Below are 144,179 nucleotides of genomic sequence, written 5' to 3'. Positions count from 1 at the left end.
GAGCACTTTGAGGCGTATGCTGGAAAATGGAATATCTTCACCTGAAAACTAGACGGAAGCATTCTCAGAAAGTTCTTCTCGATGCGTGCATTCAACTCACAGAGTTGAACCTGTCTTTTGATAGAGCAGTTTGGAAACACTCTTTTTGTGAGATCAGCAAGTGGACATTTCCAGCGATTTGAGGCCTATGCAAGGAAAACGAAATATCTTCACATAAAAACTAGATAGCAGCATTCTCAGAAACTTCTTTGTGAGGAGCGCATTCAACTCACAGACTGGAACGTTCCTTTTGATAGAACAGTTTTGAACCACTCCTTTTGTACTATCTGTAAGTGTTTATTCGGAGCGCTTTGGGGCCTATGTTGGAAAAGGAATTATCTTCACTTAAAAACTAGACAGAAGCATTCTCAGAAACTTCTTTGTGATGATTGCATTCTACTCACAGAGTTGAAGCTTCCTTTTGATAGAACAGTTTTGAAACACTCTTTTTGCAGAATCTGCTAGTGGATATTTGGAGCGCTTTGAGGCCTATGTTGGAAAAGGAAGAATCTTCACATAAAAACTAGGCAGAAGATTTCTCAGAAACTTCTTCCGATGGGCACATTCAACTCACAGACTTGAAGCTTCCTTCTGATAGAGAGGATTTGAAACAATCTTTGTCCAGAATCTGCAAGTAGATATTTGGGGTGCTAAGAGGCCAAAACTGCAAAAGAAAATATCACCACATGAGAGCTGGACGGAAGCATTCTCAATAACTTCCATGCACTTTATGCATTCAAATCACATAGTGGAATCTTCCTTTTGATAGCGCAGTTTTGAAACACTCCTTTTGTAGAATTTGCTAGTGGATGTTTGGAGCGATTTGAGGCCTATGCTGGGAATGGAAATATCTTCACATAAAAACCAGACAAAAGCATTCTCAGAAACTTCTTTGTGAGGAGTGCATTCAACTCACAGACTTGAACCTTCCTTTTGAAAGAGCAGTTTTGAAACACACTTTTTGTAGAATCTGCAAGTGGATATTTGGAGAGCTTTGAGGCCTACGCTGGAAAATGAAATATCTTCACCTGAAAACCAGACAGAAGCATTCTGAGAATCTTCTTTGTGATGAGTGCATTCAACTCACAGACATGAACGTTCCTTTTGATAGAACAGTTTTGAAACACTAAGTTTGTAGAATCCGCAAGTGTTTATTCGGAGCACCTTGAGGCTTATGTTGGAAAAGGAAATAACTTCACATAAAAACTAGAGAGAAGCATTCTCGGAACCTTCTTTGTGATGAGTGCATTCAACTCCCAGACTTGAACCTTCCTTTTGAACGAGCAGTTTTGAAACACTCTTTTTGTAAAAGCTGCAAATGGATATTTGGAGCACTTTGAGACGTATGCTGGAAAATGGAATATCTTCATCTAAAAACTAGACAGAAGCATTCTCAGAAATTTCTTCTCGATGCGTGCATTCAACTCACAGAGTTGAACCTGTCTTTTGATAGAGCAGTTTGGCAGCACTGTTTTTGTGAAATCTGCAAGTGGATATTTCCAGCAAATTGAGGCCTATGCAAAGAAAAGGAAATATCTTCACATAAAAACTAGACAGCGGCATTCTCAGAAACTTCTTTGTGAGGAGCGTATTCAACTCACAGACTTGAATGTTCCTTTTGATAGAACAGTTTTGAAACACTCCTTTTGTACAATCTGCAAGTGTTTATTCGGAGCGCTTTGAGGACTATGTTGGAAAAGGAAATATCTTCACATAAAAACTAGACACAAGCATTCTCAGAAACTTCTTTGTGATGAGTGCATTCTACTCACAGAGTTGAACCTTCCTTTTGATAGAACAGTATTGAAGCATTCTTTTTGTAGAATCTGCAATTGGATATTTCGAACGTTTTGAGTCCTATGCTGGAAAAGGAAATATATTCACATAAAAACTAGACAGAAGCATTCTCAGAAACTTCTTTGTGTTGAGTGCATTCAACTCACAGACATGAAGCTTCCTTTTGAAAGAGCAGTTTTGAAACACTCTTTTTGTAAAATCTGCAAGTGGATATTCGGAGCACTTTGAGGCCTATGCTGGGAAATGGAATATCTTCACCTAAAAACTAAACAGAACCTTTCTCAGAAAGCTCTTCTCGATGCATGCTTTCAACTCACAGAGTTGAACCTGCCTTTTGATAGAGCAGTTTGCAATCCCTCTTTTAATAGAATCTGCAAGTGTATATTTGGAGCGCTTTGAGGCCTATGCTGCAAAAGGAAATATCATTGCCTAAAAGCTAGACGGAAGCATTCTCAGAAACTTCTTTGTAATGAGTGCATTCAGCTCACAGAGTTGAACCTTCCTTTTGATAGACCAGTTTTGAAACACTGTTTCTGTGGAATCCGCAAGCGGATATTTGGAGCTCTTTGACACTTATGCTGGAAAAGGAGATATCTTCATATACAAAGCAGACAGAAGCATTCTCAGAAACTTCTATGTCATGTGGGGATTGAACTCACAGAGTTGAACTTTCCTTTTTATGGAGCAGTTCTGCAACACTCTTTTTGTGGAAACTGCAAGTGGATATTTGGTGCGATTGCGGCATCTAGTGGAAAAGGAAGTATATACAGATGAAAACAAGAGAGAATCATTCTCAGAAACTTCTTTCTGATGAGTGCATTCAACTCACAGACTTGAACCTTCCTTTTCAAAGAGCAGTTTTGAAACACTCTTTTTGTAGGATCTGCAAGTGGATATTTGGATCGCTTTGACGCCTATGCTGGGAAATGAAATATCTTCACCGAAAAACTAGACAGAAGCATTCTCAGAAACTTCTTCACGATATGTGCATTCAACTCACAGAGTTGAATCTTTCTTTTCAAAGAGCAGTTTTGAAACACACTTTTGGTAAAATCTGCAAGTGGATATTTGGAGCGATTTCAGGCCTATGCTGGAAAAGGAAATATCTTCACATAAATACTAGACAGAAGCATTCTCAGAAATTTCTGTGTGATGAGTGCATTCAACTCACAGACCTGAACGTTCCTTTTGAGGGAACAGTTTTGAAACAGTCCTTTGGTAGAATCTGCAAGTGTTTATTTGGAGCGCTTTGAGGCCTATGTTGGAAAAGGAAATATCTTCACATAAAAACTAGACAGAAGCATTCTCCGAAACTTCTTTGTGATGATTGCATTCTACTCACAGAGTGGAACCTTCCTTTTGAAAGAACAGTTTTGAAACACTCTTTTGGTAGAATCTGCAAGTGGATATTTGGAGCGATTTGAGGCCTATGCTGGAAAAGGAGATATCTTCACATAAAAACTAGACAGAAGCATCCTCAGAAACTTTTTCTGATGTGCGCATTCAACTCACCGAGTTGAACCTTCCTTTTGATAGAGAGGTTTTGAAACACTCTTTGTCTAGAATCTGCAGGTGAATATTTGGAGTGCTAAGAGGCCAACACTGGAAAAGGAAATATCTTCACATGAGAACTAGATGGAAGCATTCTCAGAAAACTTCCGTGGCTTTAGGCACTCAACTCACATAGTGGAAACTTCCTTTTGATAGCCAGTTTTGAAACACTCCTTTTGTAGAATTTGCTAGTGGATGTTTGGAGCGATTTGAGGCCTATGCTGGGAATGGAAATATCTTCACATAAAAACTAGACAGAAGCATTCTCAGAAACTTCTTTGTGATGAATGCATTCAACTCAAAGACTTGAACTTTCCTTTTGAAAGAGCAGTTTTGAAACACTCTTTATGTAGGATCTGCAAGTGGATATTTGGAGCGCTTTGAGGCCTATGCTGGGAAATGAAATAATTTCACCTGAAAACTAGACAGAAGCCTTCTGAGAAACTTCTTTGTGATGAGTGCATTCAACTCACAGACATGAACGTTCCTTTTCTTGGAACAGTTTTGAAACACTAAGTTTGTAGAATCCGCAAGTGTTTATTCGGAGCACCTTGAGGCCTATGCTGGTAAAGGAAATATCTTCACATAAAAATTCGACAGAAGCATTCTCAGAAACTTCTTTGCGTTGAGTGCATTCAACTCCCAGACTTGAACCTTCTTTTTGAACGAGCAGCTTCGAAACACTCTTCTTGTAAAATCTGCAAATGGATATTTGGAGCACTTTGAGGCGTATGCTGGAAAATGGAATATCTTCACCTGAAAACTAGACGGAAGCATTCTCAGAAAGTTCTTCTCGATGCGTGCATTCAACTCACAGAGTTGAACCTGTCTTTTGATAGAGCAGTTTGGAAACACTCTTTTTGTGAGATCAGCAAGTGGATATTTCCAGCGATTTGAGGCCTATGCAAGGAAAACGAAATATCTTCACATAAAAACTAGATAGCAGCATTCTCAGAAACTTCTTTGTGAGGAGCGCATTCAACTCACAGACTGGAACGTTCCTTTTGATAGAACAGTTTTGAACCACTCCTTTTGTACTATCTGTAAGTGTTTATTCGGAGCGCTTTGGGGCCTATGTTGGAAAAGGAATTATCTTCACTTAAAAACTAGACAGAAGCATTCTCAGAAACTTCTTTGTGATGATTGCATTCTACTCACAGAGTTGAACCTTCCTTTTGATAGAACAGTTTTGAAACACTCTTTTTGCAGAATCTGCTAGTGGATATTTGGAGCGCTTTGAAGCCTATGTTGGAAAAGGAAGAATCTTCACATAAAAACTAGGCAGAAGATTTCTCAGAAACTTCTTCCGATGGGCACATTCAACTCACAGACTTGAAGCTTCCTTCTGATAGAGAGGATTTGAAACAATCTTTGTCCAGAATCTGCAAGTAGATATTTGGGGTGCTAAGAGGCCAAAACTGCAAAAGAAAATATCACCACATGAGAACTGGACGGAAGCATTCTCAATAACTTCCATGCACTTTATGCATTCAAATCACATAGTGGAATCTTCCTTTTGATAGCGCAGTTTTGAAACACTGCTTTTGTAGAATTTGCTAGTGGATGTTTGGAGCGATTTGAGGCCTATGCTGGGAATGGAAATATCTTCACATAAAAACCAGACAAAAGCATTCTCAGAAACTTCTTTGTGAGGAGTGCATTCAACTCACAGACTTGAACCTTCCTTTTGAAAGAGCAGTTTTGAAACACACTTTTTGTAGAATCTGCAAGTGGATATTTGGAGAGCTTTGAGGCCTACGCTGGAAAATGAAATATCTTCACCTGAAAACCAGACAGAAGCATTCTGAGAATCTTCTTTGTGATGAGTGCATTCAACTCACAGACATGAACGTTCCTTTTGATAGAACAGTTTTGAAACACTAAGTTTGTAGAATCCGCAAGTGTTTATTCGGAGCACCTTGAGGCTTATGTTGGAAAAGGAAATAACTTCACATAAAAACTAGAGAGAAGCATTCTCGGAACCTTCTTTGTGATGAGTGCATTCAACTCCCAGACTTGAACCTTCCTTTTGAACGAGCAGTTTTGAAACACTCTTTTTGTAAAAGCTGCAAATGGATATTTGGAGCACTTTGAGACGTATGCTGGAAAATGGAATATCTTCATCTAAAAACTAGACAGAAGCATTCTCAGAAATTTCTTCTCGATGCGTGCATTCAACTCACAGAGTTGAACCTGTCTTTTGATAGAGCAGTTTGGCAGCACTGTTTTTGTGAAATCTGCAAGTGGATATTTCCAGCAAATTGAGGCCTATGCAAAGAAAAGGAAATATCTTCACATAAAAACTAGACAGCGGCATTCTCAGAAACTTCTTTGTGAGGAGCGTATTCAACTCACAGACTTGAATGTTCCTTTTGATAGAACAGTTTTGAAACACTCCTTTTGTACAATCTGCAAGTGTTTATTCGGAGCGCTTTGAGGACTATGTTGGAAAAGGAAATATCTTCACATAAAAACTAGACACAAGCATTCTCAGAAACTTCTTTGTGATGAGTGCATTCTACTCACAGAGTTGAACCTTCCTTTTGATAGAACAGTATTGAAGCATTCTTTTTGTAGAATCTGCAATTGGATATTTCGAACGTTTTGAGTCCTATGCTGGAAAAGGAAATATATTCACATAAAAACTAGACAGAAGCATTCTCAGAAACTTCTTTGTGTTGAGTGCATTCAACTCACAGACATGAAGCTTCCTTTTGAAAGAGCAGTTTTGAAACACTCTTTTTGTAAAATCTGCAAGTGGATATTCGGAGCACTTTGAGGCCTATGCTGGGAAATGGAATATCTTCACCTAAAAACTAAACAGAACCTTTCTCAGAAAGCTCTTCTCGATGCATGCTTTCAACTCACAGAGTTGAACCTGCCTTTTGATAGAGCAGTTTGCAATCCCTCTTTTAATAGAATCTGCAAGTGTATATTTGGAGCGCTTTGAGGCCTATGCTGCAAAAGGAAATATCATTGCCTAAAAGCTAGACGGAAGCATTCTCAGAAACTTCTTTGTAATGAGTGCATTCAGCTCACAGAGTTGAACCTTCCTTTTGATAGACCAGTTTTGAAACACTGTTTCTGTGGAATCCGCAAGCGGATATTTGGAGCTCTTTGACACTTATGCTGGAAAAGGAGATATCTTCATATACAAAGCAGACAGAAGCATTCTCAGAAACTTCTATGTCATGTGGGGATTGAACTCACAGAGTTGAACTTTCCTTTTTATGGAGCAGTTCTGCAACACTCTTTTTGTGGAAACTGCAAGTGGATATTTGGTGCGATTGCGGCATCTAGTGGAAAAGGAAGTATATACAGATGAAAACAAGAGAGAATCATTCTCAGAAACTTCTTTCTGATGAGTGCATTCAACTCACAGACTTGAACCTTCCTTTTCAAAGAGCAGTTTTGAAACACTCTTTTTGTAGGATCTGCAAGTGGATATTTGGATCGCTTTGACGCCTATGCTGGGAAATGAAATATCTTCACCGAAAAACTAGACAGAAGCATTCTCAGAAACTTCTTCACGATATGTGCATTCAACTCACAGAGTTGAATCTTTCTTTTCAAAGAGCAGTTTTGAAACACACTTTTGGTAAAATCTGCAAGTGGATATTTGGAGCGATTTCAGGCCTATGCTGGAAAAGGAAATATCTTCACATAAATACTAGACAGAAGCATTCTCAGAAATTTCTGTGTGATGAGTGCATTCAACTCACAGACCTGAACGTTCCTTTTGAGGGAACAGTTTTGAAACAGTCCTTTGGTAGAATCTGCAAGTGTTTATTTGGAGCGCTTTGAGGCCTATGTTGGAAAAGGAAATATCTTCACATAAAAACTAGACAGAAGCATTCTCCGAAACTTCTTTGTGATGATTGCATTCTACTCACAGAGTGGAACCTTCCTTTTGAAAGAACAGTTTTGAAACACTCTTTTGGTAGAATCTGCAAGTGGATATTTGGAGCGATTTGAGGCCTATGCTGGAAAAGGAGATATCTTCACATAAAAACTAGACAGAAGCATCCTCAGAAACTTTTTCTGATGTGCGCATTCAACTCACCGAGTTGAACCTTCCTTTTGATAGAGAGGTTTTGAAACACTCTTTGTCTAGAATCTGCAGGTGAATATTTGGAGTGCTAAGAGGCCAACACTGGAAAAGGAAATATCTTCACATGAGAACTAGATGGAAGCATTCTCAGAAAACTTCCGTGGCTTTATGCACTCAACTCACATAGTGGAAACTTCCTTTTGATAGCCAGTTTTGAAACACTCCTTTTGTAGAATTTGCTAGTGGATGTTTGGAGCGATTTGAGGCCTATGCTGGGAATGGAAATATCTTCACATAAAAACTAGACAGAAGCATTCTCAGAAACTTCTTTGTGATGAATGCATTCAACTCAAAGACTTGAACTTTCCTTTTGAAAGAGCAGTTTTGAAACACTCTTTATGTAGGATCTGCAAGTGGATATTTGGAGCGCTTTGAGGCCTATGCTGGGAAATGAAATAATTTCACCTGAAAACTAGACAGAAGCCTTCTGAGAAACTTCTTTGTGATGAGTGCATTCAACTCACAGACATGAACGTTCCTTTTCTTGGAACAGTTTTGAAACACTAAGTTTGTAGAATCCGCAAGTGTTTATTCGGAGCACCTTGAGGCCTATGCTGGTAAAGGAAATATCTTCACATAAAAATTCGACAGAAGCATTCTCAGAAACTTCTTTGCGTTGACTGCATTCAACTCCCAGACTTGAACCTTCTTTTTGAACGAGCAGCTTCGAAACACTCTTCTTGAAAATCTGCAAATGGATATTTGGAGCACTTTGAGGCGTATGCTGGAAAATGGAATATCTTCACCTGAAAACTAGACGGAAGCATTCTCAGAAAGTTCTTCTCGATGCGTGCATTCAACTCACAGAGTTGAACCTGTCTTTTGATAGAGCAGTTTGGAAACACTCTTTTTGTGAGATCAGCAAGTGGATATTTCCAGCGATTTGAGGCCTATGCAAGGAAAACGAAATATCTTCACATAAAAACTAGATAGCAGCATTCTCAGAAACTTCTTTGTGAGGAGCGCATTCAACTCACAGACTGGAACGTTCCTTTTGATAGAACAGTTTTGAACCACTCCTTTTGTACTATCTGTAAGTGTTTATTCGGAGCGCTTTGGGGCCTATGTTGGAAAAGGAATTATCTTCACTTAAAAACTAGACAGAAGCATTCTCAGAAACTTCTTTGTGATGATTGCATTCTACTCACAGAGTTGAAGCTTCCTTTTGATAGAACAGTTTTGAAACACTCTTTTTGCAGAATCTGCTAGTGGATATTTGGAGCGCTTTGAGGCCTATGTTGGAAAAGGAAGAATCTTCACATAAAAACTAGGCAGAAGATTTCTCAGAAACTTCTTCCGATGGGCACATTCAACTCACAGACTTGAAGCTTCCTTCTGATAGAGAGGATTTGAAACAATCTTTGTCCAGAATCTGCAAGTAGATATTTGGGGTGCTAAGAGGCCAAAACTGCAAAAGAAAATATCACCACATGAGAACTGGACGGAAGCATTCTCAATAACTTCCATGCACTTTATGCATTCAAATCACATAGTGGAATCTTCCTTTTGATAGCGCAGTTTTGAAACACTGCTTTTGTAGAATTTGCTAGTGGATGTTTGGAGCGATTTGAGGCCTATGCTGGGAATGGAAATATCTTCACATAAAAACCAGACAAAAGCATTCTCAGAAACTTCTTTGTGAGGAGTGCATTCAACTCACAGACTTGAACCTTCCTTTTGAAAGAGCAGTTTTGAAACACACTTTTTGTAGAATCTGCAAGTGGATATTTGGAGAGCTTTGAGGCCTACGCTGGAAAATGAAATATCTTCACCTGAAAACCAGACAGAAGCATTCTGAGAATCTTCTTTGTGATGAGTGCATTCAACTCACAGACATGAACGTTCCTTTTGATAGAACAGTTTTGAAACACTAAGTTTGTAGAATCCGCAAGTGTTTATTCGGAGCACCTTGAGGCTTATGTTGGAAAAGGAAATAACTTCACATAAAAACTAGAGAGAAGCATTCTCGGAACCTTCTTTGTGATGAGTGCATTCAACTCCCAGACTTGAACCTTCCTTTTGAACGAGCAGTTTTGAAACACTCTTTTTGTAAAAGCTGCAAATGGATATTTGGAGCACTTTGAGACGTATGCTGGAAAATGGAATATCTTCACCTAAAAACTAGACAGAAGCATTCTCAGAAATTTCTTCTCGATGCGTGCATTCAACTCACAGAGTTGAACCTGTCTTTTGATAGAGCAGTTTGGCAGCACTGTTTTTGTGAAATCTGCAAGTGGATATTTCCAGCAAATTGAGGCCTATGCAAAGAAAAGGAAATATCTTCACATAAAAACTAGACAGCGGCATTCTCAGAAACTTCTTTGTGAGGAGCGTATTCAACTCACAGACTTGAATGTTCCTTTTGATAGAACAGTTTTGAAACACTCCTTTTGTACAATCTGCAAGTGTTTATTCGGAGCGCTTTGAGGACTATGTTGGAAAAGGAAATATCTTCACATAAAAACTAGACACAAGCATTCTCAGAAACTTCTTTGTGATGAATGCATTCTACTCACAGAGTTGAACCTTCCTTTTGATAGAACAGTATTGAAGCATTCTTTTTGTAGAATCTGCAATTGGATATTTCGAACGTTTTGAGTCCTATGCTGGAAAAGGAAATATATTCACATAAAAACTAGACAGAAGCATTCTCAGAAACTTCTTTGTGTTGAGTGCATTCAACTCACAGACATGAAGCTTCCTTTTGAAAGAGCAGTTTTGAAACACTCTTTTTGTAAAATCTGCAAGTGGATATTCGGAGCACTTTGAGGCCTATGCTGGGAAATGGAATATCTTCACCTAAAAACTAAACAGAACCTTTCTCAGAAAGCTCTTCTCGATGCATGCTTTCAACTCACAGAGTTGAACCTGCCTTTTGATAGAGCAGTTTGCAATCCCTCTTTTTATAGAATCTGCAAGTGTATATTTGGAGCGCTTTGAGGCCTATGCTGCAAAAGGAAATATCATTGCCTAAAAGCTAGACGGAAGCATTCTCAGAAACTTCTTTGTAATGAGTGCATTCAGCTCACAGAGTTGAACCTTCCTTTTGATAGACCAGTTTTGAAACACTGTTTCTGTGGAATCCGCAAGCGGATATTTGGAGCTCTTTGACACTTATGCTGGAAAAGGAGATATCTTCATATACAAAGCAGACAGAAGCATTCTCAGAAACTTCTATGTCATGTGGGGATTGAACTCACAGAGTTGAACTTTCCTTTTTATGGAGCAGTTCTGCAACACTCTTTTTGTGGAAACTGCAAGTGGATATTTGGTGCGATTGCGGCATCTAGTGGAAAAGGAAGTATATACAGATGAAAACAAGAGAGAATCATTCTCAGAAACTTCTTTCTGATGAGTGCATTCAACTCACAGACTTGAACCTTCCTTTTCAAAGAGCAGTTTTGAAACACTCTTTTTGTAGGATCTGCAAGTGGATATTTGGATCGCTTTGACGCCTATGCTGGGAAATGAAATATCTTCACCGAAAAACTAGACAGAAGCATTCTCAGAAACTTCTTCACGATATGTGCATTCAACTCACAGAGTTGAATCTTTCTTTTCAAAGAGCAGTTTTGAAACACACTTTTGGTAAAATCTGCAAGTGGATATTTGGAGCGATTTCAGGCCTATGCTGGAAAAGGAAATATCTTCACATAAATACTAGACAGAAGCATTCTCAGAAATTTCTGTGTGATGAGTGCATTCAACTCACAGACCTGAACGTTCCTTTTGAGGGAACAGTTTTGAAACAGTCCTTTGGTAGAATCTGCAAGTGTTTATTTGGAGCGCTTTGAGGCCTATGTTGGAAAAGGAAATATCTTCACATAAAAACTAGACAGAAGCATTCTCCGAAACTTCTTTGTGATGATTGCATTCTACTCACAGAGTGGAACCTTCCTTTTGAAAGAACAGTTTTGAAACACTCTTTTGGTAGAATCTGCAAGTGGATATTTGGAGCGATTTGAGGCCTATGCTGGAAAAGGAGATATCTTCACATAAAAACTAGACAGAAGCATCCTCAGAAACTTTTTCTGATGTGCGCATTCAACTCACCGAGTTGAACCTTCCTTTTGATAGAGAGGTTTTGAAACACTCTTTGTCTAGAATCTGCAGGTGAATATTTGGAGTGCTAAGAGGCCAACACTGGAAAAGGAAATATCTTCACATGAGAACTAGATGGAAGCATTCTCAGAAAACTTCCGTGGCTTTAGGCACTCAACTCACATAGTGGAAACTTCCTTTTGATAGCCAGTTTTGAAACACTCCTTTTGTAGAATTTGCTAGTGGATGTTTGGAGCGATTTGAGGCCTATGCTGGGAATGGAAATATCTTCACATAAAAACTAGACAGAAGCATTCTCAGAAACTTCTTTGTGATGAATGCATTCAACTCAAAGACTTGAACTTTCCTTTTGAAAGAGCAGTTTTGAAACACTCTTTATGTAGGATCTGCAAGTGGATATTTGGAGCGCTTTGAGGCCTATGCTGGGAAATGAAATAATTTCACCTGAAAACTAGACAGAAGCCTTCTGAGAAACTTCTTTGTGATGAGTGCATTCAACTCACAGACATGAACGTTCCTTTTCTTGGAACAGTTTTGAAACACTAAGTTTGTAGAATCCGCAAGTGTTTATTCGGAGCACCTTGAGGCCTATGCTGGTAAAGGAAATATCTTCACATAAAAATTCGACAGAAGCATTCTCAGAAACTTCTTTGCGTTGAGTGCATTCAACTCCCAGACTTGAACCTTCTTTTTGAACGAGCAGCTTCGAAACACTCTTCTTGTAAAATCTGCAAATGGTTATTTGGAGCACTTTGAGGCGTATGCTGGAAAATGGAATATCTTCACCTGAAAACTAGACGGAAGCATTCTCAGAAAGTTCTTCTCGATGCGTGCATTCAACTCACAGAGTTGAACCTGTCTTTTGATAGAGCAGTTTGGAAACACTCTTTTTGTGAGATCAGCAAGTGGACATTTCCAGCGATTTGAGGCCTATGCAAGGAAAACGAAATATCTTCACATAAAAACTAGATAGCAGCATTCTCAGAAACTTCTTTGTGAGGAGCGCATTCAACTCACAGACTGGAACGTTCCTTTTGATAGAACAGTTTTGAACCACTCCTTTTGTACTATCTGTAAGTGTTTATTCGGAGCGCTTTGGGGCCTATGTTGGAAAAGGAATTATCTTCACTTAAAAACTAGACAGAAGCATTCTCAGAAACTTCTTTGTGATGATTGCATTCTACTCACAGAGTTGAAGCTTCCTTTTGATAGAACAGTTTTGAAACACTCTTTTTGCAGAATCTGCTAGTGGATATTTGGAGCGCTTTGAGGCCTATGTTGGAAAAGGAAGAATCTTCACATAAAAACTAGGCAGAAGATTTCTCAGAAACTTCTTCTGATGGGCACATTCAACTCACAGACTTGAAGCTTCCTTCTGATAGAGAGGATTTGAAACAATCTTTGTCCAGAATCTGCAAGTAGATATTTGGGGTGCTAAGAGGCCAAAACTGCAAAAGAAAATATCACCACATGAGAACTGGACGGAAGCATTCTCAATAACTTCCATGCACTTTATGCATTCAAATCACATAGTGGAATCTTCCTTTTGATAGCGCAGTTTTGAAACACTCCTTTTGTAGAATTTGCTAGTGGATGTTTGGAGCGATTTGAGGCCTATGCTGGGAATGGAAATATCTTCACATAAAAACCAGACAAAAGCATTCTCAGAAACTTCTTTGTGAGGAGTGCATTCAACTCACAGACTTGAACCTTCCTTTTGAAAGAGCAGTTTTGAAACACACTTTTTGTAGAATCTGCAAGTGGATATTTGGAGAGCTTTGAGGCCTACGCTGGAAAATGAAATATCTTCACCTGAAAACCAGACAGAAGCATTCTGAGAATCTTCTTTGTGATGAGTGCATTCAACTCACAGACATGAACGTTCCTTTTGATAGAACAGTTTTGAAACACTAAGTTTGTAGAATCCGCAAGTGTTTATTCGGAGCACCTTGAGGCTTATGTTGGAAAAGGAAATAACTTCACATAAAAACTAGAGAGAAGCATTCTCGGAACCTTCTTTGTGATGAGTGCATTCAACTCCCAGACTTGAACCTTCCTTTTGAACGAGCAGTTTTGAAACACTCTTTTTGTAAAAGCTGCAAATGGATATTTGGAGCACTTTGAGACGTATGCTGGAAAATGGAATATCTTCATCTAAAAACTAGACAGAAGCATTCTCAGAAATTTCTTCTCGATGCGTGCATTCAACTCACAGAGTTGAACCTGTCTTTTGATAGAGCAGTTTGGCAGCACTGTTTTTGTGAAATCTGCAAGTGGATATTTCCAGCAAATTGAGGCCTATGCAAAGAAAAGGAAATATCTTCACATAAAAACTAGACAGCGGCATTCTCAGAAACTTCTTTGTGAGGAGCGTATTCAACTCACAGACTTGAATGTTCCTTTTGATAGAACAGTTTTGAAACACTCCTTTTGTACAATCTGCAAGTGTTTATTCGGAGCGCTTTGAGGACTATGTTGGAAAAGGAAATATCTTCACATAAAAACTAGACACAAGCATTCTCAGAAACTTCTTTGTGATGAATGCATTCTACTCACAGAGTTGAACCTTCCTTTTGATAGAACAGTATTGAAGCATTCTTTTTGTAGAATCTGCAATTGGATATTTCGAACGTTTTGAGTCCTATGCTGGAAAAGGAAATATATTCACATAAAAACTAGACAGAAGCATTCTCAGAAACTTCTTTGTGTTGAGTGCATTCAACTCACAGACATGAAGCTTCCTTTTGAAAGAGCAGTTTTGAAACACTCTTTTTGTAAAATCTGCAAGTGGATATTCGGAGCACTTTGAGGCCTATGCTGGGAAATGGAATATCTTCACCTAAAAACTAAACAGAACCTTTCTCAGAAAGCTCTTCTCGATGCATGCTTTCAACTCACAGAGTTGAACCTGCCTTTTGATAGAGCAGTTTGCAATCCCTCTTTTTATAGAATCTGCAAGTGTATATTTGGAGCGCTTTGAGGCCTATGCTGCAAAAGGAAATATCATTGCCTAAAAGCTAGACGGAAGCATTCTCAGAAACTTCTTTGTAATGAGTGCATTCAGCTCACAGAGTTGAACCTTCCTTTTGATAGACCAGTTTTGAAACACTGTTTCTGTGGAATCCGCAAGCGGATATTTGGAGCTCTTTGACACTTATGCTGGAAAAGGAGATATCTTCATATACAAAGCAGACAGAAGCATTCTCAGAAACTTCTATGTCATGTGGGGATTGAACTCACAGAGTTGAACTTTCCTTTTTATGGAGCAGTTCTGCAACACTCTTTTTGTGGAAACTGCAAGTGGATATTTGGTGCGATTGCGGCATCTAGTGGAAAAGGAAGTATATACAGATGAAAACAAGAGAGAATCATTCTCAGAAACTTCTTTCTGATGAGTGCATTCAACTCACAGACTTGAACCTTCCTTTTCAAAGAGCAGTTTTGAAACACTCTTTTTGTAGGATCTGCAAGTGGATATTTGGATCGCTTTGACGCCTATGCTGGGAAATGAAATATCTTCACCGAAAAACTAGACAGAAGCATTCTCAGAAACTTCTTCACGATATGTGCATTCAACTCACAGAGTTGAATCTTTCTTTTCAAAGAGCAGTTTTGAAACACACTTTTGGTAAAATCTGCAAGTGGATATTTGGAGCGATTTCAGGCCTATGCTGGAAAAGGAAATATCTTCACATAAATACTAGACAGAAGCATTCTCAGAAATTTCTGTGTGATGAGTGCATTCAACTCACAGACCTGAACGTTCCTTTTGAGGGAACAGTTTTGAAACAGTCCTTTGGTAGAATCTGCAAGTGTTTATTTGGAGCGCTTTGAGGCCTATGTTGGAAAAGGAAATATCTTCACATAAAAACTAGACAGAAGCATTCTCCGAAACTTCTTTGTGATGATTGCATTCTACTCACAGAGTGGAACCTTCCTTTTGAAAGAACAGTTTTGAAACACTCTTTTGGTAGAATCTGCAAGTGGATATTTGGAGCGATTTGAGGCCTATGCTGGAAAAGGAGATATCTTCACATAAAAACTAGACAGAAGCATCCTCAGAAACTTTTTCTGATGTGCGCATTCAACTCACCGAGTTGAACCTTCCTTTTGATAGAGAGGTTTTGAAACACTCTTTGTCTAGAATCTGCAGGTGAATATTTGGAGTGCTAAGAGGCCAACACTGGAAAAGGAAATATCTTCACATGAGAACTAGATGGAAGCATTCTCAGAAAACTTCCGTGGCTTTAGGCACTCAACTCACATAGTGGAAACTTCCTTTTGATAGCCAGTTTTGAAACACTCCTTTTGTAGAATTTGCTAGTGGATGTTTGGAGCGATTTGAGGCCTATGCTGGGAATGGAAATATCTTCACATAAAAACTAGACAGAAGCATTCTCAGAAACTTCTTTGTGATGAATGCATTCAACTCAAAGACTTGAACTTTCCTTTTGAAAGAGCAGTTTTGAAACACTCTTTATGTAGGATCTGCAAGTGGATATTTGGAGCGCTTTGAGGCCTATGCTGGGAAATGAAATAATTTCACCTGAAAACTAGACAGAAGCCTTCTGAGAAACTTCTTTGTGATGAGTGCATTCAACTCACAGACATGAACGTTCCTTTTCTTGGAACAGTTTTGAAACACTAAGTTTGTAGAATCCGCAAGTGTTTATTCGGAGCACCTTGAGGCCTATGCTGGTAAAGGAAATATCTTCACATAAAAATTCGACAGAAGCATTCTCAGAAACTTCTTTGCGTTGAGTGCATTCAACTCCCGGACTTGAACCTTCTTTTTGAACGAGCAGCTTCGAAACACTCTTCTTGTAAAATCTGCAAATGGTTATTTGGAGCACTTTGAGGCGTATGCTGGAAAATGGAATATCTTCACCTGAAAACTAGACGGAAGCATTCTCAGAAAGTTCTTCTCGATGCGTGCATTCAACTCACAGAGTTGAACCTGTCTTTTGATAGAGCAGTTTGGAAACACTCTTTTTGTGAGATCAGCAAGTGGACATTTCCAGCGATTTGAGGCCTATGCAAGGAAAACGAAATATCTTCACATAAAAACTAGATAGCAGCATTCTCAGAAACTTCTTTGTGAGGAGCGCATTCAACTCACAGACTGGAACGTTCCTTTTGATAGAACAGTTTTGAACCACTCCTTTTGTACTATCTGTAAGTGTTTATTCGGAGCGCTTTGGGGCCTATGTTGGAAAAGGAATTATCTTCACTTAAAAACTAGACAGAAGCATTCTCAGAAACTTCTTTGTGATGATTGCATTCTACTCACAGAGTTGAACCTTCCTTTTGATAGAACAGTTTTGAAACACTCTTTTTGCAGAATCTGCTAGTGGATATTTGGAGCGCTTTGAGGCCTATGTTGGAAAAGGAAGAATCTTCACATAAAAACTAGGCAGAAGATTTCTCAGAAACTTCTTCCGATGGGCACATTCAACTCACAGACTTGAAGCTTCCTTCTGATAGAGAGGATTTGAAACAATCTTTGTCCAGAATCTGCAAGTAGATATTTGGGGTGCTAAGAGGCCAAAACTGCAAAAGAAAATATCACCACATGAGAACTGGACGGAAGCATTCTCAATAACTTCCATGCACTTTATGCATTCAAATCACATAGTGGAATCTTCCTTTTGATAGCGCAGTTTTGAAACACTCCTTTTGTAGAATTTGCTAGTGGATGTTTGGAGCGATTTGAGGCCTATGCTGGGAATGGAAATATCTTCACATAAAAACCAGACAAAAGCATTCTCAGAAACTTCTTTGTGAGGAGTGCATTCAACTCACAGACTTGAACCTTCCTTTTGAAAGAGCAGTTTTGAAACACACTTTTTGTAGAATCTGCAAGTGGATATTTGGAGAGCTTTGAGGCCTACGCTGGAAAATGAAATATCTTCACCTGAAAACCAGACAGAAGCATTCTGAGAATCTTCTTTGTGATGAGTGCATTCAACTCACAGACATGAACGTTCCTTTTGATAGAACAGTTTTGAAACACTAAGTTTGTAGAATCCGCAAGTGTTTATTCGGAGCACCTTGAGGCTTATGTTGGAAAAGGAAATAACTTCACATAAAAACTAGAGAGAAGCATTCTCGGAACCTTCTTTGTGATGAGTGCATTCAACTCCCAGACTTGAACCTTCCTTTTGAACGAGCAGTTTTGAAACACTCTTTTTGTAAAAGCTGCAAATGGATATTTGGAGCACTTTGAGACGTATGCTGGAAAATGGAATATCTTCATCTAAAAACTAGACAGAAGCATTCTCAGAAATTTCTTCTCGATGCGTGCATTCAACTCACAGAGTTGAACCTGTCTTTTGATAGAGCAGTTTGGCAGCACTGTTTTTGTGAAATCTGCAAGTGGATATTTCCAGCAAATTGAGGCCTATGCAAAGAAAAGGAAATATCTTCACATAAAAACTAGACAGCGGCATTCTCAGAAACTTCTTTGTGAGGAGCGTATTCAACTCACAGACTTGAATGTTCCTTTTGATAGAACAGTTTTGAAACACTCCTTTTGTACAATCTGCAAGTGTTTATTCGGAGCGCTTTGAGGACTATGTTGGAAAAGGAAATATCTTCACATAAAAACTAGACACAAGCATTCTCAGAAACTTCTTTGTGATGAATGCATTCTACTCACAGAGTTGAACCTTCCTTTTGATAGAACAGTATTGAAGCATTCTTTTTGTAGAATCTGCAATTGGATATTTCGAACGTTTTGAGTCCTATGCTGGAAAAGGAAATATATTCACATAAAAACTAGACAGAAGCATTCTCAGAAACTTCTTTGTGTTGAGTGCATTCAACTCACAGACATGAAGCTTCCTTTTGAAAGAGCAGTTTTGAAACACTCTTTTTGTAAAATCTGCAAGTGGATATTCGGAGCACTTTGAGGCCTATGCTGGGAAATGGAATATCTTCACCTAAAAACTAAACAGAACCTTTCTCAGAAAGCTCTTCTCGATGCATGCTTTCAACTCACAGAGTTGAACCTGCCTTTTGATAGAGCAGTTTGCAATCCCTCTTTTTATAGAATCTGCAAGTGTATATTTGGAGCGCTTTGAGGCCTATGCTGCAAAAGGAAATATCATTGCCTAAAAGCTAGACGGAAGCATTCTCAGAAACTTCTTTGTAATGAGTGCATTCAGCTCACAGAGTTGAACCTTCCTTTTGATAGACCAGTTTTGAAACACTGTTTCTGTGGAATCCGCAAGCGGATATTTGGAGCTCTTTGACACTTATGCTGGAAAAGGAGATATCTTCATATACAAAGCAGACAGAAGCATTCTCAGAAACTTCTATGTCATGTGGGGATTGAACTCACAGAGTTGAACTTTCCTTTTTATGGAGCAGTTCTGCAACACTCTTTTTGTGGAAACTGCAAGTGGATATTTGGTGCGATTGCGGCATCTAGTGGAAAAGGAAGTATATACAGATGAAAACAAGAGAGAATCATTCTCAGAAACTTCTTTCTGATGAGTGCATTCAACTCACAGACTTGAACCTTCCTTTTCAAAGAGCAGTTTTGAAACACTCTTTTTGTAGGATCTGCAAGTGGATATTTGGATCGCTTTGACGCCTATGCTGGGAAATGAAATATCTTCACCGAAAAACTAGACAGAAGCATTCTCAGAAACTTCTTCACGATATGTGCATTCAACTCACAGAGTTGAATCTTTCTTTTCAAAGAGCAGTTTTGAAACACACTTTTGGTAAAATCTGCAAGTGGATATTTGGAGCGATTTCAGGCCTATGCTGGAAAAGGAAATATCTTCACATAAATACTAGACAGAAGCATTCTCAGAAATTTCTGTGTGATGAGTGCATTCAACTCACAGACCTGAACGTTCCTTTTGAGGGAACAGTTTTGAAACAGTCCTTTGGTAGAATCTGCAAGTGTTTATTTGGAGCGCTTTGAGGCCTATGTTGGAAAAGGAAATATCTTCACATAAAAACTAGACAGAAGCATTCTCCGAAACTTCTTTGTGATGATTGCATTCTACTCACAGAGTGGAACCTTCCTTTTGAAAGAACAGTTTTGAAACACTCTTTTGGTAGAATCTGCAAGTGGATATTTGGAGCGATTTGAGGCCTATGCTGGAAAAGGAGATATCTTCACATAAAAACTAGACAGAAGCATCCTCAGAAACTTTTTCTGATGTGCGCATTCAACTCACCGAGTTGAACCTTCCTTTTGATAGAGAGGTTTTGAAACACTCTTTGTCTAGAATCTGCAGGTGAATATTTGGAGTGCTAAGAGGCCAACACTGGAAAAGGAAATATCTTCACATGAGAACTAGATGGAAGCATTCTCAGAAAACTTCCGTGGCTTTAGGCACTCAACTCACATAGTGGAAACTTCCTTTTGATAGCCAGTTTTGAAACACTCCTTTTGTAGAATTTGCTAGTGGATGTTTGGAGCGATTTGAGGCCTATGCTGGGAATGGAAATATCTTCACATAAAAACTAGACAGAAGCATTCTCAGAAACTTCTTTGTGATGAATGCATTCAACTCAAAGACTTGAACTTTCCCTTTGAAAGAGCAGTTTTGAAACACTCTTTATGTAGGATCTGCAAGTGGATATTTGGAGCGCTTTGAGGCCTATGCTGGGAAATGAAATAATTTCACCTGAAAACTAGACAGAAGCCTTCTGAGAAACTTCTTTGTGGTGAGTGCATTCAACTCACAGACATGAACGTTCCTTTTCTTGGAACAGTTTTGAAACACTAAGTTTGTAGAATCCGCAAGTGTTTATTCGGAGCACCTTGAGGCCTCTGCTGGTAAAGGAAATATCTTCACATAAAAATTCGACAGAAGCATTCTCAGAAACTTCTTTGCTTTGAGTGCATTCAACTCCCAGACTTGAACCTTCTTTTTGAACGAGCAGCTTCGAAACACTCTTCTTGTAAAATCTGCAAATGGTTACTTGGAGCACTTTGAGGCGTATGCTGGAAAATGGAATATCTTCACCTGAAAACTAGACGGAAGCATTCTCAGAAAGTTCTTCTCGATGCGTGCATTCAACTCACAGAGTTGAACCTGTCTTTTGATAGAGCAGTTTGGAAACACTCTTTTTGTGAGATCAGCAAGTGGACATTTCCAGCGATTTGAGGCCTATGCAAGGAAAACGAAATATCTTCACATAAAAACTAGATAGCAGCATTCTCAGAAACTTCTTTGTGAGGAGCGCATTCAACTCACAGACTGGAACGTTCCTTTTGATAGAACAGTTTTGAACCACTCCTTTTGTACTATCTGTAAGTGTTTATTCGGAGCGCTTTGGGGCCTATGTTGGAAAAGGAATTATCTTCACTTAAAAACTAGACAGAAGCATTCTCAGAAACTTCTTTGTGATGATTGCATTCTACTCACAGAGTTGAACCTTCCTTTTGATAGAACAGTTTTGAAACACTCTTTTTGCAGAATCTGCTAGTGGATATTTGGAGCGCTTTGAGGCCTATGTTGGAAAAGGAAGAATCTTCACATAAAAACTAGGCAGAAGATTTCTCAGAAACTTCTTCCGATGGGCACATTCAACTCACAGACTTGAAGCTTCCTTCTGATAGAGAGGATTTGAAACAATCTTTGTCCAGAATCTGCAAGTAGATATTTGGGGTGCTAAGAGGCCAAAACTGCAAAAGAAAATATCACCACATGAGAACTGGACGGAAGCATTCTCAATAACTTCCATGCACTTTATGCATTCAAATCACATAGTGGAATCTTCCTTTTGATAGCGCAGTTTTGAAACACTCCTTTTGTAGAATTTGCTAGTGGATGTTTGGAGCGATTTGAGGCCTATGCTGGGAATGGAAATATCTTCACATAAAAACCAGACAAAAGCATTCTCAGAAACTTCTTTGTGAGGAGTGCATTCAACTCACAGACTTGAACCTTCCTTTTGAAAGAGCAGTTTTGAAACACACTTTTTGTAGAATCTGCAAGTGGATATTTGGAGAGCTTTGAGGCCTACGCTGGAAAATGAAATATCTTCACCTGAAATCCAGACAGAAGCATTCTGAGAATCTTCTTTGTGATGAGTGCATTCAACTCACAGACATGAACGTTCCTTTTGATAGAACAGTTTTGAAACACTAAGTTTGTAGAATCCGCAAGTGTTTATTCGGAGCACCTTGAGGCTTATGTTGGAAAAGGAAATAACTTCACATAAAAACTAGAGAGAAGCATTCTCGGAACCTTCTTTGTGATGAGTGCATTCAACTCCCAGACTTGAACCTTCCTTTTGAACGAGCAGTTTTGAAACACTCTTTTTGTAAAAGCTGCAAATGGATATTTGGAGCACTTTGAGACGTATGCTGGAAAATGGAATATCTTCATCTAAAAACTAGACAGAAGCATTCTCAGAAATTTCTTCTCGATGCGTGCATTCAACTCACAGAGTTGAACCTGTCTTTTGATAGAGCAGTTTGGCAGCACTGTTTTTGTGAAATCTGCAAGTGGATATTTCCAGCAAATTGAGGCCTATGCAAAGAAAAGGAAATATCTTCACATAAAAACTAGACAGCGGCATTCTCAGAAACTTCTTTGTGAGGAGCGTATTCAACTCACAGACTTGAATGTTCCTTTTGATAGAACAGTTTTGAAACACTCCTTTTGTACAATCTGCAAGTGGTTATTCGGAGCGCTTTGAGGACTATGTTGGAAAAGGAAATATCTTCACATAAAAACTAGACACAAGCATTCTCAGAAACTTCTTTGTGATGAGTGCATTCTACTCACAGAGTTGAACCTTCCTTTTGATAGAACAGTATTGAAGCATTCTTTTTGTAGAATCTGCAATTGGATATTTCGAACGTTTTGAGTCCTATGCTGGAAAAGGAAATATATTCACATAAAAACTAGACAGAAGCATTCTCAGAAACTTCTTTGTGTTGAGTGCATTCAACTCACAGACATGAAGCTTCCTTTTGAAAGAGCAGTTTTGAAACACTCTTTTTGTAAAATCTGCAAGTGGATATTCGGAGCACTTTGAGGCCTATGCTGGGAAATGGAATATCTTCACCTAAAAACTAAACAGAACCTTTCTCAGAAAGCTCTTCTCGATGCATGCTTTCAACTCACAGAGTTGAACCTGCCTTTTGATAGAGCAGTTTGCAATCCCTCTTTTTATAGAATCTGCAAGTGTATATTTGGAGCGCTTTGAGGCCTATGCTGCAAAAGGAAATATCATTGCCTAAAAGCTAGACGGAAGCATTCTCAGAAACTTCTTTGTAATGAGTGCATTCAGCTCACAGAGTTGAACCTTCCTTTTGATAGACCAGTTTTGAAACACTGTTTCTGTGGAATCCGCAAGCGGATATTTGGAGCTCTTTGACACTTATGCTGGAAAAGGAGATATCTTCATATACAAAGCAGACAGAAGCATTCTCAGAAACTTCTATGTCATGTGGGGATTGAACTCACAGAGTTGAACTTTCCTTTTTATGGAGCAGTTCTGCAACACTCTTTTTGTGGAAACTGCAAGTGGATATTTGGTGCGATTGCGGCATCTAGTGGAAAAGGAAGTATATACAGATGAAAACAAGAGAGAATCATTCTCAGAAACTTCTTTCTGATGAGTGCATTCAACTCACAGACTTGAACCTTCCTTTTCAAAGAGCAGTTTTGAAACACTCTTTTTGTAGGATCTGCAAGTGGATATTTGGATCGCTTTGACGCCTATGCTGGGAAATGAAATATCTTCACCGAAAAACTAGACAGAAGCATTCTCAGAAACTTCTTCACGATATGTGCATTCAACTCACAGAGTTGAATCTTTCTTTTCAAAGAGCAGTTTTGAAACACACTTTTGGTAAAATCTGCAAGTGGATATTTGGAGCGATTTCAGGCCTATGCTGGAAAAGGAAATATCTTCACATAAATACTAGACAGAAGCATTCTCAGAAATTTCTGTGTGATGAGTGCATTCAACTCACAGACCTGAACGTTCCTTTTGAGGGAACAGTTTTGAAACAGTCCTTTGGTAGAATCTGCAAGTGTTTATTTGGAGCGCTTTGAGGCCTATGTTGGAAAAGGAAATATCTTCACATAAAAACTAGACAGAAGCATTCTCCGAAACTTCTTTGTGATGATTGCATTCTACTCACAGAGTGGAACCTTCCTTTTGAAAGAACAGTTTTGAAACACTCTTTTGGTAGAATCTGCAAGTGGATATTTGGAGCGATTTGAGGCCTATGCTGGAAAAGGAGATATCTTCACATAAAAACTAGACAGAAGCATCCTCAGAAACTTTTTCTGATGTGCGCATTCAACTCACCGAGTTGAACCTTCCTTTTGATAGAGAGGTTTTGAAACACTCTTTGTCTAGAATCTGCAGGTGAATATTTGGAGTGCTAAGAGGCCAACACTGGAAAAGGAAATATCTTCACATGAGAACTAGATGGAAGCATTCTCAGAAAACTTCCGTGGCTTTATGCACTCAACTCACATAGTGGAAACTTCCTTTTGATAGCCAGTTTTGAAACACTCCTTTTGTAGAATTTGCTAGTGGATGTTTGGAGCGATTTGAGGCCTATGCTGGGAATGGAAATATCTTCACATAAAAACTAGACAGAAGCATTCTCAGAAACTTCTTTGTGATGAATGCATTCAACTCAAAGACTTGAACTTTCCTTTTGAAAGAGCAGTTTTGAAACACTCTTTATGTAGGATCTGCAAGTGGATATTTGGAGCGCTTTGAGGCCTATGCTGGGAAATGAAATAATTTCACCTGAAAACTAGACAGAAGCCTTCTGAGAAACTTCTTTGTGATGAGTGCATTCAACTCACAGACATGAACGTTCCTTTTCTTGGAACAGTTTTGAAACACTAAGTTTGTAGAATCCGCAAGTGTTTATTCGGAGCACCTTGAGGCCTATGCTGGTAAAGGAAATATCTTCACATAAAAATTCGACAGAAGCATTCTCAGAAACTTCTTTGCGTTGAGTGCATTCAACTCCCAGACTTGAACCTTCTTTTTGAACGAGCAGCTTCGAAACACTCTTCTTGTAAAATCTGCAAATGGATATTTGGAGCACTTTGAGGCGTATGCTGGAAAATGGAATATCTTCACCTGAAAACTAGACGGAAGCATTCTCAGAAAGTTCTTCTCGATGCGTGCATTCAACTCACAGAGTTGAACCTGTCTTTTGATAGAGCAGTTTGGAAACACTCTTTTTGTGAGATCAGCAAGTGGATATTTCCAGCGATTTGAGGCCTATGCAAGGAAAACGAAATATCTTCACATAAAAACTAGATAGCAGCATTCTCAGAAACTTCTTTGTGAGGAGCGCATTCAACTCACAGACTGGAACGTTCCTTTTGATAGAACAGTTTTGAACCACTCCTTTTGTACTATCTGTAAGTGTTTATTCGGAGCGCTTTGGGGCCTATGTTGGAAAAGGAATTATCTTCACTTAAAAACTAGACAGAAGCATTCTCAGAAACTTCTTTGTGATGATTGCATTCTACTCACAGAGTTGAACCTTCCTTTTGATAGAACAGTTTTGAAACACTCTTTTTGCAGAATCTGCTAGTGGATATTTGGAGCGCTTTGAGGCCTATGTTGGAAAAGGAAGAATCTTCACATAAAAACTAGGCAGAAGATTTCTCAGAAACTTCTTCTGATGGGCACATTCAACTCACAGACTTGAAGCTTCCTTCTGATAGAGAGGATTTGAAACAATCTTTGTCCAGAATCTGCAAGTAGATATTTGGGGTGCTAAGAGGCCAAAACTGCAAAAGAAAATATCACCACATGAGAACTGGACGGAAGCATTCTCAATAACTTCCATGCACTTTATGCATTCAAATCACATAGTGGAATCTTCCTTTTGATAGCGCAGTTTTGAAACACTGCTTTTGTAGAATTTGCTATTGGATGTTTGGAGCGATTTGAGGCCTATGCTGGGAATGGAAATATCTTCACATAAAAACCAGACAAAAGCATTCTCAGAAACTTCTTTGTGAGGAGTGCATTCAACTCACAGACTTGAACCTTCCTTTTGAAAGAGCAGTTTTGAAACACACTTTTTGTAGAATCTGCAAGTGGATATTTGGAGAGCTTTGAGGCCTACGCTGGAAAATGAAATATCTTCACCTGAAAACCAGACAGAAGCATTCTGAGAATCTTCTTTGTGATGAGTGCATTCAACTCACAGACATGAACGTTCCTTTTGATAGAACAGTTTTGAAACACTAAGTTTGTAGAATCCGCAAGTGTTTATTCGGAGCACCTTGAGGCTTATGTTGGAAAAGGAAATAACTTCACATAAAAACTAGAGAGAAGCATTCTCGGAACCTTCTTTGTGATGAGTGCATTCAACTCCCAGACTTGAACCTTCCTTTTGAACGAGCAGTTTTGAAACACTCTTTTTGTAAAAGCTGCAAATGGATATTTGGAGCACTTTGAGACGTATGCTGGAAAATGGAATATCTTCATCTAAAAACTAGACAGAAGCATTCTCAGAAATTTCTTCTCGATGCGTGCATTCAACTCACAGAGTTGAACCTGTCTTTTGATAGAGCAGTTTGGCAGCACTGTTTTTGTGAAATCTGCAAGTGGATATTTCCAGCAAATTGAGGCCTATGCAAAGAAAAGGAAATATCTTCACATAAAAACTAGACAGCGGCATTCTCAGAAACTTCTTTGTGAGGAGCGTATTCAACTCACAGACTTGAATGTTCCTTTTGATAGAACAGTTTTGAAACACTCCTTTTGTACAATCTGCAAGTGTTTATTCGGAGCGCTTTGAGGACTATGTTGGAAAAGGAAATATCTTCACATAAAAACTAGACACAAGCATTCTCAGAAACTTCTTTGTGATGAATGCATTCTACTCACAGAGTTGAACCTTCCTTTTGATAGAACAGTATTGAAGCATTCTTTTTGTAGAATCTGCAATTGGATATTTCGAACGTTTTGAGTCCTATGCTGGAAAAGGAAATATATTCACATAAAAACTAGACAGAAGCATTCTCAGAAACTTCTTTGTGTTGAGTGCATTCAACTCACAGACATGAAGCTTCCTTTTGAAAGAGCAGTTTTGAAACACTCTTTTTGTAAAATCTGCAAGTGGATATTCGGAGCACTTTGAGGCCTATGCTGGGAAATGGAATATCTTCACCTAAAAACTAAACAGAACCTTTCTCAGAAAGCTCTTCTCGATGCATGCTTTCAACTCACAGAGTTGAACCTGCCTTTTGATAGAGCAGTTTGCAATCCCTCTTTTTATAGAATCTGCAAGTGTATATTTGGAGCGCTTTGAGGCCTATGCTGCAAAAGGAAATATCATTGCCTAAAAGCTAGACGGAAGCATTCTCAGAAACTTCTTTGTAATGAGTGCATTCAGCTCACAGAGTTGAACCTTCCTTTTGATAGACCAGTTTTGAAACACTGTTTCTGTGGAATCCGCAAGCGGATATTTGGAGCTCTTTGACACTTATGCTGGAAAAGGAGATATCTTCATATACAAAGCAGACAGAAGCATTCTCAGAAACTTCTATGTCATGTGGGGATTGAACTCACAGAGTTGAACTTTCCTTTTTATGGAGCAGTTCTGCAACACTCTTTTTGTGGAAACTGCAAGTGGATATTTGGTGCGATTGCGGCATCTAGTGGAAAAGGAAGTATATACAGATGAAAACAAGAGAGAATCATTCTCAGAAACTTCTTTCTGATGAGTGCATTCAACTCACAGACTTGAACCTTCCTTTTCAAAGAGCAGTTTTGAAACACTCTTTTTGTAGGATCTGCAAGTGGATATTTGGATCGCTTTGACGCCTATGCTGGGAAATGAAATATCTTCACCGAAAAACTAGACAGAAGCATTCTCAGAAACTTCTTCACGATATGTGCATTCAACTCACAGAGTTGAATCTTTCTTTTCAAAGAGCAGTTTTGAAACACACTTTTGGTAAAATCTGCAAGTGGATATTTGGAGCGATTTCAGGCCTATGCTGGAAAAGGAAATATCTTCACATAAATACTAGACAGAAGCATTCTCAGAAATTTCTGTGTGATGAGTGCATTCAACTCACAAACCTGAACGTTCCTTTTGAGGGAACGGTTTTGAAACAGTCCTTTGGTAGAATCTGCAAGTGTTTATTTGGAGCGCTTTGAGGCCTATGTTGGAAAAGGAAATATCTTCACATAAAAACTAGACAGAAGCATTCTCCGAAACTTCTTTGTGATGATTGCATTCTCCTCACAGAGTGGAACCTTCCTTTTGAAAGAACAGTTTTGAAACACTCTTTTGGTAGAATCTGCAAGTGGATATTTGGAGCGATTTGAGGCCTATGCTGGAAAAGGAGATATCTTCACATAAAAACTAGACAGAAGCATTCTCAGAAACTTTTTCTGATGTGCGCATTCAACTCACCGAGTTGAACCTTCCTTTTGATAGAGAGGTTTTGAAACACTCTTTGTCTAGAATCTGCAGGTGAATATTTGGAGTGCTAAGAGGCCAACACTGGAAAAGGAAATATCTTCACATGAGAACTAGATGGAAGCATTCTCAGAAAACTTCCGTGGCTTTATGCACTCAACTCACATAGTGGAAACTTCCTTTTGATAGCCAGTTTTGAAACACTCCTTTCGTAGAATTTGCTAGTGGATGTTTGGAGCGATTTGAGGCCTATGCTGGGAATGGAAATATCTTCACATAAAAACTAGACAGAAGCATTCTCAGAAACTTCTTTGTGATGAATGCATTCAACTCAAAGACTTGAACTTTCCTTTTGAAAGAGCAGTTTTGAAACACTCTTTATGTAGGATCTGCAAGTGGATATTTGGAGCGCTTTGAGGCCTATGCTGGGAAATGAAATAATTTCACCTGAAAACTAGACAGAAGCCTTCTGAGAAACTTCTTTGTGATGAGTGCATTCAACTCACAGACATGAACGTTCCTTTTCTTGGAACAGTTTTGAAACACTAAGTTTGTAGAATCCGCAAGTGTTTATTCGGAGCACCTTGAGGCCTCTGCTGGTAAAGGAAATATCTTCACATAAAAATTCGACAGAAGCATTCTCAGAAACTTCTTTGCGTTGAGTGCATTCAACTCCCAGACTTGAACCTTCTTTTTGAACGAGCAGCTTCGAAACACTCTTCTTGTAAAATCTGCAAATGGTTACTTGGAGCACTTTGAGGCGTATGCTGGAAAATGGAATATCTTCACCTGAAAACTAGACGGAAGCATTCTCAGAAAGTTCTTCTCGATGCGTGCATTCAACTCACAGAGTTGAACCTGTCTTTTGATAGAGCAGTTTGGAAACACTCTTTTTGTGAGATCAGCAAGTGGACATTTCCAGCGATTTGAGGCCTATGCAAGGAAAACGAAATATCTTCACATAAAAACTAGATAGCAGCATTCTCAGAAACTTCTTTGTGAGGAGCGCATTCAACTCACAGACTGGAACGTTCCTTTTGATAGAACAGTTTTGAACCACTCCTTTTGTACTATCTGTAAGTGTTTATTCGGAGCGCTTTGGGGCCTATGTTGGAAAAGGAATTATCTTCACTTAAAAACTAGACAGAAGCATTCTCAGAAACTTCTTTGTGATGATTGCATTCTACTCACAGAGTTGAACCTTCCTTTTGATAGAACAGTTTTGAAACACTCTTTTTGCAGAATCTGCTAGTGGATATTTGGAGCGCTTTGAGGCCTATGTTGGAAAAGGAAGAATCTTCACATAAAAACTAGGCAGAAGATTTCTCAGAAACTTCTTCTGATGGGCACATTCAACTCACAGACTTGAAGCTTCCTTCTGATAGAGAGGATTTGAAACAATCTTTGTCCAGAATCTGCAAGTAGATATTTGGGGTGCTAAGAGGCCAAAACTGCAAAAGAAAATATCACCACATGAGAACTGGACGGAAGCATTCTCAATAACTTCCATGCACTTTATGCATTCAAATCACATAGTGGAATCTTCCTTTTGATAGCGCAGTTTTGAAACACTGCTTTTGTAGAATTTGCTAGTGGATGTTTGGAGCGATTTGAGGCCTATGCTGGGAATGGAAATATCTTCACATAAAAACCAGACAAAAGCATTCTCAGAAACTTCTTTGTGAGGAGTGCATTCAACTCACAGACTTGAACCTTCCTTTTGAAAGAGCAGTTTTGAAACACACTTTTTGTAGAATCTGCAAGTGGATATTTGGAGAGCTTTGAGGCCTACGCTGGAAAATGAAATATCTTCACCTGAAAACCAGACAGAAGCATTCTGAGAATCTTCTTTGTGATGAGTGCATTCAACTCACAGACATGAACGTTCCTTTTGATAGAACAGTTTTGAAACACTAAGTTTGTAGAATCCGCAAGTGTTTATTCGGAGCACCTTGAGGCTTATGTTGGAAAAGGAAATAACTTCACATAAAAACTAGAGAGAAGCATTCTCGGAACCTTCTTTGTGATGAGTGCATTCAACTCCCAGACTTGAACCTTCCTTTTGAACGAGCAGTTTTGAAACACTCTTTTTGTAAAAGCTGCAAATGGATATTTGGAGCACTTTGAGACGTATGCTGGAAAATGGAATATCTTCATCTAAAAACTAGACAGAAGCATTCTCAGAAATTTCTTCTCGATGCGTGCATTCAACTCACAGAGTTGAACCTGTCTTTTGATAGAGCAGTTTGGCAGCACTGTTTTTGTGAAATCTGCAAGTGGATATTTCCAGCAAATTGAGGCCTATGCAAAGAAAAGGAAATATCTTCACATAAAAACTAGACAGCGGCATTCTCAGAAACTTCTTTGTGAGGAGCGTATTCAACTCACAGACTTGAATGTTCCTTTTGATAGAACAGTTTTGAAACACTCCTTTTGTACAATCTGCAAGTGTTTATTCGGAGCGCTTTGAGGACTATGTTGGAAAAGGAAATATCTTCACATAAAAACTAGACACAAGCATTCTCAGAAACTTCTTTGTGATGAATGCATTCTACTCACAGAGTTGAACCTTCCTTTTGATAGAACAGTATTGAAGCATTCTTTTTGTAGAATCTGCAATTGGATATTTCGAACGTTTTGAGTCCTATGCTGGAAAAGGAAATATATTCACATAAAAACTAGACAGAAGCATTCTCAGAAACTTCTTTGTGTTGAGTGCATTCAACTCACAGACATGAAGCTTCCTTTTGAAAGAGCAGTTTTGAAACACTCTTTTTGTAAAATCTGCAAGTGGATATTCGGAGCACTTTGAGGCCTATGCTGGGAAATGGAATATCTTCACCTAAAAACTAAACAGAACCTTTCTCAGAAAGCTCTTCTCGATGCATGCTTTCAACTCACAGAGTTGAACCTGCCTTTTGATAGAGCAGTTTGCAATCCCTCTTTTTATAGAATCTGCAAGTGTATATTTGGAGCGCTTTGAGGCCTATGCTGCAAAAGGAAATATCATTGCCTAAAAGCTAGACGGAAGCATTCTCAGAAACTTCTTTGTAATGAGTGCATTCAGCTCACAGAGTTGAACCTTCCTTTTGATAGACCAGTTTTGAAACACTGTTTCTGTGGAATCCGCAAGCGGATATTTGGAGCTCTTTGACACTTATGCTGGAAAAGGAGATATCTTCATATACAAAGCAGACAGAAGCATTCTCAGAAACTTCTATGTCATGTGGGGATTGAACTCACAGAGTTGAACTTTCCTTTTTATGGAGCAGTTCTGCAACACTCTTTTTGTGGAAACTGCAAGTGGATATTTGGTGCGATTGCGGCATCTAGTGGAAAAGGAAGTATATACAGATGAAAACAAGAGAGAATCATTCTCAGAAACTTCTTTCTGATGAGTGCATTCAACTCACAGACTTGAACCTTCCTTTTCAAAGAGCAGTTTTGAAACACTCTTTTTGTAGGATCTGCAAGTGGATATTTGGATCGCTTTGACGCCTATGCTGGGAAATGAAATATCTTCACCGAAAAACTAGACAGAAGCATTCTCAGAAACTTCTTCACGATATGTGCATTCAACTCACAGAGTTGAATCTTTCTTTTCAAAGAGCAGTTTTGAAACACACTTTTGGTAAAATCTGCAAGTGGATATTTGGAGCGATTTCAGGCCTATGCTGGAAAAGGAAATATCTTCACATAAATACTAGACAGAAGCATTCTCAGAAATTTCTGTGTGATGAGTGCATTCAACTCACAGACCTGAACGTTCCTTTTGAGGGAACAGTTTTGAAACAGTCCTTTGGTAGAATCTGCAAGTGTTTATTTGGAGCGCTTTGAGGCCTATGTTGGAAAAGGAAATATCTTCACATAAAAACTAGACAGAAGCATTCTCCGAAACTTCTTTGTGATGATTGCATTCTCCTCACAGAGTGGAACCTTCCTTTTGAAAGAACAGTTTTGAAACACTCTTTTGGTAGAATCTGCAAGTGGATATTTGGAGCGATTTGAGGCCTATGCTGGAAAAGGAGATATCTTCACATAAAAACTAGACAGAAGCATCCTCAGAAACTTTTTCTGATGTGCGCATTCAACTCACCGAGTTGAACCTTCCTTTTGATAGAGAGGTTTTGAAACACTCTTTGTCTAGAATCTGCAGGTGAATATTTGGAGTGCTAAGAGGCCAACACTGGAAAAGGAAATATCTTCACATGAGAACTAGATGGAAGCATTCTCAGAAAACTTCCGTGGCTTTATGCACTCAACTCACATAGTGGAAACTTCCTTTTGATAGCCAGTTTTGAAACACTCCTTTCGTAGAATTTGCTAGTGGATGTTTGGAGCGATTTGAGGCCTATGCTGGGAATGGAAATATCTTCACATAAAAACTAGACAGAAGCATTCTCAGAAACTTCTTTGTGATGAATGCATTCAACTCAAAGACTTGAACTTTCCTTTTGAAAGAGCAGTTTTGAAACACTCTTTATGTAGGATCTGCAAGTGGATATTTGGAGCGCTTTGAGGCCTATGCTGGGAAATGAAATAATTTCACCTGAAAACTAGACAGAAGCCTTCTGAGAAACTTCTTTGTGATGAGTGCATTCAACTCACAGACATGAACGTTCCTTTTCTTGGAACAGTTTTGAAACACTAAGTTTGTAGAATCCGCAAGTGTTTATTCGGAGCACCTTGAGGCCTATGCTGGTAAAGGAAATATCTTCACATAAAAATTCGACAGAAGCATTCTCAGAAACTTCTTTGCGTTGAGTGCATTCAACTCCCAGACTTGAACCTTCTTTTTGAACGAGCAGCTTCGAAACACTCTTCTTGTAAAATCTGCAAATGGATATTTGGAGCACTTTGAGGCGTATGCTGGAAAATGGAATATCTTCACCTGAAAACTAGACGGAAGCATTCTCAGAAAGTTCTTCTCGATGCGTGCATTCAACTCACAGAGTTGAACCTGTCTTTTGATAGAGCAGTTTGGAAACACTCTTTTTGTGAGATCAGCAAGTGGACATTTCCAGCGATTTGAGGCCTATGCAAGGAAAACGAAATATCTTCACATAAAAACTAGATAGCAGCATTCTCAGAAACTTCTTTGTGAGGAGCGCATTCAACTCACAGACTGGAACGTTCCTTTTGATAGAACAGTTTTGAACCACTCCTTTTGTACTATCTGTAAGTGTTTATTCGGAGCGCTTTGGGGCCTATGTTGGAAAAGGAATTATCTTCACTTAAAAACTAGACAGAAGCATTCTCAGAAACTTCTTTGTGATGATTGCATTCTACTCACAGAGTTGAAGCTTCCTTTTGATAGAACAGTTTTGAAACACTCTTTTTGCAGAATCTGCTAGTGGATATTTGGAGCGCTTTGAGGCCTATGTTGGAAAAGGAAGAATCTTCACATAAAAACTAGGCAGAAGATTTCTCAGAAACTTCTTCTGATGGGCACATTCAACTCACAGACTTGAAGCTTCCTTCTTTAGAGAGGATTTGAAACAATCTTTGTCCAGAATCTGCAAGTAGATATTTGGGGTGCTAAGAGGCCAAAACTGCAAAAGAAAATATCACCACATGAGAACTGGACGGAAGCATTCTCAATAACTTCCATGCACTTTATGCATTCAAATCACATAGTGGAATCTTCCTTTTGATAGCGCAGTTTTGAAACACTGCTTTTGTAGAATTTGCTAGTGGATGTTTGGAGCGATTTGAGGCCTATGCTGGGAATGGAAATATCTTCACATAAAAACCAGACAAAAGCATTCTCAGAAACTTCTTTGTGAGGAGTGCATTCAACTCACAGACTTGAACCTTCCTTTTGAAAGAGCAGTTTTGAAACACACTTTTTGTAGAATCTGCAAGTGGATATTTGGAGAGCTTTGAGGCCTACGCTGGAAAATGAAATATCTTCACCTGAAAACCAGACAGAAGCATTCTGAGAATCTTCTTTGTGATGAGTGCATTCAACTCACAGACATGAACGTTCCTTTTGATAGAACAGTTTTGAAACACTAAGTTTGTAGAATCCGCAAGTGTTTATTCGGAGCACCTTGAGGCTTATGTTGGAAAAGGAAATAACTTCACATAAAAACTAGAGAGAAGCATTCTCGGAACCTTCTTTGTGATGAGTGCATTCAACTCCCAGACTTGAACCTTCCTTTTGAACGAGCAGTTTTGAAACACTCTTTTTGTAAAAGCTGCAAATGGATATTTGGAGCACTTTGAGACGTATGCTGGAAAATGGAATATCTTCATCTAAAAACTAGACAGAAGCATTCTCAGAAATTTCTTCTCGATGCGTGCATTCAACTCACAGAGTTGAACCTGTCTTTTGATAGAGCAGTTTGGCAGCACTCTTTTTGTGAAATCTGCAAGTGGATATTTCCAGCAAATTGAGGCCTATGCAAAGAAAAGGAAATATCTTCACATAAAAACTAGACAGCGGCATTCTCAGAAACTTCTTTGTGAGGAGCGTATTCAACTCACAGACTTGAATGTTCCTTTTGATAGAACAGTTTTGAAACACTCCTTTTGTACAATCTGCAAGTGTTTATTCGGAGCGCTTTGAGGACTATGTTGGAAAAGGAAATATCTTCACATAAAAACTAGACACAAGCATTCTCAGAAACTTCTTTGTGATGAATGCATTCTACTCACAGAGTTGAACCTTCCTTTTGATAGAACAGTATTGAAGCATTCTTTTTGTAGAATCTGCAATTGGATATTTCGAACGTTTTGAGTCCTATGCTGGAAAAGGAAATATATTCACATAAAAACTAGACAGAAGCATTCTCAGAAACTTCTTTGTGTTGAGTGCATTCAACTCACAGACATGAAGCTTCCTTTTGAAAGAGCAGTTTTGAAACACTCTTTTTGTAAAATCTGCAAGTGGATATTCGGAGCACTTTGAGGCCTATGCTGGGAAATGGAATATCTTCACCTAAAAACTAAACAGAACCTTTCTCAGAAAGCTCTTCTCGATGCATGCTTTCAACTCACAGAGTTGAACCTGCCTTTTGATAGAGCAGTTTGCAATCCCTCTTTTTATAGAATCTGCAAGTGTATATTTGGAGCGCTTTGAGGCCTATGCTGCAAAAGGAAATATCATTGCCTAAAAGCTAGACGGAAGCATTCTCAGAAACTTCTTTGTAATGAGTGCATTCAGCTCACAGAGTTGAACCTTCCTTTTGATAGACCAGTTTTGAAACACTGTTTCTGTGGAATCCGCAAGCGGATATTTGGAGCTCTTTGACACTTATGCTGGAAAAGGAGATATCTTCATATACAAAGCAGACAGAAGCATTCTCAGAAACTTCTATGTCATGTGGGGATTGAACTCACAGAGTTGAACTTTCCTTTTTATGGAGCAGTTCTGCAACACTCTTTTTGTGGAAACTGCAAGTGGATATTTGGTGCGATTGCGGCATCTAGTGGAAAAGGAAGTATATACAGATGAAAACAAGAGAGAATCATTCTCAGAAACTTCTTTCTGATGAGTGCATTCAACTCACAGACTTGAACCTTCCTTTTCAAAGAGCAGTTTTGAAACACTCTTTTTGTAGGATCTGCAAGTGGATATTTGGATCGCTTTGACGCCTATGCTGGGAAATGAAATATCTTCACCGAAAAACTAGACAGAAGCATTCTCAGAAACTTCTTCACGATATGTGCATTCAACTCACAGAGTTGAATCTTTCTTTTCAAAGAGCAGTTTTGAAACACACTTTTGGTAAAATCTGCAAGTGGATATTTGGAGCGATTTCAGGCCTATGCTGGAAAAGGAAATATCTTCACATAAATACTAGACAGAAGCATTCTCAGAAATTTCTGTGTGATGAGTGCATTCAACTCACAGACCTGAACGTTCCTTTTGAGGGAACAGTTTTGAAACAGTCCTTTGGTAGAATCTGCAAGTGTTTATTTGGAGCGCTTTGAGGCCTATGTTGGAAAAGGAAATATCTTCACATAAAAACTAGACAGAAGCATTCTCCGAAACTTCTTTGTGATGATTGCATTCTCCTCACAGAGTGGAACCTTCCTTTTGAAAGAACAGTTTTGAAACACTCTTTTGGTAGAATCTGCAAGTGGATATTTGGAGCGATTTGAGGCCTATGCTGGAAAAGGAGATATCTTCACATAAAAACTAGACAGAAGCATTCTCAGAAACTTTTTCTGATGTGCGCATTCAACTCACCGAGTTGAACCTTCCTTTTGATAGAGAGGTTTTGAAACACTCTTTGTCTAGAATCTGCAGGTGAATATTTGGAGTGCTAAGAGGCCAACACTGGAAAAGGAAATATCTTCACATGAGAACTAGATGGAAGCATTCTCAGAAAACTTCCGTGGCTTTATGCACTCAACTCACATAGTGGAAACTTCCTTTTGATAGCCAGTTTTGAAACACTCCTTTCGTAGAATTTGCTAGTGGATGTTTGGAGCGATTTGAGGCCTATGCTGGGAATGGAAATATCTTCACATAAAAACTAGACAGAAGCATTCTCAGAAACTTCTTTGTGATGAATGCATTCAACTCAAAGACTTGAACTTTCCTTTTGAAAGAGCAGTTTTGAAACACTCTTTATGTAGGATCTGCAAGTGGATATTTGGAGCGCTTTGAGGCCTATGCTGGGAAATGAAATAATTTCACCTGAAAACTAGACAGAAGCCTTCTGAGAAACTTCTTTGTGATGAGTGCATTCAACTCACAGACATGAACGTTCCTTTTCTTGGAACAGTTTTGAAACACTAAGTTTGTAGAATCCGCAAGTGTTTATTCGGAGCACCTTGAGGCCTATGCTGGTAAAGGAAATATCTTCACATAAAAATTCGACAGAAGCATTCTCAGAAACTTCTTTGCGTTGAGTGCATTCAACTCCCAGACTTGAACCTTCTTTTTGAACGAGCAGTTTCGAAACACTCTTCTTGTAAAATCTGCAAATGGTTACTTGGAGCACTTTGAGGCGTATGCTGGAAAATGGAATATCTTCACCTGAAAACTAGACGGAAGCATTCTCAGAAAGTTCTTCTCGATGCGTGCATTCAACTCAGAGAGTTGAACCTGTCTTTTGATAGAGCAGTTTGGAAACACTCTTTTTGTGAGATCAGCAAGTGGACATTTCCAGCGATTTGAGGCCTATGCAAGGAAAACGAAATATCTTCACATAAAAACTAGATAGCAGCATTCTCAGAAACTTCTTTGTGAGGAGCGCATTCAACTCACAGACTGGAACGTTCCTTTTGATAGAACAGTTTTGAACCACTCCTTTTGTACTATCTGTAAGTGTTTATTCGGAGCGCTTTGGGGCCTATGTTGGAAAAGGAATTATCTTCACTTAAAAACTAGACAGAAGCATTCTCAGAAACTTCTTTGTGATGATTGCATTCTACTCACAGAGTTGAAGCTTCCTTTTGATAGAACAGTTTTGAAACACTCTTTTTGCAGAATCTGCTAGTGGATATTTGGAGCGCTTTGAGGCCTATGTTGGAAAAGGAAGAATCTTCACATAAAAACTAGGCAGAAGATTTCTCAGAAACTTCTTCCGATGGGCACATTCAACTCACAGACTTGAAGCTTCCTTCTGATAGAGAGGATTTGAAACAATCTTTGTCCAGAATCTGCAAGTAGATATTTGGGGTGCTAAGAGGCCAAAACTGCAAAAGAAAATATCACCACATGAGAACTGGACGGAAGCATTCTCAATAACTTCCATGCACTTTATGCATTCAAATCACATAGTGGAATCTTCCTTTTGATAGCGCAGTTTTGAAACACTCCTTTTGTAGAATTTGCTAGTGGATGTTTGGAGCGATTTGAGGCCTATGCTGGGAATGGAAATATCTTCACATAAAAACCAGACAAAAGCATTCTCAGAAACTTCTTTGTGAGGAGTGCATTCAACTCACAGACTTGAACCTTCCTTTTGAAAGAGCAGTTTTGAAACACACTTTTTGTAGAATCTGCAAGTGGATATTTGGAGAGCTTTGAGGCCTACGCTGGAAAATGAAATATCTTCACCTGAAAACCAGACAGAAGCATTCTGAGAATCTTCTTTGTGATGAGTGCATTCAACTCACAGACATGAACGTTCCTTTTGATAGAACAGTTTTGAAACACTAAGTTTGTAGAATCCGCAAGTGTTTATTCGGAGCACCTTGAGGCTTATGTTGGAAAAGGAAATAACTTCACATAAAAACTAGAGAGAAGCATTCTCGGAACCTTCTTTGTGATGAGTGCATTCAACTCCCAGACTTGAACCTTCCTTTTGAACGAGCAGTTTTGAAACACTCTTTTTGTAAAAGCTGCAAATGGATATTTGGAGCACTTTGAGACGTATGCTGGAAAATGGAATATCTTCATCTAAAAACTAGACAGAAGCATTCTCAGAAATTTCTTCTCGATGCGTGCATTCAACTCACAGAGTTGAACCTGTCTTTTGATAGAGCAGTTTGGCAGCACTGTTTTTGTGAAATCTGCAAGTGGATATTTCCAGCAAATTGAGGCCTATGCAAAGAAAAGGAAATATCTTCACATAAAAACTAGACAGCGGCATTCTCAGAAACTTCTTTGTGAGGAGCGTATTCAACTCACAGACTTGAATGTTCCTTTTGATAGAACAGTTTTGAAACACTCCTTTTGTACAATCTGCAAGTGGTTATTCGGAGCGCTTTGAGGACTATGTTGGAAAAGGAAATATCTTCACATAAAAACTAGACACAAGCATTCTCAGAAACTTCTTTGTGATGAGTGCATTCTACTCACAGAGTTGAACCTTCCTTTTGATAGAACAGTATTGAAGCATTCTTTTTGTAGAATCTGCAATTGGATATTTCGAACGTTTTGAGTCCTATGCTGGAAAAGGAAATATATTCACATAAAAACTAGACAGAAGCATTCTCAGAAACTTCTTTGTGTTGAGTGCATTCAACTCACAGACATGAAGCTTCCTTTTGAAAGAGCAGTTTTGAAACACTCTTTTTGTAAAATCTGCAAGTGGATATTCGGAGCACTTTGAGGCCTATGCTGGGAAATGGAATATCTTCACCTAAAAACTAAACAGAACCTTTCTCAGAAAGCTCTTCTCGATGCATGCTTTCAACTCACAGAGTTGAACCTGCCTTTTGATAGAGCAGTTTGCAATCCCTCTTTTTATAGAATCTGCAAGTGTATATTTGGAGCGCTTTGAGGCCTATGCTGCAAAAGGAAATATCATTGCCTAAAAGCTAGACGGAAGCATTCTCAGAAACTTCTTTGTAATGAGTGCATTCAGCTCACAGAGTTGAACATTCCTTTTGATAGACCAGTTTTGAAACACTGTTTCTGTGGAATCCGCAAGCGGATATTTGGAGCTCTTTGACACTTATGCTGGAAAAGGAGATATCTTCATATACAAAGCAGACAGAAGCATTCTCAGAAACTTCTATGTCATGTGGGGATTGAACTCACAGAGTTGAACTTTCCTTTTTATGGAGCAGTTCTGCAACACTCTTTTTGTGGAAACTGCAAGTGGATATTTGGTGCGATTGCGGCATCTAGTGGAAAAGGAAGTATATACAGATGAAAACAAGAGAGAATCATTCTCAGAAACTTCTTTCTGATGAGTGCATTCAACTCACAGACTTGAACCTTCCTTTTCAAAGAGCAGTTTTGAAACACTCTTTTTGTAGGATCTGCAAGTGGATATTTGGATCGCTTTGACGCCTATGCTGGGAAATGAAATATCTTCACCGAAAAACTAGACAGAAGCATTCTCAGAAACTTCTTCACGATATGTGCATTCAACTCACAGAGTTGAATCTTTCTTTTCAAAGAGCAGTTTTGAAACACACTTTTGGTAAAATCTGCAAGTGGATATTTGGAGCGATTTCAGGCCTATGCTGGAAAAGGAAATATCTTCACATAAATACTAGACAGAAGCATTCTCAGAAATTTCTGTGTGATGAGTGCATTCAACTCACAGACCTGAACGTTCCTTTTGAGGGAACAGTTTTGAAACAGTCCTTTGGTAGAATCTGCAAGTGTTTATTTGGAGCGCTTTGAGGCCTATGTTGGAAAAGGAAATATCTTCACATAAAAACTAGACAGAAGCATTCTCCGAAACTTCTTTGTGATGATTGCATTCTACTCACAGAGTGGAACCTTCCTTTTGAAAGAACAGTTTTGAAACACTCTTTTGGTAGAATCTGCAAGTGGATATTTGGAGCGATTTGAGGCCTATGCTGGAAAAGGAGATATCTTCACATAAAAAGTAGACAGAGGCATCCTCAGAAACTTTTTCCGATGTGCGCATTCAACTCACCGAGTTGAACCTTCCTTTTGATAGAGAGGTTTTGAAACACTCTTTGTCTAGAATCTGCAGGTGAATATTTGGAGTGCTAAGATGCCAACACTGGAAAAGGAAATATCTTCACATGAGAACTAGATGGAAGCATTCTCAGAAAACTTCCGTGGCTTTATGCACTCAACTCACATAGTGGAAACTTCCTTTTGATAGCCAGTTTTGAAACACTCCTTTCATAGAATTTGCTAGTGGATGTTTGGAGCGATTTGAGGCCTATGCTGGGAATGGAAATATCTTCACATAAAAACTAGACAGAAGCATTCTCAGAAACTTCTTTGTGATGAATGCATTCAACTCAAAGACTTGAACTCTCCTTTTGAAAGAGCAGTTTTGAAACACTCTTTATGTAGGATCTGCAAGTGGATATTTGGAGCGCTTTGAGGCCTATGCTGGGAAATGAAATAATTTCACCTGAAAACTAGACAGAAGCCTTCTGAGAAACTTCTTTGTGATGAGTGCATTCAACTCACAGACATGAACGTTCCTTTTCTTGGAACAGTTTTGAAACACTAAGTTTGTAGAATCCGCAAGTGTTTATTCGGAGCACCTTGAGGCCTATGCTGGTAAAGGAAATATCTTCACATAAAAATTCGACAGAAGCATTCTCAGAAACTTCTTTGCGTTGAGTGCATTCAACTCCCAGACTTGAACCTTCTTTTTGAACGAGCAGCTTCGAAACACTCTTCTTGTAAAATCTGCAAATGGATATTTGGAGCACTTTGAGGCGTATGCTGGAAAATGGAATATCTTCACCTGAAAACTAGACGGAAGCATTCTCAGAAAGTTCTTCTCGATGCGTGCATTCAACTCACAGAGTTGAACCTGTCTTTTGATAGAGCAGTTTGGAAACACTCTTTTTGTGAGATCAGCAAGTGGATATTTCCAGCGATTTGAGGCCTATGCAAGGAAAACGAAATATCTTCACCTAAAAACTAGATAGCAGCATTCTCAGAAACTTCTTTGTGAGGAGCGCATTCAACTCACAGACTGGAACGTTCCTTTTGATAGAACAGTTTTGAACCACTCCTTTTGTACTATCTGTAAGTGTTTATTCGGAGCGCTTTGGGGCCTATGTTGGAAAAGGAATTATCTTCACTTAAAAACTAGACAGAAGCATTCTCAGAAACTTCTTTGTGATGATTGCATTCTACTCACAGAGTTGAACCTTCCTTTTGATAGAACAGTTTTGAAACACTCTTTTTGCAGAATCTGCTAGTGGATATTTGGAGCGCTTTGAGGCCTATGTTGGAAAAGGAAGAATCTTCACATAAAAACTAGGCAGAAGATTTCTCAGAAACTTCTTCCGATGGGCACATTCAACTCACAGACTTGAAGCTTCCTTCTGATAGAGAGGATTTGAAACAATCTTTGTCCAGAATCTGCAAGTAGATATTTGGGGTGCTAAGAGGCCAAAACTGCAAAAGAAAATATCACCACATGAGAACTGGACGGAAGCATTCTCAATAACTTCCATGCACTTTATGCATTCAAATCACATAGTGGAATCTTCCTTTTGATAGCGCAGTTTTGAAACACTCCTTTTGTAGAATTTGCTAGTGGATGTTTGGAGCGATTTGAGGCCTATGCTGGGAATGGAAATATCTTCACATAAAAACCAGACAAAAGCATTCTCAGAAACTTCTTTGTGAGGAGTGCATTCAACTCACAGACTTGAACCTTCCTTTTGAAAGAGCAGTTTTGAAACACACTTTTTGTAGAATCTGCAAGTGGATATTTGGAGAGCTTTGAGGCCTACGCTGGAAAATGAAATATCTTCACCTGAAAACCAGACAGAAGCATTCTGAGAATCTTCTTTGTGATGAGTGCATTCAACTCACAGACATGAACGTTCCTTTTGATAGAACAGTTTTGAAACACTAAGTTTGTAGAATCCGCAAGTGTTTATTCGGAGCACCTTGAGGCTTATGTTGGAAAAGGAAATAACTTCACATAAAAACTAGAGAGAAGCATTCTCGGAACCTTCTTTGTGATGAGTGCATTCAACTCCCAGACTTGAACCTTCCTTTTGAACGAGCAGTTTTGAAACACTCTTTTTGTAAAAGCTGCAAATGGATATTTGGAGCACTTTGAGACGTATGCTGGAAAATGGAATATCTTCATCTAAAAACTAGACAGAAGCATTCTCAGAAATTTCTTCTCGATGCGTGCATTCAACTCACAGAGTTGAACCTGTCTTTTGATAGAGCAGTTTGGCAGCACTGTTTTTGTGAAATCTGCAAGTGGATATTTCCAGCAAATTGAGGCCTATGCAAAGAAAAGGAAATATCTTCACATAAAAACTAGACAGCGGCATTCTCAGAAACTTCTTTGTGAGGAGCGTATTCAACTCACAGACTTGAATGTTCCTTTTGATAGAACAGTTTTGAAACACTCCTTTTGTACAATCTGCAAGTGTTTATTCGGAGCGCTTTGAGGACTATGTTGGAAAAGGAAATATCTTCACATAAAAACTAGACACAAGCATTCTCAGAAACTTCTTTGTGATGAGTGCATTCTACTCACAGAGTTGAACCTTCCTTTTGATAGAACAGTATTGAAGCATTCTTTTTGTAGAATCTGCAATTGGATATTTCGAACGTTTTGAGTCCTATGCTGGAAAAGGAAATATATTCACATAAAAACTAGACAGAAGCATTCTCAGAAACTTCTTTGTGTTGAGTGCATTCAACTCACAGACATGAAGCTTCCTTTTGAAAGAGCAGTTTTGAAACACTCTTTTTGTAAAATCTGCAAGTGGATATTCGGAGCACTTTGAGGCCTATGCTGGGAAATGGAATATCTTCACCTAAAAACTAAACAGAACCTTTCTCAGAAAGCTCTTCTCGATGCATGCTTTCAACTCACAGAGTTGAACCTGCCTTTTGATAGAGCAGTTTGCAATCCCTCTTTTTATAGAATCTGCAAGTGTATATTTGGAGCGCTTTGAGGCCTATGCTGCAAAAGGAAATATCATTGCCTAAAAGCTAGACGGAAGCATTCTCAGAAACTTCTTTGTAATGAGTGCATTCAGCTCACAGAGTTGAACCTTCCTTTTGATAGACCAGTTTTGAAACACTGTTTCTGTGGAATCCGCAAGCGGATATTTGGAGCTCTTTGACACTTATGCTGGAAAAGGAGATATCTTCATATACAAAGCAGACAGAAGCATTCTCAGAAACTTCTATGTCATGTGGGGATTGAACTCACAGAGTTGAACTTTCCTTTTTATGGAGCAGTTCTGCAACACTCTTTTTGTGGAAACTGCAAGTGGATATTTGGTACGATTGCGGCATCTAGTGGAAAAGGAAGTATATACAGATGAAAACAAGAGAGAATCATTCTCAGAAACTTCTTTCTGATGAGTGCATTCAACTCACAGACTTGAACCTTCCTTTTCAAAGAGCAGTTTTGAAACACTCTTTTTGTAGGATCTGCAAGTGGATATTTGGATCGCTTTGACGCCTATGCTGGGAAATGAAATATCTTCACCGAAAAACTAGACAGAAGCATTCTCAGAAACTTCTTCACGATATGTGCATTCAACTCACAGAGTTGAATCTTTCTTTTCAAAGAGCAGTTTTGAAACACACTTTTGGTAAAATCTGCAAGTGGATATTTGGAGCGATTTCAGGCCTATGCTGGAAAAGGAAATATCTTCACATAAATACTAGACAGAAGCATTCTCAGAAATTTCTGTGTGATGAGTGCATTCAACTCACAGACCTGAACGTTCCTTTTGAGGGAACAGTTTTGAAACAGTCCTTTGGTAGAATCTGCAAGTGTTTATTTGGAGCGCTTTGAGGCCTATGTTGGAAAAGGAAATATCTTCACATAAAAACTAGACAGAAGCATTCTCAGAAACTTTTTCTGATGTGCGCATTCAACTCACCGAGTTGAACCTTCCTTTTGATAGAGAGGTTTTGAAACACTCTTTGTCTAGAATCTGCAGGTGAATATTTGGAGTGGTAAGAGGCCAACACTGGAAAAGGAAATATCTTCACATGAGAACTAGATGGAAGCATTCTCAGAAAACTTCCGTGGCTTTATGCACTCAACTCACATAGTGGAAACTTCCTTTTGATAGCCAGTTTTGAAACACTCCTTTTGTAGAATTTGCTAGTGGATGTTTGGAGCGATTTGAGGCCTATGCTGGGAATGGAAATATCTTCACATAAAAACTAGACAGAAGCATTCTCAGAAACTTCTTTGTGATGAATGCATTCAACTCAAAGACTTGAACTTTCCTTTTGAAAGAGCAGTTTTGAAACACTCTTTATGTAGGATCTGCAAGTGGATATTTGGAGCGCTTTGAGGCCTATGCTGGGAAATGAAATAATTTCACCTGAAAACTAGACAGAAGCCTTCTGAGAAACTTCTTTGTGATGAGTGCATTCAACTCACAGACATGAACGTTCCTTTTCTTGGAACAGTTTTGAAACACTAAGTTTGTAGAATCCGCAAGTGTTTATTCGGAGCACCTTGAGGCCTATGCTGGTAAAGGAAATATCTTCACATAAAAATTCGACAGAAGCATTCTCAGAAACTTCTTTGCGTTGAGTGCATTCAACACCCAGACTTGAACCTTCTTTTTGAACGAGCAGCTTCGAAACACTCTTCTTGTAAAATCTGCAAATGGTTATTTGGAGCACTTTGTGGCGTATGCTGGAAAATGGAATATCTTCACCTGAAAACTAGACGGAAGCATTCTCAGGAAGTTCTTCTCGATGCGTGCATTCAACTCACAGAGTTGAACCTGTCTTTTGATAGAGCAGTTTGGAAACACTCTTTTTGTGAGATCAGCAAGTGGACATTTCCAGCGATTTGAGGCCTATGCAAGGAAAACGAAATATCTTCACATAAAAACTAGATAGCAGCATTCTCAGAAACTTCTTTGTGAGGAGCGCATTCAACTCACAGACTGGAACGTTCCTTTTGATAGAACAGTTTTGAACCACTCCTTTTGTACTATCTGTAAGTGTTTATTCGGAGCGCTTTGGGGCCTATGTTGGAAAAGGAATTATCTTCACTTAAAAACTAGACAGAAGCATTCTCAGAAACTTCTTTGTGATGATTGCATTCTACTCACAGAGTTGAAGCTTCCTTTTGATAGAACAGTTTTGAAACACTCTTTTTGCAGAATCTGCTAGTGGATATTTGGAGCGCTTTGAGGCCTATGTTGGAAAAGGAAGAATCTTCACATAAAAACTAGGCAGAAGATTTCTCAGAAACTTCTTCCGATGGGCACATTCAACTCACAGACTTGAAGCTTCCTTCTGATAGAGAGGATTTGAAACAATCTTTGTCCAGAATCTGCAAGTAGATATTTGGGGTGCTAAGAGGCCAAAACTGCAAAAGAAAATATCACCACATGAGAACTGGACGGAAGCATTCTCAATAACTTCCATGCACTTTATGCATTCAAATCACATAGTGGAATCTTCCTTTTGATAGCGCAGTTTTGAAACACTCCTTTTGTAGAATTTGCTAGTGGATGTTTGGAGCGATTTGAGGCCTATGCTGGGAATGGAAATATCTTCACATAAAAACCAGACAAAAGCATTCTCAGAAACTTCTTTGTGAGGAGTGCATTCAACTCACAGACTTGAACCTTCCTTTTGAAAGAGCAGTTTTGAAACACACTTTTTGTAGAATCTGCAAGTGGATATTTGGAGAGCTTTGAGGCCTACGCTGGAAAATGAAATATCTTCACCTGAAAACCAGACAGAAGCATTCTGAGAATCTTCTTTGTGATGAGTGCATTCAACTCACAGACATGAACGTTCCTTTTGATAGAACAGTTTTGAAACACTAAGTTTGTAGAATCCGCAAGTGTTTATTCGGAGCACCTTGAGGCTTATGTTGGAAAAGGAAATAACTTCACATAAAAACTAGAGAGAAGCATTCTCGGAACCTTCTTTGTGATGAGTGCATTCAACTCCCAGACTTGAACCTTCCTTTTGAACGAGCAGTTTTGAAACACTCTTTTTGTAAAAGCTGCAAATGGATATTTGGAGCACTTTGAGACGTATGCTGGAAAATGGAATATCTTCATCTAAAAACTAGACAGAAGCATTCTCAGAAATTTCTTCTCGATGCGTGCATTCAACTCACAGAGTTGAACCTGTCTTTTGATAGAGCAGTTTGGCAGCACTGTTTTTGTGAAATCTGCAAGTGGATATTTCCAGCAAATTGAGGCCTATGCAAAGAAAAGGAAATATCTTCACATAAAAACTAGACAGCGGCATTCTCAGAAACTTCTTTGTGAGGAGCGTATTCAACTCACAGACTTGAATGTTCCTTTTGATAGAACAGTTTTGAAACACTCCTTTTGTACAATCTGCAAGTGGTTATTCGGAGCGCTTTGAGGACTATGTTGGAAAAGGAAATATCTTCACATAAAAACTAGACACAAGCATTCTCAGAAACTTCTTTGTGATGAGTGCATTCTACTCACAGAGTTGAACCTTCCTTTTGATAGAACAGTATTGAAGCATTCTTTTTGTAGAATCTGCAATTGGATATTTCGAACGTTTTGAGTCCTATGCTGGAAAAGGAAATATATTCACATAAAAACTAGACAGAAGCATTCTCAGAAACTTCTTTGTGTTGAGTGCATTCAACTCACAGACATGAAGCTTCCTTTTGAAAGAGCAGTTTTGAAACACTCTTTTTGTAAAATCTGCAAGTGGATATTCGGAGCACTTTGAGGCCTATGCTGGGAAATGGAATATCTTCACCTAAAAACTAAACAGAACCTTTCTCAGAAAGCTCTTCTCGATGCATGCTTTCAACTCACAGAGTTGAACCTGCCTTTTGATAGAGCAGTTTGCAATCCCTCTTTTTATAGAATCTGCAAGTGTATATTTGGAGCGCTTTGAGGCCTATGCTGCAAAAGGAAATATCATTGCCTAAAAGCTAGACGGAAGCATTCTCAGAAACTTCTTTGTAATGAGTGCATTCAGCTCACAGAGTTGAACCTTCCTTTTGATAGACCAGTTTTGAAACACTGTTTCTGTGGAATCCGCAAGCGGATATTTGGAGCTCTTTGACACTTATGCTGGAAAAGGAGATATCTTCATATACAAAGCAGACAGAAGCATTCTCAGAAACTTCTATGTCATGTGGGGATTGAACTCACAGAGTTGAACTTTCCTTTTTATGGAGCAGTTCTGCAACACTCTTTTTGTGGAAACTGCAAGTGGATATTTGGTGCGATTGCGGCATCTAGTGGAAAAGGAAGTATATACAGATGAAAACAAGAGAGAATCATTCTCAGAAACTTCTTTCTGATGAGTGCATTCAACTCACAGACTTGAACCTTCCTTTTCAAAGAGCAGTTTTGAAACACTCTTTTTGTAGGATCTGCAAGTGGATATTTGGATCGCTTTGACGCCTATGCTGGGAAATGAAATATCTTCACCGAAAAACTAGACAGAAGCATTCTCAGAAACTTCTTCACGATATGTGCATTCAACTCACAGAGTTGAATCTTTCTTTTCAAAGAGCAGTTTTGAAACACACTTTTGGTAAAATCTGCAAGTGGATATTTGGAGCGATTTCAGGCCTATGCTGGAAAAGGAAATATCTTCACATAAATACTAGACAGAAGCATTCTCAGAAATTTCTGTGTGATGAGTGCATTCAACTCACAGACCTGAACGTTCCTTTTGAGGGAACAGTTTTGAAACAGTCCTTTGGTAGAATCTGCAAGTGTTTATTTGGAGCGCTTTGAGGCCTATGTTGGAAAAGGAAATATCTTCACATAAAAACTAGACAGAAGCATTCTCCGAAACTTCTTTGTGATGATTGCATTCTACTCACAGAGTGGAACCTTCCTTTTGAAAGAACAGTTTTGAAACACTCTTTTGGTAGAATCTGCAAGTGGATATTTGGAGCGATTTGAGGCCTATGCTGGAAAAGGAGATATCTTCACATAAAAACTAGACAGAGGCATCCTCAGAAACTTTTTCCGATGTGCGCATTCAACTCACCGAGTTGAACCTTCCTTTTGATAGAGAGGTTTTGAAACACTCTTTGTCTAGAATCTGCAGGTGAATATTTGGAGTGCTAAGATGCCAACACTGGAAAAGGAAATATCTTCACATGAGAACTAGATGGAAGCATTCTCAGAAAACTTCCGTGGCTTTATGCACTCAACTCACATAGTGGAAACTTCCTTTTGATAGCCAGTTTTGAAACACTCCTTTCATAGAATTTGCTAGTGGATGTTTGGAGCGATTTGAGGCCTATGCTGGGAATGGAAATATCTTCACATAAAAACTAGACAGAAGCATTCTCAGAAACTTCTTTGTGATGAATGCATTCAACTCAAAGACTTGAACTCTCCTTTTGAAAGAGCAGTTTTGAAACACTCTTTATGTAGGATCTGCAAGTGGATATTTGGAGCGCTTTGAAGCCTATGCTGGGAAATGAAATAATTTCACCTGAAAACTAGACAGAAGCCTTCTGAGAAACTTCTTTGTGATGAGTGCATTCAACTCACAGACATGAACGTTCCTTTTCTTGGAACAGTTTTGAAACACTAAGTTTGTAGAATCCGCAAGTGTTTATTCGGAGCACCTTGAGGCCTATGCTGGTAAAGGAAATATCTTCACATAAAAATTCGACAGAAGCATTCTCAGAAACTTCTTTGCGTTGAGTGCATTCAACTCCCAGACTTGAACCTTCTTTTTGAACGAGCAGCTTCGAAACACTCTTCTTGTAAAATCTGCAAATGGATATTTGGAGCACTTTGAGGCGTATGCTGGAAAATGGAATATCTTCACCTGAAAACTAGACGGAAGCATTCTCAGAAAGTTCTTCTCGATGCGTGCATTCAACTCACAGAGTTGAACCTGTCTTTTGATAGAGCAGTTTGGAAACACTCTTTTTGTGAGATCAGCAAGTGGATATTTCCAGCGATTTGAGGCCTATGCAAGGAAAACGAAATATCTTCACATAAAAACTAGATAGCAGCATTCTCAGAAACTTCTTTGTGAGGAGCGCATTCAACTCACAGACTGGAACGTTCCTTTTGATAGAACAGTTTTGAACCACTCCTTTTGTACTATCTGTAAGTGTTTATTCGGAGCGCTTTGGGGCCTATGTTGGAAAAGGAATTATCTTCACTTAAAAACTAGACAGAAGCATTCTCAGAAACTTCTTTGTGATGATTGCATTCTACTCACAGAGTTGAACCTTCCTTTTGATAGAACAGTTTTGAAACACTCTTTTTGCAGAATCTGCTAGTGGATATTTGGAGCGCTTTGAGGCCTATGTTGGAAAAGGAAGAATCTTCACATAAAAACTAGGCAGAAGATTTCTCAGAAACTTCTTCCGATGGGCACATTCAACTCACAGACTTGAAGCTTCCTTCTGATAGAGAGGATTTGAAACAATCTTTGTCCAGAATCTGCAAGTAGATATTTGGGGTGCTAAGAGGCCAAAACTGCAAAAGAAAATATCACCACATGAGAACTGGACGGAAGCATTCTCAATAACTTCCATGCACTTTATGCATTCAAATCACATAGTGGAATCTTCCTTTTGATAGCGCAGTTTTGAAACACTCCTTTTGTAGAATTTGCTAGTGGATGTTTGGAGCGATTTGAGGCCTATGCTGGGAATGGAAATATCTTCACATAAAAACCAGACAAAAGCATTCTCAGAAACTTCTTTGTGAGGAGTGCATTCAACTCACAGACTTGAACCTTCCTTTTGAAAGAGCAGTTTTGAAACACACTTTTTGTAGAATCTGCAAGTGGATATTTGGAGAGCTTTGAGGCCTACGCTGGAAAATGAAATATCTTCACCTGAAAACCAGACAGAAGCATTCTGAGAATCTTCTTTGTGATGAGTGCATTCAACTCACAGACATGAACGTTCCTTTTGATAGAACAGTTTTGAAACACTAAGTTTGTAGAATCCGCAAGTGTTTATTCGGAGCACCTTGAGGCTTATGTTGGAAAAGGAAATAACTTCACATAAAAACTAGAGAGAAGCATTCTCGGAACCTTCTTTGTGATGAGTGCATTCAACTCCCAGACTTGAACCTTCCTTTTGAACGAGCAGTTTTGAAACACTCTTTTTGTAAAAGCTGCAAATGGATATTTGGAGCACTTTGAGACGTATGCTGGAAAATGGAATATCTTCATCTAAAAACTAGACAGAAGCATTCTCAGAAATTTCTTCTCGATGCGTGCATTCAACTCACAGAGTTGAACCTGTCTTTTGATAGAGCAGTTTGGCAGCACTGTTTTTGTGAAATCTGCAAGTGGATATTTCCAGCAAATTGAGGCCTATGCAAAGAAAAGGAAATATCTTCACATAAAAACTAGACAGCGGCATTCTCAGAAACTTCTTTGTGAGGAGCGTATTCAACTCACAGACTTGAATGTTCCTTTTGATAGAACAGTTTTGAAACACTCCTTTTGTACAATCTGCAAGTGTTTATTCGGAGCGCTTTGAGGACTATGTTGGAAAAGGAAATATCTTCACATAAAAACTAGACACAAGCATTCTCAGAAACTTCTTTGTGATGAGTGCATTCTACTCACAGAGTTGAACCTTCCTTTTGATAGAACAGTATTGAAGCATTCTTTTTGTAGAATCTGCAATTGGATATTTCGAACGTTTTGAGTCCTATGCTGGAAAAGGAAATATATTCACATAAAAACTAGACAGAAGCATTCTCAGAAACTTCTTTGTGTTGAGTGCATTCAACTCACAGACATGAAGCTTCCTTTTGAAAGAGCAGTTTTGAAACACTCTTTTTGTAAAATCTGCAAGTGGATATTCGGAGCACTTTGAGGCCTATGCTGGGAAATGGAATATCTTCACCTAAAAACTAAACAGAACCTTTCTCAGAAAGCTCTTCTCGATGCATGCTTTCAACTCACAGAGTTGAACCTGCCTTTTGATAGAGCAGTTTGCAATCCCTCTTTTTATAGAATCTGCAAGTGTATATTTGGAGCGCTTTGAGGCCTATGCTGCAAAAGGAAATATCATTGCCTAAAAGCTAGACGGAAGCATTCTCAGAAACTTCTTTGTAATGAGTGCATTCAGCTCACAGAGTTGAACCTTCCTTTTGATAGACCAGTTTTGAAACACTGTTTCTGTGGAATCCGCAAGCGGATATTTGGAGCTCTTTGACACTTATGCTGGAAAAGGAGATATCTTCATATACAAAGCAGACAGAAGCATTCTCAGAAACTTCTATGTCATGTGGGGATTGAACTCACAGAGTTGAACTTTCCTTTTTATGGAGCAGTTCTGCAACACTCTTTTTGTGGAAACTGCAAGTGGATATTTGGTACGATTGCGGCATCTAGTGGAAAAGGAAGTATATACAGATGAAAACAAGAGAGAATCATTCTCAGAAACTTCTTTCTGATGAGTGCATTCAACTCACAGACTTGAACCTTCCTTTTCAAAGAGCAGTTTTGAAACACTCTTTTTGTAGGATCTGCAAGTGGATATTTGGATCGCTTTGACGCCTATGCTGGGAAATGAAATATCTTCACCGAAAAACTAGACAGAAGCATTCTCAGAAACTTCTTCACGATATGTGCATTCAACTCACAGAGTTGAATCTTTCTTTTCAAAGAGCAGTTTTGAAACACACTTTTGGTAAAATCTGCAAGTGGATATTTGGAGCGATTTCAGGCCTATGCTGGAAAAGGAAATATCTTCACATAAATACTAGACAGAAGCATTCTCAGAAATTTCTGTGTGATGAGTGCATTCAACTCACAGACCTGAACGTTCCTTTTGAGGGAACAGTTTTGAAACAGTCCTTTGGTAGAATCTGCAAGTGTTTATTTGGAGCGCTTTGAGGCCTATGTTGGAAAAGGAAATATCTTCACATAAAAACTAGACAGAAGCATTCTCAGAAACTTTTTCTGATGTGCGCATTCAACTCACCGAGTTGAACCTTCCTTTTGATAGAGAGGTTTTGAAACACTCTTTGTCTAGAATCTGCAGGTGAATATTTGGAGTGGTAAGAGGCCAACACTGGAAAAGGAAATATCTTCACATGAGAACTAGATGGAAGCATTCTCAGAAAACTTCCGTGGCTTTATGCACTCAACTCACATAGTGGAAACTTCCTTTTGATAGCCAGTTTTGAAACACTCCTTTTGTAGAATTTGCTAGTGGATGTTTGGAGCGATTTGAGGCCTATGCTGGGAATGGAAATATCTTCACATAAAAACTAGACAGAAGCATTCTCAGAAACTTCTTTGTGATGAATGCATTCAACTCAAAGACTTGAACTTTCCTTTTGAAAGAGCAGTTTTGAAACACTCTTTATGTAGGATCTGCAAGTGGATATTTGGAGCGCTTTGAGGCCTATGCTGGGAAATGAAATAATTTCACCTGAAAACTAGACAGAAGCCTTCTGAGAAACTTCTTTGTGATGAGTGCATTCAACTCACAGACATGAACGTTCCTTTTCTTGGAACAGTTTTGAAACACTAAGTTTGTAGAATCCGCAAGTGTTTATTCGGAGCACCTTGAGGCCTATGCTGGTAAAGGAAATATCTTCACATAAAAATTCGACAGAAGCATTCTCAGAAACTTCTTTGCGTTGAGTGCATTCAACACCCAGACTTGAACCTTCTTTTTGAACGAGCAGCTTCGAAACACTCTTCTTGTAAAATCTGCAAATGGTTATTTGGAGCACTTTGTGGCGTATGCTGGAAAATGGAATATCTTCACCTGAAAACTAGACGGAAGCATTCTCAGGAAGTTCTTCTCGATGCGTGCATTCAACTCACAGAGTTGAACCTGTCTTTTGATAGAGCAGTTTGGAAACACTCTTTTTGTGAGATCAGCAAGTGGACATTTCCAGCGATTTGAGGCCTATGCAAGGAAAACGAAATATCTTCACATAAAAACTAGATAGCAGCATTCTCAGAAACTTCTTTGTGAGGAGCGCATTCAACTCACAGACTGGAACGTTCCTTTTGATAGAACAGTTTTGAACCACTCCTTTTGTACTATCTGTAAGTGTTTATTCGGAGCGCTTTGGGGCCTATGTTGGAAAAGGAATTATCTTCACTTAAAAACTAGACAGAAGCATTCTCAGAAACTTCTTTGTGATGATTGCATTCTACTCACAGAGTTGAAGCTTCCTTTTGATAGAACAGTTTTGAAACACTCTTTTTGCAGAATCTGCTAGTGGATATTTGGAGCGCTTTGAGGCCTATGTTGGAAAAGGAAGAATCTTCACATAAAAACTAGGCAGAAGATTTCTCAGAAACTTCTTCCGATGGGCACATTCAACTCACAGACTTGAAGCTTCCTTCTGATAGAGAGGATTTGAAACAATCTTTGTCCAGAATCTGCAAGTAGATATTTGGGGTGCTAAGAGGCCAAAACTGCAAAAGAAAATATCACCACATGAGAACTGGACGGAAGCATTCTCAATAACTTCCATGCACTTTATGCATTCAAATCACATAGTGGAATCTTCCTTTTGATAGCGCAGTTTTGAAACACTCCTTTTGTAGAATTTGCTAGTGGATGTTTGGAGCGATTTGAGGCCTATGCTGGGAATGGAAATATCTTCACATAAAAACCAGACAAAAGCATTCTCAGAAACTTCTTTGTGAGGAGTGCATTCAACTCACAGACTTGAACCTTCCTTTTGAAAGAGCAGTTTTGAAACACACTTTTTGTAGAATCTGCAAGTGGATATTTGGAGAGCTTTGAGGCCTACGCTGGAAAATGAAATATCTTCACCTGAAAACCAGACAGAAGCATTCTGAGAATCTTCTTTGTGATGAGTGCATTCAACTCACAGACATGAACGTTCCTTTTGATAGAACAGTTTTGAAACACTAAGTTTGTAGAATCCGCAAGTGTTTATTCGGAGCACCTTGAGGCTTATGTTGGAAAAGGAAATAACTTCACATAAAAACTAGAGAGAAGCATTCTCGGAACCTTCTTTGTGATGAGTGCATTCAACTCCCAGACTTGAACCTTCCTTTTGAACGAGCAGTTTTGAAACACTCTTTTTGTAAAAGCTGCAAATGGATATTTGGAGCACTTTGAGACGTATGCTGGAAAATGGAATATCTTCATCTAAAAACTAGACAGAAGCATTCTCAGAAATTTCTTCTCGATGCGTGCATTCAACTCACAGAGTTGAACCTGTCTTTTGATAGAGCAGTTTGGCAGCACTGTTTTTGTGAAATCTGCAAGTGGATATTTCCAGCAAATTGAGGCCTATGCAAAGAAAAGGAAATATCTTCACATAAAAACTAGACAGCGGCATTCTCAGAAACTTCTTTGTGAGGAGCGTATTCAACTCACAGACTTGAATGTTCCTTTTGATAGAACAGTTTTGAAACACTCCTTTTGTACAATCTGCAAGTGGTTATTCGGAGCGCTTTGAGGACTATGTTGGAAAAGGAAATATCTTCACATAAAAACTAGACACAAGCATTCTCAGAAACTTCTTTGTGATGAGTGCATTCTACTCACAGAGTTGAACCTTCCTTTTGATAGAACAGTATTGAAGCATTCTTTTTGTAGAATCTGCAATTGGATATTTCGAACGTTTTGAGTCCTATGCTGGAAAAGGAAATATATTCACATAAAAACTAGACAGAAGCATTCTCAGAAACTTCTTTGTGTTGAGTGCATTCAACTCACAGACATGAAGCTTCCTTTTGAAAGAGCAGTTTTGAAACACTCTTTTTGTAAAATCTGCAAGTGGATATTCGGAGCACTTTGAGGCCTATGCTGGGAAATGGAATATCTTCACCTAAAAACTAAACAGAACCTTTCTCAGAAAGCTCTTCTCGATGCATGCTTTCAACTCACAGAGTTGAACCTGCCTTTTGATAGAGCAGTTTGCAATCCCTCTTTTTATAGAATCTGCAAGTGTATATTTGGAGCGCTTTGAGGCCTATGCTGCAAAAGGAAATATCATTGCCTAAAAGCTAGACGGAAGCATTCTCAGAAACTTCTTTGTAATGAGTGCATTCAGCTCACAGAGTTGAACCTTCCTTTTGATAGACCAGTTTTGAAACACTGTTTCTGTGGAATCCGCAAGCGGATATTTGGAGCTCTTTGACACTTATGCTGGAAAAGGAGATATCTTCATATACAAAGCAGACAGAAGCATTCTCAGAAACTTCTATGTCATGTGGGGATTGAACTCACAGAGTTGAACTTTCCTTTTTATGGAGCAGTTCTGCAACACTCTTTTTGTGGAAACTGCAAGTGGATATTTGGTGCGATTGCGGCATCTAGTGGAAAAGGAAGTATATACAGATGAAAACAAGAGAGAATCATTCTCAGAAACTTCTTTCTGATGAGTGCATTCAACTCACAGACTTGAACCTTCCTTTTCAAAGAGCAGTTTTGAAACACTCTTTTTGTAGGATCTGCAAGTGGATATTTGGATCGCTTTGACGCCTATGCTGGGAAATGAAATATCTTCACCGAAAAACTAGACAGAAGCATTCTCAGAAACTTCTTCACGATATGTGCATTCAACTCACAGAGTTGAATCTTTCTTTTCAAAGAGCAGTTTTGAAACACACTTTTGGTAAAATCTGCAAGTGGATATTTGGAGCGATTTCAGGCCTATGCTGGAAAAGGAAATATCTTCACATAAATACTAGACAGAAGCATTCTCAGAAATTTCTGTGTGATGAGTGCATTCAACTCACAGACCTGAACGTTCCTTTTGAGGGAACAGTTTTGAAACAGTCCTTTGGTAGAATCTGCAAGTGTTTATTTGGAGCGCTTTGAGGCCTATGTTGGAAAAGGAAATATCTTCACATAAAAACTAGACAGAAGCATTCTCCGAAACTTCTTTGTGATGATTGCATTCTACTCACAGAGTGGAACCTTCCTTTTGAAAGAACAGTTTTGAAACACTCTTTTGGTAGAATCTGCAAGTGGATATTTGGAGCGATTTGAGGCCTATGCTGGAAAAGGAGATATCTTCACATAAAAACTAGACAGAGGCATCCTCAGAAACTTTTTCCGATGTGCGCATTCAACTCACCGAGTTGAACCTTCCTTTTGATAGAGAGGTTTTGAAACACTCTTTGTCTAGAATCTGCAGGTGAATATTTGGAGTGCTAAGATGCCAACACTGGAAAAGGAAATATCTTCACATGAGAACTAGATGGAAGCATTCTCAGAAAACTTCCGTGGCTTTATGCACTCAACTCACATAGTGGAAACTTCCTTTTGATAGCCAGTTTTGAAACACTCCTTTCATAGAATTTGCTAGTGGATGTTTGGAGCGATTTGAGGCCTATGCTGGGAATGGAAATATCTTCACATAAAAACTAGACAGAAGCATTCTCAGAAACTTCTTTGTGATGAATGCATTCAACTCAAAGACTTGAACTCTCCTTTTGAAAGAGCAGTTTTGAAACACTCTTTTTGTAAAATCTGCAAGTGGATATTCGGAGCACTTTGAGGCCTATGCTGGGAAATGGAATATCTTCACCTAAAAACTAAACAGAACCTTTCTCAGAAAGCTCTTCTCGATGCATGCTTTCAACTCACAGAGTTGAACCTGCCTTTTGATAGAGCAGTTTGCAATCCCTCTTTTTATAGAATCTGCAAGTGTATATTTGGAGCGCTTTGAGGCCTATGCTGCAAAAGGAAATATCATTGCCTAAAAGCTAGACGGAAGCATTCTCAGAAACTTCTTTGTAATGAGTGCATTCAGCTCACAGAGTTGAACCTTCCTTTTGATAGACCAGTTTTGAAACACTGTTTCTGTGGAATCCGCAAGCGGATATTTGGAGCTCTTTGACACTTATGCTGGAAAAGGAGATATCTTCATATACAAAGCAGACAGAAGCATTCTCAGAAACTTCTATGTCATGTGGGGATTGAACTCACAGAGTTGAACTTTCCTTTTTATGGAGCAGTTCTGCAACACTCTTTTTGTGGAAACTGCAAGTGGATATTTGGTACGATTGCGGCATCTAGTGGAAAAGGAAGTATATACAGATGAAAACAAGAGAGAATCATTCTCAGAAACTTCTTTCTGATGAGTGCATTCAACTCACAGACTTGAACCTTCCTTTTCAAAGAGCAGTTTTGAAACACTCTTTTTGTAGGATCTGCAAGTGGATATTTGGATCGCTTTGACGCCTATGCTGGGAAATGAAATATCTTCACCGAAAAACTAGACAGAAGCATTCTCAGAAACTTCTTCACGATATGTGCATTCAACTCACAGAGTTGAATCTTTCTTTTCAAAGAGCAGTTTTGAAACACACTTTTGGTAAAATCTGCAAGTGGATATTTGGAGCGATTTCAGGCCTATGCTGGAAAAGGAAATATCTTCACATAAATACTAGACAGAAGCATTCTCAGAAATTTCTGTGTGATGAGTGCATTCAACTCACAGACCTGAACGTTCCTTTTGAGGGAACAGTTTTGAAACAGTCCTTTGGTAGAATCTGCAAGTGTTTATTTGGAGCGCTTTGAGGCCTATGTTGGAAAAGGAAATATCTTCACATAAAAACTAGACAGAAGCATTCTCAGAAACTTTTTCTGATGTGCGCATTCAACTCACCGAGTTGAACCTTCCTTTTGATAGAGAGGTTTTGAAACACTCTTTGTCTAGAATCTGCAGGTGAATATTTGGAGTGCTAAGAGGCCAACACTGGAAAAGGAAATATCTTCACATGAGAACTAGATGGAAGCATTCTCAGAAAACTTCCGTGGCTTTATGCACTCAACTCACATAGTGGAAACTTCCTTTTGATAGCCAGTTTTGAAACACTCCTTTTGTAGAATTTGCTAGTGGATGTTTGGAGCGATTTGAGGCCTATGCTGGGAATGGAAATATCTTCACATAAAAACTAGACAGAAGCATTCTCAGAAACTTCTTTGTGATGAATGCATTCAACTCAAAGACTTGAACTTTCCTTTTGAAAGAGCAGTTTTGAAACACTCTTTATGTAGGATCTGCAAGTGGATATTTGGAGCGCTTTGAGGCCTATGCTGGGAAATGAAATAATTTCACCTGAAAACTAGACAGAAGCCTTCTGAGAAACTTCTTTGTGATGAGTGCATTCAACTCACAGACATGAACGTTCCTTTTCTTGGAACAGTTTTGAAACACTAAGTTTGTAGAATCCGCAAGTGTTTATTCGGAGCACCTTGAGGCCTATGCTGGTAAAGGAAATATCTTCACATAAAAATTCGACAGAAGCATTCTCAGAAACTTCTTTGCGTTGAGTGCATTCAACACCCAGACTTGAACCTTCTTTTTGAACGAGCAGCTTCGAAACACTCTTCTTGTAAAATCTGCAAATGGTTATTTGGAGCACTTTGTGGCGTATGCTGGAAAATGGAATATCTTCACCTGAAAACTAGACGGAAGCATTCTCAGGAAGTTCTTCTCGATGCGTGCATTCAACTCACAGAGTTGAACCTGTCTTTTGATAGAGCAGTTTGGAAACACTCTTTTTGTGAGATCAGCAAGTGGACATTTCCAGCGATTTGAGGCCTATGCAAGGAAAACGAAATATCTTCACATAAAAACTAGATAGCAGCATTCTCAGAAACTTCTTTGTGAGGAGCGCATTCAACTCACAGACTGGAACGTTCCTTTTGATAGAACAGTTTTGAACCACTCCTTTTGTACTATCTGTAAGTGTTTATTCGGAGCGCTTTGGGGCCTATGTTGGAAAAGGAATTATCTTCACTTAAAAACTAGACAGAAGCATTCTCAGAAACTTCTTTGTGATGATTGCATTCTACTCACAGAGTTGAAGCTTCCTTTTGATAGAACAGTTTTGAAACACTCTTTTTGCAGAATCTGCTAGTGGATATTTGGAGCGCTTTGAGGCCTATGTTGGAAAAGGAAGAATCTTCACATAAAAACTAGGCAGAAGATTTCTCAGAAACTTCTTCCGATGGGCACATTCAACTCACAGACTTGAAGCTTCCTTCTGATAGAGAGGATTTGAAACAATCTTTGTCCAGAATCTGCAAGTAGATATTTGGGGTGCTAAGAGGCCAAAACTGCAAAAGAAAATATCACCACATGAGAACTGGACGGAAGCATTCTCAATAACTTCCATGCACTTTATGCATTCAAATCACATAGTGGAATCTTCCTTTTGATAGCGCAGTTTTGAAACACTCCTTTTGTAGAATTTGCTAGTGGATGTTTGGAGCGATTTGAGGCCTATGCTGGGAATGGAAATATCTTCACATAAAAACCAGACAAAAGCATTCTCAGAAACTTCTTTGTGAGGAGTGCATTCAACTCACAGACTTGAACCTTCCTTTTGAAAGAGCAGTTTTGAAACACACTTTTTGTAGAATCTGCAAGTGGATATTTGGAGAGCTTTGAGGCCTACGCTGGAAAATGAAATATCTTCACCTGAAAACCAGACAGAAGCATTCTGAGAATCTTCTTTGTGATGAGTGCATTCAACTCACAGACATGAACGTTCCTTTTGATAGAACAGTTTTGAAACACTAAGTTTGTAGAATCCGCAAGTGTTTATTCGGAGCACCTTGAGGCTTATGTTGGAAAAGGAAATAACTTCACATAAAAACTAGAGAGAAGCATTCTCGGAACCTTCTTTGTGATGAGTGCATTCAACTCCCAGACTTGAACCTTCCTTTTGAACGAGCAGTTTTGAAACACTCTTTTTGTAAAAGCTGCAAATGGATATTTGGAGCACTTTGAGACGTATGCTGGAAAATGGAATATCTTCATCTAAAAACTAGACAGAAGCATTCTCAGAAATTTCTTCTCGATGCGTGCATTCAACTCACAGAGTTGAACCTGTCTTTTGATAGAGCAGTTTGGCAGCACTGTTTTTGTGAAATCTGCAAGTGGATATTTCCAGCAAATTGAGGCCTATGCAAAGAAAAGGAAATATCTTCACATAAAAACTAGACAGCGGCATTCTCAGAAACTTCTTTGTGAGGAGCGTATTCAACTCACAGACTTGAATGTTCCTTTTGATAGAACAGTTTTGAAACACTCCTTTTGTACAATCTGCAAGTGGTTATTCGGAGCGCTTTGAGGACTATGTTGGAAAAGGAAATATCTTCACATAAAAACTAGACACAAGCATTCTCAGAAACTTCTTTGTGATGAGTGCATTCTACTCACAGAGTTGAACCTTCCTTTTGATAGAACAGTATTGAAGCATTCTTTTTGTAGAATCTGCAATTGGATATTTCGAACGTTTTGAGTCCTATGCTGGAAAAGGAAATATATTCACATAAAAACTAGACAGAAGCATTCTCAGAAACTTCTTTGTGTTGAGTGCATTCAACTCACAGACATGAAGCTTCCTTTTGAAAGAGCAGTTTTGAAACACTCTTTTTGTAAAATCTGCAAGTGGATATTCGGAGCACTTTGAGGCCTATGCTGGGAAATGGAATATCTTCACCTAAAAACTAAACAGAACCTTTCTCAGAAAGCTCTTCTCGATGCATGCTTTCAACTCACAGAGTTGAACCTGCCTTTTGATAGAGCAGTTTGCAATCCCTCTTTTTATAGAATCTGCAAGTGTATATTTGGAGCGCTTTGAGGCCTATGCTGCAAAAGGAAATATCATTGCCTAAAAGCTAGACGGAAGCATTCTCAGAAACTTCTTTGTAATGAGTGCATTCAGCTCACAGAGTTGAACCTTCCTTTTGATAGACCAGTTTTGAAACACTGTTTCTGTGGAATCCGCAAGCGGATATTTGGAGCTCTTTGACACTTATGCTGGAAAAGGAGATATCTTCATATACAAAGCAGACAGAAGCATTCTCAGAAACTTCTATGTCATGTGGGGATTGAACTCACAGAGTTGAACTTTCCTTTTTATGGAGCAGTTCTGCAACACTCTTTTTGTGGAAACTGCAAGTGGATATTTGGTGCGATTGCGGCATCTAGTGGAAAAGGAAGTATATACAGATGAAAACAAGAGAGAATCATTCTCAGAAACTTCTTTCTGATGAGTGCATTCAACTCACAGACTTGAACCTTCCTTTTCAAAGAGCAGTTTTGAAACACTCTTTTTGTAGGATCTGCAAGTGGATATTTGGATCGCTTTGACGCCTATGCTGGGAAATGAAATATCTTCACCGAAAAACTAGACAGAAGCATTCTCAGAAACTTCTTCACGATATGTGCATTCAACTCACAGAGTTGAATCTTTCTTTTCAAAGAGCAGTTTTGAAACACACTTTTGGTAAAATCTGCAAGTGGATATTTGGAGCGATTTCAGGCCTATGCTGGAAAAGGAAATATCTTCACATAAATACTAGACAGAAGCATTCTCAGAAATTTCTGTGTGATGAGTGCATTCAACTCACAGACCTGAACGTTCCTTTTGAGGGAACAGTTTTGAAACAGTCCTTTGGTAGAATCTGCAAGTGTTTATTTGGAGCGCTTTGAGGCCTATGTTGGAAAAGGAAATATCTTCACATAAAAACTAGACAGAAGCATTCTCCGAAACTTCTTTGTGATGATTGCATTCTACTCACAGAGTGGAACCTTCCTTTTGAAAGAACAGTTTTGAAACACTCTTTTGGTAGAATCTGCAAGTGGATATTTGGAGCGATTTGAGGCCTATGCTGGAAAAGGAGATATCTTCACATAAAAACTAGACAGAGGCATCCTCAGAAACTTTTTCCGATGTGCGCATTCAACTCACCGAGTTGAACCTTCCTTTTGATAGAGAGGTTTTGAAACACTCTTTGTCTAGAATCTGCAGGTGAATATTTGGAGTGCTAAGATGCCAACACTGGAAAAGGAAATATCTTCACATGAGAACTAGATGGAAGCATTCTCAGAAAACTTCCGTGGCTTTATGCACTCAACTCACATAGTGGAAACTTCCTTTTGATAGCCAGTTTTGAAACACTCCTTTCATAGAATTTGCTAGTGGATGTTTGGAGCGATTTGAGGCCTATGCTGGGAATGGAAATATCTTCACATAAAAACTAGACAGAAGCATTCTCAGAAACTTCTTTGTGATGAATGCATTCAACTCAAAGACTTGAACTCTCCTTTTGAAAGAGCAGTTTTGAAACACTCTTTATGTAGGATCTGCAAGTGGATATTTGGAGCGCTTTGAGGCCTATGCTGGGAAATGAAATAATTTCACCTGAAAACTAGACAGAAGCCTTCTGAGAAACTTCTTTGTGATGAGTGCATTCAACTCACAGACATGAACGTTCCTTTTCTTGGAACAGTTTTGAAACACTAAGTTTGTAGAATCCGCAAGTGTTTATTCGGAGCACCTTGAGGCCTATGCTGGTAAAGGAAATATCTTCACATAAAAATTCGACAGAAGCATTCTCAGAAACTTCTTTGCGTTGAGTGCATTCAACTCCCAGACTTGAACCTTCTTTTTGAACGAGCAGCTTCGAAACACTCTTCTTGTAAAATCTGCAAATGGATATTTGGAGCACTTTGAGGCGTATGCTGGAAAATGGAATATCTTCACCTGAAAACTAGACGGAAGCATTCTCAGAAAGTTCTTCTCGATGCGTGCATTCAACTCACAGAGTTGAACCTGTCTTTTGATAGAGCAGTTTGGAAACACTCTTTTTGTGAGATCAGCAAGTGGATATTTCCAGCGATTTGAGGCCTATGCAAGGAAAACGAAATATCTTCACATAAAAACTAGATAGCAGCATTCTCAGAAACTTCTTTGTGAGGAGCGCATTCAACTCACAGACTGGAACGTTCCTTTTGATAGAACAGTTTTGAACCACTCCTTTTGTACTATCTGTAAGTGTTTATTCGGAGCGCTTTGGGGCCTATGTTGGAAAAGGAATTATCTTCACTTAAAAACTAGACAGAAGCATTCTCAGAAACTTCTTTGTGATGATTGCATTCTACTCACAGAGTTGAAGCTTCCTTTTGATAGAACAGTTTTGAAACACTCTTTTTGCAGAATCTGCTAGTGGATATTTGGAGCGCTTTGAGGCCTATGTTGGAAAAGGAAGAATCTTCACATAAAAACTAGGCAGAAGATTTCTCAGAAACTTCTTCCGATGGGCACATTCAACTCACAGACTTGAAGCTTCCTTCTGATAGAGAGGATTTGAAACAATCTTTGTCCAGAATCTGCAAGTAGATATTTGGGGTGCTAAGAGGCCAAAACTGCAAAAGAAAATATCACCACATGAGAACTGGACGGAAGCATTCTCAATAACTTCCATGCACTTTATGCATTCAAATCACATAGTGGAATCTTCCTTTTGATAGCGCAGTTTTGAAACACTCCTTTTGTAGAATTTGCTAGTGGATGTTTGGAGCGATTTGAGGCCTATGCTGGGAATGGAAATATCTTCACATAAAAACCAGACAAAAGCATTCTCAGAAACTTCTTTGTGAGGAGTGCATTCAACTCACAGACTTGAACCTTCCTTTTGAAAGAGCAGTTTTGAAACACACTTTTTGTAGAATCTGCAAGTGGATATTTGGAGAGCTTTGAGGCCTACGCTGGAAAATGAAATATCTTCACCTGAAAACCAGACAGAAGCATTCTGAGAATCTTCTTTGTGATGAGTGCATTCAACTCACAGACATGAACGTTCCTTTTGATAGAACAGTTTTGAAACACTAAGTTTGTAGAATCCGCAAGTGTTTATTCGGAGCACCTTGAGGCTTATGTTGGAAAAGGAAATAACTTCACATAAAAACTAGAGAGAAGCATTCTCGGAACCTTCTTTGTGATGAGTGCATTCAACTCCCAGACTTGAACCTTCCTTTTGAACGAGCAGTTTTGAAACACTCTTTTTGTAAAAGCTGCAAATGGATATTTGGAGCACTTTGAGACGTATGCTGGAAAATGGAATATCTTCATCTAAAAACTAGACAGAAGCATTCTCAGAAATTTCTTCTCGATGCGTGCATTCAACTCACAGAGTTGAACCTGTCTTTTGATAGAGCAGTTTGGCAGCACTGTTTTTGTGAAATCTGCAAGTGGATATTTCCAGCAAATTGAGGCCTATGCAAAGAAAAGGAAATATCTTCACATAAAAACTAGACAGCGGCATTCTCAGAAACTTCTTTGTGAGGAGCGTATTCAACTCACAGACTTGAATGTTCCTTTTGATAGAACAGTTTTGAAACACTCCTTTTGTACAATCTGCAAGTGTTTATTCGGAGCGCTTTGAGGACTATGTTGGAAAAGGAAATATCTTCACATAAAAACTAGACACAAGCATTCTCAGAAACTTCTTTGTGATGAGTGCATTCTACTCACAGAGTTGAACCTTCCTTTTGATAGAACAGTATTGAAGCATTCTTTTTGTAGAATCTGCAATTGGATATTTCGAACGTTTTGAGTCCTATGCTGGAAAAGGAAATATATTCACATAAAAACTAGACAGAAGCATTCTCAGAAACTTCTTTGTGTTGAGTGCATTCAACTCACAGACATGAAGCTTCCTTTTGAAAGAGCAGTTTTGAAACACTCTTTTTGTAAAATCTGCAAGTGGATATTCGGAGCACTTTGAGGCCTATGCTGGGAAATGGAATATCTTCACCTAAAAACTAAACAGAACCTTTCTCAGAAAGCTCTTCTCGATGCATGCTTTCAACTCACAGAGTTGAACCTGCCTTTTGATAGAGCAGTTTGCAATCCCTCTTTTTATAGAATCTGCAAGTGTATATTTGGAGCGCTTTGAGGCCTATGCTGCAAAAGGAAATATCATTGCCTAAAAGCTAGACGGAAGCATTCTCAGAAACTTCTTTGTAATGAGTGCATTCAGCTCACAGAGTTGAACCTTCCTTTTGATAGACCAGTTTTGAAACACTGTTTCTGTGGAATCCGCAAGCGGATATTTGGAGCTCTTTGACACTTATGCTGGAAAAGGAGATATCTTCATATACAAAGCAGACAGAAGCATTCTCAGAAACTTCTATGTCATGTGGGGATTGAACTCACAGAGTTGAACTTTCCTTTTTATGGAGCAGTTCTGCAACACTCTTTTTGTGGAAACTGCAAGTGGATATTTGGTACGATTGCGGCATCTAGTGGAAAAGGAAGTATATACAGATGAAAACAAGAGAGAATCATTCTCAGAAACTTCTTTCTGATGAGTGCATTCAACTCACAGACTTGAACCTTCCTTTTCAAAGAGCAGTTTTGAAACACTCTTTTTGTAGGATCTGCAAGTGGATATTTGGATCGCTTTGACGCCTATGCTGGGAAATGAAATATCTTCACCGAAAAACTAGACAGAAGCATTCTCAGAAACTTCTTCACGATATGTGCATTCAACTCACAGAGTTGAATCTTTCTTTTCAAAGAGCAGTTTTGAAACACACTTTTGGTAAAATCTGCAAGTGGATATTTGGAGCGATTTCAGGCCTATGCTGGAAAAGGAAATATCTTCACATAAATACTAGACAGAAGCATTCTCAGAAATTTCTGTGTGATGAGTGCATTCAACTCACAGACCTGAACGTTCCTTTTGAGGGAACAGTTTTGAAACAGTCCTTTGGTAGAATCTGCAAGTGTTTATTTGGAGCGCTTTGAGGCCTATGTTGGAAAAGGAAATATCTTCACATAAAAACTAGACAGAAGCATTCTCAGAAACTTTTTCTGATGTGCGCATTCAACTCACCGAGTTGAACCTTCCTTTTGATAGAGAGGTTTTGAAACACTCTTTGTCTAGAATCTGCAGGTGAATATTTGGAGTGGTAAGAGGCCAACACTGGAAAAGGAAATATCTTCACATGAGAACTAGATGGAAGCATTCTCAGAAAACTTCCGTGGCTTTATGCACTCAACTCACATAGTGGAAACTTCCTTTTGATAGCCAGTTTTGAAACACTCCTTTTGTAGAATTTGCTAGTGGATGTTTGGAGCGATTTGAGGCCTATGCTGGGAATGGAAATATCTTCACATAAAAACTAGACAGAAGCATTCTCAGAAACTTCTTTGTGATGAATGCATTCAACTCAAAGACTTGAACTTTCCTTTTGAAAGAGCAGTTTTGAAACACTCTTTATGTAGGATCTGCAAGTGGATATTTGGAGCGCTTTGAGGCCTATGCTGGGAAATGAAATAATTTCACCTGAAAACTAGACAGAAGCCTTCTGAGAAACTTCTTTGTGATGAGTGCATTCAACTCACAGACATGAACGTTCCTTTTCTTGGAACAGTTTTGAAACACTAAGTTTGTAGAATCCGCAAGTGTTTATTCGGAGCACCTTGAGGCCTATGCTGGTAAAGGAAATATCTTCACATAAAAATTCGACAGAAGCATTCTCAGAAACTTCTTTGCGTTGAGTGCATTCAACACCCAGACTTGAACCTTCTTTTTGAACGAGCAGCTTCGAAACACTCTTCTTGTAAAATCTGCAAATGGTTATTTGGAGCACTTTGTGGCGTATGCTGGAAAATGGAATATCTTCACCTGAAAACTAGACGGAAGCATTCTCAGGAAGTTCTTCTCGATGCGTGCATTCAACTCACAGAGTTGAACCTGTCTTTTGATAGAGCAGTTTGGAAACACTCTTTTTGTGAGATCAGCAAGTGGACATTTCCAGCGATTTGAGGCCTATGCAAGGAAAACGAAATATCTTCACATAAAAACTAGATAGCAGCATTCTCAGAAACTTCTTTGTGAGGAGCGCATTCAACTCACAGACTGGAACGTTCCTTTTGATAGAACAGTTTTGAACCACTCCTTTTGTACTATCTGTAAGTGTTTATTCGGAGCGCTTTGGGGCCTATGTTGGAAAAGGAATTATCTTCACTTAAAAACTAGACAGAAGCATTCTCAGAAACTTCTTTGTGATGATTGCATTCTACTCACAGAGTTGAAGCTTCCTTTTGATAGAACAGTTTTGAAACACTCTTTTTGCAGAATCTGCTAGTGGATATTTGGAGCGCTTTGAGGCCTATGTTGGAAAAGGAAGAATCTTCACATAAAAACTAGGCAGAAGATTTCTCAGAAACTTCTTCCGATGGGCACATTCAACTCACAGACTTGAAGCTTCCTTCTGATAGAGAGGATTTGAAACAATCTTTGTCCAGAATCTGCAAGTAGATATTTGGGGTGCTAAGAGGCCAAAACTGCAAAAGAAAATATCACCACATGAGAACTGGACGGAAGCATTCTCAATAACTTCCATGCACTTTATGCATTCAAATCACATAGTGGAATCTTCCTTTTGATAGCGCAGTTTTGAAACACTCCTTTTGTAGAATTTGCTAGTGGATGTTTGGAGCGATTTGAGGCCTATGCTGGGAATGGAAATATCTTCACATAAAAACCAGACAAAAGCATTCTCAGAAACTTCTTTGTGAGGAGTGCATTCAACTCACAGACTTGAACCTTCCTTTTGAAAGAGCAGTTTTGAAACACACTTTTTGTAGAATCTGCAAGTGGATATTTGGAGAGCTTTGAGGCCTACGCTGGAAAATGAAATATCTTCACCTGAAAACCAGACAGAAGCATTCTGAGAATCTTCTTTGTGATGAGTGCATTCAACTCACAGACATGAACGTTCCTTTTGATAGAACAGTTTTGAAACACTAAGTTTGTAGAATCCGCAAGTGTTTATTCGGAGCACCTTGAGGCTTATGTTGGAAAAGGAAATAACTTCACATAAAAACTAGAGAGAAGCATTCTCGGAACCTTCTTTGTGATGAGTGCATTCAACTCCCAGACTTGAACCTTCCTTTTGAACGAGCAGTTTTGAAACACTCTTTTTGTAAAAGCTGCAAATGGATATTTGGAGCACTTTGAGACGTATGCTGGAAAATGGAATATCTTCATCTAAAAACTAGACAGAAGCATTCTCAGAAATTTCTTCTCGATGCGTGCATTCAACTCACAGAGTTGAACCTGTCTTTTGATAGAGCAGTTTGGCAGCACTGTTTTTGTGAAATCTGCAAGTGGATATTTCCAGCAAATTGAGGCCTATGCAAAGAAAAGGAAATATCTTCACATAAAAACTAGACAGCGGCATTCTCAGAAACTTCTTTGTGAGGAGCGTATTCAACTCACAGACTTGAATGTTCCTTTTGATAGAACAGTTTTGAAACACTCCTTTTGTACAATCTGCAAGTGTTTATTCGGAGCGCTTTGAGGACTATGTTGGAAAAGGAAATATCTTCACATAAAAACTAGACACAAGCATTCTCAGAAACTTCTTTGTGATGAATGCATTCTACTCACAGAGTTGAACCTTCCTTTTGATAGAACAGTATTGAAGCATTCTTTTTGTAGAATCTGCAATTGGATATTTCGAACGTTTTGAGTCCTATGCTGGAAAAGGAAATATATTCACATAAAAACTAGACAGAAGCATTCTCAGAAACTTCTTTGTGTTGAGTGCATTCAACTCACAGACATGAAGCTTCCTTTTGAAAGAGCAGTTTTGAAACACTCTTTTTGTAAAATCTGCAAGTGGATATTCGGAGCACTTTGAGGCCTATGCTGGGAAATGGAATATCTTCACCTAAAAACTAAACAGAACCTTTCTCAGAAAGCTCTTCTCGATGCATGCTTTCAACTCACAGAGTTGAACCTGCCTTTTGATAGAGCAGTTTGCAATCCCTCTTTTTATAGAATCTGCAAGTGTATATTTGGAGCGCTTTGAGGCCTATGCTGCAAAAGGAAATATCATTGCCTAAAAGCTAGACGGAAGCATTCTCAGAAACTTCTTTGTAATGAGTGCATTCAGCTCACAGAGTTGAACCTTCCTTTTGATAGACCAGTTTTGAAACACTGTTTCTGTGGAATCCGCAAGCGGATATTTGGAGCTCTTTGACACTTATGCTGGAAAAGGAGATATCTTCATATACAAAGCAGACAGAAGCATTCTCAGAAACTTCTATGTCATGTGGGGATTGAACTCACAGAGTTGAACTTTCCTTTTTATGGAGCAGTTCTGCAACACTCTTTTTGTGGAAACTGCAAGTGGATATTTGGTGCGATTGCGGCATCTAGTGGAAAAGGAAGTATATACAGATGAAAACAAGAGAGAATCATTCTCAGAAACTTCTTTCTGATGAGTGCATTCAACTCACAGACTTGAACCTTCCTTTTCAAAGAGCAGTTTTGAAACACTCTTTTTGTAGGATCTGCAAGTGGATATTTGGATCGCTTTGACGCCTATGCTGGGAAATGAAATATCTTCACCGAAAAACTAGACAGAAGCATTCTCAGAAACTTCTTCACGATATGTGCATTCAACTCACAGAGTTGAATCTTTCTTTTCAAAGAGCAGTTTTGAAACACACTTTTGGTAAAATCTGCAAGTGGATATTTGGAGCGATTTCAGGCCTATGCTGGAAAAGGAAATATCTTCACATAAATACTAGACAGAAGCATTCTCAGAAATTTCTGTGTGATGAGTGCATTCAACTCACAGACCTGAACGTTCCTTTTGAGGGAACAGTTTTGAAACAGTCCTTTGGTAGAATCTGCAAGTGTTTATTTGGAGCGCTTTGAGGCCTATGTTGGAAAAGGAAATATCTTCACATAAAAACTAGACAGAAGCATTCTCCGAAACTTCTTTGTGATGATTGCATTCTACTCACAGAGTGGAACCTTCCTTTTGAAAGAACAGTTTTGAAACACTCTTTTGGTAGAATCTGCAAGTGGATATTTGGAGCGATTTGAGGCCTATGCTGGAAAAGGAGATATCTTCACATAAAAAGTAGACAGAGGCATCCTCAGAAACTTTTTCCGATGTGCGCATTCAACTCACCGAGTTGAACCTTCCTTTTGATAGAGAGGTTTTGAAACACTCTTTGTCTAGAATCTGCAGGTGAATATTTGGAGTGCTAAGATGCCAACACTGGAAAAGGAAATATCTTCACATGAGAACTAGATGGAAGCATTCTCAGAAAACTTCCGTGGCTTTATGCACTCAACTCACATAGTGGAAACTTCCTTTTGATAGCCAGTTTTGAAACACTCCTTTCATAGAATTTGCTAGTGGATGTTTGGAGCGATTTGAGGCCTATGCTGGGAATGGAAATATCTTCACATAAAAACTAGACAGAAGCATTCTCAGAAACTTCTTTGTGATGAATGCATTCAACTCAAAGACTTGAACTCTCCTTTTGAAAGAGCAGTTTTGAAACACTCTTTATGTAGGATCTGCAAGTGGATATTTGGAGCGCTTTGAGGCCTATGCTGGGAAATGAAATAATTTCACCTGAAAACTAGACAGAAGCCTTCTGAGAAACTTCTTTGTGATGAGTGCATTCAACTCACAGACATGAACGTTCCTTTTCTTGGAACAGTTTTGAAACACTAAGTTTGTAGAATCCGCAAGTGTTTATTCGGAGCACCTTGAGGCCTATGCTGGTAAAGGAAATATCTTCACATAAAAATTCGACAGAAGCATTCTCAGAAACTTCTTTGCGTTGAGTGCATTCAACTCCCAGACTTGAACCTTCTTTTTGAACGAGCAGCTTCGAAACACTCTTCTTGTAAAATCTGCAAATGGATATTTGGAGCACTTTGAGGCGTATGCTGGAAAATGGAATATCTTCACCTGAAAACTAGACGGAAGCATTCTCAGAAAGTTCTTCTCGATGCGTGCATTCAACTCACAGAGTTGAACCTGTCTTTTGATAGAGCAGTTTGGAAACACTCTTTTTGTGAGATCAGCAAGTGGATATTTCCAGCGATTTGAGGCCTATGCAAGGAAAACGAAATATCTTCACATAAAAACTAGATAGCAGCATTCTCAGAAACTTCTTTGTGAGGAGCGCATTCAACTCACAGACTGGAACGTTCCTTTTGATAGAACAGTTTTGAACCACTCCTTTTGTACTATCTGTAAGTGTTTATTCGGAGCGCTTTGGGGCCTATGTTGGAAAAGGAATTATCTTCACTTAAAAACTAGACAGAAGCATTCTCAGAAACTTCTTTGTGATGATTGCATTCTACTCACAGAGTTGAACCTTCCTTTTGATAGAACAGTTTTGAAACACTCTTTTTGCAGAATCTGCTAGTGGATATTTGGAGCGCTTTAAGGCCTATGTTGGAAAAGGAAGAATCTTCACATAAAAACTAGGCAGAAGATTTCTCAGAAACTTCTTCCGATGGGCACATTCAACTCACAGACTTGAAGCTTCCTTCTGATAGAGAGGATTTGAAACAATCTTTGTCCAGAATCTGCAAGTAGATATTTGGGGTGCTAAGAGGCCAAAACTGCAAAAGAAAATATCACCACATGAGAACTGGACGGAAGCATTCTCAATAACTTCCATGCACTTTATGCATTCAAATCACATAGTGGAATCTTCCTTTTGATAGCGCAGTTTTGAAACACTCCTTTTGTAGAATTTGCTAGTGGATGTTTGGAGCGATTTGAGGCCTATGCTGGGAATGGAAATATCTTCACATAAAAACCAGACAAAAGCATTCTCAGAAACTTCTTTGTGAGGAGTGCATTCAACTCACAGACTTGAACCTTCCTTTTGAAAGAGCAGTTTTGAAACACACTTTTTGTAGAATCTGCAAGTGGATATTTGGAGAGCTTTGAGGCCTACGCTGGAAAATGAAATATCTTCACCTGAAAACCAGACAGAAGCATTCTGAGAATCTTCTTTGTGATGAGTGCATTCAACTCACAGACATGAACGTTCCTTTTGATAGAACAGTTTTGAAACACTAAGTTTGTAGAATCCGCAAGTGTTTATTCGGAGCACCTTGAGGCTTATGTTGGAAAAGGAAATAACTTCACATAAAAACTAGAGAGAAGCATTCTCGGAACCTTCTTTGTGATGAGTGCATTCAACTCCCAGACTTGAACCTTCCTTTTGAACGAGCAGTTTTGAAACACTCTTTTTGTAAAAGCTGCAAATGGATATTTGGAGCACTTTGAGACGTATGCTGGAAAATGGAATATCTTCATCTAAAAACTAGACAGAAGCATTCTCAGAAATTTCTTCTCGATGCGTGCATTCAACTCACAGAGTTGAACCTGTCTTTTGATAGAGCAGTTTGGCAGCACTGTTTTTGTGAAATCTGCAAGTGGATATTTCCAGCAAATTGAGGCCTATGCAAAGAAAAGGAAATATCTTCACATAAAAACTAGACAGCGGCATTCTCAGAAACTTCTTTGTGAGGAGCGTATTCAACTCACAGACTTGAATGTTCCTTTTGATAGAACAGTTTTGAAACACTCCTTTTGTACAATCTGCAAGTGTTTATTCGGAGCGCTTTGAGGACTATGTTGGAAAAGGAAATATCTTCACATAAAAACTAGACACAAGCATTCTCAGAAACTTCTTTGTGATGAGTGCATTCTACTCACAGAGTTGAACCTTCCTTTTGATAGAACAGTATTGAAGCATTCTTTTTGTAGAATCTGCAATTGGATATTTCGAACGTTTTGAGTCCTATGCTGGAAAAGGAAATATATTCACATAAAAACTAGACAGAAGCATTCTCAGAAACTTCTTTGTGTTGAGTGCATTCAACTCACAGACATGAAGCTTCCTTTTGAAAGAGCAGTTTTGAAACACTCTTTTTGTAAAATCTGCAAGTGGATATTCGGAGCACTTTGAGGCCTATGCTGGGAAATGGAATATCTTCACCTAAAAACTAAACAGAACCTTTCTCAGAAAGCTCTTCTCGATGCATGCTTTCAACTCACAGAGTTGAACCTGCCTTTTGATAGAGCAGTTTGCAATCCCTCTTTTTATAGAATCTGCAAGTGTATATTTGGAGCGCTTTGAGGCCTATGCTGCAAAAGGAAATATCATTGCCTAAAAGCTAGACGGAAGCATTCTCAGAAACTTCTTTGTAATGAGTGCATTCAGCTCACAGAGTTGAACCTTCCTTTTGATAGACCAGTTTTGAAACACTGTTTCTGTGGAATCCGCAAGCGGATATTTGGAGCTCTTTGACACTTATGCTGGAAAAGGAGATATCTTCATATACAAAGCAGACAGAAGCATTCTCAGAAACTTCTATGTCATGTGGGGATTGAACTCACAGAGTTGAACTTTCCTTTTTATGGAGCAGTTCTGCAACACTCTTTTTGTGGAAACTGCAAGTGGATATTTGGTACGATTGCGGCATCTAGTGGAAAAGGAAGTATATACAGATGAAAACAAGAGAGAATCATTCTCAGAAACTTCTTTCTGATGAGTGCATTCAACTCACAGACTTGAACCTTCCTTTTCAAAGAGCAGTTTTGAAACACTCTTTTTGTAGGATCTGCAAGTGGATATTTGGATCGCTTTGACGCCTATGCTGGGAAATGAAATATCTTCACCGAAAAACTAGACAGAAGCATTCTCAGAAACTTCTTCACGATATGTGCATTCAACTCACAGAGTTGAATCTTTCTTTTCAAAGAGCAGTTTTGAAACACACTTTTGGTAAAATCTGCAAGTGGATATTTGGAGCGATTTCAGGCCTATGCTGGAAAAGGAAATATCTTCACATAAATACTAGACAGAAGCATTCTCAGAAATTTCTGTGTGATGAGTGCATTCAACTCACAGACCTGAACGTTCCTTTTGAGGGAACAGTTTTGAAACAGTCCTTTGGTAGAATCTGCAAGTGTTTATTTGGAGCGCTTTGAGGCCTATGTTGGAAAAGGAAATATCTTCACATAAAAACTAGACAGAAGCATTCTCAGAAACTTTTTCTGATGTGCGCATTCAACTCACCGAGTTGAACCTTCCTTTTGATAGAGAGGTTTTGAAACACTCTTTGTCTAGAATCTGCAGGTGAATATTTGGAGTGGTAAGAGGCCAACACTGGAAAAGGAAATATCTTCACATGAGAACTAGATGGAAGCATTCTCAGAAAACTTCCGTGGCTTTATGCACTCAACTCACATAGTGGAAACTTCCTTTTGATAGCCAGTTTTGAAACACTCCTTTTGTAGAATTTGCTAGTGGATGTTTGGAGCGATTTGAGGCCTATGCTGGGAATGGAAATATCTTCACATAAAAACTAGACAGAAGCATTCTCAGAAACTTCTTTGTGATGAATGCATTCAACTCAAAGACTTGAACTTTCCTTTTGAAAGAGCAGTTTTGAAACACTCTTTATGTAGGATCTGCAAGTGGATATTTGGAGCGCTTTGAGGCCTATGCTGGGAAATGAAATAATTTCACCTGAAAACTAGACAGAAGCCTTCTGAGAAACTTCTTTGTGATGAGTGCATTCAACTCACAGACATGAACGTTCCTTTTCTTGGAACAGTTTTGAAACACTAAGTTTGTAGAATCCGCAAGTGTTTATTCGGAGCACCTTGAGGCCTATGCTGGTAAAGGAAATATCTTCACATAAAAATTCGACAGAAGCATTCTCAGAAACTTCTTTGCGTTGAGTGCATTCAACACCCAGACTTGAACCTTCTTTTTGAACGAGCAGCTTCGAAACACTCTTCTTGTAAAATCTGCAAATGGTTATTTGGAGCACTTTGTGGCGTATGCTGGAAAATGGAATATCTTCACCTGAAAACTAGACGGAAGCATTCTCAGGAAGTTCTTCTCGATGCGTGCATTCAACTCACAGAGTTGAACCTGTCTTTTGATAGAGCAGTTTGGAAACACTCTTTTTGTGAGATCAGCAAGTGGACATTTCCAGCGATTTGAGGCCTATGCAAGGAAAACGAAATATCTTCACATAAAAACTAGATAGCAGCATTCTCAGAAACTTCTTTGTGAGGAGCGCATTCAACTCACAGACTGGAACGTTCCTTTTGATAGAACAGTTTTGAACCACTCCTTTTGTACTATCTGTAAGTGTTTATTCGGAGCGCTTTGGGGCCTATGTTGGAAAAGGAATTATCTTCACTTAAAAACTAGACAGAAGCATTCTCAGAAACTTCTTTGTGATGATTGCATTCTACTCACAGAGTTGAAGCTTCCTTTTGATAGAACAGTTTTGAAACACTCTTTTTGCAGAATCTGCTAGTGGATATTTGGAGCGCTTTGAGGCCTATGTTGGAAAAGGAAGAATCTTCACATAAAAACTAGGCAGAAGATTTCTCAGAAACTTCTTCCGATGGGCACATTCAACTCACAGACTTGAAGCTTCCTTCTGATAGAGAGGATTTGAAACAATCTTTGTCCAGAATCTGCAAGTAGATATTTGGGGTGCTAAGAGGCCAAAACTGCAAAAGAAAATATCACCACATGAGAACTGGACGGAAGCATTCTCAATAACTTCCATGCACTTTATGCATTCAAATCACATAGTGGAATCTTCCTTTTGATAGCGCAGTTTTGAAACACTCCTTTTGTAGAATTTGCTAGTGGATGTTTGGAGCGATTTGAGGCCTATGCTGGGAATGGAAATATCTTCACATAAAAACCAGACAAAAGCATTCTCAGAAACTTCTTTGTGAGGAGTGCATTCAACTCACAGACTTGAACCTTCCTTTTGAAAGAGCAGTTTTGAAACACACTTTTTGTAGAATCTGCAAGTGGATATTTGGAGAGCTTTGAGGCCTACGCTGGAAAATGAAATATCTTCACCTGAAAACCAGACAGAAGCATTCTGAGAATCTTCTTTGTGATGAGTGCATTCAACTCACAGACATGAACGTTCCTTTTGATAGAACAGTTTTGAAACACTAAGTTTGTAGAATCCGCAAGTGTTTATTCGGAGCACCTTGAGGCTTATGTTGGAAAAGGAAATAACTTCACATAAAAACTAGAGAGAAGCATTCTCGGAACCTTCTTTGTGATGAGTGCATTCAACTCCCAGACTTGAACCTTCCTTTTGAACGAGCAGTTTTGAAACACTCTTTTTGTAAAAGCTGCAAATGGATATTTGGAGCACTTTGAGACGTATGCTGGAAAATGGAATATCTTCATCTAAAAACTAGACAGAAGCATTCTCAGAAATTTCTTCTCGATGCGTGCATTCAACTCACAGAGTTGAACCTGTCTTTTGATAGAGCAGTTTGGCAGCACTGTTTTTGTGAAATCTGCAAGTGGATATTTCCAGCAAATTGAGGCCTATGCAAAGAAAAGGAAATATCTTCACATAAAAACTAGACAGCGGCATTCTCAGAAACTTCTTTGTGAGGAGCGTATTCAACTCACAGACTTGAATGTTCCTTTTGATAGAACAGTTTTGAAACACTCCTTTTGTACAATCTGCAAGTGTTTATTCGGAGCGCTTTGAGGACTATGTTGGAAAAGGAAATATCTTCACATAAAAACTAGACACAAGCATTCTCAGAAACTTCTTTGTGATGAGTGCATTCTACTCACAGAGTTGAACCTTCCTTTTGATAGAACAGTATTGAAGCATTCTTTTTGTAGAATCTGCAATTGGATATTTCGAACGTTTTGAGTCCTATGCTGGAAAAGGAAATATATTCACATAAAAACTAGACAGAAGCATTCTCAGAAACTTCTTTGTGTTGAGTGCATTCAACTCACAGACATGAAGCTTCCTTTTGAAAGAGCAGTTTTGAAACACTCTTTTTGTAAAATCTGCAAGTGGATATTCGGAGCACTTTGAGGCCTATGCTGGGAAATGGAATATCTTCACCTAAAAACTAAACAGAACCTTTCTCAGAAAGCTCTTCTCGATGCATGCTTTCAACTCACAGAGTTGAACCTGCCTTTTGATAGAGCAGTTTGCAATCCCTCTTTTTATAGAATCTGCAAGTGTATATTTGGAGCGCTTTGAGGCCTATGCTGCAAAAGGAAATATCATTGCCTAAAAGCTAGACGGAAGCATTCTCAGAAACTTCTTTGTAATGAGTGCATTCAGCTCACAGAGTTGAACCTTCCTTTTGATAGACCAGTTTTGAAACACTGTTTCTGTGGAATCCGCAAGCGGATATTTGGAGCTCTTTGACACTTATGCTGGAAAAGGAGATATCTTCATATACAAAGCAGACAGAAGCATTCTCAGAAACTTCTATGTCATGTGGGGATTGAACTCACAGAGTTGAACTTTCCTTTTTATGGAGCAGTTCTGCAACACTCTTTTTGTGGAAACTGCAAGTGGATATTTGGTGCGATTGCGGCATCTAGTGGAAAAGGAAGTATATACAGATGAAAACAAGAGAGAATCATTCTCAGAAACTTCTTTCTGATGAGTGCATTCAACTCACAGACTTGAACCTTCCTTTTCAAAGAGCAGTTTTGAAACACTCTTTTTGTAGGATCTGCAAGTGGATATTTGGATCGCTTTGACGCCTATGCTGGGAAATGAAATATCTTCACCGAAAAACTAGACAGAAGCATTCTCAGAAACTTCTTCACGATATGTGCATTCAACTCACAGAGTTGAATCTTTCTTTTCAAAGAGCAGTTTTGAAACACACTTTTGGTAAAATCTGCAAGTGGATATTTGGAGCGATTTCAGGCCTATGCTGGAAAAGGAAATATCTTCACATAAATACTAGACAGAAGCATTCTCAGAAATTTCTGTGTGATGAGTGCATTCAACTCACAGACCTGAACGTTCCTTTTGAGGGAACAGTTTTGAAACAGTCCTTTGGTAGAATCTGCAAGTGTTTATTTGGAGCGCTTTGAGGCCTATGTTGGAAAAGGAAATATCTTCACATAAAAACTAGACAGAAGCATTCTCCGAAACTTCTTTGTGATGATTGCATTCTACTCACAGAGTGGAACCTTCCTTTTGAAAGAACAGTTTTGAAACACTCTTTTGGTAGAATCTGCAAGTGGATATTTGGAGCGATTTGAGGCCTATGCTGGAAAAGGAGATATCTTCACATAAAAAGTAGACAGAGGCATCCTCAGAAACTTTTTCCGATGTGCGCATTCAACTCACCGAGTTGAACCTTCCTTTTGATAGAGAGGTTTTGAAACACTCTTTGTCTAGAATCTGCAGGTGAATATTTGGAGTGCTAAGATGCCAACACTGGAAAAGGAAATATCTTCACATGAGAACTAGATGGAAGCATTCTCAGAAAACTTCCGTGGCTTTATGCACTCAACTCACATAGTGGAAACTTCCTTTTGATAGCCAGTTTTGAAACACTCCTTTCATAGAATTTGCTAGTGGATGTTTGGAGCGATTTGAGGCCTATGCTGGGAATGGAAATATCTTCACATAAAAACTAGACAGAAGCATTCTCAGAAACTTCTTTGTGATGAATGCATTCAACTCAAAGACTTGAACTCTCCTTTTGAAAGAGCAGTTTTGAAACACTCTTTATGTAGGATCTGCAAGTGGATATTTGGAGCGCTTTGAGGCCTATGCTGGGAAATGAAATAATTTCACCTGAAAACTAGACAGAAGCCTTCTGAGAAACTTCTTTGTGATGAGTGCATTCAACTCACAGACATGAACGTTCCTTTTCTTGGAACAGTTTTGAAACACTAAGTTTGTAGAATCCGCAAGTGTTTATTCGGAGCACCTTGAGGCCTATGCTGGTAAAGGAAATATCTTCACATAAAAATTCGACAGAAGCATTCTCAGAAACTTCTTTGCGTTGAGTGCATTCAACTCCCAGACTTGAACCTTCTTTTTGAACGAGCAGCTTCGAAACACTCTTCTTGTAAAATCTGCAAATGGATATTTGGAGCACTTTGAGGCGTATGCTGGAAAATGGAATATCTTCACCTGAAAACTAGACGGAAGCATTCTCAGAAAGTTCTTCTCGATGCGTGCATTCAACTCACAGAGTTGAACCTGTCTTTTGATAGAGCAGTTTGGAAACACTCTTTTTGTGAGATCAGCAAGTGGATATTTCCAGCGATTTGAGGCCTATGCAAGGAAAACGAAATATCTTCACATAAAAACTAGATAGCAGCATTCTCAGAAACTTCTTTGTGAGGAGCGCATTCAACTCACAGACTGGAACGTTCCTTTTGATAGAACAGTTTTGAACCACTCCTTTTGTACTATCTGTAAGTGTTTATTCGGAGCGCTTTGGGGCCTATGTTGGAAAAGGAATTATCTTCACTTAAAAACTAGACAGAAGCATTCTCAGAAACTTCTTTGTGATGATTGCATTCTACTCACAGAGTTGAACCTTCCTTTTGATAGAACAGTTTTGAAACACTCTTTTTGCAGAATCTGCTAGTGGATATTTGGAGCGCTTTGAGGCCTATGTTGGAAAAGGAAGAATCTTCACATAAAAACTAGGCAGAAGATTTCTCAGAAACTTCTTCCGATGGGCACATTCAACTCACAGACTTGAAGCTTCCTTCTGATAGAGAGGATTTGAAACAATCTTTGTCCAGAATCTGCAAGTAGATATTTGGGGTGCTAAGAGGCCAAAACTGCAAAAGAAAATATCACCACATGAGAACTGGACGGAAGCATTCTCAATAACTTCCATGCACTTTATGCATTCAAATCACATAGTGGAATCTTCCTTTTGATAGCGCAGTTTTGAAACACTCCTTTTGTAGAATTTGCTAGTGGATGTTTGGAGCGATTTGAGGCCTATGCTGGGAATGGAAATATCTTCACATAAAAACCAGACAAAAGCATTCTCAGAAACTTCTTTGTGAGGAGTGCATTCAACTCACAGACTTGAACCTTCCTTTTGAAAGAGCAGTTTTGAAACACACTTTTTGTAGAATCTGCAAGTGGATATTTGGAGAGCTTTGAGGCCTACGCTGGAAAATGAAATATCTTCACCTGAAAACCAGACAGAAGCATTCTGAGAATCTTCTTTGTGATGAGTGCATTCAACTCACAGACATGAACGTTCCTTTTGATAGAACAGTTTTGAAACACTAAGTTTGTAGAATCCGCAAGTGTTTATTCGGAGCACCTTGAGGCTTATGTTGGAAAAGGAAATAACTTCACATAAAAACTAGAGAGAAGCATTCTCGGAACCTTCTTTGTGATGAGTGCATTCAACTCCCAGACTTGAACCTTCCTTTTGAACGAGCAGTTTTGAAACACTCTTTTTGTAAAAGCTGCAAATGGATATTTGGAGCACTTTGAGACGTATGCTGGAAAATGGAATATCTTCATCTAAAAACTAGACAGAAGCATTCTCAGAAATTTCTTCTCGATGCGTGCATTCAACTCACAGAGTTGAACCTGTCTTTTGATAGAGCAGTTTGGCAGCACTGTTTTTGTGAAATCTGCAAGTGGATATTTCCAGCAAATTGAGGCCTATGCAAAGAAAAGGAAATATCTTCACATAAAAACTAGACAGCGGCATTCTCAGAAACTTCTTTGTGAGGAGCGTATTCAACTCACAGACTTGAATGTTCCTTTTGATAGAACAGTTTTGAAACACTCCTTTTGTACAATCTGCAAGTGTTTATTCGGAGCGCTTTGAGGACTATGTTGGAAAAGGAAATATCTTCACATAAAAACTAGACACAAGCATTCTCAGAAACTTCTTTGTGATGAGTGCATTCTACTCACAGAGTTGAACCTTCCTTTTGATAGAACAGTATTGAAGCATTCTTTTTGTAGAATCTGCAATTGGATATTTCGAACGTTTTGAGTCCTATGCTGGAAAAGGAAATATATTCACATAAAAACTAGACAGAAGCATTCTCAGAAACTTCTTTGTGTTGAGTGCATTCAACTCACAGACATGAAGCTTCCTTTTGAAAGAGCAGTTTTGAAACACTCTTTTTGTAAAATCTGCAAGTGGATATTCGGAGCACTTTGAGGCCTATGCTGGGAAATGGAATATCTTCACCTAAAAACTAAACAGAACCTTTCTCAGAAAGCTCTTCTCGATGCATGCTTTCAACTCACAGAGTTGAACCTGCCTTTTGATAGAGCAGTTTGCAATCCCTCTTTTTATAGAATCTGCAAGTGTATATTTGGAGCGCTTTGAGGCCTATGCTGCAAAAGGAAATATCATTGCCTAAAAGCTAGACGGAAGCATTCTCAGAAACTTCTTTGTAATGAGTGCATTCAGCTCACAGAGTTGAACCTTCCTTTTGATAGACCAGTTTTGAAACACTGTTTCTGTGGAATCCGCAAGCGGATATTTGGAGCTCTTTGACACTTATGCTGGAAAAGGAGATATCTTCATATACAAAGCAGACAGAAGCATTCTCAGAAACTTCTATGTCATGTGGGGATTGAACTCACAGAGTTGAACTTTCCTTTTTATGGAGCAGTTCTGCAACACTCTTTTTGTGGAAACTGCAAGTGGATATTTGGTACGATTGCGGCATCTAGTGGAAAAGGAAGTATATACAGATGAAAACAAGAGAGAATCATTCTCAGAAACTTCTTTCTGATGAGTGCATTCAACTCACAGACTTGAACCTTCCTTTTCAAAGAGCAGTTTTGAAACACTCTTTTTGTAGGATCTGCAAGTGGATATTTGGATCGCTTTGACGCCTATGCTGGGAAATGAAATATCTTCACCGAAAAACTAGACAGAAGCATTCTCAGAAACTTCTTCACGATATGTGCATTCAACTCACAGAGTTGAATCTTTCTTTTCAAAGAGCAGTTTTGAAACACACTTTTGGTAAAATCTGCAAGTGGATATTTGGAGCGATTTCAGGCCTATGCTGGAAAAGGAAATATCTTCACATAAATACTAGACAGAAGCATTCTCAGAAATTTCTGTGTGATGAGTGCATTCAACTCACAGACCTGAACGTTCCTTTTGAGGGAACAGTTTTGAAACAGTCCTTTGGTAGAATCTGCAAGTGTTTATTTGGAGCGCTTTGAGGCCTATGTTGGAAAAGGAAATATCTTCACATAAAAACTAGACAGAAGCATTCTCAGAAACTTTTTCTGATGTGCGCATTCAACTCACCGAGTTGAACCTTCCTTTTGATAGAGAGGTTTTGAAACACTCTTTGTCTAGAATCTGCAGGTGAATATTTGGAGTGGTAAGAGGCCAACACTGGAAAAGGAAATATCTTCACATGAGAACTAGATGGAAGCATTCTCAGAAAACTTCCGTGGCTTTATGCACTCAACTCACATAGTGGAAACTTCCTTTTGATAGCCAGTTTTGAAACACTCCTTTTGTAGAATTTGCTAGTGGATGTTTGGAGCGATTTGAGGCCTATGCTGGGAATGGAAATATCTTCACATAAAAACTAGACAGAAGCATTCTCAGAAACTTCTTTGTGATGAATGCATTCAACTCAAAGACTTGAACTTTCCTTTTGAAAGAGCAGTTTTGAAACACTCTTTATGTAGGATCTGCAAGTGGATATTTGGAGCGCTTTGAGGCCTATGCTGGGAAATGAAATAATTTCACCTGAAAACTAGACAGAAGCCTTCTGAGAAACTTCTTTGTGATGAGTGCATTCAACTCACAGACATGAACGTTCCTTTTCTTGGAACAGTTTTGAAACACTAAGTTTGTAGAATCCGCAAGTGTTTATTCGGAGCACCTTGAGGCCTATGCTGGTAAAGGAAATATCTTCACATAAAAATTCGACAGAAGCATTCTCAGAAACTTCTTTGCGTTGAGTGCATTCAACACCCAGACTTGAACCTTCTTTTTGAACGAGCAGCTTCGAAACACTCTTCTTGTAAAATCTGCAAATGGTTATTTGGAGCACTTTGTGGCGTATGCTGGAAAATGGAATATCTTCACCTGAAAACTAGACGGAAGCATTCTCAGGAAGTTCTTCTCGATGCGTGCATTCAACTCACAGAGTTGAACCTGTCTTTTGATAGAGCAGTTTGGAAACACTCTTTTTGTGAGATCAGCAAGTGGACATTTCCAGCGATTTGAGGCCTATGCAAGGAAAACGAAATATCTTCACATAAAAACTAGATAGCAGCATTCTCAGAAACTTCTTTGTGAGGAGCGCATTCAACTCACAGACTGGAACGTTCCTTTTGATAGAACAGTTTTGAACCACTCCTTTTGTACTATCTGTAAGTGTTTATTCGGAGCGCTTTGGGGCCTATGTTGGAAAAGGAATTATCTTCACTTAAAAACTAGACAGAAGCATTCTCAGAAACTTCTTTGTGATGATTGCATTCTACTCACAGAGTTGAAGCTTCCTTTTGATAGAACAGTTTTGAAACACTCTTTTTGCAGAATCTGCTAGTGGATATTTGGAGCGCTTTGAGGCCTATGTTGGAAAAGGAAGAATCTTCACATAAAAACTAGGCAGAAGATTTCTCAGAAACTTCTTCCGATGGGCACATTCAACTCACAGACTTGAAGCTTCCTTCTGATAGAGAGGATTTGAAACAATCTTTGTCCAGAATCTGCAAGTAGATATTTGGGGTGCTAAGAGGCCAAAACTGCAAAAGAAAATATCACCACATGAGAACTGGACGGAAGCATTCTCAATAACTTCCATGCACTTTATGCATTCAAATCACATAGTGGAATCTTCCTTTTGATAGCGCAGTTTTGAAACACTCCTTTTGTAGAATTTGCTAGTGGATGTTTGGAGCGATTTGAGGCCTATGCTGGGAATGGAAATATCTTCACATAAAAACCAGACAAAAGCATTCTCAGAAACTTCTTTGTGAGGAGTGCATTCAACTCACAGACTTGAACCTTCCTTTTGAAAGAGCAGTTTTGAAACACACTTTTTGTAGAATCTGCAAGTGGATATTTGGAGAGCTTTGAGGCCTACGCTGGAAAATGAAATATCTTCACCTGAAAACCAGACAGAAGCATTCTGAGAATCTTCTTTGTGATGAGTGCATTCAACTCACAGACATGAACGTTCCTTTTGATAGAACAGTTTTGAAACACTAAGTTTGTAGAATCCGCAAGTGTTTATTCGGAGCACCTTGAGGCTTATGTTGGAAAAGGAAATAACTTCACATAAAAACTAGAGAGAAGCATTCTCGGAACCTTCTTTGTGATGAGTGCATTCAACTCCCAGACTTGAACCTTCCTTTTGAACGAGCAGTTTTGAAACACTCTTTTTGTAAAAGCTGCAAATGGATATTTGGAGCACTTTGAGACGTATGCTGGAAAATGGAATATCTTCATCTAAAAACTAGACAGAAGCATTCTCAGAAATTTCTTCTCGATGCGTGCATTCAACTCACAGAGTTGAACCTGTCTTTTGATAGAGCAGTTTGGCAGCACTGTTTTTGTGAAATCTGCAAGTGGATATTTCCAGCAAATTGAGGCCTATGCAAAGAAAAGGAAATATCTTCACATAAAAACTAGACAGCGGCATTCTCAGAAACTTCTTTGTGAGGAGCGTATTCAACTCACAGACTTGAATGTTCCTTTTGATAGAACAGTTTTGAAACACTCCTTTTGTACAATCTGCAAGTGTTTATTCGGAGCGCTTTGAGGACTATGTTGGAAAAGGAAATATCTTCACATAAAAACTAGACACAAGCATTCTCAGAAACTTCTTTGTGATGAGTGCATTCTACTCACAGAGTTGAACCTTCCTTTTGATAGAACAGTATTGAAGCATTCTTTTTGTAGAATCTGCAATTGGATATTTCGAACGTTTTGAGTCCTATGCTGGAAAAGGAAATATATTCACATAAAAACTAGACAGAAGCATTCTCAGAAACTTCTTTGTGTTGAGTGCATTCAACTCACAGACATGAAGCTTCCTTTTGAAAGAGCAGTTTTGAAACACTCTTTTTGTAAAATCTGCAAGTGGATATTCGGAGCACTTTGAGGCCTATGCTGGGAAATGGAATATCTTCACCTAAAAACTAAACAGAACCTTTCTCAGAAAGCTCTTCTCGATGCATGCTTTCAACTCACAGAGTTGAACCTGCCTTTTGATAGAGCAGTTTGCAATCCCTCTTTTTATAGAATCTGCAAGTGTATATTTGGAGCGCTTTGAGGCCTATGCTGCAAAAGGAAATATCATTGCCTAAAAGCTAGACGGAAGCATTCTCAGAAACTTCTTTGTAATGAGTGCATTCAGCTCACAGAGTTGAACCTTCCTTTTGATAGACCAGTTTTGAAACACTGTTTCTGTGGAATCCGCAAGCGGATATTTGGAGCTCTTTGACACTTATGCTGGAAAAGGAGATATCTTCATATACAAAGCAGACAGAAGCATTCTCAGAAACTTCTATGTCATGTGGGGATTGAACTCACAGAGTTGAACTTTCCTTTTTATGGAGCAGTTCTGCAACACTCTTTTTGTGGAAACTGCAAGTGGATATTTGGTGCGATTGCGGCATCTAGTGGAAAAGGAAGTATATACAGATGAAAACAAGAGAGAATCATTCTCAGAAACTTCTTTCTGATGAGTGCATTCAACTCACAGACTTGAACCTTCCTTTTCAAAGAGCAGTTTTGAAACACTCTTTTTGTAGGATCTGCAAGTGGATATTTGGATCGCTTTGACGACTATGCTGGGAAATGAAATATCTTCACCGAAAAACTAGACAGAAGCATTCTCAGAAACTTCTTCACGATATGTGCATTCAACTCACAGAGTTGAATCTTTCTTTTCAAAGAGCAGTTTTGAAACACACTTTTGGTAAAATCTGCAAGTGGATATTTGGAGCGATTTCAGGCCTATGCTGGAAAAGGAAATATCTTCACATAAATACTAGACAGAAGCATTCTCAGAAATTTCTGTGTGATGAGTGCATTCAACTCACAGACCTGAACGTTCCTTTTGAGGGAACAGTTTTGAAACAGTCCTTTGGTAGAATCTGCAAGTGTTTATTTGGAGCGCTTTGAGGCCTATGTTGGAAAAGGAAATATCTTCACATAAAAACTAGACAGAAGCATTCTCCGAAACTTCTTTGTGATGATTGCATTCTACTCACAGAGTGGAACCTTCCTTTTGAAAGAACAGTTTTGAAACACTCTTTTGGTAGAATCTGCAAGTGGATATTTGGAGCGATTTGAGGCCTATGCTGGAAAAGGAGATATCTTCACATAAAAACTAGACAGAGGCATCCTCAGAAACTTTTTCCGATGTGCGCATTCAACTCACCGAGTTGAACCTTCCTTTTGATAGAGAGGTTTTGAAACACTCTTTGTCTAGAATCTGCAGGTGAATATTTGGAGTGCTAAGATGCCAACACTGGAAAAGGAAATATCTTCACATGAGAACTAGATGGAAGCATTCTCAGAAAACTTCCGTGGCTTTATGCACTCAACTCACATAGTGGAAACTTCCTTTTGATAGCCAGTTTTGAAACACTCCTTTCATAGAATTTGCTAGTGGATGTTTGGAGCGATTTGAGGCCTATGCTGGGAATGGAAATATCTTCACATAAAAACTAGACAGAAGCATTCTCAGAAACTTCTTTGTGATGAATGCATTCAACTCAAAGACTTGAACTCTCCTTTTGAAAGAGCAGTTTTGAAACACTCTTTATGTAGGATCTGCAAGTGGATATTTGGAGCGCTTTGAGGCCTATGCTGGGAAATGAAATAATTTCACCTGAAAACTAGACAGAAGCCTTCTGAGAAACTTCTTTGTGATGAGTGCATTCAACTCACAGACATGAACGTTCCTTTTCTTGGAACAGTTTTGAAACACTAAGTTTGTAGAATCCGCAAGTGTTTATTCGGAGCACCTTGAGGCCTATGCTGGTAAAGGAAATATCTTCACATAAAAATTCGACAGAAGCATTCTCAGAAACTTCTTTGCGTTGAGTGCATTCAACTCCCAGACTTGAACCTTCTTTTTGAAGGAGCAGCTTCGAAACACTCTTCTTGTAAAATCTGCAAATGGATATTTGGAGCACTTTGAGGCGTATGCTGGAAAATGGAATATCTTCACCTGAAAACTAGACGGAAGCATTCTCAGAAAGTTCTTCTCGATGCGTGCATTCAACTCACAGAGTTGAACCTGTCTTTTGATAGAGCAGTTTGGAAACACTCTTTTTGTGAGATCAGCAAGTGGATATTTCCAGCGATTTGAGGCCTATGCAAGGAAAACGAAATATCTTCACATAAAAACTAGATAGCAGCATTCTCAGAAACTTCTTTGTGAGGAGCGCATTCAACTCACAGACTGGAACGTTCCTTTTGATAGAACAGTTTTGAACCACTCCTTTTGTACTATCTGTAAGTGTTTATTCGGAGCGCTTTGGGGCCTATGTTGGAAAAGGAATTATCTTCACTTAAAAACTAGACAGAAGCATTCTCAGAAACTTCTTTGTGATGATTGCATTCTACTCACAGAGTTGAACCTTCCTTTTGATAGAACAGTTTTGAAACACTCTTTTTGCAGAATCTGCTAGTGGATATTTGGAGCGCTTTGAGGCCTATGTTGGAAAAGGAAGAATCTTCACATAAAAACTAGGCAGAAGATTTCTCAGAAACTTCTTCCGATGGGCACATTCAACTCACAGACTTGAAGCTTCCTTCTGATAGAGAGGATTTGAAACAATCTTTGTCCAGAATCTGCAAGTAGATATTTGGGGTGCTAAGAGGCCAAAACTGCAAAAGAAAATATCACCACATGAGAACTGGACGGAAGCATTCTCAATAACTTCCATGCACTTTATGCATTCAAATCATATAGTGGAATCTTCCTTTTGATAGCGCAGTTTTGAAACACTGCTTTTGTAGAATTTGCTAGTGGATGTTTGGAGCGATTTGAGGCCTATGCTGGGAATGGAAATATCTTCACATAAAAACCAGACAAAAGCATTCTCAGAAACTTCTTTGTGAGGAGTGCATTCAACTCACAGACTTGAACCTTCCTTTTGAAAGAGCAGTTTTGAAACACACTTTTTGTAGAATCTGCAAGTGGATATTTGGAGAGCTTTGAGGCCTACGCTGGAAAATGAAATATCTTCACCTGAAAACCAGACAGAAGCATTCTGAGAATCTTCTTTGTGATGAGTGCATTCAACTCACAGACATGAACGTTCCTTTTGATAGAACAGTTTTGAAACACTAAGTTTGTAGAATCCGCAAGTGTTTATTCGGAGCACCTTGAGGCTTATGTTGGAAAAGGAAATAACTTCACATAAAAACTAGAGAGAAGCATTCTCGGAACCTTCTTTGTGATGAGTGCATTCAACTCCCAGACTTGAACCTTCCTTTTGAACGAGCAGTTTTGAAACACTCTTTTTGTAAAAGCTGCAAATGGATATTTGGAGCACTTTGAGACGTATGCTGGAAAATGGAATATCTTCATCTAAAAACTAGACAGAAGCATTCTCAGAAATTTCTTCTCGATGCGTGCATTCAACTCACAGAGTTGAACCTGTCTTTTGATAGAGCAGTTTGGCAGCACTGTTTTTGTGAAATCTGCAAGTGGATATTTCCAGCAAATTGAGGCCTATGCAAAGAAAAGGAAATATCTTCACATAAAAACTAGACAGCGGCATTCTCAGAAACTTCTTTGTGAGGAGCGTATTCAACTCACAGACTTGAATGTTCCTTTTGATAGAACAGTTTTGAAACACTCCTTTTGTACAATCTGCAAGTGTTTATTCGGAGCGCTTTGAGGACTATGTTGGAAAAGGAAATATCTTCACATAAAAACTAGACACAAGCATTCTCAGAAACTTCTTTGTGATGAGTGCATTCTACTCACAGAGTTGAACCTTCCTTTTGATAGAACAGTATTGAAGCATTCTTTTTGTAGAATCTGCAATTGGATATTTCGAACGTTTTGAGTCCTATGCTGGAAAAGGAAATATATTCACATAAAAACTAGACAGAAGCATTCTCAGAAACTTCTTTGTGTTGAGTGCATTCAACTCACAGACATGAAGCTTCCTTTTGAAAGAGCAGTTTTGAAACACTCTTTTTGTAAAATCTGCAAGTGGATATTCGGAGCACTTTGAGGCCTATGCTGGGAAATGGAATATCTTCACCTAAAAACTAAACAGAACCTTTCTCAGAAAGCTCTTCTCGATGCATGCTTTCAACTCACAGAGTTGAACCTGCCTTTTGATAGAGCAGTTTGCAATCCCTCTTTTTATAGAATCTGCAAGTGTATATTTGGAGCGCTTTGAGGCCTATGCTGCAAAAGGAAATATCATTGCCTAAAAGCTAGACGGAAGCATTCTCAGAAACTTCTTTGTAATGAGTGCATTCAGCTCACAGAGTTGAACCTTCCTTTTGATAGACCAGTTTTGAAACACTGTTTCTGTGGAATCCGCAAGCGGATATTTGGAGCTCTTTGACACTTATGCTGGAAAAGGAGATATCTTCATATACAAAGCAGACAGAAGCATTCTCAGAAACTTCTATGTCATGTGGGGATTGAACTCACAGAGTTGAACTTTCCTTTTTATGGAGCAGTTCTGCAACACTCTTTTTGTGGAAACTGCAAGTGGATATTTGGTGCGATTGCGGCATCTAGTGGAAAAGGAAGTATATACAGATGAAAACAAGAGAGAATCATTCTCAGAAACTTCTTTCTGATGAGTGCATTCAACTCACAGACTTGAACCTTCCTTTTCAAAGAGCAGTTTTGAAACACTCTTTTTGTAGGATCTGCAAGTGGATATTTGGATCGCTTTGACGCCTATGCTGGGAAATGAAATATCTTCACCGAAAAACTAGACAGAAGCATTCTCAGAAACTTCTTCACGATATGTGCATTCAACTCACAGAGTTGAATCTTTCTTTTCAAAGAGCAGTTTTGAAACACACTTTTGGTAAAATCTGCAAGTGGATATTTGGAGCGATTTCAGGCCTATGCTGGAAAAGGAAATATCTTCACATAAATACTAGACAGAAGCATTCTCAGAAATTTCTGTGTGATGAGTGCATTCAACTCACAGACCTGAACGTTCCTTTTGAGGGAACAGTTTTGAAACAGTCCTTTGGTAGAATCTGCAAGTGTTTATTTGGAGCGCTTTGAGGCCTATGTTGGAAAAGGAAATATCTTCACATAAAAACTAGACAGAAGCATTCTCCGAAACTTCTTTGTGATGATTGCATTCTACTCACAGAGTGGAACCTTCTTTTTGAAAGAACAGTTTTGAAACACTCTTTTGGTAGAATCTGCAAGTGGATATTTGGAGCGATTTGAGGCCTATGCTGGAAAAGGAGATATCTTCACATAAAAACTAGACAGAGGCATCCTCAGAAACTTTTTCCGATGTGCGCATTCAACTCACCGAGTTGAACCTTCCTTTTGATAGAGAGGTTTTGAAACACTCTTTGTCTAGAATCTGCAGGTGAATATTTGGAGTGCTAAGATGCCAACACTGGAAAAGGAAATATCTTCACATGAGAACTAGATGGAAGCATTCTCAGAAAACTTCCGTGGCTTTATGCACTCAACTCACATAGTGGAAACTTCCTTTTGATAGCCAGTTTTGAAACACTCCTTTCATAGAATTTGCTAGTGGATGTTTGGAGCGATTTGAGGCCTATGCTGGGAATGGAAATATCTTCACATAAAAACTAGACAGAAGCATTCTCAGAAACTTCTTTGTGATGAATGCATTCAACTCAAAGACTTGAACTCTCCTTTTGAAAGAGCAGTTTTGAAACACTCTTTATGTAGGATCTGCAAGTGGATATTTGGAGCGCTTTGAGGCCTATGCTGGGAAATGAAATAATTTCACCTGAAAACTAGACAGAAGCCTTCTGAGAAACTTCTTTGTGATGAGTGCATTCAACTCACAGACATGAACGTTCCTTTTCTTGGAACAGTTTTGAAACACTAAGTTTGTAGAATCCGCAAGTGTTTATTCGGAGCACCTTGAGGCCTATGCTGGTAAAGGAAATATCTTCACATAAAAATTCGACAGAAGCATTCTCAGAAACTTCTTTGCGTTGAGTGCATTCAACTCCCAGACTTGAACCTTCTTTTTGAACGAGCAGCTTCGAAACACTCTTCTTGTAAAATCTGCAAATGGATATTTGGAGCACTTTGAGGCGTATGCTGGAAAATGGAATATCTTCACCTGAAAACTAGACGGAAGCATTCTCAGAAAGTTCTTCTCGATGCGTGCATTCAACTCACAGAGTTGAACCTGTCTTTTGATAGAGCAGTTTGGAAACACTCTTTTTGTGAGATCAGCAAGTGGATATTTCCAGCGATTTGAGGCCTATGCAAGGAAAACGAAATATCTTCACATAAAAACTAGATAGCAGCATTCTCAGAAACTTCTTTGTGAGGAGCGCATTCAACTCACAGACTGGAACGTTCCTTTTGATAGAACAGTTTTGAACCACTCCTTTTGTACTATCTGTAAGTGTTTATTCGGAGCGCTTTGGGGCCTATGTTGGAAAAGGAATTATCTTCACTTAAAAACTAGACAGAAGCATTCTCAGAAACTTCTTTGTGATGATTGCATTCTACTCACAGAGTTGAAGCTTCCTTTTGATAGAACAGTTTTGAAACACTCTTTTTGCAGAATCTGCTAGTGGATATTTGGAGCGCTTTGAGGCCTATGTTGGAAAAGGAAGAATCTTCACATAAAAACTAGGCAGAAGATTTCTCAGAAACTTCTTCCGATGGGCACATTCAACTCACAGACTTGAAGCTTCCTTCTGATAGAGAGGATTTGAAACAATCTTTGTCCAGAATCTGCAAGTAGATATTTGGGGTGCTAAGAGGCCAAAACTGCAAAAGAAAATATCACCACATGAGAACTGGACGGAAGCATTCTCAATAACTTCCATGCACTTTATGCATTCAAATCATATAGTGGAATCTTCCTTTTGATAGCGCAGTTTTGAAACACTCCTTTTGTAGAATTTGCTAGTGGATGTTTGGAGCGATTTGAGGCCTATGCTGGGAATGGAAATATCTTCACATAAAAACCAGACAAAAGCATTCTCAGAAACTTCTTTGTGAGGAGTGCATTCAACTCACAGACTTGAACCTTCCTTTTGAAAGAGCAGTTTTGAAACACACTTTTTGTAGAATCTGCAAGTGGATATTTGGAGAGCTTTGAGGCCTACGCTGGAAAATGAAATATCTTCACCTGAAAACCAGACAGAAGCATTCTGAGAATCTTCTTTGTGATGAGTGCATTCAACTCACAGACATGAACGTTCCTTTTGATAGAACAGTTTTGAAACACTAAGTTTGTAGAATCCGCAAGTGTTTATTCGGAGCACCTTGAGGCTTATGTTGGAAAAGGAAATAACTTCACATAAAAACTAGAGAGAAGCATTCTCGGAACCTTCTTTGTGATGAGTGCATTCAACTCCCAGACTTGAACCTTCCTTTTGAACGAGCAGTTTTGAAACACTCTTTTTGTAAAAGCTGCAAATGGATATTTGGAGCACTTTGAGACGTATGCTGGAAAATGGAATATCTTCATCTAAAAACTAGACAGAAGCATTCTCAGAAATTTCTTCTCGATGCGTGCATTCAACTCACAGAGTTGAACCTGTCTTTTGATAGAGCAGTTTGGCAGCACTGTTTTTGTGAAATCTGCAAGTGGATATTTCCAGCAAATTGAGGCCTATGCAAAGAAAAGGAAATATCTTCACATAAAAACTAGACAGCGGCATTCTCAGAAACTTCTTTGTGAGGAGCGTATTCAACTCACAGACTTGAATGTTCCTTTTGATAGAACAGTTTTGAAACACTCCTTTTGTACAATCTGCAAGTGTTTATTCGGAGCGCTTTGAGGACTATGTTGGAAAAGGAAATATCTTCACATAAAAACTAGACACAAGCATTCTCAGAAACTTCTTTGTGATGAGTGCATTCTACTCACAGAGTTGAACCTTCCTTTTGATAGAACAGTATTGAAGCATTCTTTTTGTAGAATCTGCAATTGGATATTTCGAACGTTTTGAGTCCTATGCTGGAAAAGGAAATATATTCACATAAAAACTAGACAGAAGCATTCTCAGAAACTTCTTTGTGTTGAGTGCATTCAACTCACAGACATGAAGCTTCCTTTTGAAAGAGCAGTTTTGAAACACTCTTTTTGTAAAATCTGCAAGTGGATATTCGGAGCACTTTGAGGCCTATGCTGGGAAATGGAATATCTTCACCTAAAAACTAAACAGAACCTTTCTCAGAAAGCTCTTCTCGATGCATGCTTTCAACTCACAGAGTTGAACCTGCCTTTTGATAGAGCAGTTTGCAATCCCTCTTTTTATAGAATCTGCAAGTGTATATTTGGAGCGCTTTGAGGCCTATGCTGCAAAAGGAAATATCATTGCCTAAAAGCTAGACGGAAGCATTCTCAGAAACTTCTTTGTAATGAGTGCATTCAGCTCACAGAGTTGAACCTTCCTTTTGATAGACCAGTTTTGAAACACTGTTTCTGTGGAATCCGCAAGCGGATATTTGGAGCTCTTTGACACTTATGCTGGAAAAGGAGATATCTTCATATACAAAGCAGACAGAAGCATTCTCAGAAACTTCTATGTCATGTGGGGATTGAACTCACAGAGTTGAACTTTCCTTTTTATGGAGCAGTTCTGCAACACTCTTTTTGTGGAAACTGCAAGTGGATATTTGGTGCGATTGCGGCATCTAGTGGAAAAGGAAGTATATACAGATGAAAACAAGAGAGAATCATTCTCAGAAACTTCTTTCTGATGAGTGCATTCAACTCACAGACTTGAACCTTCCTTTTCAAAGAGCAGTTTTGAAACACTCTTTTTGTAGGATCTGCAAGTGGATATTTGGATCGCTTTGACGCCTATGCTGGGAAATGAAATATCTTCACCGAAAAACTAGACAGAAGCATTCTCAGAAACTTCTTCACGATATGTGCATTCAACTCACAGAGTTGAATCTTTCTTTTCAAAGAGCAGTTTTGAAACACACTTTTGGTAAAATCTGCAAGTGGATATTTGGAGCGATTTCAGGCCTATGCTGGAAAAGGAAATATCTTCACATAAATACTAGACAGAAGCATTCTCAGAAATTTCTGTGTGATGAGTGCATTCAACTCACAGACCTGAACGTTCCTTTTGAGGGAACAGTTTTGAAACAGTCCTTTGGTAGAATCTGCAAGTGTTTATTTGGAGCGCTTTGAGGCCTATGTTGGAAAAGGAAATATCTTCACATAAAAACTAGACAGAAGCATTCTCCGAAACTTCTTTGTGATGATTGCATTCTACTCACAGAGTGGAACCTTCCTTTTGAAAGAACAGTTTTGAAACACTCTTTTGGTAGAATCTGCAAGTGGATATTTGGAGCGATTTGAGGCCTATGCTGGAAAAGGAGATATCTTCACATAAAAACTAGACAGAGGCATCCTCAGAAACTTTTTCCGATGTGCGCATTCAACTCACCGAGTTGAACCTTCCTTTTGATAGAGAGGTTTTGAAACACTCTTTGTCTAGAATCTGCAGGTGAATATTTGGAGTGCTAAGATGCCAACACTGGAAAAGGAAATATCTTCACATGAGAACTAGATGGAAGCATTCTCAGAAAACTTCCGTGGCTTTATGCACTCAACTCACATAGTGGAAACTTCCTTTTGATAGCCAGTTTTGAAACACTCCTTTCATAGAATTTGCTAGTGGATGTTTGGAGCGATTTGAGGCCTATGCTGGGAATGGAAATATCTTCACATAAAAACTAGACAGAAGCATTCTCAGAAACTTCTTTGTGATGAATGCATTCAACTCAAAGACTTGAACTCTCCTTTTGAAAGAGCAGTTTTGAAACACTCTTTATGTAGGATCTGCAAGTGGATATTTGGAGCGCTTTGAGGCCTATGCTGGGAAATGAAATAATTTCACCTGAAAACTAGACAGAAGCCTTCTGAGAAACTTCTTTGTGATGAGTGCATTCAACTCACAGACATGAACGTTCCTTTTCTTGGAACAGTTTTGAAACACTAAGTTTGTAGAATCCGCAAGTGTTTATTCGGAGCACCTTGAGGCCTATGCTGGTAAAGGAAATATCTTCACATAAAAATTCGACAGAAGCATTCTCAGAAACTTCTTTGCGTTGAGTGCATTCAACTCCCAGACTTGAACCTTCTTTTTGAAGGAGCAGCTTCGAAACACTCTTCTTGTAAAATCTGCAAATGGATATTTGGAGCACTTTGAGGCGTATGCTGGAAAATGGAATATCTTCACCTGAAAACTAGACGGAAGCATTCTCAGAAAGTTCTTCTCGATGCGTGCATTCAACTCACAGAGTTGAACCTGTCTTTTGATAGAGCAGTTTGGAAACACTCTTTTTGTGAGATCAGCAAGTGGATATTTCCAGCGATTTGAGGCCTATGCAAGGAAAACGAAATATCTTCACATAAAAACTAGATAGCAGCATTCTCAGAAACTTCTTTGTGAGGAGCGCATTCAACTCACAGACTGGAACGTTCCTTTTGATAGAACAGTTTTGAACCACTCCTTTTGTACTATCTGTAAGTGTTTATTCGGAGCGCTTTGGGGCCTATGTTGGAAAAGGAATTATCTTCACTTAAAAACTAGACAGAAGCATTCTCAGAAACTTCTTTGTGATGATTGCATTCTACTCACAGAGTTGAAGCTTCCTTTTGATAGAACAGTTTTGAAACACTCTTTTTGCAGAATCTGCTAGTGGATATTTGGAGCGCTTTGAGGCCTATGTTGGAAAAGGAAGAATCTTCACATAAAAACTAGGCAGAAGATTTCTCAGAAACTTCTTCCGATGGGCACATTCAACTCACAGACTTGAAGCTTCCTTCTGATAGAGAGGATTTGAAACAATCTTTGTCCAGAATCTGCAAGTAGATATTTGGGGTGCTAAGAGGCCAAAACTGCAAAAGAAAATATCACCACATGAGAACTGGACGGAAGCATTCTCAATAACTTCCATGCACTTTATGCATTCAAATCACATAGTGGAATCTTCCTTTTGATAGCGCAGTTTTGAAACACTGCTTTTGTAGAATTTGCTAGTGGATGTTTGGAGCGATTTGAGGCCTATGCTGGGAATGGAAATATCTTCACATAAAAACCAGACAAAAGCATTCTCAGAAACTTCTTTGTGAGGAGTGCATTCAACTCACAGACTTGAACCTTCCTTTTGAAAGAGCAGTTTTGAAACACACTTTTTGTAGAATCTGCAAGTGGATATTTGGAGAGCTTTGAGGCCTACGCTGGAAAATGAAATATCTTCACCTGAAAACCAGACAGAAGCATTCTGAGAATCTTCTTTGTGATGAGTGCATTCAACTCACAGACATGAACGTTCCTTTTGATAGAACAGTTTTGAAACACTAAGTTTGTAGAATCCGCAAGTGTTTATTCGGAGCACCTTGAGGCTTATGTTGGAAAAGGAAATAACTTCACATAAAAACTAGAGAGAAGCATTCTCGGAACCTTCTTTGTGATGAGTGCATTCAACTCCCAGACTTGAACCTTCCTTTTGAACGAGCAGTTTTGAAACACTCTTTTTGTAAAAGCTGCAAATGGATATTTGGAGCACTTTGAGACGTATGCTGGAAAATGGAATATCTTCATCTAAAAACTAGACAGAAGCATTCTCAGAAATTTCTTCTCGATGCGTGCATTCAACTCACAGAGTTGAACCTGTCTTTTGATAGAGCAGTTTGGCAGCACTGTTTTTGTGAAATCTGCAAGTGGATATTTCCAGCAAATTGAGGCCTATGCAAAGAAAAGGAAATATCTTCACATAAAAACTAGACAGCGGCATTCTCAGAAACTTCTTTGTGAGGAGCGTATTCAACTCACAGACTTGAATGTTCCTTTTGATAGAACAGTTTTGAAACACTCCTTTTGTACAATCTGCAAGTGTTTATTCGGAGCGCTTTGAGGACTATGTTGGAAAAGGAAATATCTTCACATAAAAACTAGACACAAGCATTCTCAGAAACTTCTTTGTGATGAGTGCATTCTACTCACAGAGTTGAACCTTCCTTTTGATAGAACAGTATTGAAGCATTCTTTTTGTAGAATCTGCAATTGGATATTTCGAACGTTTTGAGTCCTATGCTGGAAAAGGAAATATATTCACATAAAAACTAGACAGAAGCATTCTCAGAAACTTCTTTGTGTTGAGTGCATTCAACTCACAGACATGAAGCTTCCTTTTGAAAGAGCAGTTTTGAAACACTCTTTTTGTAAAATCTGCAAGTGGATATTCGGAGCACTTTGAGGCCTATGCTGGGAAATGGAATATCTTCACCTAAAAACTAAACAGAACCTTTCTCAGAAAGCTCTTCTCGATGCATGCTTTCAACTCACAGAGTTGAACCTGCCTTTTGATAGAGCAGTTTGCAATCCCTCTTTTTATAGAATCTGCAAGTGTATATTTGGAGCGCTTTGAGGCCTATGCTGCAAAAGGAAATATCATTGCCTAAAAGCTAGACGGAAGCATTCTCAGAAACTTCTTTGTAATGAGTGCATTCAGCTCACAGAGTTGAACCTTCCTTTTGATAGACCAGTTTTGAAACACTGTTTCTGTGGAATCCGCAAGCGGATATTTGGAGCTCTTTGACACTTATGCTGGAAAAGGAGATATCTTCATATACAAAGCAGACAGAAGCATTCTCAGAAACTTCTATGTCATGTGGGGATTGAACTCACAGAGTTGAACTTTCCTTTTTATGGAGCAGTTCTGCAACACTCTTTTTGTGGAAACTGCAAGTGGATATTTGGTGCGATTGCGGCATCTAGTGGAAAAGGAAGTATATACAGATGAAAACAAGAGAGAATCATTCTCAGAAACTTCTTTCTGATGAGTGCATTCAACTCACAGACTTGAACCTTCCTTTTCAAAGAGCAGTTTTGAAACACTCTTTTTGTAGGATCTGCAAGTGGATATTTGGATCGCTTTGACGACTATGCTGGGAAATGAAATATCTTCACCGAAAAACTAGACAGAAGCATTCTCAGAAACTTCTTCACGATATGTGCATTCAACTCACAGAGTTGAATCTTTCTTTTCAAAGAGCAGTTTTGAAACACACTTTTGGTAAAATCTGCAAGTGGATATTTGGAGCGATTTCAGGCCTATGCTGGAAAAGGAAATATCTTCACATAAATACTAGACAGAAGCATTCTCAGAAATTTCTGTGTGATGAGTGCATTCAACTCACAGACCTGAACGTTCCTTTTGAGGGAACAGTTTTGAAACAGTCCTTTGGTAGAATCTGCAAGTGTTTATTTGGAGCGCTTTGAGGCCTATGTTGGAAAAGGAAATATCTTCACATAAAAACTAGACAGAAGCATTCTCCGAAACTTCTTTGTGATGATTGCATTCTACTCACAGAGTGGAACCTTCCTTTTGAAAGAACAGTTTTGAAACACTCTTTTGGTAGAATCTGCAAGTGGATATTTGGAGCGATTTGAGGCCTATGCTGGAAAAGGAGATATCTTCACATAAAAACTAGACAGAGGCATCCTCAGAAACTTTTTCCGATGTGCGCATTCAACTCACCGAGTTGAACCTTCCTTTTGATAGAGAGGTTTTGAAACACTCTTTGTCTAGAATCTGCAGGTGAATATTTGGAGTGCTAAGATGCCAACACTGGAAAAGGAAATATCTTCACATGAGAACTAGATGGAAGCATTCTCAGAAAACTTCCGTGGCTTTATGCACTCAACTCACATAGTGGAAACTTCCTTTTGATAGCCAGTTTTGAAACACTCCTTTCATAGAATTTGCTAGTGGATGTTTGGAGCGATTTGAGGCCTATGCTGGGAATGGAAATATCTTCACATAAAAACTAGACAGAAGCATTCTCAGAAACTTCTTTGTGATGAATGCATTCAACTCAAAGACTTGAACTCTCCTTTTGAAAGAGCAGTTTTGAAACACTCTTTATGTAGGATCTGCAAGTGGATATTTGGAGCGCTTTGAGGCCTATGCTGGGAAATGAAATAATTTCACCTGAAAACTAGACAGAAGCCTTCTGAGAAACTTCTTTGTGATGAGTGCATTCAACTCACAGACATGAACGTTCCTTTTCTTGGAACAGTTTTGAAACACTAAGTTTGTAGAATCCGCAAGTGTTTATTCGGAGCACCTTGAGGCCTATGCTGGTAAAGGAAATATCTTCACATAAAAATTCGACAGAAGCATTCTCAGAAACTTCTTTGCGTTGAGTGCATTCAACTCCCAGACTTGAACCTTCTTTTTGAAGGAGCAGCTTCGAAACACTCTTCTTGTAAAATCTGCAAATGGATATTTGGAGCACTTTGAGGCGTATGCTGGAAAATGGAATATCTTCACCTGAAAACTAGACGGAAGCATTCTCAGAAAGTTCTTCTCGATGCGTGCATTCAACTCACAGAGTTGAACCTGTCTTTTGATAGAGCAGTTTGGAAACACTCTTTTTGTGAGATCAGCAAGTGGATATTTCCAGCGATTTGAGGCCTATGCAAGGAAAACGAAATATCTTCACATAAAAACTAGATAGCAGCATTCTCAGAAACTTCTTTGTGAGGAGCGCATTCAACTCACAGACTGGAACGTTCCTTTTGATAGAACAGTTTTGAACCACTCCTTTTGTACTATCTGTAAGTGTTTATTCGGAGCGCTTTGGGGCCTATGTTGGAAAAGGAATTATCTTCACTTAAAAACTAGACAGAAGCATTCTCAGAAACTTCTTTGTGATGATTGCATTCTACTCACAGAGTTGAACCTTCCTTTTGATAGAACAGTTTTGAAACACTCTTTTTGCAGAATCTGCTAGTGGATATTTGGAGCGCTTTGAGGCCTATGTTGGAAAAGGAAGAATCTTCACATAAAAACTAGGCAGAAGATTTCTCAGAAACTTCTTCCGATGGGCACATTCAACTCACAGACTTGAAGCTTCCTTCTGATAGAGAGGATTTGAAACAATCTTTGTCCAGAATCTGCAAGTAGATATTTGGGGTGCTAAGAGGCCAAAACTGCAAAAGAAAATATCACCACATGAGAACTGGACGGAAGCATTCTCAATAACTTCCATGCACTTTATGCATTCAAATCACATAGTGGAATCTTCCTTTTGATAGCGCAGTTTTGAAACACTGCTTTTGTAGAATTTGCTAGTGGATGTTTGGAGCGATTTGAGGCCTATGCTGGGAATGGAAATATCTTCACATAAAAACCAGACAAAAGCATTCTCAGAAACTTCTTTGTGAGGAGTGCATTCAACTCACAGACTTGAACCTTCCTTTTGAAAGAGCAGTTTTGAAACACACTTTTTGTAGAATCTGCAAGTGGATATTTGGAGAGCTTTGAGGCCTACGCTGGAAAATGAAATATCTTCACCTGAAAACCAGACAGAAGCATTCTGAGAATCTTCTTTGTGATGAGTGCATTCAACTCACAGACATGAACGTTCCTTTTGATAGAACAGTTTTGAAACACTAAGTTTGTAGAATCCGCAAGTGTTTATTCGGAGCACCTTGAGGCTTATGTTGGAAAAGGAAATAACTTCACATAAAAACTAGAGAGAAGCATTCTCGGAACCTTCTTTGTGATGAGTGCATTCAACTCCCAGACTTGAACCTTCCTTTTGAACGAGCAGTTTTGAAACACTCTTTTTGTAAAAGCTGCAAATGGATATTTGGAGCACTTTGAGACGTATGCTGGAAAATGGAATATCTTCATCTAAAAACTAGACAGAAGCATTCTCAGAAATTTCTTCTCGATGCGTGCATTCAACTCACAGAGTTGAACCTGTCTTTTGATAGAGCAGTTTGGCAGCACTGTTTTTGTGAAATCTGCAAGTGGATATTTCCAGCAAATTGAGGCCTATGCAAAGAAAAGGAAATATCTTCACATAAAAACTAGACAGCGGCATTCTCAGAAACTTCTTTGTGAGGAGCGTATTCAACTCACAGACTTGAATGTTCCTTTTGATAGAACAGTTTTGAAACACTCCTTTTGTACAATCTGCAAGTGTTTATTCGGAGCGCTTTGAGGACTATGTTGGAAAAGGAAATATCTTCACATAAAAACTAGACACAAGCATTCTCAGAAACTTCTTTGTGATGAGTGCATTCTACTCACAGAGTTGAACCTTCCTTTTGATAGAACAGTATTGAAGCATTCTTTTTGTAGAATCTGCAATTGGATATTTCGAACGTTTTGAGTCCTATGCTGGAAAAGGAAATATATTCACATAAAAACTAGACAGAAGCATTCTCAGAAACTTCTTTGTGTTGAGTGCATTCAACTCACAGACATGAAGCTTCCTTTTGAAAGAGCAGTTTTGAAACACTCTTTTTGTAAAATCTGCAAGTGGATATTCGGAGCACTTTGAGGCCTATGCTGGGAAATGGAATATCTTCACCTAAAAACTAAACAGAACCTTTCTCAGAAAGCTCTTCTCGATGCATGCTTTCAACTCACAGAGTTGAACCTGCCTTTTGATAGAGCAGTTTGCAATCCCTCTTTTTATAGAATCTGCAAGTGTATATTTGGAGCGCTTTGAGGCCTATGCTGCAAAAGGAAATATCATTGCCTAAAAGCTAGACGGAAGCATTCTCAGAAACTTCTTTGTAATGAGTGCATTCAGCTCACAGAGTTGAACCTTCCTTTTGATAGACCAGTTTTGAAACACTGTTTCTGTGGAATCCGCAAGCGGATATTTGGAGCTCTTTGACACTTATGCTGGAAAAGGAGATATCTTCATATACAAAGCAGACAGAAGCATTCTCAGAAACTTCTATGTCATGTGGGGATTGAACTCACAGAGTTGAACTTTCCTTTTTATGGAGCAGTTCTGCAACACTCTTTTTGTGGAAACTGCAAGTGGATATTTGGTGCGATTGCGGCATCTAGTGGAAAAGGAAGTATATACAGATGAAAACAAGAGAGAATCATTCTCAGAAACTTCTTTCTGATGAGTGCATTCAACTCACAGACTTGAACCTTCCTTTTCAAAGAGCAGTTTTGAAACACTCTTTTTGTAGGATCTGCAAGTGGATATTTGGATCGCTTTGACGCCTATGCTGGGAAATGAAATATCTTCACCGAAAAACTAGACAGAAGCATTCTCAGAAACTTCTTCACGATATGTGCATTCAACTCACAGAGTTGAATCTTTCTTTTCAAAGAGCAGTTTTGAAACACACTTTTGGTAAAATCTGCAAGTGGATATTTGGAGCGATTTCAGGCCTATGCTGGAAAAGGAAATATCTTCACATAAATACTAGACAGAAGCATTCTCAGAAATTTCTGTGTGATGAGTGCATTCAACTCACAGACCTGAACGTTCCTTTTGAGGGAACAGTTTTGAAACAGTCCTTTGGTAGAATCTGCAAGTGTTTATTTGGAGCGCTTTGAGGCCTATGTTGGAAAAGGAAATATCTTCACATAAAAACTAGACAGAAGCATTCTCCGAAACTTCTTTGTGATGATTGCATTCTACTCACAGAGTGGAACCTTCCTTTTGAAAGAACAGTTTTGAAACACTCTTTTGGTAGAATCTGCAAGTGGATATTTGGAGCGATTTGAGGCCTATGCTGGAAAAGGAGATATCTTCACATAAAAACTAGACAGAGGCATCCTCAGAAACTTTTTCCGATGTGCGCATTCAACTCACCGAGTTGAACCTTCCTTTTGATAGAGAGGTTTTGAAACACTCTTTGTCTAGAATCTGCAGGTGAATATTTGGAGTGCTAAGATGCCAACACTGGAAAAGGAAATATCTTCACATGAGAACTAGATGGAAGCATTCTCAGAAAACTTCCGTGGCTTTATGCACTCAACTCACATAGTGGAAACTTCCTTTTGATAGCCAGTTTTGAAACACTCCTTTCATAGAATTTGCTAGTGGATGTTTGGAGCGATTTGAGGCCTATGCTGGGAATGGAAATATCTTCACATAAAAACTAGACAGAAGCATTCTCAGAAACTTCTTTGTGATGAATGCATTCAACTCAAAGACTTGAACTCTCCTTTTGAAAGAGCAGTTTTGAAACACTCTTTATGTAGGATCTGCAAGTGGATATTTGGAGCGCTTTGAGGCCTATGCTGGGAAATGAAATAATTTCACCTGAAAACTAGACAGAAGCCTTCTGAGAAACTTCTTTGTGATGAGTGCATTCAACTCACAGACATGAACGTTCCTTTTCTTGGAACAGTTTTGAAACACTAAGTTTGTAGAATCCGCAAGTGTTTATTCGGAGCACCTTGAGGCCTATGCTGGTAAAGGAAATATCTTCACATAAAAATTCGACAGAAGCATTCTCAGAAACTTCTTTGCGTTGAGTGCATTCAACTCCCAGACTTGAACCTTCTTTTTGAACGAGCAGCTTCGAAACACTCTTCTTGTAAAATCTGCAAATGGATATTTGGAGCACTTTGAGGCGTATGCTGGAAAATGGAATATCTTCACCTGAAAACTAGACGGAAGCATTCTCAGAAAGTTCTTCTCGATGCGTGCATTCAACTCACAGAGTTGAACCTGTCTTTTGATAGAGCAGTTTGGAAACACTCTTTTTGTGAGATCAGCAAGTGGATATTTCCAGCGATTTGAGGCCTATGCAAGGAAAACGAAATATCTTCACATAAAAACTAGATAGCAGCATTCTCAGAAACTTCTTTGTGAGGAGCGCATTCAACTCACAGACTGGAACGTTCCTTTTGATAGAACAGTTTTGAACCACTCCTTTTGTACTATCTGTAAGTGTTTATTCGGAGCGCTTTGGGGCCTATGTTGGAAAAGGAATTATCTTCACTTAAAAACTAGACAGAAGCATTCTCAGAAACTTCTTTGTGATGATTGCATTCTACTCACAGAGTTGAAGCTTCCTTTTGATAGAACAGTTTTGAAACACTCTTTTTGCAGAATCTGCTAGTGGATATTTGGAGCGCTTTGAGGCCTATGTTGGAAAAGGAAGAATCTTCACATAAAAACTAGGCAGAAGATTTCTCAGAAACTTCTTCCGATGGGCACATTCAACTCACAGACTTGAAGCTTCCTTCTGATAGAGAGGATTTGAAACAATCTTTGTCCAGAATCTGCAAGTAGATATTTGGGGTGCTAAGAGGCCAAAACTGCAAAAGAAAATATCACCACATGAGAACTGGACGGAAGCATTCTCAATAACTTCCATGCACTTTATGCATTCAAATCACATAGTGGAATCTTCCTTTTGATAGCGCAGTTTTGAAACACTCCTTTTGTAGAATTTGCTAGTGGATGTTTGGAGCGATTTGAGGCCTATGCTGGGAATGGAAATATCTTCACATAAAAACCAGACAAAAGCATTCTCAGAAACTTCTTTGTGAGGAGTGCATTCAACTCACAGACTTGAACCTTCCTTTTGAAAGAGCAGTTTTGAAACACACTTTTTGTAGAATCTGCAAGTGGATATTTGGAGAGCTTTGAGGCCTACGCTGGAAAATGAAATATCTTCACCTGAAAACCAGACAGAAGCATTCTGAGAATCTTCTTTGTGATGAGTGCATTCAACTCACAGACATGAACGTTCCTTTTGATAGAACAGTTTTGAAACACTAAGTTTGTAGAATCCGCAAGTGTTTATTCGGAGCACCTTGAGGCTTATGTTGGAAAAGGAAATAACTTCACATAAAAACTAGAGAGAAGCATTCTCGGAACCTTCTTTGTGATGAGTGCATTCAACTCCCAGACTTGAACCTTCCTTTTGAACGAGCAGTTTTGAAACACTCTTTTTGTAAAAGCTGCAAATGGATATTTGGAGCACTTTGAGACGTATGCTGGAAAATGGAATATCTTCATCTAAAAACTAGACAGAAGCATTCTCAGAAATTTCTTCTCGATGCGTGCATTCAACTCACAGAGTTGAACCTGTCTTTTGATAGAGCAGTTTGGCAGCACTGTTTTTGTGAAATCTGCAAGTGGATATTTCCAGCAAATTGAGGCCTATGCAAAGAAAAGGAAATATCTTCACATAAAAACTAGACAGCGGCATTCTCAGAAACTTCTTTGTGAGGAGCGTATTCAACTCACAGACTTGAATGTTCCTTTTGATAGAACAGTTTTGAAACACTCCTTTTGTACAATCTGCAAGTGTTTATTCGGAGCGCTTTGAGGACTATGTTGGAAAAGGAAATATCTTCACATAAAAACTAGACACAAGCATTCTCAGAAACTTCTTTGTGATGAGTGCATTCTACTCACAGAGTTGAACCTTCCTTTTGATAGAACAGTATTGAAGCATTCTTTTTGTAGAATCTGCAATTGGATATTTCGAACGTTTTGAGTCCTATGCTGGAAAAGGAAATATATTCACATAAAAACTAGACAGAAGCATTCTCAGAAACTTCTTTGTGTTGAGTGCATTCAACTCACAGACATGAAGCTTCCTTTTGAAAGAGCAGTTTTGAAACACTCTTTTTGTAAAATCTGCAAGTGGATATTCGGAGCACTTTGAGGCCTATGCTGGGAAATGGAATATCTTCACCTAAAAACTAAACAGAACCTTTCTCAGAAAGCTCTTCTCGATGCATGCTTTCAACTCACAGAGTTGAACCTGCCTTTTGATAGAGCAGTTTGCAATCCCTCTTTTTATAGAATCTGCAAGTGTATATTTGGAGCGCTTTGAGGCCTATGCTGCAAAAGGAAATATCATTGCCTAAAAGCTAGACGGAAGCATTCTCAGAAACTTCTTTGTAATGAGTGCATTCAGCTCACAGAGTTGAACCTTCCTTTTGATAGACCAGTTTTGAAACACTGTTTCTGTGGAATCCGCAAGCGGATATTTGGAGCTCTTTGACACTTATGCTGGAAAAGGAGATATCTTCATATACAAAGCAGACAGAAGCATTCTCAGAAACTTCTATGTCATGTGGGGATTGAACTCACAGAGTTGAACTTTCCTTTTTATGGAGCAGTTCTGCAACACTCTTTTTGTGGAAACTGCAAGTGGATATTTGGTGCGATTGCGGCATCTAGTGGAAAAGGAAGTATATACAGATGAAAACAAGAGAGAATCATTCTCAGAAACTTCTTTCTGATGAGTGCATTCAACTCACAGACTTGAACCTTCCTTTTCAAAGAGCAGTTTTGAAACACTCTTTTTGTAGGATCTGCAAGTGGATATTTGGATCGCTTTGACGACTATGCTGGGAAATGAAATATCTTCACCGAAAAACTAGACAGAAGCATTCTCAGAAACTTCTTCACGATATGTGCATTCAACTCACAGAGTTGAATCTTTCTTTTCAAAGAGCAGTTTTGAAACACACTTTTGGTAAAATCTGCAAGTGGATATTTGGAGCGATTTCAGGCCTATGCTGGAAAAGGAAATATCTTCACATAAATACTAGACAGAAGCATTCTCAGAAATTTCTGTGTGATGAGTGCATTCAACTCACAGACCTGAACGTTCCTTTTGAGGGAACAGTTTTGAAACAGTCCTTTGGTAGAATCTGCAAGTGTTTATTTGGAGCGCTTTGAGGCCTATGTTGGAAAAGGAAATATCTTCACATAAAAACTAGACAGAAGCATTCTCCGAAACTTCTTTGTGATGATTGCATTCTACTCACAGAGTGGAACCTTCCTTTTGAAAGAACAGTTTTGAAACACTCTTTTGGTAGAATCTGCAAGTGGATATTTGGAGCGATTTGAGGCCTATGCTGGAAAAGGAGATATCTTCACATAAAAACTAGACAGAGGCATCCTCAGAAACTTTTTCCGATGTGCGCATTCAACTCACCGAGTTGAACCTTCCTTTTGATAGAGAGGTTTTGAAACACTCTTTGTCTAGAATCTGCAGGTGAATATTTGGAGTGCTAAGATGCCAACACTGGAAAAGGAAATATCTTCACATGAGAACTAGATGGAAGCATTCTCAGAAAACTTCCGTGGCTTTATGCACTCAACTCACATAGTGGAAACTTCCTTTTGATAGCCAGTTTTGAAACACTCCTTTCATAGAATTTGCTAGTGGATGTTTGGAGCGATTTGAGGCCTATGCTGGGAATGGAAATATCTTCACATAAAAACTAGACAGAAGCATTCTCAGAAACTTCTTTGTGATGAATGCATTCAACTCAAAGACTTGAACTCTCCTTTTGAAAGAGCAGTTTTGAAACACTCTTTATGTAGGATCTGCAAGTGGATATTTGGAGCGCTTTGAGGCCTATGCTGGGAAATGAAATAATTTCACCTGAAAACTAGACAGAAGCCTTCTGAGAAACTTCTTTGTGATGAGTGCATTCAACTCACAGACATGAACGTTCCTTTTCTTGGAACAGTTTTGAAACACTAAGTTTGTAGAATCCGCAAGTGTTTATTCGGAGCACCTTGAGGCCTATGCTGGTAAAGGAAATATCTTCACATAAAAATTCGACAGAAGCATTCTCAGAAACTTCTTTGCGTTGAGTGCATTCAACTCCCAGACTTGAACCTTCTTTTTGAACGAGCAGCTTCGAAACACTCTTCTTGTAAAATCTGCAAATGGATATTTGGAGCACTTTGAGGCGTATGCTGGAAAATGGAATATCTTCACCTGAAAACTAGACGGAAGCATTCTCAGAAAGTTCTTCTCGATGCGTGCATTCAACTCACAGAGTTGAACCTGTCTTTTGATAGAGCAGTTTGGAAACACTCTTTTTGTGAGATCAGCAAGTGGATATTTCCAGCGATTTGAGGCCTATGCAAGGAAAACGAAATATCTTCACATAAAAACTAGATAGCAGCATTCTCAGAAACTTCTTTGTGAGGAGCGCATTCAACTCACAGACTGGAACGTTCCTTTTGATAGAACAGTTTTGAACCACTCCTTTTGTACTATCTGTAAGTGTTTATTCGGAGCGCTTTGGGGCCTATGTTGGAAAAGGAATTATCTTCACTTAAAAACTAGACAGAAGCATTCTCAGAAACTTCTTTGTGATGATTACATTCTACTCACAGAGTTGAAGCTTCCTTTTGATAGAACAGTTTTGAAACACTCTTTTTGCAGAATCTGCTAGTGGATATTTGGAGCGCTTTGAGGCCTATGTTGGAAAAGGAAGAATCTTCACATAAAAACTAGGCAGAAGATTTCTCAGAAACTTCTTCCGATGGGCACATTCAACTCACAGACTTGAAGCTTCCTTCTGATAGAGAGGATTTGAAACAATCTTTGTCCAGAATCTGCAAGTAGATATTTGGGGTGCTAAGAGGCCAAAACTGCAAAAGAAAATATCACCACATGAGAACTGGACGGAAGCATTCTCAATAACTTCCATGCACTTTATGCATTCAAATCACATAGTGGAATCTTCCTTTTGATAGCGCAGTTTTGAAACACTGCTTTTGTAGAATTTGCTAGTGGATGTTTGGAGCGATTTGAGGCCTATGCTGGGAATGGAAATATCTTCACATAAAAACCAGACAAAAGCATTCTCAGAAACTTCTTTGTGAGGAGTGCATTCAACTCACAGACTTGAAGCTTCCTTCTGATAGAGAGGATTTGAAACAATCTTTGTCCAGAATCTGCAAGTAGATATTTGGGGTGCTAAGAGGCCAAAACTGCAAAAGAAAATATCACCACATGAGAACTGGACGGAAGCATTCTCAATAACTTCCATGCACTTTATGCATTCAAATCATATAGTGGAATCTTCCTTTTGATAGCGCAGTTTTGAAACACTGCTTTTGTAGAATTTGCTAGTGGATGTTTGGAGCGATTTGAGGCCTATGCTGGGAATGGAAATATCTTCACATAAAAACCAGACAAAAGCATTCTCAGAAACTTCTTTGTGAGGAGTGCATTCAACTCACAGACTTGAACCTTCCTTTTGAAAGAGCAGTTTTGAAACACACTTTTTGTAGAATCTGCAAGTGGATATTTGGAGAGCTTTGAGGCCTACGCTGGAAAATGAAATATCTTCACCTGAAAACCAGACAGAAGCATTCTGAGAATCTTCTTTGTGATGAGTGCATTCAACTCACAGACATGAACGTTCCTTTTGATAGAACAGTTTTGAAACACTAAGTTTGTAGAATCCGCAAGTGTTTATTCGGAGCACCTTGAGGCTTATGTTGGAAAAGGAAATAACTTCACATAAAAACTAGAGAGAAGCATTCTCGGAACCTTCTTTGTGATGAGTGCATTCAACTCCCAGACTTGAACCTTCCTTTTGAACGAGCAGTTTTGAAACACTCTTTTTGTAAAAGCTGCAAATGGATATTTGGAGCACTTTGAGACGTATGCTGGAAAATGGAATATCTTCATCTAAAAACTAGACAGAAGCATTCTCAGAAATTTCTTCTCGATGCGTGCATTCAACTCACAGAGTTGAACCTGTCTTTTGATAGAGCAGTTTGGCAGCACTGTTTTTGTGAAATCTGCAAGTGGATATTTCCAGCAAATTGAGGCCTATGCAAAGAAAAGGAAATATCTTCACATAAAAACTAGACAGCGGCATTCTCAGAAACTTCTTTGTGAGGAGCGTATTCAACTCACAGACTTGAATGTTCCTTTTGATAGAACAGTTTTGAAACACTCCTTTTGTACAATCTGCAAGTGTTTATTCGGAGCGCTTTGAGGACTATGTTGGAAAAGGAAATATCTTCACATAAAAACTAGACACAAGCATTCTCAGAAACTTCTTTGTGATGAGTGCATTCTACTCACAGAGTTGAACCTTCCTTTTGATAGAACAGTATTGAAGCATTCTTTTTGTAGAATCTGCAATTGGATATTTCGAACGTTTTGAGTCCTATGCTGGAAAAGGAAATATATTCACATAAAAACTAGACAGAAGCATTCTCAGAAACTTCTTTGTGTTGAGTGCATTCAACTCACAGACATGAAGCTTCCTTTTGAAAGAGCAGTTTTGAAACACTCTTTTTGTAAAATCTGCAAGTGGATATTCGGAGCACTTTGAGGCCTATGCTGGGAAATGGAATATCTTCACCTAAAAACTAAACAGAACCTTTCTCAGAAAGCTCTTCTCGATGCATGCTTTCAACTCACAGAGTTGAACCTGCCTTTTGATAGAGCAGTTTGCAATCCCTCTTTTTATAGAATCTGCAAGTGTATATTTGGAGCGCTTTGAGGCCTATGCTGCAAAAGGAAATATCATTGCCTAAAAGCTAGACGGAAGCATTCTCAGAAACTTCTTTGTAATGAGTGCATTCAGCTCACAGAGTTGAACCTTCCTTTTGATAGACCAGTTTTGAAACACTGTTTCTGTGGAATCCGCAAGCGGATATTTGGAGCTCTTTGACACTTATGCTGGAAAAGGAGATATCTTCATATACAAAGCAGACAGAAGCATTCTCAGAAACTTCTATGTCATGTGGGGATTGAACTCACAGAGTTGAACTTTCCTTTTTATGGAGCAGTTCTGCAACACTCTTTTTGTGGAAACTGCAAGTGGATATTTGGTGCGATTGCGGCATCTAGTGGAAAAGGAAGTATATACAGATGAAAACAAGAGAGAATCATTCTCAGAAACTTCTTTCTGATGAGTGCATTCAACTCACAGACTTGAACCTTCCTTTTCAAAGAGCAGTTTTGAAACACTCTTTTTGTAGGATCTGCAAGTGGATATTTGGATCGCTTTGACGCCTATGCTGGGAAATGAAATATCTTCACCGAAAAACTAGACAGAAGCATTCTCAGAAACTTCTTCACGATATGTGCATTCAACTCACAGAGTTGAATCTTTCTTTTCAAAGAGCAGTTTTGAAACACACTTTTGGTAAAATCTGCAAGTGGATATTTGGAGCGATTTCAGGCCTATGCTGGAAAAGGAAATATCTTCACATAAATACTAGACAGAAGCATTCTCAGAAATTTCTGTGTGATGAGTGCATTCAACTCACAGACCTGAACGTTCCTTTTGAGGGAACAGTTTTGAAACAGTCCTTTGGTAGAATCTGCAAGTGTTTATTTGGAGCGCTTTGAGGCCTATGTTGGAAAAGGAAATATCTTCACATAAAAACTATACAGAAGCATTCTCCGAAACTTCTTTGTGATGATTGCATTCTACTCACAGAGTGGAACCTTCCTTTTGAAAGAACAGTTTTGAAACACTCTTTTGGTAGAATCTGCAAGTGGATATTTGGAGCGATTTGAGGCCTATGCTGGAAAAGGAGATATCTTCACATAAAAACTAGACAGAAGCATTCTCAGAAACTTTTTCTGATGTGCGCATTCAACTCACCGAGTTGAACCTTCCTTTTGATAGAGAGGTTTTGAAACACTCTTTGTCTAGAATCTGCAGGTGAATATTTGGAGTGGTAAGAGGCCAACACTGGAAAAGGAAATATCTTCACATGAGAACTAGATGGAAGCATTCTCAGAAAACTTCCGTGGCTTTATGCACTCAACTCACATAGTGGAAACTTCCTTTTGATAGCCAGTTTTGAAACACTCCTTTTGTAGAATTTGCTAGTGGATGTTTGGAGCGATTTGAGGCCTATGCTGGGAATGGAAATATCTTCACATAAAAACTAGACAGAAGCATTCTCAGAAACTTCTTTGTGATGAATGCATTCAACTCAAAGACTTGAACTTTCCTTTTGAAAGAGCAGTTTTGAAACACTCTTTATGTAGGATCTGCAAGTGGATATTTGGAGCGCTTTGAGGCCTATGCTGGGAAATGAAATAATTTCACCTGAAAACTAGACAGAAGCCTTCTGAGAAACTTCTTTGTGATGAGTGCATTCAACTCACAGACATGAACGTTCCTTTTCTTGGAACAGTTTTGAAACACTAAGTTTGTAGAATCCGCAAGTGTTTATTCGGAGCACCTTGAGGCCTATGCTGGTAAAGGAAATATCTTCACATAAAAATTCGACAGAAGCATTCTCAGAAACTTCTTTGCGTTGAGTGCATTCAACACCCAGACTTGAACCTTCTTTTTGAACGAGCAGCTTCGAAACACTCTTCTTGTAAAATCTGCAAATGGTTATTTGGAGCACTTTGTGGCGTATGCTGGGAAATGGAATATCTTCACCTGAAAACTAGACGGAAGCATTCTCAGAAAGTTCTTCTCGATGCGTGCATTCAACTCACAGAGTTGAACCTGTCTTTTGATAGAGCAGTTTGGAAACACTCTTTTTGTGAGATCAGCAAGTGGACATTTCCAGCGATTTGAGGCCTATGCAAGGAAAACGAAATATCTTCACATAAAAACTAGATAGCAGCATTCTCAGAAACTTCTTTGTGAGGAGCGCATTCAACTCACAGACTGGAACGTTCCTTTTGATAGAACAGTTTTGAACCACTCCTTTTGTACTATCTGTAAGTGTTTATTCGGAGCGCTTTGGGGCCTATGTTGGAAAAGGAATTATCTTCACTTAAAAACTAGACAGAAGCATTCTCAGAAACTTCTTTGTGATGATTGCATTCTACTCACAGAGTTGAAGCTTCCTTTTGATAGAACAGTTTTGAAACACTCTTTTTGCAGAATCTGCTAGTGGATATTTGGAGCGCTTTGAGGCCTATGTTGGAAAAGGAAGAATCTTCACATAAAAACTAGGCAGAAGATTTCTCAGAAACTTCTTCCGATGGGCACATTCAACTCACAGACTTGAAGCTTCCTTCTGATAGAGAGGATTTGAAACAATCTTTGTCCAGAATCTGCAAGTAGATATTTGGGGTGCTAAGAGGCCAAAACTGCAAAAGAAAATATCACCACATGAGAACTGGACGGAAGCATTCTCAATAACTTCCATGCACTTTATGCATTCAAATCACATAGTGGAATCTTCCTTTTGATAGCGCAGTTTTGAAACACTCCTTTTGTAGAATTTGCTAGTGGATGTTTGGAGCGATTTGAGGCCTATGCTGGGAATGGAAATATCTTCACATAAAAACCAGACAAAAGCATTCTCAGAAACTTCTTTGTGAGGAGTGCATTCAACTCACAGACTTGAACCTTCCTTTTGAAAGAGCAGTTTTGAAACACACTTTTTGTAGAATCTGCAAGTGGATATTTGGAGAGCTTTGAGGCCTACGCTGGAAAATGAAATATCTTCACCTGAAAACCAGACAGAAGCATTCTGAGAATCTTCTTTGTGATGAGTGCATTCAACTCACAGACATGAACGTTCCTTTTGATAGAACAGTTTTGAAACACTAAGTTTGTAGAATCCGCAAGTGTTTATTCGGAGCACCTTGAGGCTTATGTTGGAAAAGGAAATAACTTCACATAAAAACTAGAGAGAAGCATTCTCGGAACCTTCTTTGTGATGAGTGCATTCAACTCCCAGACTTGAACCTTCCTTTTGAACGAGCAGTTTTGAAACACTCTTTTTGTAAAAGCTGCAAATGGATATTTGGAGCACTTTGAGACGTATGCTGGAAAATGGAATATCTTCATCTAAAAACTAGACAGAAGCATTCTCAGAAATTTCTTCTCGATGCGTGCATTCAACTCACAGAGTTGAACCTGTCTTTTGATAGAGCAGTTTGGCAGCACTGTTTTTGTGAAATCTGCAAGTGGATATTTCCAGCAAATTGAGGCCTATGCAAAGAAAAGGAAATATCTTCACATAAAAACTAGACAGCGGCATTCTCAGAAACTTCTTTGTGAGGAGCGTATTCAACTCACAGACTTGAATGTTCCTTTTGATAGAACAGTTTTGAAACACTCCTTTTGTACAATCTGCAAGTGTTTATTCGGAGCGCTTTGAGGACTATGTTGGAAAAGGAAATATCTTCACATAAAAACTAGACACAAGCATTCTCAGAAACTTCTTTGTGATGAGTGCATTCTACTCACAGAGTTGAACCTTCCTTTTGATAGAACAGTATTGAAGCATTCTTTTTGTAGAATCTGCAATTGGATATTTCGAACGTTTTGAGTCCTATGCTGGAAAAGGAAATATATTCACATAAAAACTAGACAGAAGCATTCTCAGAAACTTCTTTGTGTTGAGTGCATTCAACTCACAGACATGAAGCTTCCTTTTGAAAGAGCAGTTTTGAAACACTCTTTTTGTAAAATCTGCAAGTGGATATTCGGAGCACTTTGAGGCCTATGCTGGGAAATGGAATATCTTCACCTAAAAACTAAACAGAACCTTTCTCAGAAAGCTCTTCTCGATGCATGCTTTCAACTCACAGAGTTGAACCTGCCTTTTGATAGAGCAGTTTGCAATCCCTCTTTTTATAGAATCTGCAAGTGTATATTTGGAGCGCTTTGAGGCCTATGCTGCAAAAGGAAATATCATTGCCTAAAAGCTAGACGGAAGCATTCTCAGAAACTTCTTTGTAATGAGTGCATTCAGCTCACAGAGTTGAACCTTCCTTTTGATAGACCAGTTTTGAAACACTGTTTCTGTGGAATCCGCAAGCGGATATTTGGAGCTCTTTGACACTTATGCTGGAAAAGGAGATATCTTCATATACAAAGCAGACAGAAGCATTCTCAGAAACTTCTATGTCATGTGGGGATTGAACTCACAGAGTTGAACTTTCCTTTTTATGGAGCAGTTCTGCAACACTCTTTTTGTGGAAACTGCAAGTGGATATTTGGTGCGATTGCGGCATCTAGTGGAAAAGGAAGTATATACAGATGAAAACAAGAGAGAATCATTCTCAGAAACTTCTTTCTGATGAGTGCATTCAACTCACAGACTTGAACCTTCCTTTTCAAAGAGCAGTTTTGAAACACTCTTTTTGTAGGATCTGCAAGTGGATATTTGGATCGCTTTGACGACTATGCTGGGAAATGAAATATCTTCACCGAAAAACTAGACAGAAGCATTCTCAGAAACTTCTTCACGATATGTGCATTCAACTCACAGAGTTGAATCTTTCTTTTCAAAGAGCAGTTTTGAAACACACTTTTGGTAAAATCTGCAAGTGGATATTTGGAGCGATTTCAGGCCTATGCTGGAAAAGGAAATATCTTCACATAAATACTAGACAGAAGCATTCTCAGAAATTTCTGTGTGATGAGTGCATTCAACTCACAGACCTGAACGTTCCTTTTGAGGGAACAGTTTTGAAACAGTCCTTTGGTAGAATCTGCAAGTGTTTATTTGGAGCGCTTTGAGGCCTATGTTGGAAAAGGAAATATCTTCACATAAAAACTAGACAGAAGCATTCTCCGAAACTTCTTTGTGATGATTGCATTCTACTCACAGAGTGGAACCTTCCTTTTGAAAGAACAGTTTTGAAACACTCTTTTGGTAGAATCTGCAAGTGGATATTTGGAGCGATTTGAGGCCTATGCTGGAAAAGGAGATATCTTCACATAAAAACTAGACAGAGGCATCCTCAGAAACTTTTTCCGATGTGCGCATTCAACTCACCGAGTTGAACCTTCCTTTTGATAGAGAGGTTTTGAAACACTCTTTGTCTAGAATCTGCAGGTGAATATTTGGAGTGCTAAGATGCCAACACTGGAAAAGGAAATATCTTCACATGAGAACTAGATGGAAGCATTCTCAGAAAACTTCCGTGGCTTTATGCACTCAACTCACATAGTGGAAACTTCCTTTTGATAGCCAGTTTTGAAACACTCCTTTCATAGAATTTGCTAGTGGATGTTTGGAGCGATTTGAGGCCTATGCTGGGAATGGAAATATCTTCACATAAAAACTAGACAGAAGCATTCTCAGAAACTTCTTTGTGATGAATGCATTCAACTCAAAGACTTGAACTCTCCTTTTGAAAGAGCAGTTTTGAAACACTCTTTATGTAGGATCTGCAAGTGGATATTTGGAGCGCTTTGAGGCCTATGCTGGGAAATGAAATAATTTCACCTGAAAACTAGACAGAAGCCTTCTGAGAAACTTCTTTGTGATGAGTGCATTCAACTCACAGACATGAACGTTCCTTTTCTTGGAACAGTTTTGAAACACTAAGTTTGTAGAATCCGCAAGTGTTTATTCGGAGCACCTTGAGGCCTATGCTGGTAAAGGAAATATCTTCACATAAAAATTCGACAGAAGCATTCTCAGAAACTTCTTTGCGTTGAGTGCATTCAACTCCCAGACTTGAACCTTCTTTTTGAACGAGCAGCTTCGAAACACTCTTCTTGTAAAATCTGCAAATGGATATTTGGAGCACTTTGAGGCGTATGCTGGAAAATGGAATATCTTCACCTGAAAACTAGACGGAAGCATTCTCAGAAAGTTCTTCTCGATGCGTGCATTCAACTCACAGAGTTGAACCTGTCTTTTGATAGAGCAGTTTGGAAACACTCTTTTTGTGAGATCAGCAAGTGGATATTTCCAGCGATTTGAGGCCTATGCAAGGAAAACGAAATATCTTCACATAAAAACTAGATAGCAGCATTCTCAGAAACTTCTTTGTGAGGAGCGCATTCAACTCACAGACTGGAACGTTCCTTTTGATAGAACAGTTTTGAACCACTCCTTTTGTACTATCTGTAAGTGTTTATTCGGAGCGCTTTGGGGCCTATGTTGGAAAAGGAATTATCTTCACTTAAAAACTAGACAGAAGCATTCTCAGAAACTTCTTTGTGATGATTGCATTCTACTCACAGAGTTGAAGCTTCCTTTTGATAGAACAGTTTTGAAACACTCTTTTTGCAGAATCTGCTAGTGGATATTTGGAGCGCTTTGAGGCCTATGTTGGAAAAGGAAGAATCTTCACATAAAAACTAGGCAGAAGATTTCTCAGAAACTTCTTCCGATGGGCACATTCAACTCACAGACTTGAAGCTTCCTTCTGATAGAGAGGATTTGAAACAATCTTTGTCCAGAATCTGCAAGTAGATATTTGGGGTGCTAAGAGGCCAAAACTGCAAAAGAAAATATCACCACATGAGAACTGGACGGAAGCATTCTCAATAACTTCCATGCACTTTATGCATTCAAATCATATAGTGGAATCTTCCTTTTGATAGCGCAGTTTTGAAACACTGCTTTTGTAGAATTTGCTAGTGGATGTTTGGAGCGATTTGAGGCCTATGCTGGGAATGGAAATATCTTCACATAAAAACCAGACAAAAGCATTCTCAGAAACTTCTTTGTGAGGAGTGCATTCAACTCACAGACTTGAACCTTCCTTTTGAAAGAGCAGTTTTGAAACACACTTTTTGTAGAATCTGCAAGTGGATATTTGGAGAGCTTTGAGGCCTACGCTGGAAAATGAAATATCTTCACCTGAAAACCAGACAGAAGCATTCTGAGAATCTTCTTTGTGATGAGTGCATTCAACTCACAGACATGAACGTTCCTTTTGATAGAACAGTTTTGAAACACTAAGTTTGTAGAATCCGCAAGTGTTTATTCGGAGCACCTTGAGGCTTATGTTGGAAAAGGAAATAACTTCACATAAAAACTAGAGAGAAGCATTCTCGGAACCTTCTTTGTGATGAGTGCATTCAACTCCCAGACTTGAACCTTCCTTTTGAACGAGCAGTTTTGAAACACTCTTTTTGTAAAAGCTGCAAATGGATATTTGGAGCACTTTGAGACGTATGCTGGAAAATGGAATATCTTCATCTAAAAACTAGACAGAAGCATTCTCAGAAATTTCTTCTCGATGCGTGCATTCAACTCACAGAGTTGAACCTGTCTTTTGATAGAGCAGTTTGGCAGCACTGTTTTTGTGAAATCTGCAAGTGGATATTTCCAGCAAATTGAGGCCTATGCAAAGAAAAGGAAATATCTTCACATAAAAACTAGACAGCGGCATTCTCAGAAACTTCTTTGTGAGGAGCGTATTCAACTCACAGACTTGAATGTTCCTTTTGATAGAACAGTTTTGAAACACTCCTTTTGTACAATCTGCAAGTGTTTATTCGGAGCGCTTTGAGGACTATGTTGGAAAAGGAAATATCTTCACATAAAAACTAGACACAAGCATTCTCAGAAACTTCTTTGTGATGAGTGCATTCTACTCACAGAGTTGAACCTTCCTTTTGATAGAACAGTATTGAAGCATTCTTTTTGTAGAATCTGCAATTGGATATTTCGAACGTTTTGAGTCCTATGCTGGAAAAGGAAATATATTCACATAAAAACTAGACAGAAGCATTCTCAGAAACTTCTTTGTGTTGAGTGCATTCAACTCACAGACATGAAGCTTCCTTTTGAAAGAGCAGTTTTGAAACACTCTTTTTGTAAAATCTGCAAGTGGATATTCGGAGCACTTTGAGGCCTATGCTGGGAAATGGAATATCTTCACCTAAAAACTAAACAGAACCTTTCTCAGAAAGCTCTTCTCGATGCATGCTTTCAACTCACAGAGTTGAACCTGCCTTTTGATAGAGCAGTTTGCAATCCCTCTTTTTATAGAATCTGCAAGTGTATATTTGGAGCGCTTTGAGGCCTATGCTGCAAAAGGAAATATCATTGCCTAAAAGCTAGACGGAAGCATTCTCAGAAACTTCTTTGTAATGAGTGCATTCAGCTCACAGAGTTGAACCTTCCTTTTGATAGACCAGTTTTGAAACACTGTTTCTGTGGAATCCGCAAGCGGATATTTGGAGCTCTTTGACACTTATGCTGGAAAAGGAGATATCTTCATATACAAAGCAGACAGAAGCATTCTCAGAAACTTCTATGTCATGTGGGGATTGAACTCACAGAGTTGAACTTTCCTTTTTATGGAGCAGTTCTGCAACACTCTTTTTGTGGAAACTGCAAGTGGATATTTGGTGCGATTGCGGCATCTAGTGGAAAAGGAAGTATATACAGATGAAAACAAGAGAGAATCATTCTCAGAAACTTCTTTCTGATGAGTGCATTCAACTCACAGACTTGAACCTTCCTTTTCAAAGAGCAGTTTTGAAACACTCTTTTTGTAGGATCTGCAAGTGGATATTTGGATCGCTTTGACGACTATGCTGGGAAATGAAATATCTTCACCGAAAAACTAGACAGAAGCATTCTCAGAAACTTCTTCACGATATGTGCATTCAACTCACAGAGTTGAATCTTTCTTTTCAAAGAGCAGTTTTGAAACACACTTTTGGTAAAATCTGCAAGTGGATATTTGGAGCGATTTCAGGCCTATGCTGGAAAAGGAAATATCTTCACATAAATACTAGACAGAAGCATTCTCAGAAATTTCTGTGTGATGAGTGCATTCAACTCACAGACCTGAACGTTCCTTTTGAGGGAACAGTTTTGAAACAGTCCTTTGGTAGAATCTGCAAGTGTTTATTTGGAGCGCTTTGAGGCCTATGTTGGAAAAGGAAATATCTTCACATAAAAACTAGACAGAAGCATTCTCCGAAACTTCTTTGTGATGATTGCATTCTACTCACAGAGTGGAACCTTCCTTTTGAAAGAACAGTTTTGAAACACTCTTTTGGTAGAATCTGCAAGTGGATATTTGGAGCGATTTGAGGCCTATGCTGGAAAAGGAGATATCTTCACATAAAAACTAGACAGAGGCATCCTCAGAAACTTTTTCCGATGTGCGCATTCAACTCACCGAGTTGAACCTTCCTTTTGATAGAGAGGTTTTGAAACACTCTTTGTCTAGAATCTGCAGGTGAATATTTGGAGTGCTAAGATGCCAACACTGGAAAAGGAAATATCTTCACATGAGAACTAGATGGAAGCATTCTCAGAAAACTTCCGTGGCTTTATGCACTCAACTCACATAGTGGAAACTTCCTTTTGATAGCCAGTTTTGAAACACTCCTTTCATAGAATTTGCTAGTGGATGTTTGGAGCGATTTGAGGCCTATGCTGGGAATGGAAATATCTTCACATAAAAACTAGACAGAAGCATTCTCAGAAACTTCTTTGTGATGAATGCATTCAACTCAAAGACTTGAACTCTCCTTTTGAAAGAGCAGTTTTGAAACACTCTTTATGTAGGATCTGCAAGTGGATATTTGGAGCGCTTTGAGGCCTATGCTGGGAAATGAAATAATTTCACCTGAAAACTAGACAGAAGCCTTCTGAGAAACTTCTTTGTGATGAGTGCATTCAACTCACAGACATGAACGTTCCTTTTCTTGGAACAGTTTTGAAACACTAAGTTTGTAGAATCCGCAAGTGTTTATTCAGAGCACCTTGAGGCCTATGCTGGTAAAGGAAATATCTTCACATAAAAATTCGACAGAAGCATTCTCAGAAACTTCTTTGCGTTGAGTGCATTCAACTCCCAGACTTGAACCTTCTTTTTGAACGAGCAGCTTCGAAACACTCTTCTTGTAAAATCTGCAAATGGATATTTGGAGCACTTTGAGGCGTATGCTGGAAAATGGAATATCTTCACCTGAAAACTAGACGGAAGCATTCTCAGAAAGTTCTTCTCGATGCGTGCATTCAACTCACAGAGTTGAACCTGTCTTTTGATAGAGCAGTTTGGAAACACTCTTTTTGTGAGATCAGCAAGTGGATATTTCCAGCGATTTGAGGCCTATGCAAGGAAAACGAAATATCTTCACATAAAAACTAGATAGCAGCATTCTCAGAAACTTCTTTGTGAGGAGCGCATTCAACTCACAGACTGGAACGTTCCTTTTGATAGAACAGTTTTGAACCACTCCTTTTGTACTATCTGTAAGTGTTTATTCGGAGCGCTTTGGGGCCTATGTTGGAAAAGGAATTATCTTCACTTAAAAACTAGACAGAAGCATTCTCAGAAACTTCTTTGTGATGATTGCATTCTACTCACAGAGTTGAAGCTTCCTTTTGATAGAACAGTTTTGAAACACTCTTTTTGCAGAATCTGCTAGTGGATATTTGGAGCGCTTTGAGGCCTATGTTGGAAAAGGAAGAATCTTCACATAAAAACTAGGCAGAAGATTTCTCAGAAACTTCTTCCGATGGGCACATTCAACTCACAGACTTGAAGCTTCCTTCTGATAGAGAGGATTTGAAACAATCTTTGTCCAGAATCTGCAAGTAGATATTTGGGGTGCTAAGAGGCCAAAACTGCAAAAGAAAATATCACCACATGAGAACTGGACGGAAGCATTCTCAATAACTTCCATGCACTTTATGCATTCAAATCATATAGTGGAATCTTCCTTTTGATAGCGCAGTTTTGAAACACTCCTTTTGTAGAATTTGCTAGTGGATGTTTGGAGCGATTTGAGGCCTATGCTGGGAATGGAAATATCTTCACATAAAAACCAGACAAAAGCATTCTCAGAAACTTCTTTGTGAGGAGTGCATTCAACTCACAGACTTGAACCTTCCTTTTGAAAGAGCAGTTTTGAAACACACTTTTTGTAGAATCTGCAAGTGGATATTTGGAGAGCTTTGAGGCCTACGCTGGAAAATGAAATATCTTCACCTGAAAACCAGACAGAAGCATTCTGAGAATCTTCTTTGTGATGAGTGCATTCAACTCACAGACATGAACGTTCCTTTTGATAGAACAGTTTTGAAACACTAAGTTTGTAGAATCCGCAAGTGTTTATTCGGAGCACCTTGAGGCTTATGTTGGAAAAGGAAATAACTTCACATAAAAACTAGAGAGAAGCATTCTCGGAACCTTCTTTGTGATGAGTGCATTCAACTCCCAGACTTGAACCTTCCTTTTGAACGAGCAGTTTTGAAACACTCTTTTTGTAAAAGCTGCAAATGGATATTTGGAGCACTTTGAGACGTATGCTGGAAAATGGAATATCTTCATCTAAAAACTAGACAGAAGCATTCTCAGAAATTTCTTCTCGATGCGTGCATTCAACTCACAGAGTTGAACCTGTCTTTTGATAGAGCAGTTTGGCAGCACTGTTTTTGTGAAATCTGCAAGTGGATATTTCCAGCAAATTGAGGCCTATGCAAAGAAAAGGAAATATCTTCACATAAAAACTAGACAGCGACATTCTCAGAAACTTCTTTGTGAGGAGCGTATTCAACTCACAGACTTGAATGTTCCTTTTGATAGAACAGTTTTGAAACACTCCTTTTGTACAATCTGCAAGTGTTTATTCGGAGCGCTTTGAGGACTATGTTGGAAAAGGAAATATCTTCACATAAAAACTAGACACAAGCATTCTCAGAAACTTCTTTGTGATGAGTGCATTCTACTCACAGAGTTGAACCTTCCTTTTGATAGAACAGTATTGAAGCATTCTTTTTGTAGAATCTGCAATTGGATATTTCGAACGTTTTGAGTCCTATGCTGGAAAAGGAAATATATTCACATAAAAACTAGACAGAAGCATTCTCAGAAACTTCTTTGTGTTGAGTGCATTCAACTCACAGACATGAAGCTTCCTTTTGAAAGAGCAGTTTTGAAACACTCTTTTTGTAAAATCTGCAAGTGGATATTCGGAGCACTTTGAGGCCTATGCTGGGAAATGGAATATCTTCACCTAAAAACTAAACAGAACCTTTCTCAGAAAGCTCTTCTCGATGCATGCTTTCAACTCACAGAGTTGAACCTGCCTTTTGATAGAGCAGTTTGCAATCCCTCTTTTTATAGAATCTGCAAGTGTATATTTGGAGCGCTTTGAGGCCTATGCTGCAAAAGGAAATATCATTGCCTAAAAGCTAGACGGAAGCATTCTCAGAAACTTCTTTGTAATGAGTGCATTCAGCTCACAGAGTTGAACCTTCCTTTTGATAGACCAGTTTTGAAACACTGTTTCTGTGGAATCCGCAAGCGGATATTTGGAGCTCTTTGACACTTATGCTGGAAAAGGAGATATCTTCATATACAAAGCAGACAGAAGCATTCTCAGAAACTTCTATGTCATGTGGGGATTGAACTCACAGAGTTGAACTTTCCTTTTTATGGAGCAGTTCTGCAACACTCTTTTTGTGGAAACTGCAAGTGGATATTTGGTGCGATTGCGGCATCTAGTGGAAAAGGAAGTATATACAGATGAAAACAAGAGAGAATCATTCTCAGAAACTTCTTTCTGATGAGTGCATTCAACTCACAGACTTGAACCTTCCTTTTCAAAGAGCAGTTTTGAAACACTCTTTTTGTAGGATCTGCAAGTGGATATTTGGATCGCTTTGACGCCTATGCTGGGAAATGAAATATCTTCACCGAAAAACTAGACAGAAGCATTCTCAGAAACTTCTTCACGATATGTGCATTCAACTCACAGAGTTGAATCTTTCTTTTCAAAGAGCAGTTTTGAAACACACTTTTGGTAAAATCTGCAAGTGGATATTTGGAGCGATTTCAGGCCTATGCTGGAAAAGGAAATATCTTCACATAAATACTAGACAGAAGCATTCTCAGAAATTTCTGTGTGATGAGTGCATTCAACTCACAGACCTGAACGTTCCTTTTGAGGGAACAGTTTTGAAACAGTCCTTTGGTAGAATCTGCAAGTGTTTATTTGGAGCGCTTTGAGGCCTATGTTGGAAAAGGAAATATCTTCACATAAAAACTAGACAGAAGCATTCTCCGAAACTTCTTTGTGATGATTGCATTCTACTCACAGAGTGGAACCTTCCTTTTGAAAGAACAGTTTTGAAACACTCTTTTGGTAGAATCTGCAAGTGGATATTTGGAGCGATTTGAGGCCTATGCTGGAAAAGGAGATATCTTCACATAAAAACTAGACAGAAGCATTCTCAGAAACTTTTTCTGATGTGCGCATTCAACTCACCGAGTTGAACCTTCCTTTTGATAGAGAGGTTTTGAAACACTCTTTGTCTAGAATCTGCAGGTGAATATTTGGAGTGGTAAGAGGCCAACACTGGAAAAGGAAATATCTTCACATGAGAACTAGATGGAAGCATTCTCAGAAAACTTCCGTGGCTTTATGCACTCAACTCACATAGTGGAAACTTCCTTTTGATAGCCAGTTTTGAAACACTCCTTTTGTAGAATTTGCTAGTGGATGTTTGGAGCGATTTGAGGCCTATGCTGGGAATGGAAATATCTTCACATAAAAACTAGACAGAAGCATTCTCAGAAACTTCTTTGTGATGAATGCATTCAACTCAAAGACTTGAACTTTCCTTTTGAAAGAGCAGTTTTGAAACACTCTTTATGTAGGATCTGCAAGTGGATATTTGGAGCGCTTTGAGGCCTATGCTGGGAAATGAAATAATTTCACCTGAAAACTAGACAGAAGCCTTCTGAGAAACTTCTTTGTGATGAGTGCATTCAACTCACAGACATGAACGTTCCTTTTCTTGGAACAGTTTTGAAACACTAAGTTTGTAGAATCCGCAAGTGTTTATTCGGAGCACCTTGAGGCCTATGCTGGTAAAGGAAATATCTTCACATAAAAATTCGACAGAAGCATTCTCAGAAACTTCTTTGCGTTGAGTGCATTCAACACCCAGACTTGAACCTTCTTTTTGAACGAGCAGCTTCGAAACACTCTTCTTGTAAAATCTGCAAATGGTTATTTGGAGCACTTTGTGGCGTATGCTGGAAAATGGAATATCTTCACCTGAAAACTAGACGGAAGCATTCTCAGAAAGTTCTTCTCGATGCGTGCATTCAACTCACAGAGTTGAACCTGTCTTTTGATAGAGCAGTTTGGAAACACTCTTTTTGTGAGATCAGCAAGTGGACATTTCCAGCGATTTGAGGCCTATGCAAGGAAAACGAAATATCTTCACATAAAAACTAGATAGCAGCATTCTCAGAAACTTCTTTGTGAGGAGCGCATTCAACTCACAGACTGGAACGTTCCTTTTGATAGAACAGTTTTGAACCACTCCTTTTGTACTATCTGTAAGTGTTTATTCGGAGCGCTTTGGGGCCTATGTTGGAAAAGGAATTATCTTCACTTAAAAACTAGACAGAAGCATTCTCAGAAACTTCTTTGTGATGATTGCATTCTACTCACAGAGTTGAAGCTTCCTTTTGATAGAACAGTTTTGAAACACTCTTTTTGCAGAATCTGCTAGTGGATATTTGGAGCGCTTTGAGGCCTATGTTGGAAAAGGAAGAATCTTCACATAAAAACTAGGCAGAAGATTTCTCAGAAACTTCTTCCGATGGGCACATTCAACTCACAGACTTGAAGCTTCCTTCTGATAGAGAGGATTTGAAACAATCTTTGTCCAGAATCTGCAAGTAGATATTTGGGGTGCTAAGAGGCCAAAACTGCAAAAGAAAATATCACCACATGAGAACTGGACGGAAGCATTCTCAATAACTTCCATGCACTTTATGCATTCAAATCACATAGTGGAATCTTCCTTTTGATAGCGCAGTTTTGAAACACTCCTTTTGTAGAATTTGCTAGTGGATGTTTGGAGCGATTTGAGGCCTATGCTGGGAATGGAAATATCTTCACATAAAAACCAGACAAAAGCATTCTCAGAAACTTCTTTGTGAGGAGTGCATTCAACTCACAGACTTGAACCTTCCTTTTGAAAGAGCAGTTTTGAAACACACTTTTTGTAGAATCTGCAAGTGGATATTTGGAGAGCTTTGAGGCCTACGCTGGAAAATGAAATATCTTCACCTGAAAACCAGACAGAAGCATTCTGAGAATCTTCTTTGTGATGAGTGCATTCAACTCACAATGAACGTTCCTTTTGATAGAACAGTTTTGAAACACTAAGTTTGTAGAATCCGCAAGTGTTTATTCGGAGCACCTTGAGGCTTATGTTGGAAAAGGAAATAACTTCACATAAAAACTAGAGAGAAGCATTCTCGGAACCTTCTTTGTGATGAGTGCATTCAACTCCCAGACTTGAACCTTCCTTTTGAACGAGCAGTTTTGAAACACTCTTTTTGTAAAAGCTGCAAATGGATATTTGGAGCACTTTGAGACGTATGCTGGAAAATGGAATATCTTCATCTAAAAACTAGACAGAAGCATTCTCAGAAATTTCTTCTCGATGCGTGCATTCAACTCACAGAGTTGAACCTGTCTTTTGATAGAGCAGTTTGGCAGCACTGTTTTTGTGAAATCTGCAAGTGGATATTTCCAGCAAATTGAGGCCTATGCAAAGAAAAGGAAATATCTTCACATAAAAACTAGACAGCGGCATTCTCAGAAACTTCTTTGTGAGGAGCGTATTCAACTCACAGACTTGAATGTTCCTTTTGATAGAACAGTTTTGAAACACTCCTTTTGTACAATCTGCAAGTGTTTATTCGGAGCGCTTTGAGGACTATGTTGGAAAAGGAAATATCTTCACATAAAAACTAGACACAAGCATTCTCAGAAACTTCTTTGTGATGAGTGCATTCTACTCACAGAGTTGAACCTTCCTTTTGATAGAACAGTATTGAAGCATTCTTTTTGTAGAATCTGCAATTGGATATTTCGAACGTTTTGAGTCCTATGCTGGAAAAGGAAATATATTCACATAAAAACTAGACAGAAGCATTCTCAGAAACTTCTTTGTGTTGAGTGCATTCAACTCACAGACATGAAGCTTCCTTTTGAAAGAGCAGTTTTGAAACACTCTTTTTGTAAAATCTGCAAGTGGATATTCGGAGCACTTTGAGGCCTATGCTGGGAAATGGAATATCTTCACCTAAAAACTAAACAGAACCTTTCTCAGAAAGCTCTTCTCGATGCATGCTTTCAACTCACAGAGTTGAACCTGCCTTTTGATAGAGCAGTTTGCAATCCCTCTTTTTATAGAATCTGCAAGTGTATATTTGGAGCGCTTTGAGGCCTATGCTGCAAAAGGAAATATCATTGCCTAAAAGCTAGACGGAAGCATTCTCAGAAACTTCTTTGTAATGAGTGCATTCAGCTCACAGAGTTGAACCTTCCTTTTGATAGACCAGTTTTGAAACACTGTTTCTGTGGAATCCGCAAGCGGATATTTGGAGCTCTTTGACACTTATGCTGGAAAAGGAGATATCTTCATATACAAAGCAGACAGAAGCATTCTCAGAAACTTCTATGTCATGTGGGGATTGAACTCACAGAGTTGAACTTTCCTTTTTATGGAGCAGTTCTGCAACACTCTTTTTGTGGAAACTGCAAGTGGATATTTGGTGCGATTGCGGCATCTAGTGGAAAAGGAAGTATATACAGATGAAAACAAGAGAGAATCATTCTCAGAAACTTCTTTCTGATGAGTGCATTCAACTCACAGACTTGAACCTTCCTTTTCAAAGAGCAGTTTTGAAACACTCTTTTTGTAGGATCTGCAAGTGGATATTTGGATCGCTTTGACGACTATGCTGGGAAATGAAATATCTTCACCGAAAAACTAGACAGAAGCATTCTCAGAAACTTCTTCACGATATGTGCATTCAACTCACAGAGTTGAATCTTTCTTTTCAAAGAGCAGTTTTGAAACACACTTTTGGTAAAATCTGCAAGTGGATATTTGGAGCGATTTCAGGCCTATGCTGGAAAAGGAAATATCTTCACATAAATACTAGACAGAAGCATTCTCAGAAATTTCTGTGTGATGAGTGCATTCAACTCACAGACCTGAACGTTCCTTTTGAGGGAACAGTTTTGAAACAGTCCTTTGGTAGAATCTGCAAGTGTTTATTTGGAGCGCTTTGAGGCCTATGTTGGAAAAGGAAATATCTTCACATAAAAACTAGACAGAAGCATTCTCCGAAACTTCTTTGTGATGATTGCATTCTACTCACAGAGTGGAACCTTCCTTTTGAAAGAACAGTTTTGAAACACTCTTTTGGTAGAATCTGCAAGTGGATATTTGGAGCGATTTGAGGCCTATGCTGGAAAAGGAGATATCTTCACATAAAAACTAGACAGAGGCATCCTCAGAAACTTTTTCCGATGTGCGCATTCAACTCACCGAGTTGAACCTTCCTTTTGATAGAGAGGTTTTGAAACACTCTTTGTCTAGAATCTGCAGGTGAATATTTGGAGTGCTAAGATGCCAACACTGGAAAAGGAAATATCTTCACATGAGAACTAGATGGAAGCATTCTCAGAAAACTTCCGTGGCTTTATGCACTCAACTCACATAGTGGAAACTTCCTTTTGATAGCCAGTTTTGAAACACTCCTTTCATAGAATTTGCTAGTGGATGTTTGGAGCGATTTGAGGCCTATGCTGGGAATGGAAATATCTTCACATAAAAACTAGACAGAAGCATTCTCAGAAACTTCTTTGTGATGAATGCATTCAACTCAAAGACTTGAACTCTCCTTTTGAAAGAGCAGTTTTGAAACACTCTTTATGTAGGATCTGCAAGTGGATATTTGGAGCGCTTTGAGGCCTATGCTGGGAAATGAAATAATTTCACCTGAAAACTAGACAGAAGCCTTCTGAGAAACTTCTTTGTGATGAGTGCATTCAACTCACAGACATGAACGTTCCTTTTCTTGGAACAGTTTTGAAACACTAAGTTTGTAGAATCCGCAAGTGTTTATTCGGAGCACCTTGAGGCCTATGCTGGTAAAGGAAATATCTTCACATAAAAATTCGACAGAAGCATTCTCAGAAACTTCTTTGCGTTGAGTGCATTCAACTCCCAGACTTGAACCTTCTTTTTGAAGGAGCAGCTTCGAAACACTCTTCTTGTAAAATCTGCAAATGGATATTTGGAGCACTTTGAGGCGTATGCTGGAAAATGGAATATCTTCACCTGAAAACTAGACGGAAGCATTCTCAGAAAGTTCTTCTCGATGCGTGCATTCAACTCACAGAGTTGAACCTGTCTTTTGATAGAGCAGTTTGGAAACACTCTTTTTGTGAGATCAGCAAGTGGATATTTCCAGCGATTTGAGGCCTATGCAAGGAAAACGAAATATCTTCACATAAAAACTAGATAGCAGCATTCTCAGAAACTTCTTTGTGAGGAGCGCATTCAACTCACAGACTGGAACGTTCCTTTTGATAGAACAGTTTTGAACCACTCCTTTTGTACTATCTGTAAGTGTTTATTCGGAGCGCTTTGGGGCCTATGTTGGAAAAGGAATTATCTTCACTTAAAAACTAGACAGAAGCATTCTCAGAAACTTCTTTGTGATGATTGCATTCTACTCACAGAGTTGAACCTTCCTTTTGATAGAACAGTTTTGAAACACTCTTTTTGCAGAATCTGCTAGTGGATATTTGGAGCGCTTTGAGGCCTATGTTGGAAAAGGAAGAATCTTCACATAAAAACTAGGCAGAAGATTTCTCAGAAACTTCTTCCGATGGGCACATTCAACTCACAGACTTGAAGCTTCCTTCTGATAGAGAGGATTTGAAACAATCTTTGTCCAGAATCTGCAAGTAGATATTTGGGGTGCTAAGAGGCCAAAACTGCAAAAGAAAATATCACCACATGAGAACTGGACGGAAGCATTCTCAATAACTTCCATGCACTTTATGCATTCAAATCATATAGTGGAATCTTCCTTTTGATAGCGCAGTTTTGAAACACTGCTTTTGTAGAATTTGCTAGTGGATGTTTGGAGCGATTTGAGGCCTATGCTGGGAATGGAAATATCTTCACATAAAAACCAGACAAAAGCATTCTCAGAAACTTCTTTGTGAGGAGTGCATTCAACTCACAGACTTGAACCTTCCTTTTGAAAGAGCAGTTTTGAAACACACTTTTTGTAGAATCTGCAAGTGGATATTTGGAGAGCTTTGAGGCCTACGCTGGAAAATGAAATATCTTCACCTGAAAACCAGACAGAAGCATTCTGAGAATCTTCTTTGTGATGAGTGCATTCAACTCACAGACATGAACGTTCCTTTTGATAGAACAGTTTTGAAACACTAAGTTTGTAGAATCCGCAAGTGTTTATTCGGAGCACCTTGAGGCTTATGTTGGAAAAGGAAATAACTTCACATAAAAACTAGAGAGAAGCATTCTCGGAACCTTCTTTGTGATGAGTGCATTCAACTCCCAGACTTGAACCTTCCTTTTGAACGAGCAGTTTTGAAACACTCTTTTTGTAAAAGCTGCAAATGGATATTTGGAGCACTTTGAGACGTATGCTGGAAAATGGAATATCTTCATCTAAAAACTAGACAGAAGCATTCTCAGAAATTTCTTCTCGATGCGTGCATTCAACTCACAGAGTTGAACCTGTCTTTTGATAGAGCAGTTTGGCAGCACTGTTTTTGTGAAATCTGCAAGTGGATATTTCCAGCAAATTGAGGCCTATGCAAAGAAAAGGAAATATCTTCACATAAAAACTAGACAGCGGCATTCTCAGAAACTTCTTTGTGAGGAGCGTATTCAACTCACAGACTTGAATGTTCCTTTTGATAGAACAGTTTTGAAACACTCCTTTTGTACAATCTGCAAGTGTTTATTCGGAGCGCTTTGAGGACTATGTTGGAAAAGGAAATATCTTCACATAAAAACTAGACACAAGCATTCTCAGAAACTTCTTTGTGATGAGTGCATTCTACTCACAGAGTTGAACCTTCCTTTTGATAGAACAGTATTGAAGCATTCTTTTTGTAGAATCTGCAATTGGATATTTCGAACGTTTTGAGTCCTATGCTGGAAAAGGAAATATATTCACATAAAAACTAGACAGAAGCATTCTCAGAAACTTCTTTGTGTTGAGTGCATTCAACTCACAGACATGAAGCTTCCTTTTGAAAGAGCAGTTTTGAAACACTCTTTTTGTAAAATCTGCAAGTGGATATTCGGAGCACTTTGAGGCCTATGCTGGGAAATGGAATATCTTCACCTAAAAACTAAACAGAACCTTTCTCAGAAAGCTCTTCTCGATGCATGCTTTCAACTCACAGAGTTGAACCTGCCTTTTGATAGAGCAGTTTGCAATCCCTCTTTTTATAGAATCTGCAAGTGTATATTTGGAGCGCTTTGAGGCCTATGCTGCAAAAGGAAATATCATTGCCTAAAAGCTAGACGGAAGCATTCTCAGAAACTTCTTTGTAATGAGTGCATTCAGCTCACAGAGTTGAACCTTCCTTTTGATAGACCAGTTTTGAAACACTGTTTCTGTGGAATCCGCAAGCGGATATTTGGAGCTCTTTGACACTTATGCTGGAAAAGGAGATATCTTCATATACAAAGCAGACAGAAGCATTCTCAGAAACTTCTATGTCATGTGGGGATTGAACTCACAGAGTTGAACTTTCCTTTTTATGGAGCAGTTCTGCAACACTCTTTTTGTGGAAACTGCAAGTGGATATTTGGTGCGATTGCGGCATCTAGTGGAAAAGGAAGTATATACAGATGAAAACAAGAGAGAATCATTCTCAGAAACTTCTTTCTGATGAGTGCATTCAACTCACAGACTTGAACCTTCCTTTTCAAAGAGCAGTTTTGAAACACTCTTTTTGTAGGATCTGCAAGTGGATATTTGGATCGCTTTGACGACTATGCTGGGAAATGAAATATCTTCACCGAAAAACTAGACAGAAGCATTCTCAGAAACTTCTTCACGATATGTGCATTCAACTCACAGAGTTGAATCTTTCTTTTCAAAGAGCAGTTTTGAAACACACTTTTGGTAAAATCTGCAAGTGGATATTTGGAGCGATTTCAGGCCTATGCTGGAAAAGGAAATATCTTCACATAAATACTAGACAGAAGCATTCTCAGAAATTTCTGTGTGATGAGTGCATTCAACTCACAGACCTGAACGTTCCTTTTGAGGGAACAGTTTTGAAACAGTCCTTTGGTAGAATCTGCAAGTGTTTATTTGGAGCGCTTTGAGGCCTATGTTGGAAAAGGAAATATCTTCACATAAAAACTAGACAGAAGCATTCTCCGAAACTTCTTTGTGATGATTGCATTCTACTCACAGAGTGGAACCTTCCTTTTGAAAGAACAGTTTTGAAACACTCTTTTGGTAGAATCTGCAAGTGGATATTTGGAGCGATTTGAGGCCTATGCTGGAAAAGGAGATATCTTCACATAAAAACTAGACAGAGGCATCCTCAGAAACTTTTTCCGATGTGCGCATTCAACTCACCGAGTTGAACCTTCCTTTTGATAGAGAGGTTTTGAAACACTCTTTGTCTAGAATCTGCAGGTGAATATTTGGAGTGCTAAGATGCCAACACTGGAAAAGGAAATATCTTCACATGAGAACTAGATGGAAGCATTCTCAGAAAACTTCCGTGGCTTTATGCACTCAACTCACATAGTGGAAACTTCCTTTTGATAGCCAGTTTTGAAACACTCCTTTCATAGAATTTGCTAGTGGATGTTTGGAGCGATTTGAGGCCTATGCTGGGAATGGAAATATCTTCACATAAAAACTAGACAGAAGCATTCTCAGAAACTTCTTTGTGATGAATGCATTCAACTCAAAGACTTGAACTCTCCTTTTGAAAGAGCAGTTTTGAAACACTCTTTATGTAGGATCTGCAAGTGGATATTTGGAGCGCTTTGAGGCCTATGCTGGGAAATGAAATAATTTCACCTGAAAACTAGACAGAAGCCTTCTGAGAAACTTCTTTGTGATGAGTGCATTCAACTCACAGACATGAACGTTCCTTTTCTTGGAACAGTTTTGAAACACTAAGTTTGTAGAATCCGCAAGTGTTTATTCGGAGCACCTTGAGGCCTATGCTGGTAAAGGAAATATCTTCACATAAAAATTCGACAGAAGCATTCTCAGAAACTTCTTTGCGTTGAGTGCATTCAACTCCCAGACTTGAACCTTCTTTTTGAACGAGCAGCTTCGAAACACTCTTCTTGTAAAATCTGCAAATGGATATTTGGAGCACTTTGAGGCGTATGCTGGAAAATGGAATATCTTCACCTGAAAACTAGACGGAAGCATTCTCAGAAAGTTCTTCTCGATGCGTGCATTCAACTCACAGAGTTGAACCTGTCTTTTGATAGAGCAGTTTGGAAACACTCTTTTTGTGAGATCAGCAAGTGGATATTTCCAGCGATTTGAGGCCTATGCAAGGAAAACGAAATATCTTCACATAAAAACTAGATAGCAGCATTCTCAGAAACTTCTTTGTGAGGAGCGCATTCAACTCACAGACTGGAACGTTCCTTTTGATAGAACAGTTTTGAACCACTCCTTTTGTACTATCTGTAAGTGTTTATTCGGAGCGCTTTGGGGCCTATGTTGGAAAAGGAATTATCTTCACTTAAAAACTAGACAGAAGCATTCTCAGAAACTTCTTTGTGATGATTGCATTCTACTCACAGAGTTGAACCTTCCTTTTGATAGAACAGTTTTGAAACACTCTTTTTGCAGAATCTGCTAGTGGATATTTGGAGCGCTTTGAGGCCTATGTTGGAAAAGGAAGAATCTTCACATAAAAACTAGGCAGAAGATTTCTCAGAAACTTCTTCCGATGGGCACATTCAACTCACAGACTTGAAGCTTCCTTCTGATAGAGAGGATTTGAAACAATCTTTGTCCAGAATCTGCAAGTAGATATTTGGGGTGCTAAGAGGCCAAAACTGCAAAAGAAAATATCACCACATGAGAACTGGACGGAAGCATTCTCAATAACTTCCATGCACTTTATGCATTCAAATCATATAGTGGAATCTTCCTTTTGATAGCGCAGTTTTGAAACACTGCTTTTGTAGAATTTGCTAGTGGATGTTTGGAGCGATTTGAGGCCTATGCTGGGAATGGAAATATCTTCACATAAAAACCAGACAAAAGCATTCTCAGAAACTTCTTTGTGAGGAGTGCATTCAACTCACAGACTTGAACCTTCCTTTTGAAAGAGCAGTTTTGAAACACACTTTTTGTAGAATCTGCAAGTGGATATTTGGAGAGCCTTGAGGCCTACGCTGGAAAATGAAATATCTTCACCTGAAAACCAGACAGAAGCATTCTGAGAATCTTCTTTGTGATGAGTGCATTCAACTCACAGACATGAACGTTCCTTTTGATAGAACAGTTTTGAAACACTAAGTTTGTAGAATCCGCAAGTGTTTATTCGGAGCACCTTGAGGCTTATGTTGGAAAAGGAAATAACTTCACATAAAAACTAGAGAGAAGCATTCTCGGAACCTTCTTTGTGATGAGTGCATTCAACTCCCAGACTTGAACCTTCCTTTTGAACGAGCAGTTTTGAAACACTCTTTTTGTAAAAGCTGCAAATGGATATTTGGAGCACTTTGAGACGTATGCTGGAAAATGGAATATCTTCATCTAAAAACTAGACAGAAGCATTCTCAGAAATTTCTTCTCGATGCGTGCATTCAACTCACAGAGTTGAACCTGTCTTTTGATAGAGCAGTTTGGCAGCACTGTTTTTGTGAAATCTGCAAGTGGATATTTCCAGCAAATTGAGGCCTATGCAAAGAAAAGGAAATATCTTCACATAAAAACTAGACAGCGGCATTCTCAGAAACTTCTTTGTGAGGAGCGTATTCAACTCACAGACTTGAATGTTCCTTTTGATAGAACAGTTTTGAAACACTCCTTTTGTACAATCTGCAAGTGTTTATTCGGAGCGCTTTGAGGACTATGTTGGAAAAGGAAATATCTTCACATAAAAACTAGACACAAGCATTCTCAGAAACTTCTTTGTGATGAGTGCATTCTACTCACAGAGTTGAACCTTCCTTTTGATAGAACAGTATTGAAGCATTCTTTTTGTAGAATCTGCAATTGGATATTTCGAACGTTTTGAGTCCTATGCTGGAAAAGGAAATATATTCACATAAAAACTAGACAGAAGCATTCTCAGAAACTTCTTTGTGTTGAGTGCATTCAACTCACAGACATGAAGCTTCCTTTTGAAAGAGCAGTTTTGAAACACTCTTTTTGTAAAATCTGCAAGTGGATATTCGGAGCACTTTGAGGCCTATGCTGGGAAATGGAATATCTTCACCTAAAAACTAAACAGAACCTTTCTCAGAAAGCTCTTCTCGATGCATGCTTTCAACTCACAGAGTTGAACCTGCCTTTTGATAGAGCAGTTTGCAATCCCTCTTTTTATAGAATCTGCAAGTGTATATTTGGAGCGCTTTGAGGCCTATGCTGCAAAAGGAAATATCATTGCCTAAAAGCTAGACGGAAGCATTCTCAGAAACTTCTTTGTAATGAGTGCATTCAGCTCACAGAGTTGAACCTTCCTTTTGATAGACCAGTTTTGAAACACTGTTTCTGTGGAATCCGCAAGCGGATATTTGGAGCTCTTTGACACTTATGCTGGAAAAGGAGATATCTTCATATACAAAGCAGACAGAAGCATTCTCAGAAACTTCTATGTCATGTGGGGATTGAACTCACAGAGTTGAACTTTCCTTTTTATGGAGCAGTTCTGCAACACTCTTTTTGTGGAAACTGCAAGTGGATATTTGGTGCGATTGCGGCATCTAGTGGAAAAGGAAGTATATACAGATGAAAACAAGAGAGAATCATTCTCAGAAACTTCTTTCTGATGAGTGCATTCAACTCACAGACTTGAACCTTCCTTTTCAAAGAGCAGTTTTGAAACACTCTTTTTGTAGGATCTGCAAGTGGATATTTGGATCGCTTTGACGACTATGCTGGGAAATGAAATATCTTCACCGAAAAACTAGACAGAAGCATTCTCAGAAACTTCTTCACGATATGTGCATTCAACTCACAGAGTTGAATCTTTCTTTTCAAAGAGCAGTTTTGAAACACACTTTTGGTAAAATCTGCAAGTGGATATTTGGAGCGATTTCAGGCCTATGCTGGAAAAGGAAATATCTTCACATAAATACTAGACAGAAGCATTCTCAGAAATTTCTGTGTGATGAGTGCATTCAACTCACAGACCTGAACGTTCCTTTTGAGGGAACAGTTTTGAAACAGTCCTTTGGTAGAATCTGCAAGTGTTTATTTGGAGCGCTTTGAGGCCTATGTTGGAAAAGGAAATATCTTCACATAAAAACTAGACAGAAGCATTCTCCGAAACTTCTTTGTGATGATTGCATTCTACTCACAGAGTGGAACCTTCCTTTTGAAAGAACAGTTTTGAAACACTCTTTTGGTAGAATCTGCAAGTGGATATTTGGAGCGATTTGAGGCCTATGCTGGAAAAGGAGATATCTTCACATAAAAACTAGACAGAGGCATCCTCAGAAACTTTTTCCGATGTGCGCATTCAACTCACCGAGTTGAACCTTCCTTTTGATAGAGAGGTTTTGAAACACTCTTTGTCTAGAATCTGCAGGTGAATATTTGGAGTGCTAAGATGCCAACACTGGAAAAGGAAATATCTTCACATGAGAACTAGATGGAAGCATTCTCAGAAAACTTCCGTGGCTTTATGCACTCAACTCACATAGTGGAAACTTCCTTTTGATAGCCAGTTTTGAAACACTCCTTTCATAGAATTTGCTAGTGGATGTTTGGAGCGATTTGAGGCCTATGCTGGGAATGGAAATATCTTCACATAAAAACTAGACAGAAGCATTCTCAGAAACTTCTTTGTGATGAATGCATTCAACTCAAAGACTTGAACTCTCCTTTTGAAAGAGCAGTTTTGAAACACTCTTTATGTAGGATCTGCAAGTGGATATTTGGAGCGCTTTGAGGCCTATGCTGGGAAATGAAATAATTTCACCTGAAAACTAGACAGAAGCCTTCTGAGAAACTTCTTTGTGATGAGTGCATTCAACTCACAGACATGAACGTTCCTTTTCTTGGAACAGTTTTGAAACACTAAGTTTGTAGAATCCGCAAGTGTTTATTCGGAGCACCTTGAGGCCTATGCTGGTAAAGGAAATATCTTCACATAAAAATTCGACAGAAGCATTCTCAGAAACTTCTTTGCGTTGAGTGCATTCAACTCCCAGACTTGAACCTTCTTTTTGAACGAGCAGCTTCGAAACACTCTTCTTGTAAAATCTGCAAATGGATATTTGGAGCACTTTGAGGCGTATGCTGGAAAATGGAATATCTTCACCTGAAAACTAGACGGAAGCATTCTCAGAAAGTTCTTCTCGATGCGTGCATTCAACTCACAGAGTTGAACCTGTCTTTTGATAGAGCAGTTTGGAAACACTCTTTTTGTGAGATCAGCAAGTGGATATTTCCAGCGATTTGAGGCCTATGCAAGGAAAACGAAATATCTTCACATAAAAACTAGATAGCAGCATTCTCAGAAACTTCTTTGTGAGGAGCGCATTCAACTCACAGACTGGAACGTTCCTTTTGATAGAACAGTTTTGAACCACTCCTTTTGTACTATCTGTAAGTGTTTATTCGGAGCGCTTTGGGGCCTATGTTGGAAAAGGAATTATCTTCACTTAAAAACTAGACAGAAGCATTCTCAGAAACTTCTTTGTGATGATTGCATTCTACTCACAGAGTTGAACCTTCCTTTTGATAGAACAGTTTTGAAACACTCTTTTTGCAGAATCTGCTAGTGGATATTTGGAGCGCTTTGAGGCCTATGTTGGAAAAGGAAGAATCTTCACATAAAAACTAGGCAGAAGATTTCTCAGAAACTTCTTCCGATGGGCACATTCAACTCACAGACTTGAAGCTTCCTTCTGATAGAGAGGATTTGAAACAATCTTTGTCCAGAATCTGCAAGTAGATATTTGGGGTGCTAAGAGGCCAAAACTGCAAAAGAAAATATCACCACATGAGAACTGGACGGAAGCATTCTCAATAACTTCCATGCACTTTATGCATTCAAATCACATAGTGGAATCTTCCTTTTGATAGCGCAGTTTTGAAACACTCCTTTTGTAGAATTTGCTAGTGGATGTTTGGAGCGATTTGAGGCCTATGCTGGGAATGGAAATATCTTCACATAAAAACCAGACAAAAGCATTCTCAGAAACTTCTTTGTGAGGAGTGCATTCAACTCACAGACTTGAACCTTCCTTTTGAAAGAGCAGTTTTGAAACACACTTTTTGTAGAATCTGCAAGTGGATATTTGGAGAGCTTTGAGGCCTACGCTGGAAAATGAAATATCTTCACCTGAAAACCAGACAGAAGCATTCTGAGAATCTTCTTTGTGATGAGTGCATTCAACTCACAGACATGAACGTTCCTTTTGATAGAACAGTTTTGAAACACTAAGTTTGTAGAATCCGCAAGTGTTTATTCGGAGCACCTTGAGGCTTATGTTGGAAAAGGAAATAACTTCACATAAAAACTAGAGAGAAGCATTCTCGGAACCTTCTTTGTGATGAGTGCATTCAACTCCCAGACTTGAACCTTCCTTTTGAACGAGCAGTTTTGAAACACTCTTTTTGTAAAAGCTGCAAATGGATATTTGGAGCACTTTGAGACGTATGCTGGAAAATGGAATATCTTCATCTAAAAACTAGACAGAAGCATTCTCAGAAATTTCTTCTCGATGCGTGCATTCAACTCACAGAGTTGAACCTGTCTTTTGATAGAGCAGTTTGGCAGCACTGTTTTTGTGAAATCTGCAAGTGGATATTTCCAGCAAATTGAGGCCTATGCAAAGAAAAGGAAATATCTTCACATAAAAACTAGACAGCGGCATTCTCAGAAACTTCTTTGTGAGGAGCGTATTCAACTCACAGACTTGAATGTTCCTTTTGATAGAACAGTTTTGAAACACTCCTTTTGTACAGTCTGCAAGTGTTTATTCGGAGCGCTTTGAGGACTATGTTGGAAAAGGAAATATCTTCACATAAAAACTAGACACAAGCATTCTCAGAAACTTCTTTGTGATGAGTGCATTCTACTCACAGAGTTGAACCTTCCTTTTGATAGAACAGTATTGAAGCATTCTTTTTGTAGAATCTGCAATTGGATATTTCGAACGTTTTGAGTCCTATGCTGGAAAAGGAAATATATTCACATAAAAACTAGACAGAAGCATTCTCAGAAACTTCTTTGTGTTGAGTGCATTCAACTCACAGACATGAAGCTTCCTTTTGAAAGAGCAGTTTTGAAACACTCTTTTTGTAAAATCTGCAAGTGGATATTCGGAGCACTTTGAGGCCTATGCTGGGAAATGGAATATCTTCACCTAAAAACTAAACAGAACCTTTCTCAGAAAGCTCTTCTCGATGCATGCTTTCAACTCACAGAGTTGAACCTGCCTTTTGATAGAGCAGTTTGCAATCCCTCTTTTTATAGAATCTGCAAGTGTATATTTGGAGCGCTTTGAGGCCTATGCTGCAAAAGGAAATATCATTGCCTAAAAGCTAGACGGAAGCATTCTCAGAAACTTCTTTGTAATGAGTGCATTCAGCTCACAGAGTTGAACCTTCCTTTTGATAGACCAGTTTTGAAACACTGTTTCTGTGGAATCCGCAAGCGGATATTTGGAGCTCTTTGACACTTATGCTGGAAAAGGAGATATCTTCATATACAAAGCAGACAGAAGCATTCTCAGAAACTTCTATGTCATGTGGGGATTGAACTCACAGAGTTGAACTTTCCTTTTTATGGAGCAGTTCTGCAACACTCTTTTTGTGGAAACTGCAAGTGGATATTTGGTGCGATTGCGGCATCTAGTGGAAAAGGAAGTATATACAGATGAAAACAAGAGAGAATCATTTTCAGAAACTTCTTTCTGATGAGTGCATTCAACTCACAGACTTGAACCTTCCTTTTCAAAGAGCAGTTTTGAAACACTCTTTTTGTAGGATCTGCAAGTGGATATTTGGATCGCTTTGACGCCTATGCTGGGAAATGAAATATCTTCACCGAAAAACTAGACAGAAGCATTCTCAGAAACTTCTTCACGATATGTGCATTCAACTCACAGAGTTGAATCTTTCTTTTCAAAGAGCAGTTTTGAAACACACTTTTGGTAAAATCTGCAAGTGGATATTTGGAGCGATTTCAGGCCTATGCTGGAAAAGGAAATATCTTCACATAAATACTAGACAGAAGCATTCTCAGAAATTTCTGTGTGATGAGTGCATTCAACTCACAGACCTGAACGTTCCTTTTGAGGGAACAGTTTTGAAACAGTCCTTTGGTAGAATCTGCAAGTGTTTATTTGGAGCGCTTTGAGGCCTATGTTGGAAAAGGAAATATCTTCACATAAAAACTAGACAGAAGCATTCTCCGAAACTTCTTTGTGATGATTGCATTCTACTCACAGAGTGGAACCTTCCTTTTGAAAGAACAGTTTTGAAACACTCTTTTGGTAGAATCTGCAAGTGGATATTTGGAGCGATTTGAGGCCTATGCTGGAAAAGGAGATATCTTCACATAAAAACTAGACAGAAGCATCCTCAGAAACTTTTTCTGATGTGCGCATTCAACTCACCGAGTTGAACCTTCCTTTTGATAGAGAGGTTTTGAAACACTCTTTGTCTAGAATCTGCAGGTGAATATTTGGAGTGGTAAGAGGCCAACACTGGAAAAGGAAATATCTTCACATGAGAACTAGATGGAAGCATTCTCAGAAAACTTCCGTGGCTTTATGCACTCAACTCACATAGTGGAAACTTCCTTTTGATAGCCAGTTTTGAAACACTCCTTTCGTAGAATTTGCTAGTGGATGTTTGGAGCGATTTGAGGCCTATGCTGGGAATGGAAATATCTTCACATAAAAACTAGACAGAAGCATTCTCAGAAACTTCTTTGTGATGAATGCATTCAACTCAAAGACTTGAACTTTCCTTTTGAAAGAGCAGTTTTGAAACACTCTTTATGTAGGATCTGCAAGTGGATATTTGGAGCGCTTTGAGGCCTATGCTGGGAAATGAAATAATTTCACCTGAAAACTAGACAGAAGCCTTCTGAGAAACTTCTTTGTGATGAGTGCATTCAACTCACAGACATGAACGTTCCTTTTCTTGGAACAGTTTTGAAACACTAAGTTTGTGGAATCCGCAAGTGTTTATTCGGAACACCTTGAGGCCTCTGCTGGTAAAGGAAATATCTTCACATAAAAATTCGACAGAAGCATTCTCAGAAACTTCTTTGCGTTGAGTGCATTCAACTCCCAGACTTGAACCTTCTTTTTGAACGAGCAGCTTCGAAACACTCTTCTTGTAAAATCTGCAAATGGTTACTTGGAGCACTTTGAGGCGTATGCTGGAAAATGGAATATCTTCACCTGAAAACTAGACGGAAGCATTCTCAGAAAGTTCTTCTCGATGCGTGCATTCAACTCACAGAGTTGAACCTGTCTTTTGATAGAGCAGTTTGGAAACACTCTTTTTGTGAGATCAGCAAGTGGACATTTCCAGCGATTTGAGGCCTATGCAAGGAAAACGAAATATCTTCACATAAAAACTAGATAGCAGCATTCTCAGAAACTTCTTTGTGAGGAGCGCATTCAACTCACAGACTGGAACGTTCCTTTTGATAGAACAGTTTTGAACCACTCCTTTTGTACTATCTGTAAGTGTTTATTCGGAGCGCTTTGGGGCCTATGTTGGAAAAGGAATTATCTTCACTTAAAAACTAGACAGAAGCATTCTCAGAAACTTCTTTGTGATGATTGCATTCTCCTCACAGAGTTGAACCTTCCTTTTGATAGAACAGTTTTGAAACACTCTTTTTGCAGAATCTGCTAGTGGATATTTGGAGCGCTTTGAGGCCTATGTTGGAAAAGGAAGAATCTTCACATAAAAACTAGGCAGAAGATTTCTCAGAAACTTCTTCCGATGGGCACATTCAACTCACAGACTTGAAGCTTCCTTCTGATAGAGAGGATTTGAAACAATCTTTGTCCAGAATCTGCAAGTAGATATTTGGGGTGCTAAGAGGCCAAAACTGCAAAAGAAAATATCACCACATGAGAACTGGACGGGAGCATTCTCAATAACTTCCATGCACTTTATGCGTTCAAATCACATAGTGGAATCTTCCTTTTGATAGCGCAGTTTTGAAACACTGCTTTTGTAGAATTTGCTAGTGGATGTTTGGAGCGATTTGAGGCCTATGCTGGGAATGGAAATATCTTCACATAAAAACCAGACAAAAGCATTCTCAGAAACTTCTTTGTGAGGAGTGCATTCAACTCACAGACTTGAACCTTCCTTTTGAAAGAGCAGTTTTGAAACACACTTTTTGTAGAATCTGCAAGTGGATATTTGGAGAGCTTTGAGGCCTACGCTGGAAAATGAAATATCTTCACCTGAAAACCAGACAGAAGCATTCTGAGAATCTTCTTTGTGATGAGTGCATTCAACTCACAGACATGAACGTTCCTTTTGATAGAACAGTTTTGAAACACTAAGTTTGTAGAATCCGCAAGTGTTTATTCGGAGCACCTTGAGGCTTATGTTGGAAAAGGAAATAACTTCACATAAAAACTAGAGAGAAGCATTCTCGGAACCTTCTTTGTGATGAGTGCATTCAACTCCCAGACTTGAACCTTCCTTTTGAACGAGCAGTTTTGAAACACTCTTTTTGTAAAAGCTGCAAATGGATATTTGGAGCACTTTGAGACGTATGCTGGAAAATGGAATATCTTCATCTAAAAACTAGACAGAAGCATTCTCAGAAATTTCTTCTCGATGCGTGCATTCAACTCACAGAGTTGAACCTGTCTTTTGATAGAGCAGTTTGGCAGCACTGTTTTTGTGAAATCTGCAAGTGGATATTTCCAGCAAATTGAGGCCTATGCAAAGAAAAGGAAATATCTTCACATAAAAACTAGACAGCGGCATTCTCAGAAACTTCTTTGTGAGGAGCGTATTCAACTCACAGACTTGAATGTTCCTTTTGATAGAACAGTTTTGAAACACTCCTTTTGTACAATCTGCAAGTGTTTATTCGGAGCGCTTTGAGGACTATGTTGGAAAAGGAAATATCTTCACATAAAAACTAGACACAAGCATTCTCAGAAACTTCTTTGTGATGAATGCATTCTACTCACAGAGTTGAACCTTCCTTTTGATAGAACAGTATTGAAGCATTCTTTTTGTAGAATCTGCAATTGGATATTTCGAACGTTTTGAGTCCTATGCTGGAAAAGGAAATATATTCACATAAAAACTAGACAGAAGCATTCTCAGAAACTTCTTTGTGTTGAGTGCATTCAACTCACAGACATGAAGCTTCCTTTTGAAAGAGCAGTTTTGAAACACTCTTTTTGTAAAATCTGCAAGTGGATATTCGGAGCACTTTGAGGCCTATGCTGGGAAATGGAATATCTTCACCTAAAAACTAAACAGAACCTTTCTCAGAAAGCTCTTCTCGATGCATGCTTTCAACTCACAGAGTTGAACCTGCCTTTTGATAGAGCAGTTTGCAATCCCTCTTTTTATAGAATCTGCAAGTGTATATTTGGAGCGCTTTGAGGCCTATGCTGCAAAAGGAAATATCATTGCCTAAAAGCTAGACGGAAGCATTCTCAGAAACTTCTTTGTAATGAGTGCATTCAGCTCACAGAGTTGAACCTTCCTTTTGATAGACCAGTTTTGAAACAGTTTCTGTGGAATCCGCAAGCGGATATTTGGAGCTCTTTGACACTTATGCTGGAAAAGGAGATATCTTCATATACAAAGCAGACAGAAGCATTCTCAGAAACTTCTATGTCATGTGGGGATTGAACTCACAGAGTTGAACTTTCCTTTTTATGGAGCAGTTCTGCAACACTCTTTTTGTGGAAACTGCAAGTGGATATTTGGTGCGATTGCGGCATCTAGTGGAAAAGGAAGTATATACAGATGAAAACAAGAGAGAATCATTCTCAGAAACTTCTTTCTGATGAGTGCATTCAACTCACAGACTTGAACCTTCCTTTTCAAAGAGCAGTTTTGAAACACTCTTTTTGTAGGATCTGCAAGTGGATATTTGGATCGCTTTGACGCCTATGCTGGGAAATGAAATATCTTCACCGAAAAACTAGACAGAAGCATTCTCAGAAACTTCTTCACGATATGTGCATTCAACTCACAGAGTTGAATCTTTCTTTTCAAAGAGCAGTTTTGAAACACACTTTTGGTAAAATCTGCAAGTGGATATTTGGAGCGATTTCAGGCCTATGCTGGAAAAGGAAATATCTTCACATAAATACTAGACAGAAGCATTCTCAGAAATTTCTGTGTGATGAGTGCATTCAACTCACAGACCTGAACGTTCCTTTTGAGGGAACAGTTTTGAAACAGTCCTTTGGTAGAATCTGCAAGTGTTTATTTGGAGCGCTTTGAGGCCTATGTTGGAAAAGGAAATATCTTCACATAAAAACTAGACAGAAGCATTCTCCGAAACTTCTTTGTGATGATTGCATTCTACTCACAGAGTGGAACCTTCCTTTTGAAAGAACAGTTTTGAAACACTCTTTTGGTAGAATCTGCAAGTGGATATTTGGAGCGATTTGAGGCCTATGCTGGAAAAGGAGATATCTTCACATAAAAACTAGACAGAGGCATCCTCAGAAACTTTTTCCGATGTGCGCATTCAACTCACCGAGTTGAACCTTCCTTTTGATAGAGAGGTTTTGAAACACTCTTTGTCTAGAATCTGCAGGTGAATATTTGGAGTGCTAAGATGCCAACACTGGAAAAGGAAATATCTTCACATGAGAACTAGATGGAAGCATTCTCAGAAAACTTCCGTGGCTTTATGCACTCAACTCACATAGTGGAAACTTCCTTTTGATAGCCAGTTTTGAAACACTCCTTTCGTAGAATTTGCTAGTGGATGTTTGGAGCGATTTGAGGCCTATGCTGGGAATGGAAATATCTTCACATAAAAACTAGACAGAAGCATTCTCAGAAACTTCTTTGTGATGAATGCATTCAACTCAAAGACTT

This window comes from Pongo pygmaeus, chromosome 21 (genome assembly GCF_028885625.2).
Source record: "Pongo pygmaeus isolate AG05252 chromosome 21, NHGRI_mPonPyg2-v2.0_pri, whole genome shotgun sequence".
NCBI classification, from domain to species: Eukaryota; Metazoa; Chordata; class Mammalia; order Primates; family Hominidae; genus Pongo; species Pongo pygmaeus.
Note: the sequence above shows the minus strand (reverse complement) of the source record.